The sequence below is a fragment of the Genypterus blacodes genome, unplaced genomic scaffold (genome assembly GCF_046128005.1).
Source record: "Genypterus blacodes isolate CSIRO-AG114 ecotype Tasmania unplaced genomic scaffold, CSIRO-AGI_Gbla_v1 ptg000298l_1, whole genome shotgun sequence".
Lineage (NCBI taxonomy): Eukaryota > Metazoa > Chordata > Actinopteri > Ophidiiformes > Ophidiidae > Genypterus > Genypterus blacodes.
In genome coordinates, this window is record NW_027467089.1 from 39,574 (window position 1) to 178,806 (window position 139,233).

Below are 139,233 nucleotides of genomic sequence, written 5' to 3' on the forward strand. Positions count from 1 at the left end.
TGATGACAGTTCCTGAACATGTTCTCTTGTCTTGTGTTGCAGATGTTCAGGTCTGAAGCTCTCACATGGAGGAGCCACAACGACGTCACCAGTGATTGATTATTGATTGATAATTCCTTTATCAATGTTTTGATCTATGTTTTATAAATCTGTACCATCTAGAGTCATTGTTGTAACTTTTATGTAAACATGAGCACATGTATGCAGCGTGTTTCATGGGGGCGTGGCCCGGTGTTGTCACATGGCTCAGCCTGCGTGCTGTACACACTCTTCCTCGCTGGCTTCTGTATCTGTGTGTGATGTTCCAATAAACTCTGAATCAAAGCAGCAAAGCTCTGAGTCGCTCTGTTTGTCGCTCTGCTTCCGTCACACACAAATCAACCCAGACCGTCACGATCAGCTGTCTGTCACCTCACATGTGAGTCAGGACAACGTGTGTCTGGAACATTTGAGCAATCAGGCATCTAAATAAAACCAAAGGTGAATCTGTCAGACTACCAGGCAGCAGATGTGTGTGTGTGGACAGTTTGAGACGATGGTTTGAGAGCTCATTCCCTCCTGAAACACACAAGCCAGCGTGCTCTCTGGGTGTCATGACGACGCCCTTCAGAGTCTTCACACTGCAGATCAGATCAGATTCAGGTTGAGGTGAAGTCTGCACAGGACATGAAGGGGTTAACCAACACAATGGGATCCATAATGACTCCATAAACACATCTTGGTTCATCTCACCCTCCCCTGCTCTTTATTCTGGATCTATACACTCTATATCTGCGTGTATCCGTGTTCTTTCTTACATGTCATCGTGTTTTTATAAGCAGGTTTATCCTCATATTCCTTCAGAGAGAGATTCTGTGTTCAGACCAGAGAGTGAATACAGTAAGAGGAGGATTCTGCAGTCATTTATAAGTAAACAAATGTCCAGTAAAGCTCCAAAGCCACATGAAGCACCCACGGGTCTGGTTGTTTTGTGTCCTGATGCCGTTTGTCTCATCCAGATGTGTTTTCACTGCACGGCCTTTGAGATTCTTCGTCGTGAGGTCTGATGATGTGAAGGTGGCGTCTGATGGTCACAGAGGAACCAAATGACAGGTGTGAAGCTGCAGAGCTGCCAGTGGTTTCCTGTTTGTTCTGCTGTGCTAACGTGTCACACACACACACACACACACACACACACACGCGCGCGCACACTAAACATCCTGTTTTCGAGGCCGCCTTTGCTCTGAGTTTCCTGTTGCGTGTAGGAAGTTCAATCACTTAGTTACATTATTACAATAGTTCTGAAATCCGTCATTTCAATAATAAAGTCTTTATCGTCTCTTTTCAATCTGAATCTTTAAAATGCGTGAAACAAAAGTCGGTGGAGCTCCGGCGACTCTGTGAGCGTATTTATATGATGTCATCTTTACTTTAGTGAAGGATGGAGACTGGAAATGTTTGATTGAAGGTGAAACGTTTGTAGCCACAGCTTTCTTTACCGTCGCCTAGCAACATGCACTCATTTAAGTCCAAACGCTCGGAACAATCAGCTGAACGTCAAAGTATTCATACGTGTAGAGGACAGAGCAGCAACATGTCACTGTGATATGGTGAGTCAGCCCAGCAAACACGACGTCCTTGGCAGAGGTATTGATGACATGTTAGAAACCATGAAAGCTAAAGTGACAGAATAACAAACATCTGTCCTGATGTGTGTGACAGGAAGTGAGACTTAATAACAGTGATGTCATAAACTCCACTGCTGTGTTTAATGTGTCATGATTTAGAAGTTACACAACAACACACACTGAGTGGAAACGATACAAACCACACACTGATGCTGCACAGCTGTGTGTGTGTGTGTGTGTTTTTGTTTGTTGTGTGTGAGTGGAAAACAGGTGGCGTGGAAGTGGGCTGTGATGTATTTGTTGAACGAACACCCACACACACACACACACACACACACACACACACACACACACACACGCACACACACACACACACACACACACACCTTAAGTTAGCATAATTTAAACATAATATTATATATATAATATTATTTGCATTTGTTGGTGACCTCTGCAGCTTGTTGGTGACCTCTGATGCGTGTTGGTGACCTCTGCTGCATGTTGGTGACCTCTGCAGCATGTTCGTGACCTCTTAAGCTTGCTGGTGACCAATGCTTCATGTTAGTGACCTCTGATGCGTGTTGGTGACCTCTGCAGCATGTTCGTGACCTCTTAAGCTTGCTGGTGACCAATGCTTCATGTTAGTGACCTCTGATGCGTGTTGGTGACCTCTGCAGCATGTTCGTGACCTCTTAAGCTTGCTGGTGACCAATGCTTCATGTTAGTGACCTCTGATGCGTGTTGGTGACCTCTGCTGCATGTCGGTGACCTCTGCAGCATGTTGGTGACCTCCTCAGCATGTCGGTGACCTTGAAGCATGTTGATGACCTCTGCAGCATGTTGGTAGACTCTGCAGCATGTCTGTGACCTCTGAAGCATGTTGGTGACCTCTGAAGCATGATGGTGACCTCTGCAGCATGTCGGTGACCTCTGCTGCATGTTGATGACCTCTGCTGCATGTTGGTGACCTCTGCAGCATGTCGGTGACCTCTGCAGCATGTCGGTGACCTCTGCAGCATGTCGGTGACCTCTGCTGCATGTTGGTGACCTCTGCAGCATGTCGGTGACCTCTGCTGCATGTTGGTGACCTCTGCAGCATGTTGGTGACCTCTGCTGCGTGTTGTGTTGTGTTTATCTTTGCTGGGCTGCACTCAGGTGGAAACACCAGCTGACAGCTCTGAAGAGTCGACATGATACAACAACACATTCTCACTTTTCGTTCAAATCTGTTTGTGCTTTGATGAAGACAAACATATCAAAGGGAAGAAGATGAAGGCAGCACTCCCTGTTATGTATTCATTCTGTACAGGGACCCCATTGGAACATTGTGACATAGAATGTAACGAATGTGTGTGTATGTGTATTGTGTTTGTATTCATAATCTATTTGACTCCACATTTATGAAATCCTTGCCACTTGATCTCTAAAGCATTTAAAACCGTTACATTCATTCATTCCTGTACAGAAGCATGTACCGCTAACAGACAGGATGTGTGAACTGAAACGTGTTTGTGTGTTTGTGGGTCTGCGGAGGAGTTTGTATCTGTGATCTGACTGGTTGCTGCTGCTGCTGCTGAAAAGTGTTTCCAGAGGAAGTGGTTGGTGGATGTAGATGAGCTGCACGAAGCCGCCGCCTGATGCGTCACAGATGAAGGCGCGGTGGTTTTTCCACCTCAGGCCTGCTGGGACAGGAAGTGTGTGTGTGTGTTTGTGTGTGTGGGTGGTGAAAGGAGACCAGATGCCTTATCAGGTGTGGCCTCAGAATCCAAACACCTAAATCTAAACCATCGGCCCACTGAGGCAGGTTACACATCATCATCATCATCTTCATCATCTTCATCTTTAGCTCTTTATCTTTACACTATGCAGCAGAGTTTCATCTAGGAGTGATGTACAAAGATACAGGCTCCTTAAAGTATAGTAACACATGTTGGCATGGCAACGTTATTGTCTGTAACATAAAATAATATAATATAATACAACATAATGTAAAATAATAATATAATATAATATAATGTAATGTAATGTAATATAATGTAATATAATATAATATAATATAATATAATATAATGTAATGTATTGTAATGTAATGTAATGTTATATAATATAATATAATATAATATAATATAATATAATATAATATAATATAATATAATATAATATAATGTAATGTATTGTAATGTAATGTAATATAATGTAATATAATGTAATGTTATGTTATGTTAGGTTATGTTATGTTATGTTATGTTATGTTACGTAATGTAATGTAATATAATGTTATATAATATAATATAATACTATGTAATATAATATAATATAATATAATATAATATAATATAATATAGTATAATATAATATACATTACATTACATTACGATCATTTAGCAGACGCTTTTATCCAAAGCGACTCACTTTACATTACAACCCATTACAGAGGGGGGTGTCTCTCCTATAATATAATATAATATAATATAATATAATGTAATATAATGTAATATAATGTAATGTAATATTCTGTTAGGTGTATACATAAATACAGTGTTCTGTAGGTAGATAGATAGAATAGATCAAAGAACCTCCTGATGATGGAAATAATGATGCTGCATCACTCAGCAACAGGAAAAGAGCAGCAGAGTGAGTTTGTGGTTTTTACAAAGACAAGAGCAGGCTGCAGCAGAGTGCAGAGAGAGGATTTAGTTTAAGGTCACACACACACACACACACACACACACAGACACACAAACACACAGAGACAGAGAGAGAGAGAGAGAGAGAGAGAGAGAGAGAGAGAGAGAGAGAGAGGGGGTGGAGAGAGGGGGGGAGAGAGAGAGAGAGAGAGAGAGAGGGGGGGGGAGAGAGGGGGGGAGAGAGACAGAGACAGAAAGACAGAGAGAGAGAGAGACAGACAGACAGACAGAGCTAGAGAGAGAGAGAGAGACAGAGCTAGAGACTGTGAGAGAGAGAGAGGGAGAGAGAGAGAAAGACAGAGAGAGAGAGAGAGGGCGAGAGAGAGAGAGAGAGAGAGAGAGAGAGGGCGAGAGAGAGAGAGAGAGGGCGAGAGAGAGAGAGAGAGGGCGAGAGAGGGAGAGAGAGAGAGAGAGAGAGAGAGAGAGAGAGAGAGAGGGAGAGAGAGAGAGAGGGCGAGAGAGGGAGAGAGAGAGAGAGAGAGAGAGAGAGAGAGAGAGAGAGGGAGAGAGAGAGAGAGGGCGAGAGAGGTATAGAGAGGGAGAGAGAGAGAAAGAGGGAGAGAGAGAGAGAGAGAGGGCGACATGACTCTGATGTAGGCGGAGCTCTGTGGAGTCTCGCTCTGAGGCTTTTTCATGTGACATCACTGCCATCGTGTGGCTGTTGTGAGGAACTGCCAGACACAAACATTAGAATGTGTGGAGGCAGCAAGTATGCACTCTGTCTCTCTCACTGTGGGCGTGGCGAGGGATGAGAGGTTTGGTTCCTCTCTATCCAGTGAGGTGTTGCTGCTCATGCTGAGTCACTGGATACTCCTCCACACTCCACAATCTAACTCACATTTATGATGAAAGTTCCTCTGTCCTGCTTTCTACCTCCAGCCCAGGTGGTGGCGCTGTAATGTTGTGCTGCCGGAGGACTGACACAGCTCACTGCCAGCACAGCCAAGATGAGACATTCAAGAGATTCTGGACGTTGAGGCCTTAATGAGGACAAACCCAGACAGGAAGGCCACATTAGGAGTTCAGTGTTGCAGGTAAGACCAAGCTTTGTTCAGGGTTTCTTTGAAGACCTGGAGGCTTTGGCTGTGTGTCACATGGTGTTGTGGCTCATGTTGACTTTGGAGGATTGGTGCTTTGATAACATGAACCTTAGTTCTGTTCTTGTCTGTGTGGAGCCTGAAGCAGGAGGCAGCTGGACTGTTTGTGTTTGTGTGGTGGGGATGAAACATTGAGTCTGGTGGGAGCTTTTCCTCTTGTATCCCTGGGGTCCTGTAGGTCCATGAGAGCTGGGAACTATTTGAAGCACAGAATGGACATATAATAAAACTCTGAAGAAACACTGGAATGTTTCAGTGCAAGAGATGGATTTGATCATTTTATTAAGCAAACAGAACCACAAACTTTATACAAAATGACTGCACTTGCTCAAATTGTCCACTTGATGGCGATGTTGATGAGTAAAATGAGGATGTGAAGAGAGGAGCTGTCAGGTTTTAGTACAGAGCCTGTGGGTTTGCTGTCACTGTGGGCCTCACAGCACAGTAGTACACAGCAGAGTCTGACACTGCACTGGAAGGAATCTTCATGCTGATTTGTTTTTGATCCTTAGACATTTCTACAGACAATCCAGAGTTTGGATCTGCGCTGCTGATTATTGATCCCGATCCAGCGATAGAGATGAGGAACTGTGGTGGATTTCCTGGATTTTGTCGATACCAGAAGAAATAATCATTGTAAGCTGCAGCTCTGGAGAAATTATAGGACAGAGTCACAGTGCTGCCTTCTAAACTGAACTCTTCCTTCCCTTCTCTGACTGCAGTGAGTTCTTCACAGCTGACACCTAAAGAAACAAAGGATCAATACCAAATCAATAAGCAAAGGTTCAATCAATCAAACTTCTATTCAAAGTATGTTCAGATACATTGAGTCACAAACCTTTAAATGTAGAGATGAGTAAAGTCCAAAGTCCAGCATGTTGCAGTGACAGCATGTTAGCAACAGAAGCAGGTGACCTTCAGTGGATGAAACAGAAGTTAGTGTGGCAGCTGGGCTCAGGTTTGTACTTTGATAGTGTTGCTCCTCCCTCCTCCATGGCTTTGTGTTTGTCTCAGTCTTGTTGAAGTCGTTTCCTCCATCATGGAGGTTTGCTTATCACTCCTCTTGGATTCATATTGTATCATGAACCACAATGAATCTAGTTGTGTTGGTATTCCCCTAAAGGACAATGTGAGGTACTGCATTGTGTTTTCTGACTGCACAAGAGAGTTTTGTTGGTTTTAGTACAGAGTTGTGTTGTTTCCTGTCACTGTGGGCTGCAGAGCACAGTAGTACACAGCAGAGTCAGACAGCTGCAGCTTCTGGATCTTCAGATGAACTGAAGTCTTGTTGACTTCAGCATCAAATCTCTCTTTCTGGAACTCTGCAGCATTATCTCCTGTTCCAATGGTGTAGCGTCGCAGCATAAACCTGGGGAAACTGTTAACTTCCTGTTTGTACCAGAATAAATAAGGAGTTTTATCTGTGGTCTCAAAAGTACAATCCAGTGTGAGTGGTTGTCCTTCAGCTCCAGTGACATCTCCTGTTGGCTGGATCACTTTGTCTTCTCCTTTACACACTGATGAAGAACATGAGAGGAACACATGGATCAATGAATAATCAATCAATCAATCACTTTCAGCTCAGCAGGTTGTTGAAGTTGAATGGATCTTAAACTCAAAGCATGCTAATAATAGTTGAGTACCAAAGCAAAGTGCAGCTAGAATGATCCACAGCCAGTGTTCCATCTCTACAACAAGGTTTAAAGCATCAGGACTAACTAGCTGATGTTCAACACTCAGTGTGAGAGTTGTTCTCTTCATGGCAGCACTTATTCATGATAGAATGCTCAGACACACAGCAACGATGCTGCAACACCTACTGGATGATGTCGCCCCCTGCTGGAGGGTGAAGGTTTGTCTTCCAGCAGCTTGTCAGTGTGTCAGCTGGTGTTTTAGTACAGAGCCTGTGGGTTTGCTGTCACTGTGGGCCTCACAGCACAGTAGTACACAGCAGAGTCTGTCACTGCAGCAGAGAGGATCAACAAATCCACACCACGTTTATCTGCAGACAGTTTAGTGGAGAACCTGGAGTCTGATTTCAGAGAGTCTGCAAGTGTTACAGTCTCTAATCCAGAGATGGAGAGGAGGAACTCTGGTGGATTTCCTGGATATTGTCGATACCAGAAGAAATAATCTCCAGCTGCAGCAGCTATGAAGTAATTATAGGACAGAGTCACAGTGCTGCCTTCTAAACTGAACTCTTCCTTCCCTTCTCTGACTGCAGTGAGTTCTTCACAGCTGACACCTAAAGAAACAAAGGATCAATACCAAATCAAAAAGCAAGGGTTCAATCAATCAAACTTCTATTCAAAGTATGTTCAGATACATTGAGTCACAAACCTTTAAATGTAGAGATGAGTAAAGTCCAAAGTCCAGCATGTTGCAGTGACAGCATGTTAGCAACAGAAGCAGGTGACCTTCAGTGGATGAAACAGAAGTTAGTGTGGCAGCTGGGCTCAGGTTTGTACTTTGATAGTGTTGCTCCTCCCTCCTCCATGGCTTTGTGTTTGTCTCAGTCTTGTTGAAGTCGTTTCCTCCATCATGGAGGTTTGCTTATCACTCCTATTGGATTCATACTGTGTCATGAACCACATTGAATCTAGTTGTGTTTGTCTCCCCCTGAAGGACAATGTGAGGTACTGCATTGTATTTTCTGACTGAGCTCCAGAGGTTTTAGTACAGAGTTGTGTTGTTTCCTGTCACTGTGGGCTTCACAGCACAGTAGTACACAGCAGAGTCTGTCACTGCAGCAGAGAGGATCAACAACTCAATCCTTTTATTGACTTTATCGATCTTCAAAGTCAATCCAGGTTTGTTGCTGTATTCTGTGATGAGGAACTGTGGAGATGAAGAGGAGAACTGCTGATACCAGGAGAAGTAATCTGCTGCAGTGTAGTTACAGGAGAGAGTTACTGTGTCTCCTTCTGCAGCCTGAACTCTGTCTTGGATTGACTGGATGGTTTGATGAGAACTGGAACCTGCAGATATGAAAAGTCAGTCAGGTTTGATTGACATGAAGGAATATTGGAGAATCAAAACACAGTAAGATATGGATTTAAATGAGTCCTGATGAAAATGTGTCAGTCTAAAGAAGCTACTCACCAACAGACAGAGCCAAGACAATCATAGACAGGATGAGCTGCATAGCTGATGTTGGACACCAAACATTTACTGTAGCACAGCAACAAGCAACAAGTCTACAAGCAGCTCGTCTCTGTTCTGCCTGTCAGGCTCCTCCCACTGCTACAACGCTGACAAGGACCGGAGCAGCTGAGACGGCAGCTTATACTTTAGTAAGTCACTATCTGGTTCTTATTAGAGTTTCACTGTGATATGATGGAGAAAATGAGATTGATCTTTATCGCTTTCATTTGTATTGTTTATATCAATAGAGAATGAAATCCAGACCAAGTCTCATAGTGTTTGTCTCCCTCTAGTGGACAGTGTTAGTATTGTATTTAGGTTCCAGAGGTTTTAGTACAGAGCCTGTGGGTTTGCTGTCACTGTGGGCTTCACAGCACAGTAGTACACAGCAGAGTCTGACACTGCACTGGAAGGAATCTTCATGCCGATTTGTTTTTGATCCTTAGACATTTCTACAGACAATCCAGAGTCTGGATCTGCTCTGGTCAATATTGATCCTGATCCCGATTGGGAGATGAGGAACTGTGGTGGTTTTCCTGGATTTTGTCGATACCAGAAGAAATAATCAGACAAAGTTGCAGCTCTGGAGTAATTATAGGACAGAGTCACAGTGCTGCCTTCTAAACTGAACTCTTCCTTCCCTTCTCTGACTGCAGTGAGTTCTTCACAGCTGACACCTAAAGAAACAAAGGATCAATTACAAACCAATAAGCAAGGGTTCAATCAATCAAACTTCTATTCAAAGTATGTGCAGATACATTGAGTCACAAACCTTTAAATGTAGAGATGAGTAAAGTCCAAAGTCCAGCATGTTGCAGTGACAGCATGTTAGCAACAGAAGCAGGTGACCTTCAGTGGATGAAACAGAAGTTAGTGTGGCAGCTGGGCTCAGGTTTGTACTTTGATAGTGTTGCTCCTCCCTCCTCCATGGCTTTGTGTTTGTCTCAGTCTTGTTGAAGTCGTTTCCTCCATCATGGAGGTTTGCTTATCACTCCTCTTGGATTCATATTGTATCATGAACCACATTGAATCTAGTTGTGTTTTTCTCCCCCTAAAGAAAATGTGAGGTACTGCATTGTGTTTTCTGACTGCACCAGAGAGTTTTGTTGGTTTTAGTACAGACTTGTGTTGTTTCCTGTCACTGTGGGCTGCAGAGCACAGTAGTACACAGCAGAGTCAGACAGCTGCAGCTTCTGGATCTTCAGAGGAACTGATCTTAAGGTGGAATCCAGCCTGGATGTAAATCTCTCCTTGAACTCTTCCTCTGTTTTTCCAGAGCCAAACGTAGAGGTGCTCAGAATGAAGTTGGGCCTGTTGGTTCCATCTTGTTTGTACCAGTAAATATATACGTCTGTTCGTGTGCTGTTGTATAGACAGCTCAGTGTCTCTGTCTCTCCCTCAGCAGCAGTCACTTCTCCTTCTGGTTGCAGCACGTTGTCTTTTTGAGCTCTGCTCTCTGTAACACAGCAACAAAACATGTCAGCCGTGTTTCAAAGCATGGAGTCAATGTTGGATAAATGGAACAGAAACAGATCAGAGTCACACCAAGGCAAACAGCAGCCAGCAGCAGTGAGAGGAGCAGAGACTCCATGTGTGCTCTGTTCAGTAAGTGTGAGCTCCAGCTGATGTTAGGAAGACTCTGCAGCTCTCAGTCTTCATCAACTCTAAGTTGGTATGGTTGGTAGGTTTGCTTATCACTCCTATTGGATTCATATTGTATCATGAACCACATTGAATCTAGTTGTGTTTGTCTCCCCCTAAAGGACAATGTGAGGTACTGCATTGTGTTTTCTGACTGAGCTCCAGAGGTTTAAGTACAGACTTGTGTTGTTTCCTGTCACTGTGGGCTGCAGAGCACAGTAGTACACAGCAGAGTCAGACAGCTGCAGCTTCTGGATCTTCAGAGGAACTGAAGTCTTGTTGAGTTCAGCATCAAATCTCTCTTTCTGGAACTCTGCAGCATTATCTCCTGATCCAATGGTGTAGCGTCTCAGCATAAACCTGGGGAAACTGTTAACTTCCTGTTTGTACCAGAATAAATAAGGATTTTTATCTGTGGTCTCAAAAGTACAATCCAGTGTGAGTGGTTGTCCTTCAGCAGCAGTGACATCTCCTGTTGGCTGGATCACTTTGTCTTCTCCTTTACACTCTGAGGAAGAACATGAGAGGAACACATGGATCAATGAGTAATCAATCAATCACTTTCAGCTCAGCAGGTTGTTGAAGTTGAATGGATCTTAAACTCAAAGCATGCTAATAATAGTTGAGTACCAAAGCAAAGTGCAGCTAGAATGATCCACAGCCAGTGTTCCATCTCTACAACAAGGTTTAAAGCATCAGGACTAACTAGCTGATGTTCAACACTCAGTGTGAGAGTTGTTCTCTTCATGGCAGCACTTATTCATGATAGAATGCTCAGACACACAGCAACGATGCTGCAACACCTACTGGATGATGTCGCCCCCTGCTGGAGGGTGAAGGTTTGTCTTCCAGCAGCTTGTCAGTGTGTCAGCTGGGGTTTTAGTACAGAGCCTGTGGGTTTGCTGTCACTGTGGGCTTCACAGCACAGTAGTACACAGCAGAGTCTGTCACTGCAGCAGAGAGGATCAACAACTCAATCCTTTTGTTGACTTTATCAATCTTCAAAGTCAATCCAGGTTTGTTGCTGTATTCTGTGATGAGGAACTGTGGAGATGAAGAGGAGAACTGCTGATACCAGAAGAATAAATCAGCTGCAGTGTAGTTACAGGAGAGAGTTACTGTGTCTCCTTCTGCAGCCTGAACTCTGTCTTGGACTGACTGGATGGTTTGATGAGAACTGGAACCTGCAGATATGAAAAGTCAGTCAGGTTTGATTGACATGAAGGAATATTGGAGAATCAAAACACAGTAAGATATGGATTTAAATGAGTCCTGATGAAAATGTGTCAGTCTAAAGAAGCTACTCACCAACAGACAGAGCCAAGACAATCATAGACAGGATGAGCTGCATAGCTGATGTTGGACACCAAACATTTACTGTAGCACAGCAACAAGCAACAAGTCTACAAGCAGCTCGTCTCTGTTCTGCCTGTCAGGCTCCTCCCACTGCTACAACGCTGACAAGGACCGGAGCAGCTGAGACAGCAACTTATACTTTAGTAAGTCACTATCTGGTTCTTATTAGAGTTTCACTGTGATATGATGGCGAAAATGAGATTGATCTTTATCGCTTTCATTTGTATTGTTTACATCAATAGAGAATGAAATCCAGACCAAGTCTCATAGTGTTTGTCCCCCTCTAGTGGACAGTATTAGTATTGTAATTAGGTTCCAGAGGTTTTAGTACAGAGTTGTGTTGTTTGCTGTCACTGTGGGCCTCACAGCACAGTAGTACACAGCAGAGTCTGTCACTGCACTGGAAGGAATCTTCATGCTGATTTGTTTTTGATCCTTAGACATTTCTACAGACAATCCAGAGTTTGGATCTGCTCTGTTCATTATTGATCCTGATCCCGAATGGGAGATGAGGAACTGTGGTGGATTTCCTGGATTTTGTCGATACCAGAAGAAAGAGTCACCACCAGCAGCACCTTTGGAGTAATTATAGGACAGAGTCATAGTGCTGCCTTCTAAACTGAACTCTTCCTTCCCTTCTCTGACTGCAGTGAGTTCTTCACAGCTGACACCTAAAGAAAGAGATCACTTAGTTATTCCATGTTGCTGATGCATCAATAAATGAATGAGATTCAGAAAAGGTTTCTTCCTGCAGAATCTAACATACCTGTTAGAATGTGGAGACACAGTAGAGGAAACACACAGCAGTGCACTGACAGCATGTTGAAGAAAGGTGATGCTTCTGCTTTGTGTATTGAACACAGCTGAAGATGGAAGTTTGTCTCTCTTCTAGAGTTCAGTAACAGCTCAGCTCCTCCCTGAATCTCTCCCTCTCCTGAGGAAGGACACCCTTAGTGATGCCTCTCAGCTGGTTGCTCTGATGATTCACTGTTAGACTCCCTCTAGTGGACACAGAGGAGTGTTGTGTTTCCTGTCCTGCAGCAGCAGCAGCAGCAGCAGCAGCAGCAGCAGCGCCCCCATCTTGGTGGTGGTCGTTTCAGGACATTACAAGCTGATGTCTGTACTCTGTCCAGCTGCTCTGTGGTTGTGTGAAACTTAACACTTGGTGTTGTGAAATATCATGTTGAAACTCTTTTATGGCTGTTTAATGGAAGTTTGTTAGTGTGTTGTCATAGCGTGGGAAAATAAGTGCTGGATTTTTTATTTGTTCTTTTTTAAAGAAATCCAAGGCAGATAGAAAATTCAAACTTTTTGTGTGTGATTGTGGCACTTATCTGCTCGTCTGAAAGCAGTGAATAAGTGATTGGGTTTGCAGTTATAATCGATTATTTGAAATGAATATTGTGTTGGGACATCAATGTCCCATCAGGTTCACAGCCAGTCAGGTTTGGCAGGATTTGCTTCAACCACAGGAGTTGTTGTTGTTGTACAGGGTATTGGTCACTCCATGAACACCCCCCCCCCCCCCCCCCCCAACACACACACACGCACACAAACACACACACACACATACTGACAAGCCAACTAAGTCTTGATTCTATCAAAGTCCTGTATCAAAGGTGTGTGTTGTTGTTCTTGTTGAGTTCTGTGCTCTGGTGAAAGCTCCTCCAGTGTTTGATGAGCAGCTGTAAGCACAGAGACTCTGATTAAAGAGGGAGGAGCAGAATCCATCTGATATGCTCAGCTGTGGTCTGGACCCCACTTCCCTCCTCTTTGTAGAGTCCTCAGATCTCTGTGTTCAGGTTTTTGTACAGCCTCTTCTATACTTTCTATCACTGTGTCTCAGAGCACAGTAGTAGTGAGCTGTGTCTGCCAGGGTGACCTCTGTTAAAATCAGATCAGTTGAATTCCAGGAGGTCCTGGATTGATATCGTTCATCAGGAATAAATTCATCGGTCCCTCCTCTTCCTCTTTTCCACAGTATGAACTGAGGAGCCTGGTTAGGATGATGTCTGTACCAGTTAAGGTCAACAGTTCCGCTCCGATCCGTCTGATAGGAGCAGCTGAGTGTGACAGACTGTCCCTCTGTTCCACTGACTTCAGCTTCCACAGGAGAGATGCTGTCTGCAGCCATCAGGCCTGGAAAAAGTCCAGACAATGAATCCATCAGACTAACATTGTTGATGAGACTGAGAGGAGAAGAAGAGTGGAACATATCAAGAGTACAGTGTAACTCTATGAGCAGCTACAGCTGAGATCAGATCTATTCTGTCAATAATCAATACACACTAACTGATCACAAACATGAATGTGAAGCCCCATGATGTGATGAACCCAGCAGCTCTCATGAGACATTGATCTGTCTGATAGAACTCACCTCTAAACTGAGCCCAGAGCACAAAGAGGTACAGCAGCATGTCTCTGGAGAGGATGGAGGTTTACTGATGAGACCTTCAGGAGAGGGAACAGATCTACATGCTATAAAGGTTTACTAGAGAGAGACTCCCTCTAGTGGACACAGAGGAGTGTTGTGTTGTCTTCCTCCTCCTGATATACTGAATGGTTCAGAGGTTTTAGTACAGAGTTGTGTTGTTTCCTGTCACTGTGGGCTGCAGAGCACAGTAGTACACAGCAGAGTCAGACAGCTGCAGCTTCTGGATCTTCAGAGGAACTGATCTTAAGGTGGAATCCAGCCTGGATGTAAATCTCTCCTTGAACTCTTCCTCTGTTTTTCCAGAGCCAAGCTTAAAGGTGCTCAGAATGAAGTTGGGCCTGTTGGTTCCATCTTGTTTGTACCAGTAAATATTTACGTTAGCTTGCGTGCTGTTGTATAGACAGCTCAGTGTCTCTGTCTCTCCCTCAGCAGCAGTCACTTCTCCTTCTGGTTGCAGCACGTTGTCTTTTTGAGCTCTGCTCTCTGTAACACAGCAACAAAACATGTCAGCCGTGTTTCAAAGCACGGAGTCAATGTTGGATAAATGGAACAGAAACAGATCAGAGTCACACCAAGGCAAACAGCAGCCAGCAGCAGTGAGAGGAGCAGAGACTCCATGTGTGCTCTGTTCAGTAAGTGTGAGCTCCAGCTGATGTGAGGAAGACTCTGCAGCTCTCAGTCTTCATCAACTCTAAGTTGGTATGGTTGGTAGGTTTGCTTATCACTCCTATTGGATTCATATTGTATCATGAACCACATTGAATCTAGTTGTGTTTGTCTCCCCCTAAAGGACAATGTGAGGTACTGCATTGTGTTTTCTGACTGAGCTCCAGAGGTTTTAGTACAGAGTTGTGTTGTTTCCTGTCACTGTGGGCTGCAGAGCACAGTAGTACACAGCAGAGTCAGACAGCTGCAGCTTCTGGATCTTCAGATGAACTGAAGTCTTGTTGACTTCAGCATCAAATCTCTCTTTCTGGAACTCTGCAGCATTATCTCCTGATCCAATGGTGGAGCGTCGCAGCATAAACCTGGGGAAACTGTTAACTTCCTGTTTGTACCAGAACAAACCAGGACTTTGGTCAGTCGTCTCAAAAGTACAATCCAGTGTGAGTGTTTGTCCTTCAGCAGCAGTGACATCTCCTGTTGGCTGGATCACTTTGTCTTCTCCTTTACACTCTGAGGAAGAACATGAGAGGAACACATGGATCAATGAATAATCAATCAATCAATCACTTTCAGCTCAGCAGGTTGTTGAAGTTGAATGGATCTTAAACTCAAAGCATGCTAATAATAGTTGAGTACCAAAGCAAAGTGCAGCTAGAATGATCCACAGCCAGTGTTCCATCTCTACAACAAGGTTTAAAGCATCAGGACTAACTAGCTGATGTTCAACACTCAGTGTGAGAGTTGTTCTCTTCATGGCAGCACTTATTCATGATAGAATGCTCAGACACACAGCAACGATGCTGCAACACCTACTGGATGATGTCGCCCCCTGCTGGAGGGCGAAGGTTTGTCTTCCAGCAGCTTGTCAGTGTGTCAGCTGGGGTTTTAGTACAGAGCCTGTGGGTTTGCTGTCACTGTGGGCTTCACAGCACAGTAGTACACAGCAGAGTCTGTCACTGCAGCAGAGAGGATCAACAACTCAATCCTTTTGTTGACTTTATCAATCTTCAAAGTCAATCCAGGTTTGTTGCTGTATTCTTTGATGAGGAACTGTGGAGATGAAGAGGAGAACTGCTGATACCAGAAGAATGAATCAGCTGCAGTGTAGTTACAGGAGAGAGTTACTGTGTCTCCTTCTGCAGCCTGAACTCTGTCTTGGACTGACTGGATGGTTTGATGAGAACTTGAACCTGCAGATATGAAAAGTCAGTCAGGTTTGATTGACATGAAGGAATATTGGAGAATCAAAACACAGTAAGATATGGATTTAAATGAGTCCTGATGAAAATGTGTCAGTCTAAAGAAGCTACTCACCAACAGACAGAGCCAAGACAATCATAGACAGGATGAGCTGCATAGCTGATGTTGGGCACCAAACATTTACTGTAGCACAGCAACAAGCAACAAGTCTACAAGCAGCTCGTCTCTGTTCTGCCTGTCAGGCTCCTCCCACTGCTACAACGCTGACAAGGACCGGAGCAGCTGAGACGGCAGCTTATACTTTAGTAAGTCACTATCTGGTTCTTATTAGAGTTTCACTGTGATATGATGGAGAAAATGAGATTGATCTTTATCGCTTTCATTTGTATTGTTTACATCAATAGAGAATGAAGTCCAGACCAAGTCTCATAGTGTTTGTCCCCCTCTAGTGGACAGTGTTAGTATTGTATTTAGGTTCCAGAGGTTTCAGTACAGAGCCTGTGGGTTTGCTGTCACTGTGGGCCTCACAGCACAGTAGTACACAGCAGAGTCTGTCACTGCACTGGAAGGAATCTTCATGCTGATTTGTTTTTGATCCTTAGACATTTCTACAGACAATCCAGAGTCTGGATCTACTTTGGTCAATATTGATCCTGATCCCAAATGAGTGGAGGAACTGTGGTGGTTTTCCTGGATTTTGTCGATACCAGAAGAAATAATCAGTCAAAGTTGCCGCTCTGGAGTGATTATAGGACAGAGTCACAGTGCTGCCTTCTAAACTGAACTCTTCCTCTCTGACTGCAGTGAGTTCTTCACAGCTGACACCTAAAGAAAGAGATCACTTAGTTATTCCATGTTGCTGATGCATCAATAAATGAATGAGATTCAGAAAAGGTTTCTTCCTGCAGAATCTAACATACCTGTTAGAATGTGGAGACACAGTAGAGGAAACACACAGCAGTGCACTGACAGCATGTTGAAGAAAGGTGATGCTTCTGCTTTGTGTATTGAACACAGCTGAAGATGGAAGTTTGTCTCTCTTCTAGAGTTCAGTAACAGCTCAGCTCCTCCCTGAATCTCTCCCTCTCCTGAGGAAGGACACCCTTAGTGATGCCTCTCAGATGGTAGCTCTGATGATTCACTGTTAGACTCCCTCTAGTGGACACAGAGGAGTATTGTGTTTCCTGTCCTGCAGCAGCAGCAGCAGCAGCAGCAGCAGCAGCAGCAGCAGCAGCAGCAGCAGCAGCAGCAGCAGCAGCAGCAGCAGCAGCGCCCCCATCTTGGTGGTGGTCGTTTCAGGACATTACAAGCTGATGTCTGTACTCTGTCCAGCTGCTCTGTGGTTGTGTGAAACTTAACACTTGGTGTTGTGAAATATCATGTTGAAACTCTTTTATGGCTGTTTAATGGAAGTTTGTTAGTGTGTTGTCATAGCGTGGGAAAATAAGTGCTGGATTCTTTATTTTTTCTTTTAAGGAAATCCAAGGCAGATAGGATATTCAAACTTATTGTGTGTGATTGTGGCACTTATCTGCTCGCCTGAAAGCAGTGAATCAGGGATTGTGTTTGCAGTAATAATCGATTATTTGGAATTAATATTGTGTTGGGACATCAATGTCCCATCAGGTTAACAGCCAGTCAGGTTTGGCAGGATTTGCTTCAACCACAGGAGTTGTTGTTGTTGTTGTTGTTGTTGTTGTTGTACAGGGTATTGTTCACTCCATGAACACCCCCCCCCCCCCCCCCCCTCTTGATTCTATCAAAGTCCTGTATCAAAGGTGTGTGTTGTTGTTCTTGTTGAGTTCTGTGCTCTGGTGAAAGCTTCTCCAGTGTTTGATGAGCAGCTGTAAGCACAGAGACTCTGATAAAAGAGGAAGGAGCAGAATCCATCTGATATGAAGCTGTGGTCTGGACCCCACTTCCCTCCTCTTTGTAGAGTCCTCAGATCTCTGTGTTCAGGTTTTTGTACAGCCTCTTCTATACTTTCTATCACTGTGTCTCAGAGCACAGTAGTAGTGAGCTGTGTCTGCCAGGGTGACCTCTGTTAAAATCAGATCAGTTGAATTCCAGGAGGTCCTGGATTCATATCGTTCATCAGGAATAAGATCATCGGTCAGTGATCTTGCTCCTTTCCACAGTATGAACTGAGGAGCCTGGTTAGGATGATGTCTGTACCAGTAAAGGTCAACATTTTCCTCCTCTGTCTGATAGGAGCAGCTGAGTGGGACAGACTGTCCCTCTGTTCCACTGACTTCAGCTTCCACAGGAGAGATGCTGTCTGCAGCCATCAGGCCTGGAAAAAGTCCAGACAATGAATCCATCAGACTAACATTGTTGATGAGACTGAGAGGAGAAGAAGAGTGGAACATATCAAGAGTACAGTGTAACTCTATGAGCAGCTACAGCTGAGATCAGATCTATTCTGTCAATAATCAATACACACTAACTGATCAGTCTGGTTTAGAGCACAAACATGAATGTGAAGCCCCATGATGTGATGAACCCAGCAGCTCTCATGAGACATTGATCTGTCTGATAGAACTCACCTCTAAACTGAGCCCAGAGCACAAAGAGGTACAGCAGCATGTCTCTGGAGAGGATGGAGGTTTACTGATGAGACCTTCAGGAGAGGGAACAGATCTACATGCTATAAAGGTTTACTAGAGAGAGACTCCCTCTAGTGGACACAGAGGAGTGTTGTGTTGTCTTCCTCCTCCTGATATACTGAATGGTTCAGAGGTTTTAGTACAGAGTTGTGTTGTTTCCTGTCACTGTGGGCTGCAGAGCACAGTAGTACACAGCAGAGTCAGACAGCTGCAGCTTCTGGATCTTCAGAGGAACTGATCTTAAGGTGGAATCCAGCCTGGATGTAAATCTCTCCTTGAACTCCTCCTCTGTTTTTCCAGAGCCAAACGTAAAGGTGCTCAGAATGAAGTTGGGCCTGTTGGTTCCATCTTGTTTGTACCAGTTAATATTTACGTTAGCTTGTGTGCTGTTGTATAGACAGCTCAGTGTCTCTGTCTCTCCCTCAGCAGCAGTCACTTCTCCTTCTGGTTGCAGCACGTTGTCTTTTTGAGCTCTGCTCTCTGTAACACAGCAACAAAACATGTCAGCCGTGTTTCAAAGCATGGAGTCAATGTTGGATAAATGGAACAGAAACAGATCAGAGTCACACCAAGGCAAACAGCAGCCAGCAGCAGTGAGAGGAGCAGAGACTCCATGTGTGCTCTGTTCAGTAAGTGTGAGCTCCAGCTGATGTGAGGAAGACTCTGCAGCTCTGTCTTCATCAACTCTAAGTTGGTATGGTTGGTAGGTTTGCTTATCACTCCTATTGGATTCATATTGTATCATGAACCACATTGAATCTAGTTGTGTTTGTCTCCCCCTAAAGGACAATGTGAGGTACTGCATTGTGTTTTCTGACTGAGCTCCAGAGGTTTTAGTACAGAGTTGTGTTGTTTCCTGTCACTGTGGGCTTCACAGCACAGTAGTACACAGCAGAGTCTGTCACTGCAGCAGAGAGGATCAACAACTCAATCCTTTTATTGACTTTATCGATCTTCAAAGTCAATCCAGGTTTGTTGCTGTATTCTGTGATGAGGAACTGTGGAGATGAAGAGGAGAACTGCTGATACCAGAAGAAGTAATTTGCTGCAGTGTAGTTACAGGAGAGAGTTACTGTGTCTCCTTCTGCAGTCTGAACTCTGTCTTGGATTGACTGGATGGTTTGATGAGAACTGGAACCTGCAGATATGAAAAGTCAGTCAGGTTTGATTGACATGAAGGAATATTGGAGAATCAAAACACAGTAAGATATGGATTTAAATGAGTCCTGATGAAAATGTGTCAGTCTAAAGAAGCTACTCACCAACAGACAGAGCCAAGACAATCATAGACAGGATGAGCTGCATAGCTGATGTTGGACACCAAACATTTACTGTAGCACAGCAACAAGCAACAAGTCTACAAGCAGCTCGTCTCTGTTCTGCCTGTCAGGCTCCTCCCACTGCTACAACGCTGACAAGGACCGGAGCAGCTGAGACGGCAGCTTATACTTTAGTAAGTCACTATCTGGTTCTTATTAGAGTTTCACTGTGATATGATGGAGAAAATGAGATTGATCTTTATCGCTTTCATTTGTATTGTTTACATCAATAGAGAATGAAGTCCAGACCAAGTCTCATAGTGTTTGTCTCCCTCTAGTGGACAGTGTTAGTATTGTATTTAGGTTCCAGAGGTTTTAGTACAGAGCCTGTGGGTTTGCTGTCACTGTGGGCCTCACAGCACAGTAGTACACAGCAGAGTCTGTCACTGCACTGGAAGGAATCTTCATGCTGATTTGTCTTTGATCCTTAGACATTTCTACAGACAATCCAGAGTCTGGATCTGCTTTGTTATATGTTGATCCTGATCCAGCAATGGAGATGAGGAACTGTGGTGGTTTTCCTGGATTTTGTCGATACCAGTAAAATAGATCACTACCAGTTGCAGCTCTGGAGTAATTATAGGACAGAGTCACAGTGCTGCCTTCTAAACTGAACTCTTCCTTCCCTTCTCTGACTGCAGTGAGTTCTTCACAGCTGACACCTAAAGAAAGAGATCACTTAGTTATTCCATGTTGCTGATGCATCAATAAATGAATGAGATTCAGAAGAGGTTTCTTCCTGCAGAATCTAACATACCTGTTAGAATGTGGAGACACAGTAGAGGAAACACACAGCAGTGCACTGACAGCATGTTGAAGAAAGGTGATGCTTCTGCTTTGTGTATTGAACACAGCTGAAGATGGAAGTTTGTCTCTCTTCTAGAGTTCAGTAACAGCTCAGCTCCTCCCTGAATCTCTCCCTCTCCTGAGGAAGGACACCCTTAGTGATGCCTCTCAGCTGGTAGCTCTGATGATTCACTGTTAGACTCCCTCTAGTGGACACAGAGGAGTTTTGTGTTGTCTTCCTCCTCCTGATATACTGAATGGTTCAGAGGTTTTAGTACAGAGTTGTGTTGTTTCCTGTCACTGTGGGCTGCAGAGCACAGTAGTACACAGCAGAGTCAGACAGCTGCAGCTTCTGGATCTTCAGAGGAACTGAAGTCTTGTTGAGGTCAGCATCAAATCTCTCTTTCTGGAACTCTGCAGCATTATCTCCTGATCCAATGGTGGAGCGTCGCAGCATAAACCTGGGGAAACTGTTAACTTCCTGTTTGTACCAGAATAAATAAGGAGTTGAAGCTGTCTGAAAAGTACAATCCAGTGTGAGTGGTTGTCCTTCAGCTCCAGTGACATCTCCTGTTGGCTGGATCACTTTGTCTTCTCCTTTACACTCTGATGAAGAACATGGGAAGAACACACGGATCAATGAATAATCAATCAATCAATCACTTTCAGCTCAGCAGGTTGTTGAAGTTGAATGGATCTTAAACTCAAAGCATGCTAATAATAGTTGAGTACCAAAGCAAAGTGCAGCTAGAATGATCCACAGCCAGTGTTCCATCTCTACAACAAGGTTTAAAGCATCAGGACTAACTAGCTGATGTTCAACACTCAGTGTGAGAGTTGTTCTCTTCATGGCAGCACTTATTCATGATAGAATGCTCAGACACACAGCAACGATGCTGCAACACCTACTGGATGATGTCGCCCCCTGCTGGAGGGTGAAGGTTTGTCTTCCAGCAGCTTGTCAGTGTGTCAGCTGGGGTTTTAGTACAGAGCCTGTGGGTTTGCTGTCACTGTGGGCCTCACAGCACAGTAGTACACAGCAGAGTCTGTCACTGCAGCAGAGAGGATCAACAAATCCACACCACGTTTATCTGCAGACAGTTTAGTGGAGAACCTGGAGTCTGATTTCAGAGAGTCTGCAAGTGTTACAGTCTCTAATCCAGAGATGGAGAGGAGGAACTCTGGTGGATTTCCTGGATATTGTCGATACCAGAAGAAATAATCAGTCAAAGTTGCAGCTCTGGAGTAATTATAGGACAGAGTCACAGTGCTGCCTTCTAAACTGAACTCTTCCTTCCCTTCTCTGACTGCAGTGAGTTCTTCACAGCTGACACCTAAAGAAACAAAGGATCAATACCAAATCAATAAGCAAAGGTTCAATCAATCCAACTTCTATTCAAAGTATGTGCAGATACATTGAGTCACAAACCTTTAAATGTAGAGATGAGTAAAGTCCAAAGTCCAGCATGTTGCAGTGACAGCATGTTAGCAACAGAAGCAGGTGACCTTCAGTGGATGAAACAGAAGTTAGTGTGGCAGCTGGGCTCAGGTTTGTACTTTGATAGTGTTGCTCCTCCCTCCTCCATGGCTTTGTGTTTGTCTCAGTCTTGTTGAAGTCGTTTCCTCCATCATGGAGGTTTGCTTATCACTCCTATTGGATTCATATTGTATCATGAACCACGTTCAGTCTAGTTGTGTTTGTCTCCCCCTAAAGGACAATGTGAGGTACTGCATTGTGTTTTCTGACTGAGCTCCAGAGGTTTTAGTACAGAGTTGTGTTGTTTCCTGTCACTGTGGGCCTCACAGCACAGTAGTACACAGCAGAGTCTGTCACTGCAGCAGAGAGGATCAACAACTCAATCCTTTTATTGACTTTATCGATCTTCAAAGTCCATCCAGGTTTGTTGCTGTATTCTGTGATGAGAAGCTGCGGAGATGAAGAGGAGAACTGCTGATACCAGAAGAAGTAATCTGCTGCAGTGTAGTTACAGGAGAGAGTTACTGTGTCTCCTTCTGCAGTCTGAACTCTGTCTTGGACTGACTGGATGGTTTGATGAGAACTTGAACCTACAGATATGAAAAGTCAGTCAGGTTTGATTGACATGAAGGAATATTGGAGAATCAAAACACAGTAAGATTTGGATTTAAATGAGTCCTGATGAAAATGTGTCAGTCTAAAGAAGCTACTCACCAACAGACAGAGCCAAGACAATCATAGACAGGATGAGCTGCATAGCTGATGTTGGACACCAAACATTTACTGTAGCACAGCAACAAGCAACAAGTCTACAAGCAGCTCGTCTCTGTTCTGCCTGTCAGGCTCCTCCCACTGCTACAACGCTGACAAGGACCGGAGCAGCTGAGACGGCAGCTTATACTTTAGTAAGTCACTATCTGGTTCTTATTAGAGTTTCACTGTGATATGATGGAGAAAATGAGATTGATCTTTATCGCTTTCATTTGTATTGTTTATATCAATAGAGAATGAAGTCCAGACCAAGTCTCATAGTGTTTGTCTCCCTCTAGTGGACAGTGTTAGTATTGTATTTAGGTTCCAGAGGTTTTAGTACAGAGCCTGTGGGTTTGCTGTCACTGTGGGCCTCACAGCACAGTAGTACACAGCAGAGTCTGACACTGCACTGGAAGGAATCTTCATGCTGATTTGTCTTTGATCCTTAGACATTTCTACAGACAATCCAGAGTTTGGATCTGCTTTGGTCAATATTGATCCTGATCCCAAATGGGAGATGAGGAACTGTGGTGGTTTTCCTGGATTTTGTCGATACCAGAAGAAATTGTCACTTGCAGCACTTTTGGAGTAATTATAGGACAGAGTCACAGTGCTGCCTTCTAAACTGAACTCTTCCTCTCTGACTGCAGTGAGTTCTTCACAGCTGACACCTAAAGAAAGAGATCACTTAGTTATTCCATGTTGCTGATGCATCAATAAATGAATGAGATTCAGAAAAGGTTTCTTCCTGCAGAATCTAACATACCTGTTAGAATGTGGAGACACAGTAGAGGAAACACACAGCAGTGCACTGACAGCATGTTGAAGAAAGGTGATGCTTCTGCTTTGTGTATTGAACACAGCTGAAGATGGAAGTTTGTCTCTCTTCTAGAGTTCAGTAACAGCTCAGCTCCTCCCTGAATCTCTCCCTCTCCTGAGGAAGGACACCCTTAGTGATGCCTCTCAGCTGGTAGCTCTGATGATTCACTGTTAGACTCCCTCTAGTGGACACAGAGGAGTTTTGTGTTTCCTGTCCTGCAGCAGCAGCAGCAGCAGCAGCAGCAGCAGCAGCAGCAGCAGCAGCAGCAGCAGCAGCAGCAGCAGCAGCAGCAGCAGCAGCAGCGCCCCCATCTTGGTGGTGGTCGTTTCAGGACATTACAAGCTGATGTCTGTACTCTGTCCAGCTGCTCTGTGGTTGTGTGAAACTTAACACTTGGTGTTGTGAAATATCATGTTGAAACTCTTTTATGGCTGTTTAATGGAAGTTTGTTAGTGTGTTGTCATAGCGTGGGAAAATAAGTGCTGGATTCTTTATTTGTTATTTTTTAAAGAAATCCAAGGCAGATAGAAAATTCAAACTTATTGTGTGTGATTGTGGCACTTATCTGCTCGTCTGAAAGCAGTGAATAAGTGATTGGGTTTGCAGTTATAATCGATTATTTGAAATGAATATTGTGTTGGGACATCAATGTCCCATCAGGTTCACAGCCAGTCAGGTTTGGCAGGATTTGCTTCAACCACAGGAGTTGTTGTTGTTGTTGTTGTTGTACAGGGTATTGTTCACTCCATGAACACCCGCCCCCCCCTCCCCCAAAACACACACACACACACGCACACACACACACACACATACTGACAAGCCAACTAAGTCTTCATTCTATCAAAGTCCTGTATCAAAGGTGTGTGTTGTTGTTCTTGTTGAGTTCTGTGCTCTGGTGAAAGCTCCTCCAGTGTTTGATGAGCAGCTGTAAACACAGAGACTCTGATAAAAGAGGGAGGAGCAGAATCCATCTGATATGAAGCTGTGGTCTGGACCCCACTTCCCTCCTCTTTGTAGAGTCCTCAGATCTCTGTGTTCAGGTTTTTGTACAGCCTCTTCTATACTTTCTATCACTGTGTCTCAGAGCACAGTAGTAGTGAGCTGTGTCTGCCAGGGTGACCTCTGTTAAAATCAGATCAGTTGAATTCCAGGAGGTCCTGGATTGATATCGTTCATCAGGAATATATTCATCGGTCCCTCCTCTTCCTCTTTTCCACAGTATGAACTGAGGAGCCTGGTTAGGATGATGTCTGTACCAGTAAAGGTCAACACTTCCCCGATCTGTCTGATAGGAGCAGCTGAGTGTGACAGACTGTCCCTCTGTTCCACTGACTTCAGCTTCCACAGGAGAGATGCTGTTTGCAGCCATCAGGCCTGGAAAAAGTCCAGACAATGAATCCATCAGACTAACATTGTTGATGAGACTGAGAGGAGAAGAAGAGTGGAACATATCAAGAGTACAGTGTAACTCTATGAGCAGCTACAGCTGAGATCAGATCTATTCTGTCAATAATCAATACACACTAACTGATCACAAACATGAATGTGAAGCCCCATGATGTGATGAACCCAGCAGCTCTCATGAGACATTGATCTGTCTGATAGAACTCACCTCTAAACTGAGCCCAGAGCACAAAGAGGTACAGCAGCATGTCTCTGGAGAGGATGGAGGTTTACTGATGAGACCTTCAGGAGAGGGAACAGATCTACATGCTATAAAGGTTTACTAGAGAGAGACTCCCTCTAGTGGACACAGAGGAGTGTTGTGTTGTCTTCCTCCTCCTGATATACTGAATGGTTCAGAGGTTTTAGTACAGAGTTGTGTTGTTTCCTGTCACTGTGGGCTGCAGAGCACAGTAGTACACAGCAGAGTCTGACAGCTGCAGCTTCTGGATCTTCAGAGGAACTGATCTTAAGGTGGAATCCAGCCTGGATGTAAATCTCTCCTTGAACTCTTCCTCTGTTTTTCCAGAGCCAAACGTTAAGGTGCTCAGAATGAAGTTGGGCCTGTTGGTTCCATCTTGTTTGTACCAGTAAATATTTACGTTAGCTTGTGTGCTGTTGTATAGACAGCTCAGTGTCTCTGTCTCTCCCTCAGCAGCAGTCACTTCTCCTTCTGGTTGCAGCACGTTGTCTTTTTGAGCTCTGCTCTCTGTAACACAGCAACAAAACATGTCAGCCGTGTTTCAAAGCATGGAGTCAATGTTGGATAAATGGAACAGAAACAGATCAGAGTCACACCAAGGCAAACAGCAGCCAGCAGCAGTGAGAGGAGCAGAGACTCCATGTGTGCTCTGTTCAGTAAGTGTGAGCTCCAGCTGATGTGAGGAAGACTCTGCAGCTCTGTCTTCATCAACTCTAAGTTGGTAGATTTGAAGGCGGAGTCTGGTCACAGTGACAGGCCGCACAGCTGTCTTCTTCCTCCTGCTGACAACTTCAGCCGTCTCTCTGCTACACAGCTGTGCCTCTAAATGCTTCCTGAGCTTGAAGAACCTGTGATCATCAGGAGATTGACTGAGTCGTCCCAAAGCAGCAGACACTCACTGAGGTCCAGTGATTGAGTTTGTCTCCTGTCCCGTCTGGTGGAGATGACATGAGCTCTGCCACCACATCTCAACAATGACATGAAGACAAAGTGGAACATAAGGAAATGACTTTGTGCTTCAATGTGAAGAAACATTTGATTCAATCGGTCCATGAAGATGATTAGATGAGTTTTTACAGATATGTTACAAGAACTGAACCACAGAAACGATGTCACACACTTGTTAGGGGGCCTCTTGTTCTCAAAGTTCCCTTGATGGTGATGTTGTTGAGTAAAATGAGGATGTGAAGAGAGGAGCTGTCACTCCCTCTAGTGGACAGTGTTAGTATTGTGTTTAGGTTCCAGAGGTTTTAGTACAGAGCCTGTGGGTTTCCTGTCACTGTGGGCTTCACAGCACAGTAGTACACAGCAGAGTCTGTCACTGCAGCAGATGGGATCAACAAATCCACACCACGTTTATCTGCAGACAGTTTAGTGGAGAACCTGGAGTCTGATTTCAGAGAGTCTGCAGATTTAACAAAGTTTGATCCAGAGATGAGGATGAGGAACTGTGGTGGATTTCCTGGATTTTGCCGATACCAGAAGAAAGAGTCACCACCAGCAGCACCTTTGGAGTAATTATAGGACAGAGTCACAGTGCTGCCTTCTAAACTGAACTCTTCCTTCCCTTCTCTGACTGCAGTGAGTTCTTCACAGCTGACACCTAAAGAAACAAAGGATCAATACCAAATCAATAAGCAAAGGTTCAATCAATCAAACTTCTATTCAAAGTATGTGCAGATACATTGAGTCACAAACCTTTAAATGTAGAGATGAGTAAAGTCCAAAGTCCAGCATGTTGCAGTGACAGCATGTTAGCAACAGAAGCAGGTGACCTTCAGTGGATGAAACAGAAGTTAGTGTGGCAGCTGGGCTCAGGTTTGTACTTTGATAGTGTTGCTCCTCCCTCCTCCATGGCTTTGTGTTTGTCTCAGTCTTGTTGAAGTCGTTTCCTCCATCATGGAGGTTTGCTTATCACTCCTCTTGGATTCATATTGTATCATGAACCACATTGAATCTAGTTGTGTTTGTCTCCCCCTAAAGGACAATGTGAGGTACTGCATTGTGTTTTCTGACTGAGCTCCAGAGGTTTTAGTACAGAGTTGTGTTGTTTCCTGTCACTGTGGGCTGCAGAGCACAGTAGTACACAGCAGAGTCAGACAGCTGCAGCTTCTGGATCTTCAGAGGAACTGATCTTAAGGTGGAATCCAGCCTGGATGTAAATCTCTCCTTGAACTCTTCCTCTGTTTTTCCAGAGCCAAACGTAAAGGTGCTCAGAATGAAGTTGGGCCTGTTGGTATCATCTTGTTTGTACCAGTAAATATATACGTCTGTTCGTGTGCTGTTGTATAGACAGCTCAGTGTCTCTGTCTCTCCCTCAGCAGCAGTCACTTCTCCTTCTGGTTGCAGCACGTTGTCTTTTTGAGCTCTGCTCTCTGTAACACAGCAACAAAACATGTCAGCCGTGTTTCAAAGCATGGAGTCAATGTTGGATAAATGGAACAGAAACAGATCAGAGTCACACCAAGGCAAACAGCAGCCAGCAGCAGTGAGAGGAGCAGAGACTCCATGTGTGCTCTGTTCAGTAAGTGTGAGCTCCAGCTGATGTGAGGAAGACTCTGCAGCTCTCAGTCTTCATCAACTCTAAGTTGGTATGGTTGGTAGGTTTGCTTATCACTCCTATTGGATTCATATTGTATCATGAACCACATTGAATCTAGTTGTGTTTGTCTCCCCCTAAAGGACAATGTGAGGTACTGCATTGTGTTTTCTGACTGAGCTCCAGAGGTTTTAGTACAGAGTTGTGTTGTTTCCTGTCACTGTGGGCTTCACAGCACAGTAGTACACAGCAGAGTCTGTCACTGCAGCAGAGAGGATCAACAACTCAATCCTTTTATTGACTTTATCGATCTTCAAAGTCAATCCAGGTTTGTTGCTGTATTCTTTGATGAGAAGCTGTGGAGATGAAGAGGAGAACTGCTGATACCAGAAGAATGAATCAGCTGCAGTGCAGTTACAGGAGAGAGTTACTGTGTCTCCTTCTGCAGCCTGAACTCTGTCTTGGACTGACTGGATGGTTTGATGAGAACTTGAACCTGCAGATATGAAAAGTCAGTCAGGTTTGATTGACATGAAGGAATATTGGAGAATCAAAACACAGTAAGATTTGGATTTAAATGAGTCCTGATGAAAATGTGTCAGTCTAAAGAAGCTACTCACCAACAGACAGAGCCAAGACAATCATAGACAGGATGAGCTGCATAGCTGATGTTGGACACCAAACATTTACTGTATCACAGCAACAAGCAACAAGTCTACAAGCAGCTCGTCTCTGTTCTGCCTGTCTGGCTCCTCCCACTGCTACAACGCTGACAAGGACCGGAGCAGCTGAGACGGCAGCTTATACTTTAGTAAGTCACTATCTGGTTCTTATTAGAGTTTCACTGTGATATGATGGCGAAAATGAGATTGATCTTTATCGCTTTCATTTATATTGTTTATATCAATAGAGAATGAAATCCAGACCAAGTCTCATAGTGTTTGTCTCCCTCTAGTGGACAGTGTTAGTATTGTATTTAGGTTCCAGAGGTTTTAGTACAGAGCCTGTGGGTTTGCTGTCACTGTGGGCCTCACAGCACAGTAGTACACAGCAGAGTCTGACACTGCACTGGAAGGAATCTTCATGCTGATTTGTTTTTGATCCTTAGACATTTCTACAAACAATCCAGAGTCTGGATCTGCTCTGGTCAATATTGATCCTGATCCCAATTGGGAGATGAGGAACTGTGGTGGTTTTCCTGGATTTTGTCGATACCAGAAGAAATAATCAGACAACGTTGCAGCTCTGTAGTAATTATAGGACAGAGTCACAGTGCTGCCTTCTAAACTGAACTCTTCCTTCCCTTCTCTGACTGCAGTGAGTTCTTCACAGCTGACACCTAAAGAAACAAAGGATCAATTACAAACCAATAAGCAAGGGTTCAATCAATCCAACTTCTATTCAAAGTATGTGCAGATACATTGAGTCACAAACCTTTAAATGTAGAGATGAGTAAAGTCCAAAGTCCAGCATGTTGCAGTGACAGCATGTTAGCAACAGAAGCAGGTGACCTTCAGTGGATGAAACAGAAGTTAGTGTGGCAGCTGGGCTCAGGTTTGTACTTTGATAGTGTTGCTCCTCCCTCCTCCATGGCTTTGTGTTTGTCTCAGTCTTGTTGAAGTCGTTTCCTCCATCATGGAGGTTTGCTTATCACTCCTATTGGATTCATATTGTATCATGAACCACATTGAATCTAGTTGTGTTTGTCTCCCCCTGAAGGACAATGTGTGGTACTGCATTGTATTTTCTCACTGAGCTCCAGAGGTTTTAGTACAGAGCCTGTGGGTTTGCTGTCACTGTGGGCTTCACAGCACAGTAGTACACAGCAGAGTCTGACGCTGCAGCAGAGAGGATCAACAAATCCACACCACCTTTATCTGCAGACAGTTTAGTGGAGAACCTGGAGTCTGATTTCAGAGAGTCTGCAAGTGTTACAGTCTCTAATCCAGAGATGGAGAGGAGGAACTCTGGTGGATTTCCTGGAAAATGTCGATACCAGAAGAAATAATCATCTCCAGCTGCAGCTCTGGAGTAATTATAGGACAGAGTCACAGTGCTGCCTTCTAAACTGAACTCTTCCTCTCTGACTGCAGTGAGTTCTTCACAGCTGACACCTGCATGAAAATAAAGAAGACATAAGTGAACAGATTCATGTTGAACAAATATCTGTAAAGCTCTTTTTCTTTTCAGACACTGAACTGTATTTAAACATCAACACATGAACTTGAGTGTGTGAACTCAGATGAGTGAAGAATCTCTGAGTCCTGTAGTTTGTGACCTACCAGTGAATATGGAGAGCAGCAGTATCTGCACTGACAGCAACGTGCTAGAGGAGGAAAACCCTTATTGATCTTCACACTGAACTTTCTGAAGTCTGTGGAGTTTGGAACTGTGAGAGCCTCCTGCTCCCCCCCACCCCATCTGGCAAGGAAGTCCTTCCTCTTCTGACATCATGGTGACATCATGAGGGATGATCATTTGTGTGTGTGTGTGTGTGTGTGTGTGTGTGTGTGTGTGTGTGTGTGTTTCAACCTTCACCTGTCGATTGATTGATTGATTGATTGATTGATTGCCCACGGTCAGTATGAAACTAATCTTGGTATCCTTGACAACAAATGAACACTTGAGTCTAAGCAGGAGGACTAAGTCAGTGTGAAACATCCTGGTGTGTCGGCTCCTGCAGGCTCACTGTACTTCCTGTCTCTGTGGTCACACAGCTGCAGCTTCTGGGGAAGAAAGTCAAGGTTGTTTTTTGAGGAACACCTAAAAGGAGCAGAAATGATTTATATTCTCATGGATTCATTTGACTGAAGCTGTAATCCAAAGCTACGTACATTAGAGATCTGAATACAACACAAGCAAAGATCTGATCCAGAGAGAACAACAAGAGTGAGAGCCTAGAAGCTGAGCTCTAGCGGAACATGAGGACATAGGGGTCTTTGATAGGCCGGCCTGGTCCAGGCTCCTCCTACAGAGCCTGTTAAGAGATGTTGAGCAAGACACAGAACCCCAAACTGCTCCTGATTGATGCCTCTGTCATCAGTGTGTGAATGAATGAGAGCTCAGTCAAAGCTTCTTTGGATAAAAGAGCTTGAAGGTACAGGGTTAAGATTCATAAACAGTGTGTCAAGAGACCAACCTGGAGGAGGTATGATCTACATAGATTGTGTTTGTTTTTGATGATGTCGCCCCCTGCTGGAGGGTGAAGGTTTGTCTTCCAGCAGCTTGTCAGTGTGTCAGCTGGTGTTTTAGTACAGAGCCTGTGGGTTTGCTGTCACTGTGGGCCTCACAGCACAGTAGTACACAGCAGAGTCTGTCACTGCACTGGAAGGAATCTTCATGCTGATTTGTCTTTGATCCTCAGACATTTCTACAGACAATCCAGAGTTTGGATCTGCTTTGGTCAATATTGATCCTGATCCCGAATGGGAGATGAGGAACTGTGGTGGTTTTCCTGGATTTTGGCGATACCAGTAAAATTCATCTCTACCAGTTGCAGCTCTGGAGTAATTATAGGACAGAGTCACAGTGCTGCCTTCTAAACTGAACTCTTCCTCTCTGACTGCAGTGAGTTCTTCACAGCTGACACCTAAAGAAAGAGATCACTTAGTTATTCCATGTTGCTGATGCATCAATAAATGAATGAGATTCAGAAAAGGTTTCTTCCTGCAGAATCTAACATACCTGTTAGAATGTGGAGACACAGTAGAGGAAACACACAGCAGTGCACTGACAGCATGTTGAAGAAAGGTGATGCTTCTGCTTTGTGTATTGAACACAGCTGAAGATGGAAGTTTGTCTCTCTTCTAGAGTTCAGTAACAGCTCAGCTCCTCCCTGAATCTCTCCCTCTCCTGAGGAAGGACACCCTTAGTGATGCCTCTCAGCTGGCAGCTCTGATGATTCACTGTTAGACTCCCTCTAGTGGACACAGAGGAGTGTTGTGTTTCCTGTCCTGCAGCAGCAGCAGCAGCAGCAGCAGCAGCAGCAGCAGCGCCCCCATCTTGGTGGTGGTCGTTTCAGGACATTACAAGCTGATGTCTGTACTCTGTCCAGCTGCTCTGTGGTTGTGTGAAACTTAACACTTGGTGTTGTGAAATATCATGTTGAAACTCTTTTATGGCTGTTTAATGGAAGTTTGTTAGTGTGTTGTCATAGCGTGGGAAAATAAGTGCTGGATTTTTTATTTGTTCTTTTTTAAAGAAATCCAAGGCAGATAGAAAATTCAAACTTTTTGTGTGTGATTGTGGCACTTATCTGCTCGTCTGAAAGCAGTGAATAAGTGATTGGGTTTGCAGTTATAATCGATTATTTGAAATGAATATTGTGTTGGGACATCAATGTCCCATCAGGTTAACAGCCAGTCAGGTTTGGCAGGATTTGCTTCAACCACAGGAGTTGTTGTTGTTGTACAGGGTATTGGTCACTCCATGAACACCCCCCCCCCCCCCAACACACACACACGCACACAAACACACACACACACATACTGACAAGCCAACTAAGTCTTGATTCTATCAAAGTCCTGTATCAAAGGTGTGTGTTGTTGTTCTTGTTGAGTTCTGTGCTCTGGTGAAAGCTCCTCCAGTGTTTGATGAGCAGCTGTAAGCACAGAGACTCTGATAAAAGAGGAAGGAGCAGAATCCATCTGATATGCTCAGCTGTGGTCTGGACCCCACTTCCCTCCTCTTTGTAGAGTCCTCAGATCTCTGTGTTCAGGTTTTTGTACAGCCTCTTCTATACTTTCTATCACTGTGTCTCAGAGCACAGTAGTAGTGAGCTGTGTCTGCCAGGGTGACCTCTGTTAAAATCAGATCAGTTGAATTCCAGGAGGTCCTGGATTGATATCGTTCATCAGGAATATATTCATCGGTCCCTCCTCTTCCTCTTTTCCACAGTATGAACTGAGGAGCCTGGTTAGGATGATGTCTGTACCAGTAAATGTCAACAGTTCCGCTCTGATCCGTCTGATAGGAGCAGCTGAGTGTGACAGACTGTCCCTCTGTTCCACTGACTTCAGCTTCCACAGGAGAGATGCTGTCTGCAGCCATCAGGCCTGGAAAAAGTCCAGACAATGAATCCATCAGACTAACATTGTTGATGAGACTGAGAGGAGAAGAAGAGTGGAACATATCAAGAGTACAGTGTAACTCTATGAGCAGCTACAGCTGAGATCAGATCTATTCTGTCAATAATCAATACACACTAACTGATCAGTCTGGTTTAGAGCACAAACATGAATGTGAAGCCCCATGATGTGATGAACCCAGCAGCTCTCATGAGACATTGATCTGTCTGATAGAACTCACCTCTAAACTGAGCCCAGAGCACAAAGAGGTACAGCAGCATGTCTCTGGAGAGGATGGAGGTTTACTGATGAGACCTTCAGGAGAGGGAACAGATCTACATGCTATAAAGGTTTACTAGAGAGAGACTCCCTCTAGTGGACACAGAGGAGTGTTGTGTTGTCTTCCTCCTCCTGATATACTGAATGGTTCAGAGGTTTTAGTACAGAGTTGTGTTGTTTCCTGTCACTGTGGGCCTCACAGCACAGTAGTACACAGCAGAGTCTGACACTGCACTGGCAGGAATCTTCATGCTGATTTGTTTTTGATCCTTAGACATTTCTACAAACAATCCAGAGTCTGGATCTGCTCTGGTCAATATTGATCCTGATCCCGAATGGGAGATAAGGAACTGTGGTGGTTTTCCTGGATTTTGTCGATACCAGAAGAAATAGTCAGTTGCAGCACTTTTGGAGTAATTATAGGACAGAGTCACAGTGCTGCCTTCTAAACTGAACTCTTCCTTCCCTTCTCGGACTGCAGTGAGTTCTTCACAGCTGACACCTAAAGAAACAAAGGATCAATACCAAAACATTAAGCAAAGGTTCAATCAATCCAACTTCTATTCAAAGTATGTGCAGATACATTGAGTCACAAACCTTTAAATGTAGAGATGAGTAAAGTCCAAAGTCCAGCATGTTGCAGTGACAGCATGTTAGCAACAGAAGCAGGTGACCTTCAGTGGATGAAACAGAAGTTAGTGTGGCAGCTGGGCTCAGGTTTGTACTTTGATAGTGTTGCTCCTCCCTCCTCCATGGCTTTGTGTTTGTCTCAGTCTTGTTGAAGTCGTTTCCTCCATCATGGAGGTTTGCTTATCACTCCTCTTGGATTCATATTGTATCATGAACCACATTGAATCTAGTTGTGTTTGTCTCCCCCTAAAGGACAATGTGAGGTACTGCATTGTGTTTTCTGACTGCACAAGAGAGTTTTGTAGGTTTAAGTACAGACTTGTGTTGTTTCCTGTCACTGTGGGCTGCAGAGCACAGTAGTACACAGCAGAGTCAGACAGCTGCAGCTTCTGGATCTTCAGAGGAACTGAAGTCTTGTTGACTTCAGCATCAAATCTCTCTTTCTGGAACTCTGCAGCATTATCTCCTGTTCCAATGGTGTAGCGTCGCAGCATAAACCTGGGGAAACTGTTAACTTCCTGTTTGTACCAGAATAAATAAGGAGTTTTATCTGTGGTCTGAAAAGTACAATCCAGTGTGAGTGGTTGTCCTTCAGCAGCAGTGACATCTCCTGTTGGCTGGATCACTTTGTCTTCTCCTTTACACTCTGAGGAAGAACATGAGAGGAACACATGGATCAATGAATAATCAATCAATCACTTTCAGCTCAGCAGGTTGTTGAAGTTGAATGGATCTTAAACTCAAAGCATGCTAATAATAGTTGAGTACCAAAGCAAAGTGCAGCTAGAATGATCCACAGCCAGTGTTCCATCTCTACAACAAGGTTTAAAGCATCAGGACTAACTAGCTGATGTTCAACACTCAGTGTGAGAGTTGTTCTCTTCATGGCAGCACTTATTCATGATAGAATGCTCAGACACACAGCAACGATGCTGCAACACCTACTGGATGATGTCGCCCCCTGCTGGAGGGTGAAGGTTTGTCTTCCAGCAGCTTGTCAGTGTGTCAGCTGGTGTTTTAGTACAGAGCCTGTGGGTTTGCTGTCACTGTGGGCTTCACAGCACAGTAGTACACAGCAGAGTCTGTCACTGCACTGGAAGGAATCTTCATGCTGATTTGTTTTTGATCCTTAGACATTTCTACAGACAATCCAGAGTTTGGATCTGCTCTGTTATATGTTGATCCTGATCCAGCGATGGAGATGAGGAACTGTGGTGGTTTTCCTGGATTTTGTCGATACCAGAAGAAATAATCAGAAAAAGTTGCACCTTTGGAGTATTTATAGGACAGAGTCACAGTGCTGCCTTCTAATCTGAACTCTTCCTTCCCTTCTCTGACTGCAGTGAGTTCTTCACAGCTGACACCTAAAGAAACAAAGGATCAATACCAAATCAATAGGCAAGGGTTCAATCAATCAAACTTCTATTCAAAGTATGTGCAGATACATTAAGTCACAAACCTTTAAATGTAGAGATGAGTAAAGTCCAAAGTCCAGCATGTTGCAGTGACAGCATGTTAGCAACAGAAGCAGGTGACCTTCAGTGGATGAAACAGAAGTTAGTGTGGCAGCTGGGCTCAGGTTTGTACTTTGATAGTGTTGCTCCTCCCTCCTCCATGGCTTTGTGTTTGTCTCAGTCTTGTTGAAGTCGTTTCCTCCATCATGGAGGAAAGCCCAGCAAAGGATGTTCTTCCTGAGGCAGCTGAAGAAGTTCAGCCTGCCAAAGACATTGATGGTACGCTTCTACTCTGCCATCATTGAGTCCATCCTCACCTCCTCCGTCACCGTCTGGTACGCTGCAGCCACTGCCAAGGACAAGGGCAGGCTGCAGCGTATCATCTGCTGTGCCGAGAAGGTGATCGGCTGCAACCTGCCGTCCCTCCAGGACCTGTACGCCTCCCGGACCCTGAAGCGGGCAGGCAAGATTCTGGCCGACCCCTCCCACCCTGGACACAAACTGTTTTTAACCCTCCTCCCTGGCAGAAGGCTGAGGTCCATCAGGACCAAAACCTCACGCCACAAATCCAGCTTCTTCCCCTCGGCAGTGGGCCTTCTCAACAAGGCCCGGGTCTTCCACTGACCCCACAAAAACCCCTGCACATTGACTTTATTGAACAGTAGTCTTAAGTTAATTTATTCAATAATCCCCTGCACGTTTTTTAACACCTTATTCATCAGCACTCATTTAGTTAACTTATTTAATTTAGTTTAATTTAGTGTGTTTTTAATTTAAGTATTCACCAAGCTGCTGTTTGCACATGTTGTTTTATATGTTGTCTTCTGTTGTCTTTTTCTATGTTACACGTTGCACCCAGAACCACAGCAAATTCCTCTTAAGTGCAAACTTAATTGGCAAATAAAATGATTCTGATTCTGATTGAATCTAGTTGTGTTTGTTTCCCCCTAAAGGACAATGTGAGGTACTGCATTGTATTTTCTGACTTAGTTCTCCAGAGGTTTTAGTACAGAGCCTGTGGGTTTGCTGTCACTGTGGGCCTCACAGCACAGTAGTACACAGCAGAGTCTGTCACTGCAGCAGAGAGGATCAACAACTCAATCCTTTTATTGACTTTATCGATCTTCAAAGTCAATCCAGGTTTGTTGCTGTATTCTGTGATGAGGAGCTGTGGAGATGAAGAGGAGAACTGCTGATACCAGAAGAAGTAATTTGCTGCAGTGTAGTTACAGGAGAGAGTTACTGTGTCTCCTTCTGCAGCCTGAACTCTGTCTTGGACTGACTGGATGGTTTGATGAGAACTTGAACCTGCAGATATGAAAAGTCAGTCAGGTTTGATTGACATGAAGGAATATTGGAGAATCAAAACACAGTAAGATATGGATTTAAATGAGTCCTGATGAAAATGTGTCAGTCTAAAGAAGCTACTCACCAACAGACAGAGCCAAGACAATCATAGACAGGATGAGCTGCATAGCTGATGTTGGACACCAAACATTTACTGTAGCACAGCAACAAGCAACAAGTCTACAAGCAGCTCGTCTCTGTTCTGCCTGTCAGGCTCCTCCCACTGCTTCAACGCTGATGTCGCGGGGTTCTACCTTTAAACTCCACAAAACATCAGGCGTAGTCGGAAGATAGCGTTGTTGTTCTTTTATTTCCGGCCTCCAAGGTGCAAAAGATACAAAAGAAAAATGCACAGGACTGCCAAACAAAAATTACCTTACAAAACAGGTTTCACACTCTAAGGAAAAGAAAAAAGGAGTTCCTCAATAACTCTAACAGGTTTCCAATGTTTCCCAACTAAACTTGACTCATTATAAAGCACGTCACTGTTACCTTCAGTGTAACCCAACCACACCGCCCGCTCCCAGGCTGAGGCAGTCTCCTTTTATTTCCATAGCCCCTCCCACTAGGCTTTAGACAATTTCTTAAATCAATTAACCCAATTTCTACTCACAAAAACAGCAGTCACAGTTACCTTAACCTCAAATATAAATTACACAAATTATCCCTACTATATCTCATTCTACAGAAATGAAAAGCAGGTCATTTGTTACTCAAACAATGGATTCTGCAAACAAAAACAAATTATTCCCTTTCACGTCACTGTGCAAGGGCGCAAAACCATTCCATTTAAACAAAGCAAATGTGACGCCTCTGGTTGGCCAACCCACTCCGGCTGGGACATCGCGGAGCGAGCGCACAGCGCATCTCAAGCCGCATGCTGCGTAAATGTAAGTTGCGATCACCAGTGTGCCGCTTTGGTTGCTGTGAAATTGTAATGGGGTTATTCAAACTGAGGGAGAATGGATAGGAGGGAGGGCAAAAGTGTGTGTGTGCATGTGTGCGTGTGTGCGCTGACCAGAGTCATTGTCGGGGCCGCGCTGGCACAGTGCGGCTCCGTCACAGCTGACAAGGACCTGAGCAGCTGAGACGGCAGCTTATACTTTAGTAAGTCACTATCTGGTTCTTATTAGAGTTTCACTGTGATATGATGGAGAAAATGAGATTGATCTTTATCGCTTTCATTTGTATTGTTTACATCAATAGAGAATGAAATCCAGACCAAGTCTCATAGTGTTTGTCTCCCTCTAGTGGACAGTGTTAGTATTGTATTTAGGTTCCAGAGGTTTTAGTACAGAGCCTGTGGGTTTGCTGTCACTGTGGGCCTCACAGCACAGTAGTACACAGCAGAGTCTGACACTGCACTGGAAGGAATCTTCATGCTGATTTGTTTTTGATCCTTAGACATTTCTACAGACAATCCAGAGTCTGGATCTGCTCTGGTCAATATTGATCCTGATCCCGAATGGTAGAGGAGGAACTGTGGTGGATTTCCTGGATTTTGTCGATACCAGAAGAAATAATCTCCAGCTGCAGCACCTTTGAAGTAATTATAGGACAGAGTCACAGTGCTGCCTTCTAAACTGAACTCTTCCTTCCCTTCTCTGACTGCAGTGAGTTCTTCACAGCTGACACCTAAAGAAACAAAGGATCAATACCAAAACAATAAGCAAAGGTTCAATCAATCAAACTTCTATTCAAAGTATGTGCAGATACATTGAGTCACAAACCTTTAAATGTAGAGATGAGTAAAGTCCAAAGTCCAGCATGTTGCAGTGACAGCATGTTAGCAACAGAAGCAGGTGACCTTCAGTGGATGAAACAGAAGTTAGTGTGGCAGCTGGGCTCAGGTTTGTACTTTGATAGTGTTGCTCCTCCCTCCTCCATGGCTTTGTGTTTGTCTCAGTCTTGTTGAAGTCGTTTCCCCCATCATGGAGGTTTGCTTATCATTCCTATTGGTTTCATATTGTATCATGAACCACATTGAATCTAGTTGTGTTTGTCTCCCCCTAAAGGACAATGTGAAGTACTGCATTGTGTTTTCTGACTGAGCTCCAGAGGTTTTAGTACAGAGTTGTGTTGTTTCCTGTCACTGTGGGCTGCAGAGCACAGTAGTACACAGCAGAGTCAGACAGCTGCAGCTTCTGGATCTTCAGAGGAACTGAAGTCTTGTTGAGTTCAGCATCAAATCTCTCTTTCTGGAACTCTGCAGCATTATCTCCTGTTCCAAAGTTGTTGCGTTGCAGCATAAACCTGGGGAAACTGTTAACTTCCTGTTTGTACCAGAATAAATAAGGAGTTTTATCTGTGGTCTGAAAAGTACAATCCAGTGTGAGTGTTTGTCCTTCAGCAGCAGTGACATCTCCTGTTGGCTGGATCACTTTGTCTTCTCCTTTACACTCTGAGGAAGAACATGAGAGGAACACATGGATCAATGAATAATCAATCAATCACTTTCAGCTCAGCAGGTTGTTGAAGTTGAATGGATCTTAAACTCAAAGCATGCTAATAATAGTTGAGTACCAAAGCAAAGTGCAGCTAGAATGATCCACAGCCAGTGTTCCATCTCTACAACAAGGTTTAAAGCATCAGGACTAACTAGCTGATGTTCAACACTCAGTGTGAGAGTTGTTCTCTTCATGGCAGCACTTATTCATGATAGAATGCTCAGACACACAGCAACGATGCTGCAACACCTACTGGATGATGTCGCCCCCTGCTGGAGGGTGAAGGTTTGTCTTCCAGCAGCTTGTCAGTGTGTCAGCTGGTGTTTTAGTACAGAGCCTGTGGGTTTGCTGTCACTGTGGGCCTCACAGCACAGTAGTACACAGCAGAGTCTGTCACTGCAGCAGAGAGGATCAACAACTCAATCCTTTTATTGACTTTATCGATCTTCAAAGTCAATCCAGGTTTGTTGCTGTATTCTGTGATGAGAAGCTGCGGAGATGAAGAGGAGAACTGCTGATACCAGAAGAAGAAATCTGCTGCAGTGTAGTTACAGGAGAGAGTTACTGTGTCTCCTTCTGCAGCCTGAACTCTGTCTTGGACTGACTGGATGGTTTGATGAGAACTGGAACCTGCAGATATGAAAAGTCAGTCAGGTTTGATTGACATGAAGGAATATTGAAGAATCAAAACACAGTAAGATTTGGATTTAAATGAGTCCTGATGAAAATGTGTCAGTCTAAAGAAGCTACTCACCAACAGACAGAGCCAAGACAATCATAGACAGGATGAGCTGCATAGCTGATGTTGGACACCAAACATTTACTGTAGCACAGCAACAAGCAACAAGTCTACAAGCAGCTCGTCTCTGTTCTGCCTGTCAGGCTCCTCCCACTGCTACAACGCTGACAAGGACCGGAGCAGCTGAGACGGCAGCTTATACTTTAGCAAGTCACTATCTGGTTCTTATTAGAGTTTCACTGTGATATGATGGAGAAAATGAGATTGATCTTTATCGCTTTCATTTGTATTGTTTATATCAATAGAGAATGAAGTCCAGACCAAGTCTCATAGTGTTTGTCCCCCTCTAGTGGACAGTGTTAGTATTGTATTTAGGTTCCAGAGGTTTTAGTACAGAGCCTGTGGGTTTGCTGTCACTGTGGGCTTCACAGCACAGTAGTACACAGCAGAGTCTGACACTGCACTGGAAGGAATCTTCATGCTGATTTGTTTTTGATCCTTAGACATTTCTGCAGACAATCGAGAGTCTGGATCTGCTCTGGTCAATATTGATCCTGATCCCGAATGGTAGAGGAGGAACTGTGGTGGATTTCCTGGATTTTGTCGATACCAGAAGAAATAATCAGACAAAGTTGCAGCTATGGAGTAATTATAGGACAGAGTCACAGTGCTGCCTTCTAAACTGAACTCTTCCTTCCCTTCTCTGACTGCAGTGAGTTCTTCACAGCTGACACCTAAAGAAAGAGATCACTTAGTTATTCCATGTTGCTGATGCATCAATAAATGAATGAGATTCAGAAAAGGTTTCTTCCTGCAGAATCTAACATACCTGTTAGAATGTGGAGACACAGTAGAGGAAACACACAGCAGTGCACTGACAGCATGTTGAAGAAAGGTGATGCTTCTGCTTTGTGTATTGAACACAGCTGAAGATGGAAGTTTGTCTCTCTTCTAGAGTTCAGTAACAGCTCAGCTCCTCCCTGAATCTCTCCCTCTCCTGAGGAAGGACACCCTTAGTGATGCCTCTCAGATGGTAGCTCTGATGATTCACTGTTAGACTCCCTCTAGTGGACACAGAGGAGTAAGGTGTTTCCTGTCCTGCAGCAGCAGCAGCAGCAGCAGCAGCAGCAGCAGCAGCAGCAGCAGCAGCAGCAGCAGCGCCCCCATCTTGGTGGTGGTCGTTTCAGGACATCACAAGCTGATGTCTGGGGTTGTAATTGTTGTTGTTGTTGTTGTACAGGGTATTGTTTAAAGGACCGGGCTGAAGGTCCTCCTTCGTGTTTGTTGAATTGGTGATGAATGATGAGGAAAAGATGAGCTGAGATCTTTAGATGTATTTTACTGAAGTGAGACGTTGAACAGCTGGTCCTGCCCCCTTCATGCTTTGGTGAGTCAGGCCATGAGTTTCCACGTACAATTGCATTCATGCCGTGAGCAAAAGGCGTTCCCATAGTATTCTAATTCATTGATGACAATGTGGTTTAACCGTTGTTGATTGGTCAGCCAGCTTTGGCAGAGGCGGCGCTGTAATTCAAATCTGAGGGATGTACAGCTGGATGTGGGGGAGAGTGAAATACTCTTTGCTTGTAAATTAAAGAACAGCACTACAGTGTAATTAACCCTTCTCTAACCCCCACTGATCTAATCCAGGCACCTCAGACTGAGAGGCTCTATCCTCCCTTCTACTGTCCCACAAATGCTGAGGCTTAGATAAGGTGATGCAGTGACCCTCAGCTGCACTCTTCACCTGTTGACAGATATGTGTTATCAAGCCCTCCTGGAGTGAGAAGCTGTGGATCCCTCTGTTTTATTGTTTCATTACCAGACTTGCCGGAGCCAGCAATTTGGTTACTGTCACTATTTTAATCCCAGTTCCTGCATTTACTTATATACAGTGGGATGCGAAAGTTTGGGCAGCCTTGTGAATTTTCATGATTTTCCTTTATAAATCATTGGTTGTTAGGATAAAAAAAAATCAGTTAAATATATCATATAGGAGACAAACACAGTGATATTTGAGAAGTGAAATGAAGTTTATAGGATTTACAGAAAGTGTGCAATAATTGTTTAAACAAAATTAGGCAGGTGCATACATCTGGGCACTGTTGTCATTTTATTGATTTCAAAACCTTTAGAATTAATTATTGGAACTCAAAATTGGTTTGGTAAGCTCAGTGACCCTTGACCTCCATACACAGGTGAATCCAATTATGAGAAAGGGTATTTAAGGTTTAAGGTGTAAGGTTATTTAAGGCAATTGTAAGTTTCCCTCCTCTTTGAATCTTCTCTGAAGAGTAGCAACATGGGAGGCTCAAAACAACTCTCAAATGACCTGAAAACAAAGATTGTTCACCATCATGGTTTAGGGGAAGGATACAGAAAGCTGTCTCAGAGATTTCAGCTGTCTGTTTCCACAGTTAGGAACATATTGAGGAAATGGAAGACCACAGGCACAGTTCAAGTTAAGGCTCGAAGTGGCAGACCAAGAAAAATCTCGGATAAACAGAAGCGAAGAATGGTGAGAACATTCAGAGTCAACCCACAGACCAGCACCAAAGACCTACAACATCATCTTGCTGCAGATGGAGTCATTGTGCATCGTTCAACTATTCGGCGCACTTTACACAAGGAGATGCTGTATGCGAGAGTGATGCAGAGGAAGCCTTTTCTCCGCCCACATCACAGAGCCGCTTGAGCTATGCTAAAGAACATTTGGACAAGCCAGCTTCATTTTGGAATAAGGTGCTGTGGACTGATGAAACTAAAATTGAGTTATTTGGGCATAACCCCGTGGCGTTATGCATGGAGGAAAAAGAACACAGCATTCCAAGAAAAACACCTGCTACCTACAGTTAAATTTGGTGGTGGTTCCATCATGCTGTGGGGCTGTGTGGCCAGTGCAGGGACTGGGAATCTTGTTAAAGTTGAGGGACGCATGGATTCCACTAAATATCAGCAGATCCTGGAGACCAAAGTCCAGGAATCAGTGACAAAGCTGAAGCTGTGCCGGGGCTGGATCTTTCAACAAGAGAACGACCCTAAACACTGCTCAAAATCTACTAAGGCATTCATGCAGAGGAACAAGTACAACGTTCTGGAATGGCCATCTCAGTCCCCAGACCTGAACATTATTGAAAATCTGTGGTGTGACTTAAAGAGAGCTGTCCATGCTCGGAAACCATCAAACCTGAATGAACTAGAGATGTTTTGTAAAGAAGAATGTTCCAAAATACCTTCAACCAGAATCCAGACTCTCATTAGCAGCTATAGGAAGCGTTGAGAGGCTGTTATTTCTGCAAAAGGAGGATCTAATAAATATTGAGTTCATTTTTTTTGTGGTGCCCAAATTTATGCACCTGCCTAATTTTGTTTAAAGAATTATTGCACACTTTCTGTAAATCCTATAAACTTCATTTCACTTCTCAAATATCACTGAGTTTGTCTCCTATATGATATATCAAACTGATTTTTTTTATCCTAACAACCAATGGTTTATAAAGGAAAATCATGACAATTAACAAGGCTGCCCAAACTTTCGCATCCCACTGTATGTTTGACATTATTTGTTATATTCCAACAGTATAAATCACACCAAACACACTGACAAGCCAACTAAGTCTTGATTCTATCAAAGTCCTGTATCAAAGGTGTGTGTTGTTGTTCTTGTTGAGTTCTGTGCTCTGGTGAAAGCTCCTCCAGTGTTTGATGAGCAGCTGTAAGCACAGAGACTCTGATAAAAGAGGAAGGAGCAGAATCCATCTGATATGAAGCTGTGGTCTGGACCCCACTTCCCTCCTCTTTGTAGAGTCCTCAGATCTCTGTGTTCAGGTTTTTGTACAGCCTCTTCTATACTTTCTATCACTGTGTCTCAGAGCACAGTAGTAGTGAGCTGTGTCTGCCAGGGTGACCTCTGTTAGAGTCAGATCACCGGTCCCTCCTCTTGCTTCTTTCCACAGTATGAACTGAGGAGCCTGGTTAGGATGATGTCTGTACCAGTAAAGGTAAACACTTCCCGTCCAATCTGTCTGATAGGAGCAGCTGAGTGTGACAGACTGTCCCTCTGTTCCACTGACTTCAGCTTCCACAGGAGAGATGCTGTCTGCAGCCATTAGGCCTGGAAAAAGTCCAGACAATGAATCCATCAGACTAACATTGTTGATGAGACTGAGAGGAGAGGAAGAGTGGAACATATCAAGAGTACAGTGTAACTCTATGAGCAGCTACAGCTGAGATCAGATCTATTCTGTCAATAATCAATACACACTAACTGATCACAAACATGAATGTGAAGCCCCATGATGTGATGAACCCAGCAGCTCTCATGAGACATTGATCTGTCTGATAGAACTCACCTCTAAACTGAGCCCAGAGCACAAAGAGGTACAGCAGCATGTCTCTGGAGAGGATGGAGGTTTACTGATGAGACCTTCAGGAGAGGGAACAGATCTACATGCTATAAAGGTTTACTAGAGAGAGACTCCCTCTAGTGGACACAGAGGAGTGTTGTGTTGTCTTCCTCCTCCTGATATACTGAATGGTTCAGAGGTTTTAGTACAGAGTTGTGTTGTTTCCTGTCACTGTGGGCTGCAGAGCACAGTAGTACACAGCAGAGTCAGACAGCTGCAGCTTCTGGATCTTCAGAGGAACTGATCTTAAGGTGGAATCCAGCCTGGATGTAAATCTCTCCTTGAACTCTTCCTCTGTTTTTCCAGAGCCAAACGTAAAGGTGCTCAGAATGAAGTTGGGCCTGTTGGTTCCATCTTGTTTGTACCAGTAAATATATACGTCAGCTTGTGTGCTGTTGTATAGACAGCTCAGTGTCTCTGTCTCTCCCTCAGCAGCAGTCACTTCTCCTTCTGGTTGCAGCACGTTGTCTTTTTGAGCTCTGCTCTCTGTAACACAGCAACAAAACATGTCAGCCGTGTTTCAAAGCACGGAGTCAATGTTGGATAAATGGAACAGAAACAGATCAGAGTCACACCAAGGCAAACAGCAGCCAGCAGCAGTGAGAGGAGCAGAGACTCCATGTGTGCTCTGTTCAGTAAGTGTGAGCTCCAGCTGATGTGAGGAAGACTCTGCAGCTCTCAGTCTTCATCAACTCTAAGTTGGTAGATTTGAAGGAGGAGTCTGGTCACAGTGACAGGCCGCACAGCTGTCTTCTTCCTCCTGCTGACAACTTCAGCCGTCTCTCTGCTACACAGCTGTGCCTCTAAATGCTTCCTGAGCTTGAAGAACCTGTGATCATCAGAAGATTGACTGAGTCGTCCCAAAGCAGCAGACACTCACTGAGGTCCAGTGATTGAGTTTGTCTCCTGTCCCGTCTGGTGGAGATGACATGAGCTCTGCCACCACATCTCAACAATGACATGAAGACAAAGTGGAACATAAGGAAATGACTTTGTGCTTCAATGTGAAGAAACATTTGATTCAATCGGTCCATGAAGATGATTAGATGAGTTTTTACAGATATGTTACAAGAACTGAACCACAGAAACGATGTCACACACTTGTTAGGGGGCCTCTTGTTCTCAAAGTCCCCTTGATGGTGATGTTGTTGAGTAAAATGAGGATGTGAAGAGAGGAGCTGTCACTCCCTCTAGTGGACAGTGTTAGTATTGTGTTTAGGTTCCAGAGGTTTTAGTACAGAGCCTGTGGGTTTACTGTCACTGTGGGCTTCACAGCACAGTAGTACACAGCAGAGTCTGTCACTGCAGCAGATGGGATCAACAAATCCACACCACGTTTATCTGCAGACAGTTTAGTGGAGAACCTGGAGTCTGATTTCAGAGAGTCTGAATATTTAACAAAGTTTGATCCAGAGATGAGGATGAGGAACTGTGGTGGATTTCCTGGATTTTGCCGATACCAGAAGAAAGAGTCACCACCAGCAGCACCTTTGGAGTAATTATAGGACAGAGTCACAGTGCTGCCTTCTAAACTGAACTCTTCCTTCCCTTCTCTGACTGCAGTGAGTTCTTCACAGCTGACACCTAAAGAAACAAAGGATCAATACCAAATCAATAAGCAAAGGTTCAATCAATCCAACTTCTATTCAAAGTATGTGCAGATACATTGAGTCACAAACCTTTAAATGTAGAGATGAGTAAAGTCCAAAGTCCAGCATGTTGCAGTGACAGCATGTTAGCAACAGAAGCAGGTGACCTTCAGTGGATGAAACAGAAGTTAGTGTGGCAGCTGGGCTCAGGTTTGTACTTTGATAGTGTTGCTCCTCCCTCCTCCATGGCTTTGTGTTTGTCTCAGTCTTGTTGAAGTCGTTTCCTCCATCATGGAGGTTTGCTTATCACTCCTATTGGATTCATATTGTATCATGAACCACGTTCAGTCTAGTTGTGTTTGTCTCCCCCTAAAGGACAATGTGAGGTACTGCATTGTGTTTTCTGACTGAGCTCCAGAGGTTTTAGTACAGAGTTGTGTTGTTTCCTGTCACTGTGGGCCTCACAGCACAGTAGTACACAGCAGAGTCTGTCACTGCAGCAGAGAGGATCAACAACTCAATCCTTTTATTGACTTTATCGATCTTCAAAGTCAATCCAGGTTTGTTGCTGTATTCTGTGATGAGAAGCTGCGGAGATGAAGAGGAGAACTGCTGATACCAGAAGAATGAATCAGCTGCAGTGTAGTTACAGGAGAGAGTTACTGTGTCTCCTTCTGCAGTCTGAACTCTGTCTTGGACTGACTGGATGGTTTGATGAGAACTGGAACCTGCAGATATGAAAAGTCAGTCAGGTTTGATTGACATGAAGGAATATTGGAGAATCAAAACACAGTAAGATATGGATTTAAATGAGTCCTGATGAAAATGTGTCAGTCTAAAGAAGCTACTCACCAACAGACAGAGCCAAGACAATCATAGACAGGATGAGCTGCATAGCTGATGTTGGACACCAAACATTTACTGTAGCACAGCAACAAGCAACAAGTCTACAAGCAGCTCGTCTCTGTTCTGCCTGTCAGGCTCCTCCCACTGCTACAACGCTGACAAGGACCGGAGCAGCTGAGACGGCAGCTTATACTTTAGTAAGTCACTATCTGGTTCTTATTAGAGTTTCACTGTGATATGATGGAGAAAATGAGATTGATCTTTATCGCTTTCATTTGTATTGTTTACATCAATAGAGAATGAAGTCCAGACCAAGTCTCATAGTGTTTGTCCCCCTCTAGTGGACAGTGTTAGTATTGTATTTAGGTTCCAGAGGTTTTAGTACAGAGCCTGTGGGTTTGCTGTCACTGTGGGCCTCACAGCACAGTAGTACACAGCAGAGTCTGTCACTGCACTGGAAGGAATCTTCATGCTGATTTGTTTTTGATCCTTAGACATTTCTACAAACAATCCAGAGTCTGGATCTGCTCTGCTGATTATTGATCCTGATCCCGAATGGGAGATGAGGAACTGTGGTGATTTTCCTGGATTTTGTCGATACCAGAAGAAAGAGTCACCACCAGTAGCAACTTTGGAGTAATTATAGGACAGAGTCACAGTGCTGCCTTCTAAACTGAACTCTTCCTCTCTGACTGCAGTGAGTTCTTCACAGCTGACACCTAAAGAAAGAGATCACTTAGTTATTCCATGTTGCTGATGCATCAATAAATGAATGAGATTCAGAAAAGGTTTCTTCCTGCAGAATCTAACATACCTGTTAGAATGTGGAGACACAGTAGAGGAAACACACAGCAGTGCACTGACAGCATGTTGAAGAAAGGTGATGCTTCTGCTTTGTGTATTGAACACAGCTGAAGATGGAAGTTTGTCTCTCTTCTAGAGTTCAGTAACAGCTCAGCTCCTCCCTGAATCTCTCCCTCTCCTGAGGAAGGACACCCTAAGTGATGCCTCTCAGCTGGTAGCTCTGATGATTTACTGTTAGACTCCCTCTAGTGGACACAGAGGAGTATTGTGTTTCCTGTCCTGCAGCAGCAGCAGCAGCAGCGCCCCCATCTTGGTGGTGGTCGTGTCAGGACATCACAAGCTGATGTGTGGGGTTGTAATTGTTGTTGTTGTTGTTGTACAGGGTATTGTTTAAAGGACCGGGCTGAAGGTCCTCCTTCGTGTTCGTTGAATTGGTGATGAATGATGAGGAACAGATGAGCTGAGATCTTTAGATGTGAGACGTTGAACAGCTGGTCCTGCCCCCTTCATGCTGTGGTGAGTCAGGCCATGAGTTTCCACGTACAATTGCATTCATGCCGTAAGCAAAAGGCGTTCCCATAGTATTCTAATTCATTGACGACAATGTGGTTTAACCGCTGTTGATTGGTCAGCCAGCTTTGGCAGAGGCGGCGCTGTAATTCAAATCTGAGGGATGTACAGCTGGATGTGGGGGAGAGTGAAATACTCTTTGCTTGTAAATTAAAGAACAGCACTACAGTGTAATTAACCCTTCTCTAACCCCCACTGATCTAATCCAGGCACCTCAGACTGAGAGGCTCTATCCTCCCTTCTACTGTCCCACAAATGCTGAGGCTTAGATAAGGTGATGCAGTGACCCTCAGCTGCACTCTTCACCTGTTGACAGATATGTGTTATCAAGCCCTCCTGGAGTGAGAAGCTGTGGATCCCTCTGTTTTATTGTTTCATTACCAGACTTGCCGGAGCCAGCAATTTGGTTACTGTCACTATTTTAATCCCAGTTCCTGCATTTACTTATATACAGTGGGATGCGAAAGTTTGGGCAGCCTTGTGAATTTTCATGATTTTCCTTTATAAATCATTGGTTGTTAGGATAAAAAAAATCAGTTAAATATATCATATAGGAGACAAACTCAGTGATATTTGAGAAGTGAAATGAAGTTTATAGGATTTACAGAAAGTGTGCAATAATTGTTTAAACAAAATTAGGCAGGTGCATACATCTGGGCACTGTTGTCATTTTATTGATTTCAAAACCTTTAGAATTAATTATTGGAACTCAAAATTGGTTTGGTAAGCTCAGTGACCCTTGACCTCCATACACAGGTGAATCCAATTATGAGAAAGGGTATTTAAGGTTTAAGGTGTAAGGTTATTTAAGGCAATTGTAAGTTTCCCTCCTCTTTGAATCTTCTCTGAAGAGTAGCAACATGGGAGGCTCAAAACAACTCTCAAATGACCTGAAAACAAAGATTGTTCACCATCATGGTTTAGGGGAAGGATACAGAAAGCTGTCTCAGAGATTTCAGCTGTCTGTTTCCACAGTTAGGAACATATTGAGGAAATGGAAGACCACAGGCACAGTTCAAGTTAAGGCTCGAAGTGGCAGACCAAGAAAAATCTCGGATAAACAGAAGCGAAGAATGGTGAGAACATTCAGAGTCAACCCACAGACCAGCACCAAAGACCTACAACATCATCTTGCTGCAGATGGAGTCATTGTGCATCGTTCAACTATTCGGCGCACTTTACACAAGGAGATGCTGTATGCGAGAGTGATGCAGAGGAAGCCTTTTCTCCGCCCACATCACAGAGCCGCTTGAGCTATGCTAAAGAACATTTGGACAAGCCAGCTTCATTTTGGAATAAGGTGCTGTGGACTGATGAAACCTAAATTGAGTTATTTGGGCATAACCCCGTGGCGTTATGCATGGAGGAAAAAGAACACAGCATTCCAAGAAAAACACCTGCTACCTACAGTTAAATTTGGTGGTGGTTCCATCATGATGTGGGGCTGTGTGGCCAGTGCAGGGACTGGGAATCTTGTTAAAGTTGAGGGACGCATGGATTCCACTAAATATCAGCAGATCCTGGAGACCAAAGTCCAGGAATCAGTGACAAAGCTGAAGCTGTGCCGGGGCTGGATCTTTCAACAAGAGAACGACCCTAAACACTGCTCAAAATCTACTAAGGCATTCATGCAGAGGAACAAGTACAACGTTCTGGAATGGCCATCTCAGTCCCCAGACCTGAACATTATTGAAAATCTGTGGTGTGACTTAAAGAGAGCTGTCCATGCTCGGAAACCATCAAACCTGAATGAACTATAGAGATGTTTTGTAAAGAAGAATGTTCCAAAATACCTTCAACCAGAATCCAGACTCTCATTAGCAGCTATAGGAAGCGTTTAGAGGCTGTTATTTCTGCAAAAGGAGGATCTACTAAATATTGAGTTAATTTTTTTTGTGGTGCCCAAATTTATGCACCTGCCTAATTTTGTTTAAAGAATTATTGCACACTTTCTGTAAATCCTATAAACTTCATTTCACTTCTCAAATATCACTGAGTTTGTCTCCTATATGATATATCAAACTGATTTTTTTTATCCTAACAACCAATGGTTTATAAAGGAAAATCATGACAATTAACAAGGCTGCCCAAACTTTCGCATCCCACTGTATGTTTGACATTATTTGTTATATTCCAACAGTATAAATCACACCAAACACACTGACAAGCCAACTAAGTCTTGATTCTATCAAAGTCCTGTATCAAAGGTGTGTGTTGTTGTTCTTGTTGAGTTCTGTGCTCTGGTGAAAGCTCCTCCAGTGTTTGATGAGCAGCTGTAAGCACAGAGACTCTGATAAAAGAGGAAGGAGCAGAATCCATCTGATATGAAGCTGTGGTCTGGACCCCACTTCCCTCCTCTTTGTAGAGTCCTCAGATCTCTGTGTTCAGGTTTTTGTACAGCCTCTTCTATACTTTCTATCACTGTGTCTCAGAGCACAGTAGTAGTGAGCTGTGTCTGCCAGGGTGACCTCTGGTAAAATCAGATCAGTTGAATTCCCGGAGGTCCTGGATTGATATCGTTCATCAGGAATATGTTCAGTGGTATCTCCTCTTGCTTCTTTCCACAGTATGAACTGAGGAGCCTGGTTAGGATGATGTCTGTACCAGTAAAGGTAAACACTTCCCTGATCTGTCTGATAGGAGCAGCTGAGTGTGACAGACTGTCCCTCTGTTCCACTGACTTCAGCTTCCACTGGAGAGATGCTGTCTGCAGCCATCAGGCCTGGAAAAAGTCCAGACAATGAATCCATCAGACTAACATTGTTGATGAGACTGAGAGGAGAAGAAGAGTGGAACATATCAAGAGTACAGTGTAACTCTATGAGCAGCTACAGCTGAGATCAGATCTATTCTGTCAATAATCAATACACACTAACTGATCACAAACATGAATGTGAAGCCCCATGATGTGATGAACCCAGCAGCTCTCATGAGACATTGATCTGTCTGATAGAACTCACCTCTAAACTGAGCCCAGAGCACAAAGAGGTACAGCAGCATGTCTCTGGAGAGGATGGAGGTTTACTGATGAGACCTTCAGGAGAGGGAACAGATCTACATGCTATAAAGGTTTACTAGAGAGAGACTCCCTCTAGTGGACACAGAGGAGTGTTGTGTTGTCTTCCTCCTCCTGATATACTGAATGGTTCAGAGGTTTTAGTACAGAGTTGTGTTGTTTCCTGTCACTGTGGGCTGCAGAGCACAGTAGTACACAGCAGAGTCAGACAGCTGCAGCTTCTGGATCTTCAGAGGAACTGATCTTAAGGTGGAATCCAGCCTGGATGTAAATCTCTCCTTGAACTCTTCCTCTGTTTTTCCAGAGCCAAACGTAAAGGTGCTCAGAATGAAGTTGGGCCTGTTGGTTCCATCTTGTTTGTACCAGTAAATATATACGTCTGTTTGTGTGCTGTTGTATAGACAGCTCAGTGTCTCTGTCTCTCCCTCAGCAGCAGTCACTTCTCCTTCTGGTTGCAGCACGTTGTCTTTTTGAGCTCTGCTCTCTGTAACACAGCAACAAAACATGTCAGTCATGTTTCAAAGCATGGAGTCAATGTTGGATAAATGGAACAGAAACAGATCAGAGTCACACCAAGGCAAACAGCAGCCAGCAGCAGTGAGAGGAGCAGAGACTCCATGTGTGCTCTGTTCAGTAAGTGTGAGCTCCAGCTGATGTGAGGAAGACTCTGCAGCTCTGTCTTCATCAACTCTAAGTTGGTAGATTTGAAGGAGGAGTCTGGTCACAGTGACAGGCCGCACAGCTGTCTTCTTCCTCCTGCTGACAACTTCAGCCGTCTCTCTGCTACACAGCTGTGCCTCTAAATGCTTCCTGAGCTTGAAGAACCTGTGATCATCAGGAGATTGACTGAGTCGTCCCAAAGCAGCAGACACTCACTGAGGTCCAGTGATTGAGTTTGTCTCCTGTCCCGTCTGGTGGAGATGACATGAGCTCTGCCACCACATCTCAACAATGACATTGTTGGTGATATTACTTTATCAAAGATTGCTATCAAAAATGGAAATAAAATAAAAATAAAATAAATAATTAATAACTTTAATAAATTAAAGTCCTCGGGGCTTCACCCTGTTGGTTGGCACAGGGAACCAAGATAGCAGATAATTGACCTAAACCTTAAAGATTCACCATAAGTCTTAATTATCAATTAAAATTATCAAATGAATTAATAAATTAATAAAACGGGAATAATTTAAAGATTAGTTTTGCGCTCAGAATCAGTCTAGAAGGATGACACTTGAGGCGCGTAGAGGCTGATAATCATACAGACATTCAGAGCAAACAATTTCAGACACTTCTTGGTAAAATATGAAAAGATGTATTTACTCACAATAATAACTAAGGTCATTACCATCAATATAATAAACCGGAAAACATAAACAATGTCAAGAAGTTCAGGCAACAACAGATTTGAATACAAGGAAGACAAAACTGGAGTGTGTGTGTGTGTGTGTGTGTGTGTGTGTGTGTGTGTGTGTGTGTGTGTGTGTGTGTGTGTGTGTGTGTGTGTGTGTGTGTGTGTGTGTGTGCCAGTGTGTGTGTGCCAGTGTGTGTGTGCCAGTGCGCGTGTGAGAGGGAATGATGCACAGGAAGTGACAGAGTTGTAACACGCCCACTAGTAGGACTTGGGTCAAACTAAGATGGCGGCTTCACTTCTAGCTTAGCCTGCAAGGTAACGTGTGTGTGTGTCTTATCACCACAGGGGGTTTGTCACCCAGGAGTTGCAGAGAGAGAGAGAGAGAGAGAGAAATCATGCAGCATGCAGGAATCAGTGCTCAGAAGCACGGTTAGAAAGCTTAAAGAACACAATAGCAGAAATATTCAACATAGAAAATACAGTATTGCATACAGTGTATTTATCTACTTAGATCTAAATCTGACTAAATCTAATCTGCCCAAACATCAAAGCCTTACTTTAACAGAATCACGTCCGTTTTGTGATTCTCTGTAGAGCGGGGCTATTCAATTAGCGGCCCGGGGGCCACATCCGGCCCGCAGACCCCCTTTGACTGGCCCACCCCCCACTGACCCAACGTAAGCCGCAAAAACGCATTTAAATCATATTTGCTTTGAGAGTTTTTAAAATTCCCACCCTTCCTCTTGTACTTGAACGCACCACTCCCGGTATCATAGCAACGCCAGCCCAGAATACTCTCTCCAAGTACGATAACTGCGAAACGATGTCACTGACAGGTCAGAAACGTAAAATTGATGTGTGACACGGCACAGTTGTGTGTGTTTGTGCGCTTCTATGATGCGGGACACCGGTGTTTTGGCGAGGAGCTGCTCTGCCTTCTGCCCCTCAAAGGTCACACTACAGGCCAGGTGTTCTTTGATAAAATCTCAGCTTTCTTTCAAGACGACGGGTTAGATATGACTTGGGTCTGTATGCTTGTGACTGATGGTGCTCCATCTATGACTGGCAGAGGGAGTGGACTGAAAGCGCGGTGGACAGCTGTTGCTCCGAGGATGACAGCATTGCACTGTATTGTGCACCAGACCGTGCTGTGTGCCAAACTAAACGGACACTTCAAAAGTGTAATGGACAATGTTATGGCGACTGTAAACTTCATACGCGCAACCTCAAGCCTCCATCGCTTGTTTCGCCAGCTGCTGTCTGACATGTCCGCAGAACATGACGACTTACTTCTCCACAACGACATTAGATGGCTATCCAAAGGGAATTCGCTGGAGCGCTTCTGTGCGCTCAAGGAGGAGATTAAACTTTTCCTTCATGACAGCAAGCAAAAAAAAGCAGAGGCGCAACTAAACCGCATAATGAGTTAAACCTCGGACTACAGGGCAGAGAGAAAACCAGTTGGCCTTTAGTTCAACAAATGCACTTTTGCAAATACATCTAAAATGTTATAGAAGACTTTACTGTTGCACAAAGTTGTTCCAAAAAAAACAAAAATGTATTCAATTTACATTAAGGACCTTGTTAAAAATATTCTGGTCAAGGTTTTGACCAAATGTTAAAATTTGCACTTGAATTATTTCGCTCATCAATAAATGATGCAGTATTAAGCCTTAATTGTGAATTCCTTTATTTATTTTTATGATTTAGTTCAGCTGGTGGCATATTTAGAGTTAAGTCTCGAGAAGTAATATAAGTAGGGGTCTTCGGCCCAGTGGCATCTCAAAATTTTCAAATCTGGCTCAGAAGAAAAAGTAATTGAATAGGCCTGCTGTAGAGCATCGATTGGACAGCTGCGGTGAGGGTCCACTGAGTCGATGGTTTGTCCGTTTTGGTGAGCTTTGCTCCAAGTCTTGAGTCTTGGGCTTGAAGAAGGTGGAAAGTTGTCTTCGTGTTGTAGGAGGAAAAGGGGCGAAGTGAATCGCTGCTTGGTCCAGTTGAGTCACGGCCAGACACTTTTGAAAGCAAACGGAGGTGCAGGCCTTTGAGCTTGTGTCTTCTGAATTGGATAATTCAGGGGCAGATTCTTAAGTTTCTTTCTCTTCCTTGTTGCTTGGTTGGGCTAAAGAGGGTTCGGGGTTCACTGGATTGGAGCATCCAGGGCAAGTTGTTAGGGTCTCCTTCCTCCCTTGAGTTGGTAAAGGGAGCCTTCCTGGAGAGGAGCCGTTTCTGTAGAAGGTTTGTGTGGAAGAGGCGAAGGGCGAAGGGGCGAAGGGAGAAGGATTGTTTTGTGGGCCTGCTTGGCTTTTATACTGCAAATTACCTCACAGGCAAGAGTTTGCATTCTGGCCAATGTCGTGGTAGCTGATTCTCTGGCATCTTTACATCAAGGTGTGTAAAGGGGGTTGATCAACTACAACACTAGGTTGTCTCCTTGTTTTACGGACAAAAGGCTGCATGTTTGACCATGTGGCAGCAGGCTTTTAAACTGTATTTAAGCCGAACATTTTCAAGTCTTAGAACTGGTATTTGCCCCTACAACATGAAGACAAAGTGGAACATAAGGAAATGACTTTGTGCTCCAATGTGAAGAAACATTTGATCAATCGGTCCATGAAGATGATTAGATGAGTTTTTACAGATGTGTTACAAGAACTGAACCACAGAAACGATGTCACACACTTGTTAGGGGGCTTCTTATTCTCAAAGTCCCCTTGATGGTGAAGTTGAGTAAAATGAGGATGTGAAGAGAGGAGCTGTCACTCCCTCTAGTGGACAGTGTTAGTATTGTATTTAGGTTCCAGAGGTTTTAGTACAGAGCCTGTGGGTTTCCTGTCACTGTGGGCTTCACAGCACAGTAGTACACAGCAGAGTCTGTCACTGCACTGGAAGGAATCTTCATGCTGATTTGTTTTTGATCCTTAGACATTTCTACAGACAATCCAGAGTCTGGATCTGCTCTGGTCAATATTGATCCTGATCCCGAATGGGAGATGAGGAACTGTGGTGGTTTTCCTGGATTTTGTCGATACCAGTAAAATAGATCACTACCAGTTGCAGCTCTGGAGTAATTATAGGACAGAGTCACAGTGCTGCCTTCTAAACTGAACTCTTCCTTCCCTTCTCTGACTGCAGTGAGTTCTTCACAGCTGACACCTAAAGAAAGAGATCACTTAGTTATTCCATGTTGCTGATGCATCAATAAATGAATGAGATTCAGAAAAGGTTTCTTCCTGCAGAATCTAACATACCTGTTAGAATGTGGAGACACAGTAGAGGAAACACACAGCAGTGCACTGACAGCATGTTGAAGAAAGGTGATGCTTCTGCTTTGTGTATTGAACACAGCTGAAGATGGAAGTTTGTCTCTCTTCTAGAGTTCAGTAACAGCTCAGCTCCTCCCTGAATCTCTCCCTCTCCTGAGGAAGGACACCCTTAGTGATGCCTCTCAGCTGGTAGCTCTGATGATTCACTGTTAGACTCCCTCTAGTGGACACAGAGGAGTGTTGTGTTGTCTTCCTCCTCCTGATATACTGAATGGTTCAGAGGTTTTAGTACAGAGTTGTGTTGTTTCCTGTCACTGTGGGCTGCAGAGCACAGTAGTACACAGCAGAGTCAGACAGCTGCAGCTTCTGGATCTTCAGAGGAACTGATCTTAAGGTGGAATCCAGCCTGGATGTAAATCTCTCCTTGAACTCTTCCTCTGTTTTTCCAGAGCCAAACGTAAAGGTGCTCAGAATGAAGTTGGGCCTGTTGGTTCCATCTTGTTTGTACCAGTAAATATTTACGTTAGCTTGTGTGCTGTTGTATAGACAGCTCAGTGTCTCTGTCTCTCCCTCAGCAGCAGTCACTTCTCCTTCTGGTTGCAGCACGTTGTCTTTTTGAGCTCTGCTCTCTGTAACACAGCAACAAAACATGTCAGCCGTGTTTCAAAGCATGGAGTCAATGTTGGATAAATGGAACAGAAACAGATCAGAGTCACACCAAGGCAAACAGCAGCCAGCAGCAGTGAGAGGAGCAGAGACTCCATGTGTGCTCTGTTCAGTAAGTGTGAGCTCCAGCTGATGTGAGGAAGACTCTGCAGCTCTCAGTCTTCATCAACTCTAAGTTGGTATGGTTGGTAGGTTTGCTTATCACTCCTATTGGATTCATATTGTATCATGAACCACATTGAATCTAGTTGTGTGTGTCTCCCCCTAAAGGACAATGTGAGGTACTGCATTGTGTTTTCTGACTGAGCTCCAGAGGTTTTAGTACAGAGTTGTGTTGTTTCCTGTCACTGTGGGCTGCAGAGCACAGTAGTACACAGCAGAGTCAGACAGCTGCAGCTTCTGGATCTTCAGAGGAACTGAAGTCTTGTTGAGTTCAGCATCAAATCTCTCTTTCTGGAACTCTGCAGCATTATCTCCTGATCCAATGGTGGAGCGTTGCAGCATAAACCTGGGGAAACTGTTAACTTCCTGTTTGTACCAGAATAAATAAGGAGTTGAAGCTGTCTGAAAAGTACAATCCAGTGTGAGTGGTTGTCCTTCAGCTCCAGTGACATCTCCTGTTGGCTGGATCACTTTGTCTTCTCCTTTACACTCTGAGGAAGAACATGAGAGGAACACATGGATCAATGAATAATCAATCAATCAATCACTTTCAGCTCAGCAGGTTGTTGAATGGATCTTAAACTCAAAGCATGCTAATAATAGTTGAGTACCAAAGCAAAGTGCAGCTAGAATGATCCACAGCCAGTGTTCCATCTCTACAACAAGGTTTAAAGCATCAGGACTAACTAGCTGATGTTCAACACTCAGTGTGAGAGTTGTTCTCTTCATGGCAGCACTTATTCATGATAGAATGCTCAGACACACAGCAACGATGCTGCAACACCTACTGGATGATGTCGCCCCCTGCTGGAGGGTGAAGGTTTGTCTTCCAGCAGCTTGTCAGTGTGTCAGCTGGTGTTTTAGTACAGAGCCTGTGGGTTTGCTGTCACTGTGGGCCTCACAGCACAGTAGTACACAGCAGAGTCTGTCACTGCAGCAGAGAGGATCAACAAATCCACACCACGTTTATCTGCAGACAGTTTAGTGGAGAACCTGGAGTCTGATTTCAGAGAGTCTGCAAGTGTTACAGTCTCTAATCCAGAGATGGAGAGGAGGAACTCTGGTGGATTTCCTGGATATTGTCGATACCAGAAGAAATAATCAGACAAAGTTGCAGCTCTGGAGTAATTATAGGACAGAGTCACAGTGCTGCCTTCTAAACTGAACTCTTCCTTCCCTTCTCTGACTGCAGTGAGTTCTTCACAGCTGACACCTAAAGAAACAAAGGATCAATACCAAATCAATAAGCAAAGGTTCAATCAATCAAACTTCTATTCAAAGTATGTTCAGATACATTGAGTCACAAACCTTTAAATGTAGAGATGAGTAAAGTCCAAAGTCCAGCATGTTGCAGTGACAGCATGTTAGCAACAGAAGCAGGTGACCTTCAGTGGATGAAACAGAAGTTAGTGTGGCAGCTGGGCTCAGGTTTGTACTTTGATAGTGTTGCTCCTCCCTCCTCCATGGCTTTGTGTTTGTCTCAGTCTTGTTGAAGTCGTTTCCTCCATCATGGAGGTTTGCTTATCGCTCCTATTGGATTCTTATTGTATCATGAACCACGTTCAGTCTAGTTGTGTTTGTCTCCCCCTAAAGGACAATGTGAGGTACTGCATTGTGTTTTCTGACTGAGCTCCAGAGGTTTTAGTACAGAGTTGTGTTGTTTCCTGTCACTGTGGGCCTCACAGCACAGTAGTACACAGCAGAGTCTGTCACTGCAGCAGAGAGGATCAACAACTCAATCCTTTTGTTGACTTTATCAATCTTCAAAGTCAATCCAGGTTTGTTGCTGTATTCTGTGATGAGGAACTGTGGAGATGAAGAGGAGAACTGCTGATACCAGAAGAAGACATTTGCTGCAGTGTAGTTACAGGAGAGAGTTACTGTGTCTCCTTCTGCAGCCTGAACTCTGTCTTGGACTGACTGGATGGTTTGATGAGAACTGGAACCTGCAGATATGAAAAGTCAGTCAGGTTTGATTGACATGAAGGAATATTGGAGAATCAAAACACAGTAAGATATGGATTTAAATGAGTCCTGATGAAAATGTGTCAGTCTAAAGAAGCTACTCACCAACAGACAGAGCCAAGACAATCATAGACAGGATGAGCTGCATAGCTGATGTTGGACACCAAACATTTACTGTAGCACAGCAACAAGCAACAAGTCTACAAGCAGCTCGTCTCTGTTCTGCCTGTCAGGCTCCTCCCACTGCTACAACGCTGACAAGGACCGGAGCAGCTGAGACAGCAGCTTATACTTTAGTAAGTCACTATCTGGTTCTTATTAGAGTTTCACTGTGATATGATGGAGAAAATGAGATTGATCTTTATCGCTTTCACTTGTATTGTTTACATCAATAGAGAATGAAGTCCAGACCAAGTCTCATAGTGTTTGTCCCCCTCTAGTGGACAGTGTTAGTATTGTATTTAGGTTCCAGAGGTTTTAGTACAGAGCCTGTGGGTTTGCTGTCACTGTGGGCTTCACAGCACAGTAGTACACAGCAGAGTCTGACACTGCACTGGAAGGAATCTTCATGCTGATTTGTTTTTGATCCTTAGATATTTCTGCAGACAATCCAGAGTCTGGATCTGCTCTGCTGATTATTGATCCTGATCCCGAACGGTAGATGAGGAACTGTGGTGGATTTCCTGGATTTTGTCGATACCAGAAGAAAGAGTCACCACCAGTAGCAACTTTGGAGTAATTATAGGACAGAGTCACAGTGCTGCCTTCTAAACTGAACTCTTCCTCTCTGGCTGCAGTGAGTTCTTCACAGCTGACACCTAAAGAAAGAGATCACTTAGTTATTCCATGTTGCTGATGCATCAATAAATGAATGAGATTCAGAAAAGGTTTCTTCCTGCAGAATCTAACATACCTGTTAGAATGTGGAGACACAGTAGAGGAAACACACAGCAGTGCACTGACAGCATGTTGAAGAAAGGTGATGCTTCTGCTTTGTGTATTGAACACAGCTGAAGATGGAAGTTTGTCTCTCTTCTAGAGTTCAGTAACAGCTCAGCTCCTCCCTGAATCTCTCCCTCTCCTGAGGAAGGACACCCTTAGTGATGCCTCTCAGCTGGTAGCTCTGATGATTCACTGTTAGACTCCCTCTAGTGGACACAGAGGAGTATTGTGTTTCCTGTCCTGCAGCAGCAGCAGCAGCAGCGCCCCCTATCGGTGGTGATTGTTTCAGGACATCACAAGCTGATGTCTGGGGTTGTTGTTGTTGTTGTTGTTGTTGTACAGGGTATTGTTTAAAGGACCGGGCTGAAGGTCCTTCTGCGTGTTCGTTGAATTGGTGATGAATGATGAGGAAAAGATGAGCTGAGATCTTTAGATGTGTTTTACTGAAGTGAGAGGTTGAACAGCTGGTCCTGCCCCCTTCATGCTGTGGTGAGTCAGGCCATGAGTTTCCACGTACAATTGCATTCATGCCGTGAGCAAAAGGCGTTCCCATAGTATTCTAATTCATTGATGACAATGTGGTTTAACCACTGTTGATTGGTCAGCCAGCTTTGGCAGAGGCGGCGCTGTAATTCAAATCTGAGGGATGTACAGCTGGATGTGGGGGAGAGTGAAATACTCTTTGCTTGTAAATTAAAGAACAGCACTACAGTGTAATTAACCCTTCTCTAACCCCCACTGATCTAATCCAGGCACCTCAGACTGAGAGGCTCTATCCTCCCTTCTACTGTCCCACAAATGCTGAGGCTTAGATAAGGTGATGCAGTGACCCTCAGCTGCACTCTTCACCTGTTGACAGATATGTGTTATCAAGCCCTCCTGGAGTGAGAAGCTGTGGATCCCTCTGTTTTATTGTTTCATTACCAGACTTGCCGGAGCCAGCAATTTGGTTACTGTCACTATTTTAATCCCAGTTCCTGCATTTACTTATATACAGTGGGATGCGAAAGTTTGGGCAGCCTTGTGAATTTTCATGATTTTCCTTTATAAATCATTGGTTGTTAGGATAAAAAAAATCAGTTAAATATATCATATAGGAGACAAACACAGTGATATTTGAGAAGTGAAATGAAGTTTATAGGATTTACAGAAAGTGTGCAATAATTGTTTAAACAAAATTAGGCAGGTGCATACATCTGGGCACTGTTGTCATTTTATTGATTTCAAAACCTTTAGAATTAATTATTGGAACTCAAAATTGGTTTGGTAAGCTCAGTGACCCTTGACCTCCATACACAGGTGAATCCAATTATGAGAAAGGGTATTTAAGGTTTAAGGTGTAAGGTTATTTAAGGCAATTGTAAGTTTCCCTCCTCTTTGAATCTTCTCTGAAGAGTAGCAACATGGGAGGCTCAAAACAACTCTCAAATGACCTGAAAACAAAGATTGTTCACCATCATGGTTTAGGGGAAGGATACAGAAAGCTGTCTCAGAGATTTCAGCTGTCTGTTTCCACAGTTAGGAACATATTGAGGAAATGGAAGACCACAGGCACAGTTCAAGTTAAGGCTCGAAGTGGCAGACCAAGAAAAATCTCGGATAAACAGAAGCGAAGAATGGTGAGAACATTCAGAGTCAACCCACAGACCAGCACCAAAGACCTACAACATCATCTTGCTGCAGATGGAGTCATTGTGCATCGTTCAACTATTCGGCGCACTTTACACAAGGAGATGCTGTATGCGAGAGTGATGCAGAGGAAGCCTTTTCTCCGCCCACATCACAGAGCCGCTTGAGCTATGCTAAAGAACATTTGGACAAGCCAGCTTCATTTTGGAATAAGGTGCTGTGGACTGATGAAACCTAAATTGAGTTATTTGGGCATAACCCCGTGGCGTTATGCATGGAGGAAAAAGAACACAGCATTCCAAGAAAAACACCTGCTACCTACAGTTAAATTTGGTGGTGGTTCCATCATGATGTGGGGCTGTGTGGCCAGTGCAGGGACTGGGAATCTTGTTAAAGTTGAGGGACGCATGGATTCCACTAAATATCAGCAGATCCTGGAGACCAAAGTCCAGGAATCAGTGACAAAGCTGAAGCTGTGCCGGGGCTGGATCTTTCAACAAGAGAACGACCCTAAACACTGCTCAAAATCTACTAAGGCATTCATGCAGAGGAACAAGTACAACGTTCTGGAATGGCCATCTCAGTCCCCAGACCTGAACATTATTGAAAATCTGTGGTGTGACTTAAAGAGAGCTGTCCATGCTCGGAAACCATCAAACCTGAATGAACTATAGAGATGTTTTGTAAAGAAGAATGTTCCAAAATACCTTCAACCAGAATCCAGACTCTCATTAGCAGCTATAGGAAGCGTTGAGAGGCTGTTATTTCTGCAAAAGGAGGATCTACTAAATATTGAGTTAATTTTTTTTGTGGTGCCCAAATTTATGCACCTGCCTAATTTTGTTTAAAGAATTATTGCACACTTTCTGTAAATCCTATAAACTTCATTTCACTTCTCAAATATCACTGAGTTTGTCTCCTATATGATATATCAAACTGATTTTTTTTATCCTAACAACCAATGGTTTATAAAGGAAAATCATGACAATTAACAAGGCTGCCCAAACTTTCGCATCCCACTGTATGTTTGACATTATTTGTTATATTCCAACAGTATAAATCACACCAAACACACTGACAAGCCAACTAAGTCTTGATTCTATCAAAGTCCTGTATCAAAGGTGTGTGTTGTTGTTCTTGTTGAGTTCTGTGCTCTGGTGAAAGCTCCTCCAGTGTTTGATGAGCAGCTGTAAGCACAGAGACTCTGATAAAAGAGGAAGGAGCAGAATCCATCTGATATGAAGCTGTGGTCTGGACCCCACTTCCCTCCTCTTTGTAGAGTCCTCAGATCTCTGTGTTCAGGTTTTTGTACAGCCTCTTCTATACTTTCTATCACTGTGTCTCAGAGCACAGTAGTAGTGAGCTGTGTCTGCCAGGGTGACCTCTGTTAGAGTCAGATCAGTTGAATTCCCGGAGGTCCTGGATTGATATCGTTCATCAGGAATAAGATCATCGGTCAGTGATCTTGCTCCTTTCCTCAGTATGAACTGAGGAGCCTGGTTAGGATGATGTCTGTACCAGAAAAGGTAAAAATCTTCCTCCTCCGTCTGATAGGAGCAGCTGAGTGTGACAGACTGTCCCTCTGTTCCACTGACTTCAGCTTCCACAGGAGAGATGCTGTCTGCAGCCATCAGGCCTGGAAAAAGTCCAGACAATGAATCCATCAGACTAACATTGTTGATGAGACTGAGAGGAGAAGAAGAGTGGAACATATCAAGAGTACAGTGTAACTCTATGAGCAGCTACAGCTGAGATCAGATCTATTCTGTCAATAATCAATACACACTAACTGATCACAAACATGAATGTGAAGCCCCATGATGTGATGAACCCAGCAGCTCTCATGAGACATTGATCTGTCTGATAGAACTCACCTCTAAACTGAGCCCAGAGCACAAAGAGGTACAGCAGCATGTCTCTGGAGAGGATGGAGGTTTACTGATGAGACCTTCAGGAGAGGGAACAGATCTACATGCTATAAAGGTTTACTAGAGAGAGACTCCCTCTAGTGGACACAGAGGAGTGTTGTGTCGTCTTCCTCCTCCTGATATACTGAATGGTTCAGAGGTTTTAGTACAGAGTTGTGTTGTTTCCTGTCACTGTGGGCTGCAGAGCACAGTAGTACACAGCAGAGTCAGACAGCTGCAGCTTCTGGATCTTCAGAGGAACTGAAGTCTTGTTGAGTTCAGCATCAAATCTCTCTTTCTGGAACTCTGCAGCATTATCTCCTGATCCAATGGTGTAGCGTCTCAGCATAAACCTGAGGAAACTGTTAACTTCCTGTTTGTACCAGAACAAACGAGGACTTTGGTCAATCGTCTCAAAAGTACAATCCAGTGTGAGTGGTTGTCCTTCAGCAGCAGTGACATCTCCTGTTGGCTGGATCACTTTGTCTTCTCCTTTACACTCTGAGGAAGAACATGAGAGGAACACATGGATCAATGAATAATCAATCAATCACTTTCAGCTCAGCAGGTTGTTGAAGTGGAATGGATCTTAAACTCAAAGCATGCTAATAATAGTTGAGTACCAAAGCAAAGTGCAGCTAGAATGATCCACAGCCAGTGTTCCATCTCTACAACAAGGTTTAAAGCATCAGGACTAACTAGCTGATGTTCAACACTCAGTGTGAGAGTTGTTCTCTTCATGGCAGCACTTATTCATGATAGAATGCTCAGACACACAGCAACGATGCTGCAACACCTACTGGATGATGTCGCCCCCTGCTGGAGGGTGAAGGTTTGTCTTCCAGCAGCTTGTCAGTGTGTCAGCTGGGGTTTTAGTACAGAGCCTGTGGGTTTGCTGTCACTGTGGGCTTCACAGCACAGTAGTACACAGCAGAGTCTGTCACTGCACTGGAAGGAATCTTCATGCTGATTTGTTTTTGATCCTTAGACATTTCTACAAACAATCCAGATTCTGGATCTGCTCTGGTCAATATTGATCCTGATCCCGAATGGTAGATGAGGAACTGTGGTGGTTTTCCTGGATTTTGTCGATACCAGAAGAAATAGTCAGCTGCAGCATTGTTGGAGTAATTATAGGACAGAGTCACAGTGCTGCCTTCTAAACTGAACTCTTCCTCTCTGACTGCAGTGAGTTCTTCACAGCTGACACCTAAAGAAAGAGATCACTTAGTTATTCCATGTTGCTGATGCATCAATAAATGAATGAGATTCAGAAAAGGTTTCTTCCTGCAGAATCTAACATACCTGTTAGAATGTGGAGACACAGTAGAGGAAACACACAGCAGTGCACTGACAGCATGTTGAAGAAAGGTGATGCTTCTGCTTTGTGTATTGAACACAGCTGAAGATGGAAGTTTGTCTCTCTTCTAGAGTTCAGTAACAGCTCAGCTCCTCCCTGAATCTCTCCCTCTCCTGAGGAAGGACACCCTTAGTGATGCCTCTCAGCTGGTAGCTCTGATGATTCACTGTTAGACTCCCTCTAGTGGACACAGAGGAGTGTTGTGTTGTCTTCCTCCTCCTGATATACTGAATGGTTCAGAGGTTTTAGTACAGAGTTGTGTTGTTTCCTGTCACTGTGGGCTGCAGAGCACAGTAGTACACAGCAGAGTCAGACAGCTGCAGCTTCTGGATCTTCAGAGGAACTGATCTTAAGGCGGAATCCAGCCTGGATGTAAATCTCTCCTTGAACTCTTCCTCTGTTTTTCCAGAGCCAAACGTTAAGGTGCTCAGAATGAAGTTGTGCCTGTTGGTTCCATCTTGTTTGTACCAGTAAATATTTACGTTAGCTTGCGTGCTGTTGTATAGACAGCTCAGTGTCTCTGTCTCTCCCTCAGCAGCAGTCACTTCTCCTTCTGGTTGCAGCACGTTGTCTTTTTGAGCTCTGCTCTCTGTAACACAGCAACAAAACATGTCAGCCGTGTTTCAAAGCATGGAGTCAATGTTGGATAAATGGAACAGAAACAGATCAGAGTCACACCAAGGCAAACAGCAGCCAGCAGCAGTGAGAGGAGCAGAGACTCCATGTGTGCTCTGTTCAGTAAGTGTGAGCTCCAGCTGATGTGAGGAAGACTCTGCAGCTCTCAGTCTTCATCAACTCTAAGTTGGTATGGTTGGTAGGTTTGCTTATCACTCCTATTGGATTCATATTGTTTCATGAACCACATTGAATCTAGTTGTGTGTGTCTCCCCCTAGAGGACAATGTGAGGTACTGCATTGTGTTTTCTGACTGAGCTCCAGAGGTTTTAGTACAGAGTTGTGTTGTTTCCTGTCACTGTGGGCCTCACAGCACAGTAGTACACAGCAGAGTCTGTCACTGCAGCAGAGAGGATCAACAACTCAATCCTTTTATTGACTTTATCGATCTTCAAAGTCAATCCAGGTTTGTTGCTGTATTCTGTGATGAGAAGCTGTGGAGATGAAGAGGAGAACTGCTGATACCAGAAGAATGAATCAGCTGCAGTGTAGTTACAGGAGAGAGTTACTGTGTCTCCTTCTGCAGCCTGAACTCTGTCTTGGACTGACTGGATGGTTTGATGAGAACTTGAACCTGCAGATATGAAAAGTCAGTCAGGTTTGATTGACATGAAGGAATATTGGAGAATCAAAACACAGTAAGATATGGATTTAAATGAGTCCTGATGAAAATGTGTCAGTCTAAAGAAGCTACTCACCAACAGACAGAGCCAAGACAATCATAGACAGGATGAGCTGCATAGCTGATGTTGGACACCAAACATTTACTGTAGCACAGCAACAAGCAACAAGTCTACAAGCAGCTCGTCTCTGTTCTGCCTGTCAGGCTCCTCCCACTGCTACAACGCTGACAAGGACCGGAGCAGCTGAGACGGCAGCTTATACTTTAGTAAGTCACTATCTGGTTCTTATTAGAGTTTCACTGTGATATGATGGAGAAAATGAGATTGATCTTTATCGCTTTCATTTGTATTGTTTACATCAATAGAGAATGAAGTCCAGACCAAGTCTCATAGTGTTTGTCCCCCTCTAGTGGACAGTGTTAGTATTGTATTTAGGTTCCAGAGGTTTTAGTACAGAGCCTGTGGGTTTGCTGTCACTGTGGGCCTCACAGCACAGTAGTACACAGCAGAGTCTGACACTGCACTGGAAGGAATCTTCATGCTGATTTGTTTTTGATCCTTAGACATTTCTACAGACAATCCAGAGTCTGGATCTGCTTTGTTATATGTTGATCCTGATCCAGCAATGGAGATGAGGAACTGTGGTGGTTTTCCTGGATTTTGTCGATACCAGTAAAATAGATCACTACCAGTTGCAGCTCTGGAGTAATTATAGGACAGAGTCACAGTGCTGCCTTCTAAACTGAACTCTTCCTCTCTGACTGCAGTGAGTTCTTCACAGCTGACACCTAAAGAAAGAGATCACTTAGTTATTCCATGTTGCTGATGCATCAATAAATGAATGAGATTCAGAAAAGGTTTCTTCCTGCAGAATCTAACATACCTGTTAGAATGTGGAGACACAGTAGAGGAAACACACAGCAGTGCACTGACAGCATGTTGAAGAAAGGTGATGCTTCTGCTTTGTGTATTGAACACAGCTGAAGATGGAAGTTTGTCTCTCTTCTAGAGTTCAGTAACAGCTCAGCTCCTCCCTGAATCTCTCCCTCTCCTGAGGAAGGACACCCTTAGTGATGCCTCTCAGCTGGTAGCTCTGATGATTCACTGTTAGACTCCCTCTAGTGGACACAGAGGAGTGTTGTGTTGTCTTCCTCCTCCTGATATACTGAATGGTTCAGAGGTTTTAGTACAGAGTTGTGTTGTTTCCTGTCACTGTGGGCTGCAGAGCACAGTAGTACACAGCAGAGTCAGACAGCTGCAGCTTCTGGATCTTCAGAGGAACTGATCTTAAGGCGGAATCCAGCCTGGATGTAAATCTCTCCTTGAACTCTTCCTCTGTTTTTCCAGAGCCAAACGTTAAGGTGCTCAGAATGAAGTTGTGCCTGTTGGTTCCATCTTGTTTGTACCAGTAAATATTTACGTTAGCTTGCGTGCTGTTGTATAGACAGCTCAGTGTCTCTGTCTCTCCCTCAGCAGCAGTCACTTCTCCTTCTGGTTGCAGCACGTTGTCTTTTTGAGCTCTGCTCTCTGTAACACAGCAACAAAACATGTCAGCCGTGTTTCAAAGCATGGAGTCAATGTTGGATAAATGGAACAGAAACAGATCAGAGTCACACCAAGGCAAACAGCAGCCAGCAGCAGTGAGAGGAGCAGAGACTCCATGTGTGCTCTGTTCAGTAAGTGTGAGCTCCAGCTGATGTGAGGAAGACTCTGCAGCTCTCAGTCTTCATCAACTCTAAGTTGGTATGGTTGGTAGGTTTGCTTATCACTCCTATTGGATTCATATTGTTTCATGAACCACATTGAATCTAGTTGTGTGTGTCTCCCCCTAGAGGACAATGTGAGGTACTGCATTGTGTTTTCTGACTGAGCTCCAGAGGTTTTAGTACAGAGTTGTGTTGTTTCCTGTCACTGTGGGCCTCACAGCACAGTAGTACACAGCAGAGTCTGTCACTGCAGCAGAGAGGATCAACAACTCAATCCTTTTATTGACTTTATCGATCTTCAAAGTCAATCCAGGTTTGTTGCTGTATTCTGTGATGAGAAGCTGTGGAGATGAAGAGGAGAACTGCTGATACCAGAAGAATGAATCAGCTGCAGTGTAGTTACAGGAGAGAGTTACTGTGTCTCCTTCTGCAGCCTGAACTCTGTCTTGGACTGACTGGATGGTTTGATGAGAACTTGAACCTGCAGATATGAAAAGTCAGTCAGGTTTGATTGACATGAAGGAATATTGGAGAATCAAAACACAGTAAGATATGGATTTAAATGAGTCCTGATGAAAATGTGTCAGTCTAAAGAAGCTACTCACCAACAGACAGAGCCAAGACAATCATAGACAGGATGAGCTGCATAGCTGATGTTGGACACCAAACATTTACTGTAGCACAGCAACAAGCAACAAGTCTACAAGCAGCTCGTCTCTGTTCTGCCTGTCAGGCTCCTCCCACTGCTACAACGCTGACAAGGACCGGAGCAGCTGAGACGGCAGCTTATACTTTAGTAAGTCACTATCTGGTTCTTATTAGAGTTTCACTGTGATATGATGGAGAAAATGAGATTGATCTTTATCGCTTTCATTTGTATTGTTTACATCAATAGAGAATGAAGTCCAGACCAAGTCTCATAGTGTTTGTCCCCCTCTAGTGGACAGTGTTAGTATTGTATTTAGGTTCCAGAGGTTTTAGTACAGAGCCTGTGGGTTTGCTGTCACTGTGGGCCTCACAGCACAGTAGTACACAGCAGAGTCTGACACTGCACTGGAAGGAATCTTCATGCTGATTTGTTTTTGATCCTTAGACATTTCTACAGACAATCCAGAGTCTGGATCTGCTTTGTTATATGTTGATCCTGATCCAGCAATGGAGATGAGGAACTGTGGTGGTTTTCCTGGATTTTGTCGATACCAGTAAAATAGATCACTACCAGTTGCAGCTCTGGAGTAATTATAGGACAGAGTCACAGTGCTGCCTTCTAAACTGAACTCTTCCTTCCCTTCTCTGACTGCAGTGAGTTCTTCACAGCTGACACCTAAAGAAAGAGATCACTTAGTTATTCCATGTTGCTGATGCATCAATAAATGAATGAGATTCAGAAAAGGTTTCTTCCTGCAGAATCTAACATACCTGTTAGAATGTGGAGACACAGTAGAGGAAACACACAGCAGTGCACTGACAGCATGTTGAAGAAAGGTGATGCTTCTGCTTTGTGTATTGAACACAGCTGAAGATGGAAGTTTGTCTCTCTTCTAGAGTTCAGTAACAGCTCAGCTCCTCCCTGAATCTCTCCCTCTCCTGAGGAAGGACACCCTTAGTGATGCCTCTCAGCTGGTAGCTCTGATGATTCACTGTTAGACTCCCTCTAGTGGACACAGAGGAGTGTTGTGTTTCCTGTCCTGCAGCAGCAACAGCAGCAGCGCCCCCATCTTGGTGGTGGTCGTTTCAGGACATTACAAGCTGATGTCTGTACTCTGTCCAGCTGCTCTGTGGTTGTGTGAAACTTAACACTTGGTGTTGTGAAATATCATGTTGAAACCCTTTTATGGCTGTTTAATGGAAGTTTGTTAGTGTGTTGTCATAGCGTGGGAAAATAAGTGCTGGATTCTTTATTTGTTCTTTTTTAAAGAAATCCAAGGCAGATAGAAAATTCAAACTTATTGTGTGTGATTGTGGCACTTATCTGCTCGTCTGAAAGCAGTGAATAAGTGATTGGGTTTGCAGTTATAATCGATTATTTGAAATGAATATTGTGTTGGGACATCAATGTCCCATCAGGTTCACAGCCAGTCAGGTTTGGCAGGATTTGCTTCAACCACAGGAGTTGTTGTTGTTGTTGTTGTTGTACAGGGTATTGTTCACTCCATGAACACCCGCCCCCCCCTCCCCCAAAACACACACACACACACGCACACACACACACACACATACTGACAAGCCAACTAAGTCTTCATTCTATCAAAGTCCTGTATCAAAGGTGTGTGTTGTTGTTCTTGTTGAGTTCTGTGCTCTGGTGAAAGCTCCTCCAGTGTTTGATGAGCAGCTGTAAGCACAGAGACTCTGATAAAAGAGGAAGGAGCAGAATCCATCTGATATGAAGCTGTGGTCTGGACCCCACTTCCCTCCTCTTTGTAGAGTCCTCAGATCTCTGTGTTCAGGTTTTTGTACAGCCTCTTCTATACTTTCTATCACTGTGTCTCAGAGCACAGTAGTAGTGAGCTGTGTCTGCCAGGGTGACCTCTGTTAAAATCAGATCAGTTGAATTCCCGGAGGTCCTGGATTGATATCGTTCATCAGGAATATGTTCAGTGGTATCTCCTCTTGCTTCTTTCCACAGTATGAACTGAGGAGCCTGGTTAGGATGATGTCTGTACCAGTTAAGGTAAACACTTCCCCTCTGATCTGTCTGATAGGAGCAGCTGAGTGTGACAGACTGTCCCTCTGTTCCACTGACTTCAGCTTCCACAGGAGAGATGCTGTCTGCAGCCATCAGGCCTGGAAAAAGTCCAGACAATGAATCCATCAGACTAACATTGTTGATGAGACTGAGAGGAGAAGAAGAGTGGAACATATCAAGAGTACAGTGTAACTCTATGAGCAGCTACAGCTGAGATCAGATCTATTCTGTCAATAATCAATACACACTAACTGATCACAAACATGAATGTGAAGCCCCATGATGTGATGAACCCAGCAGCTCTCATGAGACATTGATCTGTCTGATAGAACTCACCTCTAAACTGAGCCCAGAGCACAAAGAGGTACAGCAGCATGTCTCTGGAGAGGATGGAGGTTTACTGATGAGACCTTCAGGAGAGGGAACAGATCTACATGCTATAAAGGTTTACTAGAGAGAGACTCCCTCTAGTGGACACAGAGGAGTGTTGTGTTGTCTTCCTCCTCCTGATATACTGAATGGTTCAGAGGTTTTAGTACAGAGTTGTGTTGTTTCCTGTCACTGTGGGCTGCAGAGCACAGTAGTACACAGCAGAGTCAGACAGCTGCAGCTTCTGGATCTTCAGAGGAACTGATCTTAAGGTGGAATCCAGCCTGGATGTAAATCTCTCCTTGAACTCTTCCTCTGTTTTTCCAGAGCCAAACGTAGAGGTGCTCAGAATAAAGTTGGGCCTGTTGGTTCCATCTTGTTTGTACCAGTAAATATATACGTTAGCTTGTGTGCTGTTGTATAGACAGCTCAGTGTCTCTGTCTCTCCCTCAGCAGCAGTCACTTCTCCTTCTGGTTGCAGCACGTTGTCTTTTTGAGCTCTGCTCTCTGTAACACAGCAACAAAACATGTCAGCCGTGTTTCAAAGCATGGAGTCAATGTTGGATAAATGGAACAGAAACAGATCAGAGTCACACCAAGGCAAACAGCAGCCAGCAGCAGTGAGAGGAGCAGAGACTCCATGTGTGCTCTGTTCAGTAAGTGTGAGCTCCAGCTGATGTGAGGAAGACTCTGCAGCTCTCAGTCTTCATCAACTCTAAGTTGGTAGATTTGAAGGAGGAGTCTGGTCACAGTGACAGGCCGCACAGCTGTCTTCTTCCTCCTGCTGACAACTTCAGCCGTCTCTCTGCTACACAGCTGTGCCTCTAAATGCTTCCTGAGCTTGAAGAACCTGTGATCATCAGGAGATTGACTGAGTCGTCCCAAAGCAGCAGACACTCACTGAGGTCCAGTGATTGAGTTTGTCTCCTGTCCCGTCTGGTGGAGATGACATGAGCTCTGCCACCACATCTCAACAATGACATGAAGACAAGGTGGAACATTAGGAAATGACTTTGTGCTCCAATGTGAAGAAACATTTGATCAATCGGTCCATGAAGATGATTAGATGAGTTTTTACAGATATGTTACAAGAACTGAACCACAGAAACTATGTCACACACTTGTTAGGGGGCTTCTTATTCTCAAAGTCCCCTTGATGGTGAAGTTGAGTAAAATGAGGATGTGAAGAGAGGAGCTGTCACTCCCTCTAGTGGACAGTGTTAGTATTGTGTTTAGGTTCCAGAGGTTTTAGTACAGAGCCTGTGGGTTTGCTGTCACTGTGGGCTTCACAGCACAGTAGTACACAGCAGAGTCTGACACTGCACTGGAAGGAATCTTCATGCTGATTTGTTTTTGATACTTAGACATTTCTACAAACAATCCATAGTCTGGATCTGCTTTGTTAAATATTAATCCTGATCCAGTAATGGCGATAAGGTACTGTGGTGGATTTCCTGGATTTTGTCGATACCAGAAGAAATAATCAGTCAAAGCTGCAGCTCTGGAGTATTTATAGGACAGAGTCACAGTGCTGCCTTCTAATCTGAACTCTTCCTTCCCTTCTCTGACTGCAGTGAGTTCTTCACAGCTGACACCTAAAGAAACAAAGGATCAATACCAAATCAATAGGCAAGGGTTCAATCAATCAAACTTCTATTCAAAGTATGTGCAGATACATTGAGTCACAAACCTTTAAATGTAGAGATGAGTAAAGTCCAAAGTCCAGCATGTTGCAGTGACAGCATGTTAGCAACAGAAGCAGGTGACCTTCAGTGGATGAAACAGAAGTTAGTGTGGCAGCTGGGCTCAGGTTTGTACTTTGATAGTGTTGCTCCTCCCTCCTCCATGGCTTTGTGTTTGTCTCAGTCTTGTTGAAGTCGTTTCCTCCATCATGGAGGTTTGCTTATCACTCCTATTGGATTCATATTGTATCATGAACCACATTGAATCTAGTTGTGTTTTTCTCCCCCTACAGGACAATGTGAGGTACTGCATTGCATTTTCTGACTGAGCTTCAGAGGTTTTAGTACAGAGTTGTGTTGTTTCCTGTCACTGTGGGCTTCACAGCACAGTAGTACACAGCAGAGTCTGTCACTGCAGCAGAGAGGATCAACAACTCAATCCTTTTATTGACTTTATCGATCTTCAAAGTCAATCCAGGTTTGTTGCTGTATTCTGTGATGAGAAGCTGCGGAGATGAAGAGGAGAACTGCTGATACCAGAAGAAGTAATCTGCTGCAGTGTAGTTACAGGAGAGAGTTACTGTGTCTCCTTCTGCAGCCTGAACTCTGTCTTGGACTGACTGGATGGTTTGATGAGAACTGGAACCTGCAGATATGAAAAGTCAGTCAGGTTTGATTGACATGAAGGAATATTGAAGAATCAAAACACAGTAAGATTTGGATTTAAATGAGTCCTGATGAAAATGTGTCAGTCTAAAGAAGCTACTCACCAACAGACAGAGCCAAGACAATCATAGACAGGATGAGCTGCATAGCTGATGTTGGACACCAAACATTTACTGTAGCACAGCAACAAGCAACAAGTCTACAAGCAGCTCGTCTCTGTTCTGCCTGTCAGGCTCCTCCCACTGCTACAACGCTGACAAGGACCGGAGCAGCTGAGACGATAGCTTATACTTTAGTTAGTCACTATCTGGTTCTTATTAGAGTTTCACTGTGATATGATGGAGAAAATGAGATTGATCTTTATCGCTTTCATTTGTATTGTTTATATCAATAGAGAATGAAGTCCAGACCAAGTCTCATAGTGTTTGTCCCCCTCTAGTGGACAGTGTTAGTATTGTATTTAGGTTCCAGAGGTTTTAGTACAGAGCCTGTGGGTTTGCTGTCACTGTGGGCCTCACAGCACAGTAGTACACAGCAGAGTCTGACACTGCACTGGAAGGGATCTTCATGCTGATTTGTTTTTGATCCTTAGACTTTTCTACAGACAATCCAGAGTCTGGATCTGCTCTGGTCAATATTGATCCTGATCCCGAATGGTAGAGGAGGAACTGTGGTGGATTTCCTGGATTTTGTCGATACCAGAAGAAATAATCAGACAAAGTTGCAGCTATGGAGTAATTATAGGACAGAGTCACAGTGCTGCCTTCTAAACTGAACTCTTCCTCTCTGACTGCAGTGAGTTCTTCACAGCTGACACCTAAAGAAAGAGATCACTTAGTTATTCCATGTTGCTGATGCATCAATAAATGAATGAGATTCAGAAAAGGTTTCTTCCTGCAGAATCTAACATACCTGTTAGAATGTGGAGACACAGTAGAGGAAACACACAGCAGTGCACTGACAGCATGTTGAAGAAAGGTGATGCCTCTGCTTTGTGTATTGAACACAGCTGAAGATGGAAGTTTGTCTCTCTTCTAGAGTTCAGTAACAGCTCAGCTCCTCCCTGAATCTCTCCCTCTCCTGAGGAAGGACACCCTTAGTGATGCCTCTCAGCTGGCAGCTCTGATGATTCACTGTTAGACTCCCTCTAGTGGACACAGAGGAGTATTGTGTTTCCTGTCCTGCAGCAGCAGCAGCAGCAGCGCCCCCTATCGGTGGTGATTGTTTCAGGACATCACAAGCTGATGTCTGGGGTTGTAATTGTTGTTGTTGTTGTTGTACAGGGTATTGTTTAAAGGACCGGGCTGAAGGTCCTCCATCGTGTTCGTTGAATTGGTGATGAATGATGAGGAAAAGATGAGCTGAGATCTTTAGATGTGTTTTACTGAAGTGAGACGTTGAACAGCTGGTCCTGCCCCCTTCATGCTGTGGTGAGTCAGGCCATGAGTTTCCACGTACAATTGCATTCATGCCGTAAGCAAAAGGCGTTCCCATAGTATTCTAATTCATTGATGACAATGTGGTTTAACCGCTGTTGATTGGTCAGCCAGCTTTGGCAGAGGCGGCGCTGTAATTCAAATCTGAGGGATGTACAGCTGGAAGAGTGTGGGGAAGAGTGAAATACTCTTTGCTTGTAAATTAAAGAACAGCACTACAGTGTAATTAACCCTTCTCTAACCCCCACTGATCTAATCCAGGCACCTCAGACTGAGAGGCTCTATCCTCCCTTCTACTGTCCCACAAATGCTGAGGCTTTGATAAGGTGATGCAGTGACCCTCAGCTGCACTCTTCACCTGTTGACAGATATGTGTTATCAAGCCCTCCTGGAGTGAGAAGCTGTGGATCCCTCTGTTTTATTGTTTTATTACCAGACTTGCCGGAGCCAGCAATTTGGTTACTGTCACTATTTTAATCCCAGTTCCTGCATTTACTTATATACAGTGGGATGCGAAAGTTTGGGCAGCCTTGTGAATTTTCATGATTTTCCTTTATAAATCATTGGTTGTTAGGATAAAAAAAATCAGTTAAATATATCATATAGGAGACAAACACAGTGATATTTGAGAAGTGAAATGAAGTTTATAGGATTTACAGAAAGTGTGCAATAATTGTTTAAACAAAATTAGGCAGGTGCATACATCTGGGCACTGTTGTCATTTTATTGATTTCAAAACCTTTAGAATTAATTATTGGAACTCAAAATTGGTTTGGTAAGCTCAGTGACCCTTGACCTCCATACACAGGTGAATCCAATTATGAGAAAGGGTATTTAAGGTTTAAGGTGTAAGGTTATTTAAGGCAATTGTAAGTTTCCCTCCTCTTTGAATCTTCTCTGAAGAGTAGCAACATGGGAGGCTCAAAACAACTCTCAAATGACCTGAAAACAAAGATTGTTCACCATCATGGTTTAGGGGAAGGATACAGAAAGCTGTCTCAGAGATTTCAGCTGTCTGTTTCCACAGTTAGGAACATATTGAGGAAATGGAAGACCACAGGCACAGTTCAAGTTAAGGCTCGAAGTGGCAGACCAAGAAAAATCTCGGATAAACAGAAGCGAAGAATGGTGAGAACATTCAGAGTCAACCCACAGACCAGCACCAAAGACCTACAACATCATCTTGCTGCAGATGGAGTCATTGTGCATCGTTCAACTATTCGGCGCACTTTACACAAGGAGATGCTGTATGCGAGAGTGATGCAGAGGAAGCCTTTTCTCCGCCCACATCACAAACAGAGCCGCTTGAGCTATGCTAAAGAACATTTGGACAAGCCAGCTTCATTTTGGAATAAGGTGCTGTGGACTGATGAAACTAAAATTGAGTTATTTGGGCATAACCCCGTGGCGTTATGCATGGAGGAAAAAGAACACAGCATTCCAAGAAAAACACCTGCTACCTACAGTTAAATTTGGTGGTGGTTCCATCATGCTGTGGGGCTGTGTGGCCAGTGCAGGGACTGGGAATCTTGTTAAAGTTGAGGGACGCATGGATTCCACTAAATATCAGCAGATCCTGGAGACCAAAGTCCAGGAATCAGTGACAAAGCTGAAGCTGTGCCGGGGCTGGATCTTTCAACAAGAGAACGACCCTAAACACTGCTCAAAATCTACTAAGGCATTCATGCAGAGGAACAAGTACAACGTTCTGGAATGGCCATCTCAGTCCCCAGACCTGAACATCATTGAAAATCTGTGGTGTGACTTAAAGAGAGCTGTCCATGCTCGGAAACCATCAAACCTGAATGAACTATAGAGATGTTTTGTAAAGAAGAATGTTCCAAAATACCTTCAACCAGAATCCAGACTCTCATTAGCAGCTATAGGAAGCGTTTAGAGGCTGTTATTTCTGCAAAAGGAGGATCTACTAAATATTGAGTTAATTTTTTTTGTGGTGCCCAAATTTATGCACCTGCCTAATTTTGTTTAAAGAATTATTGCACACTTTCTGTAAATCCTATAAACTTCATTTCACTTCTCAAATATCACTGAGTTTGTCTCCTATATGATATATCAAACTGATTTTTTTATCCTAACAACCAATGGTTTATAAAGGAAAATCATGACAATTAACAAGGCTGCCCAAACTTTCGCATCCCACTGTATGTTTGACATTATTTGTTATATTCCAACAGTATAAATCACACCAAACACACTGACAAGCCAACTAAGTCTTGATTCTATCAAAGTCCTGTATCAAAGGTGTGTGTTGTTGTTCTTGTTGAGTTCTGTGCTCTGGTGAAAGCTCCTCCAGTGTTTGATGAGCAGCTGTAAGCACAGAGACTCTGATAAAAGAGGAAGGAGCAGAATCCATCTGATATGAAGCTGTGGTCTGGACCCCACTTCCCTCCTCTTTGTAGAGTCCTCAGATCTCTGTGTTCAGGTTTTTGTACAGCCTCTTCTATACTTTCTATCACTGTGTCTCAGAGCACAGTAGTAGTGAGCTGTGTCTGCCAGGGTGACCTCTGTTAAAATCAGATCAGTTGAATTCCCGGAGGTCCTGGATTGATATCGTTCATCAGGAATATGTTCAGTGGTATCTCCTCTTGCTTCTTTCCACAGTATGAACTGAGGAGCCTGGTTAGGATGATGTCTGTACCAGTTAAGGTAAACACTTCCCCTCTGATCTGTCTGATAGGAGCAGCTGAGTGTGACAGACTGTCCCTCTGTTCCACTGACTTCAGCTTCCACAGGAGAGATGCTGTCTGCAGCCATCAGGCCTGGAAAAAGTCCAGACAATGAATCCATCAGACTAACATTGTTGATGAGACTGAGAGGAGAAGAAGAGTGGAACATATCAAGAGTACAGTGTAACTCTATGAGCAGCTACAGCTGAGATCAGATCTATTCTGTCAATAATCAATACACACTAACTGATCACAAACATGAATGTGAAGCCCCATGATGTGATGAACCCAGCAGCTCTCATGAGACATTGATCTGTCTGATAGAACTCACCTCTAAACTGAGCCCAGAGCACAAAGAGGTACAGCAGCATGTCTCTGGAGAGGATGGAGGTTTACTGATGAGACCTTCAGGAGAGGGAACAGATCTACATGCTATAAAGGTTTACTAGAGAGAGACTCCCTCTAGTGGACACAGAGGAGTGTTGTGTTGTCTTCCTCCTCCTGATATACTGAATGGTTCAGAGGTTTTAGTACAGAGTTGTGTTGTTTCCTGTCACTGTGGGCTGCAGAGCACAGTAGTACACAGCAGAGTCAGACAGCTGCAGCTTCTGGATCTTCAGAGGAACTGATCTTAAGGTGGAATCCAGCCTGGATGTAAATCTCTCCTTGAACTCTTCCTCTGTTTTTCCAGAGCCAAACGTAGAGGTGCTCAGAATAAAGTTGGGCCTGTTGGTTCCATCTTGTTTGTACCAGTAAATATATACGTTAGCTTGTGTGCTGTTGTATAGACAGCTCAGTGTCTCTGTCTCTCCCTCAGCAGCAGTCACTTCTCCTTCTGGTTGCAGCACGTTGTCTTTTTGAGCTCTGCTCTCTGTAACACAGCAACAAAACATGTCAGCCGTGTTTCAAAGCATGGAGTCAATGTTGGATAAATGGAACAGAAACAGATCAGAGTCACACCAAGGCAAACAGCAGCCAGCAGCAGTGAGAGGAGCAGAGACTCCATGTGTGCTCTGTTCAGTAAGTGTGAGCTCCAGCTGATGTGAGGAAGACTCTGCAGCTCTCAGTCTTCATCAACTCTAAGTTGGTAGATTTGAAGGAGGAGTCTGGTCACAGTGACAGGCCGCACAGCTGTCTTCTTCCTCCTGCTGACAACTTCAGCCGTCTCTCTGCTACACAGCTGTGCCTCTAAATGCTTCCTGAGCTTGAAGAACCTGTGATCATCAGGAGATTGACTGAGTCGTCCCAAAGCAGCAGACACTCACTGAGGTCCAGTGATTGAGTTTGTCTCCTGTCCCGTCTGGTGGAGATGACATGAGCTCTGCCACCACATCTCAACAATGACATGAAGACAAGGTGGAACATTAGGAAATGACTTTGTGCTCCAATGTGAAGAAACATTTGATCAATCGGTCCATGAAGATGATTAGATGAGTTTTTACAGATATGTTACAAGAACTGAACCACAGAAACTATGTCACACACTTGTTAGGGGGCTTCTTATTCTCAAAGTCCCCTTGATGGTGAAGTTGAGTAAAATGAGGATGTGAAGAGAGGAGCTGTCACTCCCTCTAGTGGACAGTGTTAGTATTGTGTTTAGGTTCCAGAGGTTTTAGTACAGAGCCTGTGGGTTTGCTGTCACTGTGGGCTTCACAGCACAGTAGTACACAGCAGAGTCTGACACTGCACTGGAAGGAATCTTCATGCTGATTTGTTTTTGATACTTAGACATTTCTACAAACAATCCATAGTCTGGATCTGCTTTGTTAAATATTAATCCTGATCCAGTAATGGCGATAAGGTACTGTGGTGGATTTCCTGGATTTTGTCGATACCAGAAGAAATAATCAGTCAAAGCTGCAGCTCTGGAGTATTTATAGGACAGAGTCACAGTGCTGCCTTCTAATCTGAACTCTTCCTTCCCTTCTCTGACTGCAGTGAGTTCTTCACAGCTGACACCTAAAGAAACAAAGGATCAATACCAAAACAATAAGCAAGGGTTCAATCAATCAAACTTCTATTCAAAGTATGTGCAGATACATTGAGTCACAAACCTTTAAATGTAGAGATGAGTAAAGTCCAAAGTCCAGCATGTTGCAGTGACAGCATGTTAGCAACAGAAGCAGGTGACCTTCAGTGGATGAAACAGAAGTTAGTGTGGCAGCTGGGCTCAGGTTTGTACTTTGATAGTGTTGCTCCTCCCTCCTCAATGGCTTTGTGTTTGTCTCAGTCTTGTTGAAGTCGTTTCCTCCATCATGGAGGTTTGCTTATCACTCCTATTGGATTCATATTGTATCATGAACCACATTGAATCTAGTTGTGTTTGTCTCCCCCTAAAGGACAATGTGAGGTACTGCATTGCGTTTTCTGACTGAGCTTCAGAGGTTTTAGTACAGAGTTGTGTTGTTTCCTGTCACTGTGGGCTTCACAGCACAGTAGTACACAGCAGAGTCTGTCACTGCAGCAGAGAGGATCAACAACTCAATCCTTTTATTGACTTTATCGATCTTCAAAGTCAATCCAGGTTTGTTGCTGTATTCTTTGATGAGAAGCTGTGGAGATGAAGAGGAGAACTGCTGATACCAGAAGAATGAATCAGCTGCAGTGTAGTTACAGGAGAGAGTTACTGTGTCTCCTTCTGCAGCCTGAACTCTGTCTTGGACTGACTGGATGGTTTGATGAGAACTGGAACCTGCAGATATGAAAAGTCAGTCAGGTTTGATTGACATGAAGGAATATTGGAGAATCAAAACACAGTAAGATATGGATTTAAATGAGTCCTGATGAAAATGTGTCAGTCTAAAGAAGCTACTCACCAACAGACAGAGCCAAGACAATCATAGACAGGATGAGCTGCATAGCTGATGTTGGACACCAAACATTTACTGTAGCACAGCAACAAGCAACAAGTCTACAAGCAGCTCGTCTCTGTTCTGCCTGTCAGGCTCCTCCCACTGCTTCAACGCTGACAAGGACCGGAGCAGCTGAGACGGCAGCTTATACTTTAGTAAGTCACTATCTGGTTCTTATTTGAGTTTCACTGTGATATGATGGAGAAAATGAGATTGATCTTTATCGCTTTCATTTGTATTGTTTATATCAATAGATAATGAAATCCAGACCAAGTCTCATATTGTTTGTCTTCCTCTAGTGGACAGTGTTAGTATTGTATTTAGGTTCCAGAGGTTTTAGTACAGAGCCTGTGGGTTTGCTGTCACTGTGGGCCTCACAGCACAGTAGTACACAGCAGAGTCTGACACTGCACTGGAAGGAATCTTCATGCTGATTTGTTTTTGATCCTTAGACATTTCTACAGACAATCCAGAGTTTGGATCTGCTCTGTTATATGTTGATCCTGATCCAGCGATGGAGATGAGGAACTGTGGTGGTTTTCCTGGATTTTGTCGATACCAGAAGAAATAATCAGCACCAGTTGCAGCTCTGGAGTAATTATAGGACAGAGTCACAGTGCTGCCTTCTAAACTGAACTCTTCCTCTCTGACTGCAGTGAGTTCTTCACAGCTGACACCTAAAGAAAGAGATCACTTAGTTATTCCATGTTGCTGATGCATCAATAAATGAATGAGATTCAGAAAAGGTTTCTTCCTGCAGAATCTAACATACCTGTTAGAATGTGGAGACACAGTAGAGGAAACACACAGCAGTGCACTGACAGCATGTTGAAGAAAGGTGATGCTTCTGCTTTGTGTATTGAACACAGCTGAAGATGGAAGTTTGTCTCTCTTCTAGAGTTCAGTAACAGCTCAGCTCCTCCCTGAATCTCTCCCTCTCCTGAGGAAGGACACCCTTAGTGATGCCTCTCAGCTGGCAGCTCTGATGATTCACTGTTAGACTCCCTCTAGTGGACACAGAGGAGTGTTGTGTTTCCTGTCCTGCAGCAGCAGCAGCAGCAGCAGCAGCAGCAGCAGCAGCAGCAGCAGCAGCAGCAGCAGCAGCAGCAGCAGCAGCAGCAGCAGCAGCGCCCCCATCTTGGTGGTGGTCGTTTCAGGACATTACAAGCTGATGTCTGTACTCTGGCCGGCTGCTCTGTGGTTGTGTGAAACTTAACACTTGGTGTTGTGAAATATCATGTTGAAACTCTTTTATGGCTGTTTAATGGAAGTTTGTTAGTGTGTTGTCATAGCGTGGGAAAATAAGTGCTGGATTCTTTATTTGTTCTTTTAAGGAAATCCAAGGCAGATAGGATATTCAAACTTATTGTGTGTGATTGTGGCACTTATCTGCTCGTCTGAAAGCAGTGAATCAGGGATTGTGTTTGCAGTAATAATCGATTATTTGGAATTAATATTGTGTTGGGACATCAATGTCCCATCAGGTTAACAGCCAGTCAGGTTTGGCAGGATTTGATTCAACCACAGGAGTTGTTGTTGTTGTTGTTGTTGTACAGGGTATTGATCACTCCATTAAACACCCCCCCCCCCCCCACACACACACACACACACACACACACACACACACACACACACACACACACACACACACACACACACAGACAAGCCAACTAAGTCTTCATTCTATCAAAGTCCTGTATCAAAGGTGTGTGTTGTTGTTCTTGTTGAGTTCTGTGCTCTGGTGAAAGCTCCTCCAGTGTTTGATGAGCAGCTGTAAGCACAGAGACTCTGATTAAAGGGGAAGGAGCAGAATCCATCTGATATGAAGCTGTGGTCTGGACCCCACTTCCCTCCTCTTTGTAGAGTCCTCAGATCTCTGTGTTCAGGTTTTTGTACAGCCTCTTCTATACTTTCTATCACTGTGTCTCAGAGCACAGTAGTAGTGAGCTGTGTCTGCCAGGGTGACCTCTGTTAGAGTCAGATCACCGGTCCCTCCTCTTGCTCCTTTCCTCAGTATGAACTGAGGAGCCTGGTTAGGATGATGTCTGTACCAGTAAAGCACAACACTTCCCCCCCCATCTGTCTGATAGGAGCAGCTGAGTGTGACAGACTGTCCCTCTGTTCCACTGACTTCAGCTTCCACAGGAGAGATGCTGTCTGCAGCCATCAGGCCTGGAAAAAGTCCAGACAATGAATCCATCAGACTAACATTGTTGATGAGACTGAGAGGAGAAGAAGAGTGGAACATATCAAGAGTACAGTGTAACTCTATGAGCAGCTACAGCTGAGATCAGATCTATTCTGTCAATAATCAATACACACTAACTGATCACAAACATGAATGTGAAGCCCCATGATGTGATGAACCCAGCAGCTCTCATGAGACATTGATCTGTCTGATAGAACTCACCTCTAAACAGAGCCCAGAGCACAAAGAGGTACAGCAGCATGTCTCTGGAGAGGATGGAGGTTTACTGATGAGACCTTCAGGAGAGGGAACAGATCTACATGCTATAAAGGTTTACTAGAGAGAGACTCCCTCTAGTGGACACAGAGGAATGTTGTGTTGTCTTCCTCCTCCTGATATACTGAATGGTTCAGAGGTTTTAGTACAGAGTTGTGTTGTTTCCTGTCACTGTGGGCTGCAGAGCACAGTAGTACACAGCAGAGTCAGACAGCTGCAGCTTCTGGATCTTCAGAGGAACTGAAGTCTTGTTGAGTTCAGCATCAAATCTCTCTTTCTGGAACTCTGCAGCATTATCTCCTGATCCAATGGTGTAGCGTCTCAGCATAAACCTGGGGAAACTGTTAACTTCCTGTTTGTACCAGAATAAATAAGGAGTTAAAGCTGTGGTCTCAAAAGTACAAGCCAGTGTGAGTGTTTGTCCTTCAGCAGCAGTGACATCTCCTGTTGGCTGGATCACTTTGTCTTCTCCTTTACACTCTGAGGAAGAACATGAGAGGAACACATGGATCAATGAATAATCAATCAATCAATCACCTTCAGCTCAGCAGGTTGTTGAAGTTGAATGGATCTTAAACTCAAAGCATGCTAATAATAGTTGAGTACCAAAGCAAAGTGCAGCTAGAATGATCCACAGCCAGTGTTCCATCTCTACAACAAGGTTTAAAGCATCAGGACTAACTAGCTGATGTTCAACACTCAGTGTGAGAGTTGTTCTCTTCATGGCAGCACTTATTCATGATAGAATGCTCAGACACACAGCAACGATGCTGCAACACCTACTGGATGATGTCGCCCCCTGCTGGAGGGTGAAGGTTTGTCTTCCAGCAGCTTGTCAGTGTGTCAGCTGGTGTTTTAGTACAGAGTTGTGTTGTTTCCTGTCACTGTGGGCCTCACAGCACAGTAGTACACAGCAGAGTCTGTCACTGCAGCAGAGAGGATCAACAACTCAATCCTTTTATTGACTTTATCGATCTTCAAAGTCAATCCAGGTTTGTTGCTGTATTCTGTGATGAGAAGCTGCGGAGATGAAGAGGAGAACTGCTGATACCAGAAGAAGACATTTGCTGCAGTGTAGTTACAGGAGAGAGTTACTGTGTCTCCTTCTGCAGCCTGAACTCTGTCTTGGACTGACTGGATGGTTTGATGAGAACTGGAACCTGCAGATATGAAAAGTCAGTCAGGTTTGATTGACATGAAGGAATATTGGAGAATCAAAACACAGTAAGATATGGATTTAAATGAGTCCTGATGAAAATGTGTCAGTCTAAAGAAGCTACTCACCAACAGACAGAGCCAAGACAATCATAGACAGGATGAGCTGCATAGCTGATGTTGGACACCAAACATTTACTGTAGCACAGCAACAAGCAACAAGCAACAAGTCTACAAGCAGCTCGTCTCTGTTCTGCCTGTCAGGCTCCTCCCACTGCTACAACGCTGACAAGGTCCGGAGCAGCTGAGACGGCAGCTTATACTTTAGTAAGTCACTATCTGGTTCTTATTAGAGTTTCACTGTGATATGATGGAGAAAATGAGATTGATCTTTATCGCTTTCATTTGTATTGTTTACATCAGGGGTCTCCAACCTTTTTGCCTCGGAGAGCTACTTCGACCGAACAAAAGTGTCCGAGAGCTACTCGCGCTTTAAATTATTCGTAAAATTTATCCACATTGCTGATTCTCCACCCAAACCAGCTGAATAAGCGTCTTTTGTGTAAACATTTACAAAATGTTGATATCCAACACTCAACACTCACATTTTGTATCAAAATGCACTTCAATTCAGCAACATAAGCTTGTTTTTTTCTGTATACATTTTCAGTGTCAAGCTCACACTAATGAATTCACATCATATTAATCTCAATGATTAATATGACGGCTCGAAGAAATTCGGGGAATTCTTCGAGCCGGTGCGTTCGCTAACGACAGATGACGCCCTGCTGGCAGCCGGGAGGTCCCATGAAAAGTTGCCGTGGACTTTAGTGAAGTGGCGCTCCACAGACGCGTTCGCACAGCAACTGAGACACGCACACACTTGCCATTCGCATTCGTAATTTGTTGCCTTTTATCGGGGCTGTTTGCGGGGCTGTCACCGTCAAATCAGGCGTGTGCTTGCTGGCCAGATGTTACGGTGCCACATAACCAAACATGACAGCAGCGTCATTTGTTGGACTGACAGCTGATTGGCTTATAATCGTTTTGTGACAAAAGGAGGCGGGATGTTTGTGAATGTGATCTTTACCAAGTGACGACGTGTTGGCAAATGTACGTATTCTTTGAACCTTTCGGGAGCGACTCGGAAACGCTTCGGGAGCGACCGGTCGATCGCGAGCAACGTGTTGGCGACCCCTGGTTTACATCAATAGAGAATGAAATACAGACCAAGTCTCACAGTGTTTGTTTCCCTCTAGTGGACAGTGTAAGTATTGTATTTAGGTTCCAGAGGTTTTAGTACAGAGCCTGTGGGTTTGCTGTCACTGTGGGCTTCACAGCACAGTAGTACACAGCAGAGTCTGTCACTGCACTGGAAGGAATCTTCATGCTGATTTGTTTTTGATCCTTAGACATTTCTACAGACAATCCAGAGTTTGGATCTGCTCTGTTCATTATTGATCCTGATCCCAAATGGGAGATGAGGAACTGTGGTGGTTTTCCTGGATTTTGTCGATACCAGAAGAAAGAGTCACCACCAGTTGCAGCTCTGGAGTAATTATAGGACAGAGTCACAGTGCTGCCTTCTAAACTGAACTCTTCCTTCCCTTCTCTGACTGCAGTGAGTTCTTCACAGCTGACACCTAAAGAAACAAAGGATCAATACCAAATCAATAGGCAAGGGTTCAATCAATCAAACTTCTATTCAAAGTATGTGCAGATACATTGAGTCACAAACCTTTAAATGTAGAGATGAGTAAAGTCCAAAGTCCAGCATGTTGCAGTGACAGCATGTTAGCAACAGAAGCAGGTGACCTTCAGTGGATGAAACAGAAGTTAGTGTGGCAGCTGGGCTCAGGTTTGTACTTTGATAGTGTTGCTCCTCCCTCCTCCATGGCTTTGTGTTTGTCTCAGTCTTGTTGAAGTCGTTTCCTCCATCATGGAGGTTTGCTTATCACTCCTATTGGATTCATATTGTATCATGAACCACATTGAATCTAGTTGTGTTTGTCTCCCCCTAAAGGACAATGTGAGGTACTGCATTGTGTTTTCTGACTGAGCTCCAGAGGTTTTAGTACAGAGTTGTGTTGTTTCCTGTCACTGTGGGCTGCAGAGCACAGTAGTACACAGCAGAGTCTGTCACTGCAGCAGAGAGGATCAACAACTCAATCTTTTTATTGACTTTATCGATCTTCAAAGTCAATCCAGGTTTGTTGCTGTATTCTGTGATGAGAAGCTGTGGAGATGAAGAGGAGAACTGCTGATACCAGAAGAAGAAATCTGCTGCAGTGTAGTTACAGGAGAGAGTTACTGTGTCGCCTTCTGCAGCCTGAACTCTGTCTTGGACTGACTGGATGGTTTGATGAGAACTGGAACCTGCAGATATGAAAAGTCAGTCAGGTTTGATTGACATGAAGGAATATTGGAGAATCAAAACACAGTAAGATATGGATTTAAATGAGTCCTGATGAAAATGTGTCAGTCTAAAGAAGCTACTCACCAACAGACAGAGCCAAGACAATCATAGACAGGATGAGCTGCATAGCTGATGTTGGACACCAAACATTTACTGTAGCACAGCAACAAGCAACAAGTCTACAAGCAGCTCGTCTCTGTTCTGCCTGTCAGGCTCCTCCCACTGCTACAACGCTGACAAGGTCCGGAGCAGCTGAGACGGCAGCTTATACTTAAGTAAGTCACTATCTGGTTCTTATTAGAGTTTCACTGTGATATGATGGAAAAAATGAGATTGATCTTTATCGCTTTCATTTGTATTGTTTACATCAATAGAGAATGAAATCCAGACCAAGTCTCATAGTGTTTGTCCCCCTCTAGTGGACAGTGTTAGTATTGTATTTAGGTTCCAGAGGTTTTAGTACAGAGCCTGTGGGTTTGCTGTCACTGTGGGCTTCACAGCACAGTAGTACACAGCAGAGTCTGACACTGCACTGGAAGGAATCTTCATGCTGATTTGTTTTTGATCCTTAGACATTTCTGCAGACAATCCAGAGTCTGGATCTGCTCTGCTGATTATTGATCCTGATCCCGAATGGGAGATGAGGAACTGTGGTGATTTTCCTGGATTTTGTCGATACCAGAAGAAAGAGTCAGCTGCAGCATTGTTGGAGTAATTATAGGACAGAGTCACAGTGCTGCCTTCTAAACTGAACTCTTCCTCTCTGACTGCAGTGAGTTCTTCACAGCTGACACCTAAAGAAAGAGATCACTTAGTTATTCCATGTTGCTGATGCATCAATAAATGAATGAGATTCAGAAAAGGTTTCTTCCTGCAGAATCTAACATACCTGTTAGAATGTGGAGACACAGTAGAGGAAACACACAGCAGTGCACTGACAGCATGTTGAAGAAAGGTGATGCTTCTGCTTTGTGTATTGAACACAGCTGAAGATGGAAGTTTGTCTCTCTTCTAGAGTTCAGTAACAGCTCAGCTCCTCCCTGAATCTCTCCCTCTCCTGAGGAAGGACACCCTTAGTGATGCCTCTCAGCTGGTAGCTCTGACGATTCACTGTTAGACTCCCTCTAGTGGACACAGAGGAGTATTGTGTTTCCTGTCCTGCAGCAGCAGCAGCAGCAGCAGCAGCAGCAGCAGCAGCAGCAGCAGCAGCAGCAGCAGCAGCAGCAGCAGCAGCAGCGCCCCCTATCGGTGGTGATTGTTTCAGGACATTACAAGCTGATGTCTGTACTCTGTCCAGCTGCTCTGTGGTTGTGTGAAACTTAACACTTGGTGTTGTGAAATATCATGTTGAAACTCTTTTATGGCTGTTTAATGGAAGTTTGTTAGTGTGTTGTCATAGCGTGGGAAAATAAGTGCTGGATTCTTTATTTGTTCTTTTTTAAAGAAATCCAAGGCAGATAGAAAATTCAAACTTTTTGTGTGTGATTGTGGCACTTATCTGCTCGTCTGAAAGCAGTGAATCATTGATTGGGTTTGCAGTTATAATCGATTATTTGAAATGAATATTGTGTTGGGACATCAATGTCCCATCAGGTTCACAGCCAGTCAGGTTTGGCAGGATTTGCTTCAACCACAGGAGTTGCTGTTGTTGTTGTACAGGGTATTGTTCACTCAATGAACAACCCCCCCCCCCCCCCCCCCAACACACACACACACACGCACACACACACACACACATACTGACAAGCCAACTAAGTCTTGATTCTATCAAAGTCCTGTATCAAAGGTGTGTGTTGTTGTTCTTGTTGAGTTCTGTGCTCTGGTGAAAGCTCCTCCAGTGTTTGATGAGCAGCTGTAAGCACAGAGACTCTGATTAAAGGGGAAGGAGCAGAATCCATCTGATATGAAGCTGTGGTCTGGACCCCACTTCCCTCCTCTTTGTAGAGTCCTCAGATCTCTGTGTTCAGGTTTTTGTACAGCCTCTTCTATACTTTCTATCACTGTGTCTCAGAGCACAGTAGTAGTGAGCTGTGTCTGCCAGGGTGACCTCTGATAGAGTCAGATCACCGGTCCCTCCTCTTGCTCCTTTCCTCAGTATGAACTGAGGAGCCTGGTTAGGATGATGTCTGTACCAGTAAAGCACAACACTTCCCCCCCCATCTGTCTGATAGGAGCAGCTGAGTGTGACAGACTGTCCCTCTGTTCCACTGACTTCAGCTTCCACAGGAGAGATGCTGTCTGCAGCCATCAGGCCTGGAAAAAGTCCAGACAATGAATCCATCAGACTAACATTGTTGATGAGACTGAGAGGAGAAGAAGAGTGGAACATATCAAGAGTACAGTGTAACTCTATGAGCAGCTACAGCTGAGATCAGATCTATTCTGTCAATAATCAATACACACTAACTGATCACAAACAGGAATGTGAAGCCCCATGATGTGATGAACCCAGTAGCTCTCATGAGACATTGATCTGTCTGATAGAACTCACCTCTAAACTGAGCCCAGAGCACAAAGAGGTACAGCAGCATGTCTCTGGAGAGGATGGAGGTTTACTGATGAGACCTTCAGGAGAGGGAACAGATCTACATGCTATAATGGTTTACTAGAGAGAGACTCCCTCTAGTGGCCACAGAGGAGTGTTGTGTTGTCTTCCTCCTCCTGATATACTGAATGGTTCAGAGGTTTTAGTACAGAGTTGTGTTGTTTCCTGTCACTGTGGGCTGCAGAGCACAGTAGTACACAGCAGAGTCAGACAGCTGCAGCTTCTGGATCTTCAGAGGAACTGATCTTAAGGTGGAATCCAGCCTGGATGTAAATCTCTCCTTGAACTCTTCCTCTGTTTTTCCAGAGCCAAACGTAAAGGTGCTCAGAATGAAGTTGGGCCTGTTGGTTCCATCTTGTTTGTACCAGTAAATATATACGTTAGCTTGTGTGCTGTTGTATAGACAGCTCAGTGTCTCTGTCTCTCCCTCAGCAGCAGTCACTTCTCTTTCTGGTTGCAGCACGTTGTCTTTTTGAGCTCTGCTCTCTGTAACACAGCAACAAAACATGTCAGCCGTGTTTCAAAGCATGGAGTCAATGTTGGATAAATGGAACAGAAACAGATCAGAGTCACACCAAGGCAAACAGCAGCCAGCAGCAGTGAGAGGAGCAGAGACTCCATGTGTGCTCTGTTCAGTAAGTGTGAGCTCCAGCTGATGTGAGGAAGACTCTGCAGCTCTCAGTCTTCATCAACTCTAAGTTGGTATGGTTGGTAGGTTTGCTTATCACTCCTATTGGATTCATATTGTATCATGAACCACATTGAATCTAGTTGTGTGTGTCTCCCCCTAAAGGACAATGTGAGGTACTGCATTGTGTTTTCTGACTGAGCTCCAGAGGTTTTAGTACAGAGTTGTGTTGTTTCCTGTCACTGTGGGCTGCAGAGCACAGTAGTACACAGCAGAGTCAGACAGCTGCAGCTTCTGGATCTTCAGAGGAACTGAAGTCTTGTTGACTTCAGCATCAAATCTCTCTTTCTGGAACTCTGCAGCATTATCTCCTGTTCCAAAGGTGAAGCGTCTCAGCATAAACCTGGGGAAACTGTTAACTTCCTGTTTGTACCAGAATAAATAAGGAGTTTTATCTGTGGTCTCAAAAGTACAATCCAGTGTGAGTGTTTGTCCTTCAGCTCCAGTGACATCTCCTGTTGGCTGGATCACTTTGTCTTCTCCTTTACACTCTGAGGAAGAACATGAGAGGAACACATGGATCAATGAATAATCAATCAATCACTTTCAGCTCAGCAGGTTGTTGAAGTTGAATGGATCTTAAACTCAAAGCATGCTAATAATAGTTGAGTACCAAAGCAAAGTGCAGCTAGAATGATCCACAGCCAGTGTTCCATCTCTACAACAAGGTTTAAAGCATCAGCACTAACTAGCTGATGTTCAACACTCAGTGTGAGAGTTGTTCTCTTCATGGCAGCACTTATTCATGATAGAATGCTCAGACACACAGCAACAATGCTGCAACACCTACTGGATGATGTCGCCCCCTGCTGGAGGGTGAAGGTTTGTCTTCCAGCAGCTTGTCAGTGTGTCAGCTGGTGTTTTAGTACAGAGCCTGTGGGTTTGCTGTCACTGTGGGCTTCACAGCACAGTAGTACACAGCAGAGTCTGTCACTGCAGCAGAGAGGATCAACAAATCCACACCACCTTTATCTGCATACAGTTTAGTGGAGAACCTGGAGTCTGATTTCAGAGAGTCTGAAGATTTAACAAAGTTTGATCCAGAGATGAGGATGAGGAACTGTGGTGGATTTCCTGGATTTTGTCGATACCAGAAGAAATAATCATCTCCAGTTGCAGCTCTGGAGTAATTATAGGACAGAGTCACAGTGCTGCCTTCTAAACTGAACTCTTCCTTCCCTTCTCTGACTGCAGTGAGTTCTTCACAGCTGACACCTAAAGAAAGAGATCACTTAGTTATTCCATGTTGCTGATGCATCAATAAATGAATGAGATTCAGAAAAGGTTTCTTCCTGCAGAATCTAACATACCTGTTAGAATGTGGAGACACAGTAGAGGAAACACACAGCAGTGCACTGACAGCATGTTGAAGAAAGGTGATGCTTCTGCTTTGTGTATTGAACACAGCTGAAGATGGAAGTTTGTCTCTCTTCTAGAGTTCAGTAACAGCTCAGCTCCTCCCTGAATCTCTCCCTCTCCTGAGGAAGGACACCCTTAGTGATGCCTCTCCGCTGGTAGCTCTGACGATTCACTGTTAGACTCCCTCTAGTGGACACAGAGGAGTATTGTGTTTCCTGTCCTGCAGCAGCAGCAGCAGCAGCGCCCCCATCTTGGTGGTGGTCGTGTCAGGACATTACAAGCTGATGTCTGGGGTTGTAATTGTTGTTGTTGTTGTTGTACAGGGTATTGTTTAAAGGACCGGGCTGAAGGTCCTCCTTCGTGTTCGTTGAATTGGTGATGAATGATGAGGAAAAGATGAGCTGAGATCTTTAGATGTGTTTTACTGAAGTGAGACGTTGAACAGCTGGTCCTGCCCCCTTCATGCTGTGGTGAGTCAGGCCATGAGTTTCCACGTACAAGTGCATTCATGCCGTAAGCAAAAGGCGTTCCCATAGTATTCTAATTCATTGATGACAATGTGGTTTAACCACTGTTGATTGGTCAGCCAGCTTTGGCAGAGGCGGCGCTGTAATTCAAATCTGAGGGATGTACAGCTGGATGTGGGGGAGAGTGAAATACTCTTTGCCTGTAAATTAAAGAACAGCACTACAGTGTAATTAACCCTTCTCTAACCCCCACTGATCTAATCCAGGCACCTCAGACTGAGAGGCTCTATCCTCCCTTCTACTGTCCCACAAATGCTGAGGCTTAGATAAGGTGATGCAGTGACCCTCAGCTGCACTCTTCACCTGTTGACAGATATGTGTTATCAAGCCCTCCTGGAGTGAGAAGCTGTGGACCCCTCTGTTTTATTGTTTCATTACCAGACTTGCCGGAGCCAGCAATTTGGTTACTGTCACTATTTTAATCCCAGTTCCTGCATTTACTTATATACAGTGGGATGCGAAAGTTTGGGCAGCCTTGTGAATTTTCATGATTTTCCTTTATAAATCATTGGTTGTTAGGATAAAAAAAATCAGTTAAATATATCATATAGGAGACAAACTCAGTGATATTTGAGAAGTGAAATGAAGTTTATAGGATTTACAGAAAGTGTGCAATAATTGTTTAAACAAAATTAGGCAGGTGCATACATCTGGGCACTGTTGTCATTTTATTGATTTCAAAACCTTTAGAATTAATTATTGGAACTCAAAATTGGTTTGGTAAGCTCAGTGACCCTTGACCTCCATACACAGGTGAATCCAATTATGAGAAAGGGTGTTTAAGGTGTAAGGTTATTTAAGGCAATTGTAAGTTTCCCTCCTCTTTGAATCTTCTCTGAAGAGTAGCAACATGGGAGGCTCAAAACGACTCTCAAATGACCTGAAAACAAAGATTGTTCACCATCATGGTTTAGGGGAAGGATACAGAAAGCTGTCTCAGAGATTTCAGCTGTCTGTTTCCACAGTTAGGAACATATTGAGGAAATGGAAGACCACAGGCACAGTTCAAGTTAAGGCTCGAAGTGGCAGACCAAGAAAAATCTCGGATAAACAGAAGCGAAGAATGGTGAGAACATTCAGAGTCAACCCACAGACCAGCACCAAAGACCTACAACATCATCTTGCTGCAGATGGAGTCATTGTGCATCGTTCAACTATTCGGCGCACTTTACACAAGGAGATGCTGTATGCGAGAGTGATGCAGAGGAAGCCTTTTCTCCGCCCACATCACAGAGCCGCTTGAGCTATGCTAAAGAACATTTGGACAAGCCAGCTTCATTTTGGAATAAGGTGCTGTGGACTCATGAAACTAAAATTGAGTTATTTGGGCATAACCCCGTGGCGTTATGCATGGAGGAAAAAGAACACAGCATTCCAAGAAAAACACCTGCTGCCTACAGTTAAATTTGGTGGTGGTCCATCATGATGTGGGGCTGTGTGGCCAGTGCAGGGACTGGGAATCTTGTTAAAGTTGAGGGACGCATGGATTCCACTAAATATCAGCAGATCCTGGAGACCAAAGTCCAGGAATCAGTGACAAAGCTGAAGCTGTGCCGGGGCTGGATCTTTCAACAAGAGAACGACCCTAAACACTGCTCAAAATCTACTAAGGCATTCATGCAGAGGAACAAGTACAACGTTCTGGAATGGCCATCTCAGTCCCCAGACCTGAACATTATTGAAAATCTGTGGTGTGACTTAAAGAGAGCTGTCCATGCTCGGAAACCATCAAACCTGAATGAACTAGAGATGTTTTGTAAAGAAGAATGTTCCAAAATACCTTCAACCAGAATCCAGACTCTCATTAGCAGCTATAGGAAGCGTTTAGAGGCTGTTATTTCTGCAAAAGGAGGATCTACTAAATATTGAGTTAATTTTTTTTGTGGTGCCCAAATTTATGCACCTGCCTAATTTTGTTTAAAGAATTATTGCACACTTTCTGTAAATCCTATAAACTTCATTTCACTTCTCAAATATCACTGAGTTTGTCTCCTATATGATATATCAAACTGATTTTTTTTTATCCTAACAACCAATGGTTTATAAAGGAAAATCATGACAATTAACAAGGCTGCCCAAACTTTCGCATCCCACTGTATGTTTGACATTATTTGATATATTCCAACAGTATAAATCACACCAAACACACTGACAAGCCAACTAAGTCTTGATTCTATCAAAGTCCTGTATCAAAGGTGTGTGTTGTTGTTCTTGTTGAGTTCTGTGCTCTGGTGAAAGCTCCTCCAGTGTTTGATGAGCAGCTGTAAGCACAGAGACTCTGATAAAAGAGGAAGGAGCAGAATCCATCTGATATGAAGCTGTGGTCTGGACCCCACTTCCCTCCTCTTTGTAGAGTCCTCAGATCTCTGTGTTCAGGTTTTTGTACAGCCTCTTCTATACTTTCTATCACTGTGTCTCAGAGCACAGTAGTAGTGAGCTGTGTCTGCCACGGTGACCTCTGTTAGAGTCAGATCAGTTGAATTCCTGGAGGTCCTGGATTCATATCGTTTATCAGGAATAAATACATTGGTCCCTCCTCTTCCTCTTTTCCACAGTATGAACTGAGGAGCCTGGTTAGGATGATGTCTGTACCAGTAAAGGTCAACAGTTCCCTGATCTGTCTGATAGGAGCAGCTGAGTGTGACAGACTGTCCCTCTGTTCCACTGACTTCAGCTTCCACAGGAGAGATGCTGTCTGCAGCCATCAGGCCTGGAAAAAGTCCAGACAATGAATCCATCAGACTAACATTGTTGATGAGACTGAGAGGAGAAGAAGAGTGGAACATATCAAGAGTACAGTGTAACTCTATGAGCAGCTACAGCTGAGATCAGATCTATTCTGTCAATAATCAATACACACTAACTGATCAGTCTGGTTTAGAGCACAAACATGAATGTGAAGCCCCATGATGTGATGAACCCAGCAGCTCTCATGAGACATTGATCTGTCTGATAGAACTCACCTCTAAACTGAGCCCAGAGCACAAAGAGGTACAGCAGCATGTCTCTGGAGAGGATGGAGGTTTACTGATGAGACCTTCAGGAGAGGGAACAGATCTACATGCTATAAAGGTTTACTAGAGAGAGACTCCCTCTAGTGGACACAGAGGAGTGTTGTGTTGTCTTCCTCCTCCTGATATACTGAATGGTTCAGAGGTTTTAGTACAGAGTTGTGTTGTTTCCTGTCACTGTGGGCTGCAGAGCACAGTAGTACACAGCAGAGTCAGACAGCTGCAGCTTCTGGATCTTCAGAGGAACTGATCTTAAGGTGGAATCCAGCCTGGATGTAAATCTCTCCTTGAACTCTTCCTCTGTTTTTCCAGAGCCAAACGTAGAGGTGCTCAGAATGAAGTTGGGCCTGTTGGTTCCATCTTGTTTGTACCAGTAAATGTTTACGTCTGTTCGTGTGCTGTTGTATAGACAGCTCAGTGTCTCTGTCTCTCCCTCAGCAGCAGTCACTTCTCCTTCTGGTTGCAGCACGTTGTCTTTTTGAGCTCTGCTCTCTGTAACACAGCAACAAAACATGTCAGCCGTGTTTCAAAGCATGGAGTCAATGTTGGATAAATGGAACAGAAACAGATCAGAGTCACACCAAGGCAAACAGCAGCCAGCAGCAGTGAGAGGAGCAGAGACTCCATGTGTGCTCTGTTCAGTAAGTGTGAGCTCCAGCTGATGTGAGGAAGACTCTGCAGCTCTCAGTCTTCATCAACTCTAAGTTGGTATGGTTGGTAGGTTTGCTTATCACTCCGATTGGATTCATATTGTTTCATGAACCACATTGAATCTAGTTGTGTTTGTCTCCCCCTATAGGACAATGTGAGGTACTGCACTGTATTTTCTGACTGAGCTCCAGAGGTTTTAGTACAGAGTTGTGTTGTTTCCTGTCACTGTGGGCTGCAGAGCACAGTAGTACACAGCAGAGTCAGACAGCTGCAGCTTCTGGATCTTCAGAGGAACTGAAGTCTTGTTGAGTTCAGCATCAAATCTCTCTTTTTGGAACTCTGCAGCATTATCTCCTGATCCAAAGGTGGAGCGTTGCAGCATCAACCTGGGGAAACTGTTAACTCCCTGTTTGTACCAGAATAAATAAGCATTTGTATCTGTGGTCTCAAAAGTACAATCCAGTGTGAGTGTTTGTCCTTCAGCAGCAGTGACATCTCCTGTTGGCTGGATCACTTTGTCTTCTCCTTTACACTCTGATGAAGAACATGAGAGGAACACATGGATCAATGAATAATCAATCAATCACTTTCAGCTCAGCAGGTTGTTGAAGTTGAATGGATCTTAAACTCAAAGCATGCTAATAATAGTTGAGTACCAAAGCAAAGTGCAGCTAGAATGATCCACAGCCAGTGTTCCATCTCTACAACAAGGTTTAAAGCATCAGGACTAACTAGCTGATGTTCAACCCTCAGTGTGAGAGTTGTTCTCTTCATGGCAGCACTTATTCATGATAGAATGCTCAGACACACAGCAACGATGCTGCAACACCTACTGGATGATGTCGCCCCCTGCTGGAGGGTGAAGGTTTGTCTTCCAGCAGCTTGTCAGTGTGTCAGCTGGTGTTTTAGTACAGAGCCTGTGGGTTTGCTGTCACTGTGGGCCTCACAGCACAGTAGTACACAGCAGAGTCTGTCACTGCAGCAGAGAGGATCAACAAATCCACACCACCTTTATCTGCAGACAGTTTAGTGGAGAACCTGGAGTCTGATTTCAGAGAGTCTGAAGATTTAACTAAGTTTGATCCAGAGATGAGGATGAGGAACTCTGGTGGATTTCCTGGATTTTGTCGATACCAGAAGAAATAATCATCTCCAGTTGCAGCTCTGGAGTAATTATAGGACAGAGTCACAGTGCTGCCTTCTAAACTGAACTCTTCCTTCCCTTCTCTGACTGCAGTGAGTTCTTCACAGCTGACACCTAAAGAAACAAAGGATCAATACCAAAACAATAAGCAAAGGTTCAATCAATCCAACTTCTATTCAAAGTATGTGCAGATACATTGAGTCACAAACCTTTAAATGTAGAGATGAGTAAAGTCCAAAGTCCAGCATGTTGCAGTGACAGCATGTTAGCAACAGAAGCAGGTGACCTTCAGTGGATGAAACAGAAGTTAGTGTGGCAGCTGGGCTCAGGTTTGTACTTTGATAGTGTTGCTCCTCCCTCCTCCATGGCTTTGTGTTTGTCTCAGTCTTGTTGAAGTCGTTTCCTCCATCATGGAGGTTTGCTTATCACTCCTATTGGATTCATATTGTATCATGAACCACATTGAATCTAGTTGTGTTTGTCTCCCCCTACAGGACAATGTGAGGTACTGCATTGTGTTTTCTGACTGCACCAGAGAGTTTTGTTGGTTTAAGTAAAGTGTTGTGTTGTTTCCTGTCACTGTGGGCTGCAGAGCACAGTAGTACACAGCAGAGTCAGACAGCTGCAGCTTCTGGATCTTCAGAGGAACTGATCTTAAGGTGGAATCCAGCCTGGATGTAAATCTCTCCTTGAACTCCTCCTCTGTTTTTCCAGAGCCAAACGTTAAGGTGCTCAGAATGAAGTTGGGCCTGTTGGTTCCATCTTGTTTGTACCAGTAAATATTTACGTTAGCTTGTGTGCTGTTGTATAGACAGCTCAGTGTCTCTGTCTCTCCCTCAGCAGCAGTCACTTCTCCTTCTGGTTGCAGCACGTTGTCTTTTTGAGCTCTGCTCTCTGTAACACAGCAACAAAACATGTCAGCCGTGTTTCAAAGCATGGAGTCAATGTTGGATAAATGGAACAGAAACAGATCAGAGTCACACCAAGGCAAACAGCAGCCAGCAGCAGTGAGAGGAGCAGAGACTCCATGTGTGCTCTGTTCAGTAAGTGTGAGCTCCAGCTGATGTGAGGAAGACTCTGCAGCTTTCAGTCTTCATCAACTCTAAGTTGGTATGGTTGGTAGGTTTGCTTATCACTCCTATTGGATTCATATTGTATCATGAACCACATTGAATCTAGTTGTGTTTGTCTCCCCCTAAAGGACAATGTGAGGTACTGCTTTGTGTTTTCTAACTGAGCTCCAGAGGTTTTAGTACAGAGTTGTGTTGTTTCCTGTCACTGTGGGCCTCACAGCACAGTAGTACACAGCAGAGTCTGTCACTGCAGCAGAGAGGATCAACAACTCAATCCTTTTATTGACTTTATCGATCTTCAAAGTCAATCCAGGTTTGTTGCTGTATTCTGTGATGAGGAACTGTGGAGATGAAGAGGAGAACTGCTGATACCAGAAGAAGTAATCTGCTGCAGTGTAGTTACAGGAGAGAGTTACTGTGTCGCCTTCTGCAGCCTGAACTCTGTCTTGGATTGACTGGATGGTTTGATGAGAACTGGAACCTGCAGATATGAAAAGTCAGTCAGGTTTGATTGACATGAAGGAATATTGGAGAATCAAAACACAGTAAGATATGGATTTAAATGAGTCCTGATGAAAATGTGTCAGTCTAAAGAAGCTACTCACCAACAGACAGAGCCAAGACAATCATAGACAGGATGAGCTGCATAGCTGATGTTGGACACCAAACATTTACTGTAGCACAGCAACAAGCAACAAGTCTACAAGCAGCTCGTCTCTGTTCTGCCTGTCAGGCTCCTCCCACTGCTACAACGCTGACAAGGACCGGAGCAGCTGAGACGGCAGCTTATACTTTAGTAAGTCACTATCTGGTTCTTATTAGAGTTTCACTGTGATATGATGGAGAAAATGAGATTGATCTTTATCGCTTTCATTTGTATTGTTTACATCAATAGAGAATGAAGTCCAGACCAAGTCTCATAGTGTTTGTCCCCCTCTAGTGGACAGTGTTAGTATTGTATTTAGGTTCCAGAGGTTTTAGTACAGAGCCTGTGGGTTTGCTGTCACTGTGGGCCTCACAGCACAGTAGTACACAGCAGAGTCTGACACTGCACTGGAAGGAATCTTCATGCTGATTTGTTTTTGATCCTTAGACATTTCTACAGACAATCCAGAGTTTGGATCTGCTCTGCTGATTATTGATCCTGTTCCAAAATGGGAGATGAGGAACTGTGGTGGTTTTCCTGGATTTTGTCGATACCAGAAGAAAGAGTCACCACCAGCAGCACCTTTGGAGTAATTATAGGACAGAGTCACAGTGCTGCCTTCTAAACTGAACTCTTCCTTCCCTTCTCTGACTGCAGTGAGTTCTTCACAGCTGACACCTAAAGAAAGAGATCACTTAGTTATTCCATGTTGCTGATGCATCAATAAATGAATGAGATTCAGAAAAGGTTTCTTCCTGCAGAATCTAACATACCTGTTAGAATGTGGAGACACAGTAGAGGAAACACACAGCAGTGCACTGACAGCATGTTGAAGAAAGGTGATGCTTCTGCTTTGTGTATTGAACACAGCTGAAGATGGAAGTTTGTCTCTCTTCTAGAGTTCAGTAACAGCTCAGCTCCTCCCTGAATCTCTCCCTCTCCTGAGGAAGGACACCCTTAGTGATGCCTCTCCGCTGGTAGCTCTGACGATTCACTGTTAGACTCCCTCTAGTGGACACAGAGGAGTATTGTGTTTCCTGTCCTGCAGCAGCAGCAGCAGCAGCGCCCCCATCTTGGTGGTGGTCGTGTCAGGACATTACAAGCTGATGTCTGGGGTTGTAATTGTTGTTGTTGTTGTTGTTGTACAGGGTATTGTTTAAAAGACCGGGCTGAAGGTCCTCCTTCGTGTTCGTTGAATTGGTGATGAATGATGAGGAACAGATGAGCTGAGATCTTTAGATGTGAGACGTTGAACAGCTGGTCCTGCCCCCTTCATGCTGTGGTGAGTCAGGCCATGAGTTTCCACGTAGAATTGCATTCATGCCGTGAGCAAAAGGCGTTCCCATAGTATTCTAATTCATTGATGACAATGTGGTTTAACCACTGTTGATTGGTCAGCCAGCTTTGGCAGAGGCGGCGCTGTAATTCAAATCTGAGGGATGTACAGCTGGATGTGGGGGAGAGTGAAATACTCTTTGCTTGTAAATTAAAGAACAGCACTACAGTGTAATTAACCCTTCTCTAACCCCCACTGATCTAATCCAGGCACCTCAGACTGAGAGGCTCTATCCTCCCTTCTACTGTCCCACAAATGCTGAGGCTTAGATAAGGTGATGCAGTGACCCTCAGCTGCACTCTTCACCTGTTGACAGATATGTGTTATCAAGCCCTCCTGGAGTGAGAAGCTGTGGATCCCTCTGTTTTATTGTTTCATTACCAGACTTGCCGGAGCCAGCAATTTGGTTACTGTCACTATTTCAATCTCAGTTCCTGCATTTACTTATATATGTTTGACATTATTTGTTATATTCCAACAGTATAAATCACACCAAACACACTGACAAGCCAACTAAGTCTTGATTCTATCAAAGTCCTGTATCAAAGGTGTGTGTTGTTGTTCTTGTTGAGTTCTGTGCTCTGGTGAAAGCTCCTCCAGTGTTTGATGAGCAGCTGTAAGCACAGAGACTCTGATAAAAGAGGAAGGAGCAGAATCCATCTGATATGAAGCTGTGGTCTGGACCCCACTTCCCTCCTCTTTGTAGAGTCCTCAGATCTCTGTGTTCAGGTTTTTGTACAGCCTCTTCTATACTTTCTATCACTGTGTCTCAGAGCACAGTAGTAGTGAGCTGTGTCTGCCAGGGTGACCTCTGTTAAAATCAGATCAGTTGAATTCGAGGAGGTCCTGGATTGATATCGTTTATCAGGAATATGTTCAGTGGTATCTCCTCTTGCTTCTTTCCACAGTATGAACTGAGGAGCCTGGTTAGGATGATGTCTGTACCAGAAAAGGTAAACACTTCCCTGATCTGTCTGATAGGAGCAGCTGAGTGTGACAGACTGTCCCTCTGTTCCACTGACTTCAGCTTCCACAGGAGAGATGCTGTCTGCAGCCATCAGGCCTGGAAAAAGTCCAGACAATGAATCCATCAGACTAACATTGTTGATGAGACTGAGAGGAGAAGAAGAGTGGAACATATCAAGAGTACAGTGTAACTCTATGAGCAGCTACAGCTGAGATCAGATCTATTCTGTCAATAATCAATACACACTAACTGATCACAAACATGAATGTGAAGCCCCATGATGTGATGAACCCAGCAGCTCTCATGAGACATTGATCTGTCTGATAGAACTCACCTCTAAACTGAGCCCAGAGCACAAAGAGGTACAGCAGCATGTCTCTGGAGAGGATGGAGGTTTACTGATGAGACCTTCAGGAGAGGGAACAGATCTACATGCTATAAAGGTTTACTAGAGAGAGACTCCCTCTAGTGGACACAGAGGAGTGTTGTGTTGTCTTCCTCCTCCTGATATACTGAATGGTTCAGAGGTTTTAGTACAGAGTTGTGTTGTTTCCTGTCACTGTGGGCTGCAGAGCACAGTAGTACACAGCAGAGTCAGACAGCTGCAGCTTCTGGATCTTCAGAGGAACTGATCTTAAGGTGGAATCCAGCCTGGATGTAAATCTCTCCTTGAACTCTTCCTCTGTTTTTCCAGAGCCAAACGTAAAGGTGCTCAGAATGAAGTTGGGCCTGTTGGTTCCATCTTGTTTGTACCAGTAAATATATACGTCTGTTTGTGTGCTGTTGTATAGACAGCTCAGTGTCTCTGTCTCTCCCTCAGCAGCAGTCACTTCTCCTTCTGGTTGCAGCACGTTGTCTTTTTGAGCTCTGCTCTCTGTAACACAGCAACAAAACATGTCAGTCATGTTTCAAAGCATGGAGTCAATGTTGGATAAATGGAACAGAAACAGATCAGAGTCACACCAAGGCAAACAGCAGCCAGCAGCAGTGAGAGGAGCAGAGACTCCATGTGTGCTCTGTTCAGTAAGTGTGAGCTCCAGCTGATGTGAGGAAGACTCTGCAGCTCTGTCTTCATCAACTCTAAGTTGGTAGATTTGAAGGAGGAGTCTGGTCACAGTGACAGGCCGCACAGCTGTCTTCTTCCTCCTGCTGACAACTTCAGCCGTCTCTCTGCTACACAGCTGTACCTCTAAATGCTTCCTGAGCTTGAAGAACCTGTGATCATCAGGAGATTGACTGAGTCGTCCCAAAGCAGCAGACACTCACTGAGGTCCAGTGATTGAGTTTGTCTCCTGTCCCGTCTGGTGGAGATGACATGAGCTCTGCCACCACATCTCAACAATGACATGAAGACAAAGTGGAACATAAGGAAATGACTTTGTGCTTCAATGTGAAGAAACATTTGATTCAATTGGTCCATGAAGATGATTAGATGAGTTTTTACAGATATGTTACAAGAACTGAACCACAGAAACGATGTCACACACTTGTTAGGGGGCTTCTTATTCTCAAAGTCCCCTTGATGGTGATGTTGTTGAGTAAAATGAGGATGTGAAGAGAGGAGCTGTCACTCCCTCTAGTGGACAGTGTTAGTATTGTGTTTAGGTTCCAGAGGTTTTAGTACAGAGCCTGTGGGTTTGCTTTCACTGTGGGCTTCACAGCACAGTAGTACACAGCAGAGTCTGTCACTGCAGCAGATGGGATCAACAAATCCACACCACGTTTATCTGCAGACAGTTTAGTGGAGAACCTGGAGTCTGATTTCAGAGAGTCTGCAGATTTAACAAAGTTTGATCCAGAAATGAGGATGAGGAACTGTGGTGGATTTCCTGGATTTTGCCGATACCAGAAGAAAGAGTCACCACCAGCAGCACCTTTGGAGTAATTATAGGACAGAGTCACAGTGCTGCCTTCTAAACTGAACTCTTCCTTCCCTTCTCTGACTGCAGTGAGTTCTTCACAGCTGACACCTAAAGAAACAAAGGATCAATACCAAATCAATAAGCAAAGGTTCAATCAATCAAACTTCTATTCAAAGTATGTGCAGATACATTGAGTCACAAACCTTTAAATGTAGAGATGAGTAAAGTCCAAAGTCCAGCATGTTGCAGTGACAGCATGTTAGCAACAGAAGCAGGTGACCTTCAGTGGATGAAACAGAAGTTAGTGTGGCAGCTGGGCTCAGGTTTGTACTTTGATAGTGTTGCTCCTCCCTCCTCCATGGCTTTGTGTTTGTCTCAGTCTTGTTGAAGTCGTTTCCTCCATTATGGAGGTTTGCTTATCACTCCTATTGGATTCATATTGTATCATGAACCACAATGAATCTAGTTGTGCTTGTCTCCCCCTAAAGGACAATGTGAGGTACTGCATTGTATTTTCTGACTGAGCTCCAGAGGTTTTAGTACAGAGCCTGTGGGTTTGCTGTCACTGTGGGCCTCACAGCACAGTAGTACACAGCAGAGTCTGTCACTGCAGCAGAGAGGATCAACAAATCCACACCACGTTTATCTGCAGGCAGTTTAGTGGAGAACCTGGAGTCTGATTTCAGAGAGTCTGAATATTTAACAAAGTTTGATCCAGAGATGTAGAGGAGAAATTCTGGTGGATTTCCTGGATATTGTCGATACCAGAAGAAATCATCTCCAGCACCTTTGGAGTAATTATAGGACAGAGTCACAGTGCTGCCTTCTAAACTGAACTCTTCCTCTCTGACTGCAGTGAGTTCTACACAGCTGACACCTAAAGAAAGAGATCACTTAGTTATTCCATGTTGCTGATGCATCAATAAATGAATGAGATTCAGAAAAGGTTTCTTCCTGCAGAATCTAACATACCTGTTAGAATGTGGAGACACAGTAGAGGAAACACACAGCAGTGCACTGACAGCATGTTGAAGAAAGGTGATGCTTCTGCTTTGTGTATTGAACACAGCTGAAGATGGAAGTTTGTCTCTCTTCTAGAGTTCAGTAACAGCTCAGCTCCTCCCTGAATCTCTCCCTCCTAAAGGTTTTAGGTTTAGGGTTGTGTTGTTTCCTGTCACTGTGGGCTTCACAGCACAGTAGTACACAGCAGAGACAGCTGCAGCTTCTGGATCTTCAGAGGAACTGAGGTCTTGTTGACTTCAGCATCAAATCCCTCTTTCTGGAACTCTGCAGCATTATCTCCTGATCCAAAGGTGGAGCGTCGCAGCATAAATTTAAGGAAACTGTTAACTTCCTGTTTGTACCAGAACAAATAAGTACAATCCAGTGTGAGTGGTTGTCCTTCAGCAGCAGTGACATCTCCTGTTGGCTGGATCACTTTGTCTTCTCCTTTACACTCTGAGGAAGAACAGAACGTGAGGAGAAGAGATGAATGAATAAAGATCATAGATTAAACAGGAGGTTTCGGTAGTTACCTAGCCAGAGAGTCAGGATCAGGATGTTACTCAGCCAGTGTTTCATGTCTGCAGTGAGAGGGGAGGAGAGAAGAAGAAAACAGATACTCTGATGGGTCTGAGCCTTTACTTCATTGGTCCTCCATCTTCATCGACTGTACTAACTCGACTGCATCATGACCATGCCTCTCTTCACCTCTATATCCATACTGGAGGTGAACTGTGCCTTATATGAAGTTTTTCTCCAACATCTAACATCGATACTGGTATTTCTTGTGAACTGTTGTCCACTTGATGGTGCTGCTGTAGTGTAAAAGAGGATGTGGAGTGAGGAGCTGTCAGGTTTTAGTACAGAGGCTGTGGGTTTGCTGTCACTATGGGCCTCACAGCACAGTGGAGTCTGTTACTGCAGCAGAGAGGATCAACCCAACTCAAGCTTCCTCAGTTGTTGAATAAGTTTGCAGGCAGTTGTTGATCCAGATCGTCTCTGTTCTGCCTGTCAGGCTCCACCTCCTTCTTCAACGCTGACAAGGACCGGAACAGCTCAAACTAAAGCTGTCCCACAATTACAAGGATGCTATTTTTCGTGTGTGAATGTGTGAGGTTTCAGTTGGCACTTGGAGTTCTGGAGAGGTTTCTGTTTACACACACTAAGGTGGAGCATTTGAGTCTTCAGCATTATTTTCTTCAGATCCTTTCCCAACAATCTGAAGAACACTGTTGTTGTCCTACACACACATGAATGTTTTTCTCTGAACAAATGTGCAGTGATTAGAGAGAAGAAGAGACATTGAACCTCATCAGCCTCACAAAGCATCATGATCAGCAGAGAAGAGAGAAAGCTTAGTCTTCCCTCTTAATGAAATGAAGTCGTTATCTCAGAAAAACAATGATATCTCAAAATACATATCGCCCCACAGCTTCACAAAGAGACACAGTTAAGTAAATTAATTCTGTTTAAGTCGATATGTGGACGCATCCTTGACTCATCACATCCATCAGCAGCATTTCCACTCTGCTTCAGTCTGGCGACACCCAAAGGGCGTCGGGCCTTTGATTCAAACAACACGGCAGCTCATTGGTCAGCACAGACCGGCCGACGCCCGTATGGCCAATCATACGCATTGATGTTGGGAGGTGAACGCGTCAGCCACTCCTGCAGGCAGAACAACCCGGTGTCACCTGCGCTCACTGAAAATGGCCACATACTTGATTTGTCCTCTCGTTTAAACGCTCGGGAGCTGTCGTGTGTCATTGTTCTGTCTTCACTGGCTGTCAGGAGAAGCGAATCTTTAATATCCGGCGCATGTCCGCCACGAGCGCCGCCTGAGAGCGCAGGAGAGGAGAAGCTAGCTAGCAGCTAACTGCTAACGACAGCTGTTGGCCATTGGCTAACATCGAAAGAGGTGAGCCATGCTAACGCTAGGTAGCTTTAGCATTAGCGTAGGTACAGCCGGTTGAACGTCACGGTGGAGACGCAGGCAGGACAGATACCGGGGGACACCGGGGCGTCACTGAGGGGGGTGGTGGCTCCGGGCAGTGTTGTTAGGACACGGGGCGCTGCGTGACTCAGCTGAGACTCAAACACTCAGCACAGGGCGGAGACATGTTAGTGTGATGTTATGATGACCGAGGCGACCTGAAGCGACATGATGTTTAGATCACGTGACTATCAGACGCGTACAGTCTGTATTCATGTGTCTATAAATGACTGACGGGTAGATACATGTTCATGTCTGACTCTGATGTTGTGTCGTTGTGTTCTCCTGCTCCACACACACACACACACACACACACACACACACAGCTGCTGATGGGGCAGGAGCTCCTCATGCTCTGTGTCACATACACATAATTTAGAGGAGGAATGATGTAATGGAGGAACTTTAAGTCTCTGTTAAAGGAGGAGGGGCTGTAAAGTTTGAAGTTCACTGAAGCTGTTGTTGAGTAAAGGCGTGTTCCTTCATGTTCTTCTCTACTCCTTGTCTCTGCAGTGTGAGGTGTGTGTTGAATGGGTCAGTGAGCAGCACAGGAAGCGGTCAGCCATGAGTGTGGAGCCGGATGCCCTGGCTGTGGTCAACCAGCTGAAGGACCTGGCTGCTGACCCCATGAACCGCAGGGCCATCGTCCAGGACCAGGGCTGCCTGCCTGGACTCATCCTGTTCCTGGACCACCCCAACCCTCAGGTGGTCTACTCGGCCCTCCTGGTGAGCTCACCTGTCTCTCTCAGTGATGTCAGTCGTGAACGCAGCTTCAGACATGCGTGTGTTGTGTTTACATGTCTGTGTGTGTGTGTGTGTGAGCTTTGTGTGAGTCTGAAGGCCCAGCTGACGTTGTTCTGTGTGTCTCAGGCCATCCGCTACCTGGCAGAGTGCCGACCCAACCGGGAGAAGCTGAGGGGAGAGCTGGGAATGATGCTGAGCCTGCAGAACGTCATGCAGAAGTGAGTGACTCTGACTTTAGCTTTACAATCGAACTGGTTTAAGTTTCAAATGTTACCGTGGAAACCTAATGCAGTCATTTGAGGACACTTGTCTTTACTAGAGGATAGACAGGGTTAAAGTTTATAAAGTGGAACATGTTGGTTGATGTTTTCTGTTCAGATACCAATAAAAAAAATACATTCCAGGGTCAAAGGTCACAGGGAGACACCTTTCTAAGGCATCAGTGTTCTGTGTAAACTTATGGCTTCAGCTTTTAGAGGCTGTAACATGAATCAGCCTGTTGGTTCATCTGATTGATCTGAGGGATGTGGAGGTGCTGATGAGGGGGATTGACCTAAAATACAGAGAAGAAGAGTGAGTCTTCATCTCAATCGAGTCCTTTCCATTTCCCAGAGCGACCACTCCAGGGGAAACCAAGCTCCTGGCCTCAGAGATCTACGAGCTCCTGCAGGTCTCCGGAAGCGGCGGCTCTGAGCCTGGCGAGGAGGCGGTGAGCAGCCGCCGCAAAGCCCAGTTCTTCCTGGGCTCCAGCAACAAGAGGGCCAAGACCATCATCCTGCACATCGAAGGCCTGGATGACCCGGTCAGCTCCTGCTCTCCTCTCACAGTTCAGACAGACTGAGGCATGACGCAGGTTCACACTAACTTCACACACTCGTCTGCTCACGTTGTAGTTCCTCACATCATTACATCAACAGTGTGTCCAGCAGGGGGCGCTCTTTCAACTTTCCATTGAGTTGATAAGAGACTGCATCTGGATGATTTCACCAAGTGGAAGTAGATCACAGAGAGTCAGGGAGGAATTAGAGCTCAAATAACCCAGACTGTCAGTAACACGCCTGTCCTCCTTGTCCTCTTCATCCTCCTCGTCCTCTTCGTCCCTCTCTTTCTCCTCAGAGCCGGAGGAGCATGTGTGAGGAAGCGCTGCTCAAAATCAGAGGAGTGATCAGCTTCACCTTCCAGATGGCCGTGCAGAAATGCATCGTCCGCGTCCGCTCCGACCTGAAGGCCGAGGTGCGTGTGTGTGTGCGTGTGGGTGTGGGTGTGGGTGTGTGTGTGTCCGGGAGAAGCTGGTGATGTAACTCGTGATGGACTGAGCGCTTAATGAACGAGTGATGTTTTGGTTTGCAGGCTCTGGCGTCGGCCATCGCCTCCACCCAGGTGATGAAGGCCCAGCAGGTGGTGAAGGGAGAGAATGGAGAGGAGGTGGGTTCTTATTGTGCTGCTGGTCTCTGTGGTGGTTGAGCCTTTCCTCCTGTCACTCATACATATGTCCTGTGTGTGTGTTCAGGTTCTAATCCCGTTGGCTGAGGATGGTTCAGAGGAGGTGGAGCAGAACATGGATCTCCCAGACTATCTGCCAGAGGATGAGAGTCCGTCCCAAGAACCCGACAAGGCGGTGACCCGGGTGGGATCTGGGCAGGATGGGAGCAGCTGGCTGGGCGCCGCCACCAACTTCCTGTCCCGCTCCTTCTACTGGTGATCCCCACCAGGCTGCCCCCCCCCCCCCCACACGCTGCATAGAACCAGTCAACAAATACCAGCTGCCAAACTCCTCCCCTGTTGGTCTGAGCTGAGGGAGCCTGAGGAGGCGGAGCTCAGAGGGAGGAGGACAACGCCTCCATCTTTGTTACAACCAAATTGTCTTAAGGGACAGAAAGTGTCCTGCGTCTGCATGAGGGCGGAGCCTGTCAGCATCAACCAGTGTAACACTCTGCGTCCCAGGCTCCTCCCTTTACCTTTGCACCAACAGGAAACAGCCGGGGTCACGTCTCGATTCTCCAGGTGTCCGTGTTCCAGCGTGTGTGTGTGCAGCTCGCTGTGCCTTTGGTTTCTGTTGAAACCATCGTGTGTGTGTGTGTGTGTGTGTGTGTGTGTGTGTGTGTGTGTGTGTGTGTGTGTGTGTGTGTGTGTGTGTGTGTGTGTGTGTGTGTGTGTGTGTGTGTGTGTGTGTGTGTGTGTGTGTGTGTGTGTGTGTGAGAGGTGGAGTGCACCTCCTCTGTGAGCCTGCGGGGGGCGAGCTCCTGTGTTTACTCTGCTCCCTGCTGTGGATGCCCTCACACTGATCTCCTGCTCTCTCCTGTGTGCTCCTCTGCTCCCTCCTCCCTTACAGTGCAGCAGGGAGCCGTGGAGCAAAGTTACCTGAGTTTATTGTTTTGCTCTGGGACCAAAATGGCGTTCTAATGTTAGAGGAAGAGTTTGTTCTTTCACGCTTCCCTCTGCTGCAGCTTCTCACTGGACCTGAGCCCATCTCAGCCCATCTCAGCGCTGGTTCAGACCTTCAGACGGTGGAGAGTTTGCTGTGGGCTCATTATGGTATGTGTCATGTTACCACGGCAGCACAAAGTTCAGGCAGAATCAAGCGACCCAGTATTTCACTCCGACCCACAGCTGTGACTTCAGTGCAGAAGAGCAGAGACCAAAGGCTTCTGTGCTCCTCAGTGTTACAACCAAATGTTTACAGACTTCCTGCCAGGTTTGACTGAAGGAGGACCAAAGTGTGGACAGAGGGACCTCACTGCCAACAGAGCCAAACTGTGTGTGTGTGTGTGTGTGTGTGTGTGTGTGTGTGTGTGTGTGTGTGTGTGTGTGTGTGTGTGTGTGTGTGTGTGTGTGTGTGTGTGTGTGTGTGTGTGTGTGTGTGTGTGTGTGTGTGTGTGTGTGTGTGTGTGTGTGTCTGAACTCCTCTCCTTCATCCAGTTGTAAAAAGTTAAAGGCCAACACAAAGATCCCGCGACATTCTTCTGACCGTGGAGACAAACCTGCACATTCCCAGCTTCATGTGTTCCGGGTTCTTTCCCTCTCTCTGTATTTATGATTCCTGCATCCTTTTGGACCGTTGTTTTGTGTAGAAACACTTAAATCCGGAGCCTCTAATACAAACAGTTTGCCAACAAATGTTCTCAGTGTTCCTGCGACACAGATGACAGCTGGGAGAGGAGGGAGGAGAAAGGAGAGGAGAGGAGGAGTGAAGGAAGTGTCTCAGCCTGCATGTACCTGAAGGAAACACAAACAAGTGTTCATACCTTTGTTTACATTCAAGTGAAAATACACGCAGAGAAACCACCACAGAGGAGATGAACCTTCACCTCATCTTCATCCTCTTCATCAGCTCCACCTGCAGACCAGAAGGCTTCACGTGAGCCGCACCGGGCCAAAGCTATGGGACTGGACAGTGTGGTTTCCTAGGTAACCAGATCCCCTGAGGTCTGATGGATGGCAGCCGTCTCCTCTGTTGTGTAACTGCACAAACACACACTGGCCTGATCTCCTCTTTGCGCCTGGGACCTTTAGGACCACCTTCCGCCCCCTTCCCCTCCTCTGTAGCCTCTCATGTGTTCCCATGATTCTTTTGTCCTGTGCCATCATGAAAGTATTTTAAAATCATTGATTCACTCGAGCTCTGTGACTGATGAGATCTTTGACTTGCATGAGCTGATTTTTCTTTTTCTTCACTCAGGAGATTGTAAACACACTTTTAAGTATTTTTGCTGTGATTCTCCAGTGTTTGAAACGTGCCGCCTGTGGCTGGTGTGTGTGTGTGTGTGCTGTGATGCTGTCTGGAGTCTGATGATGACTCAGCAGTGTGTTACCAGAATAAAAGTGTGTGGTAAACATTGTGTGTGTGTGTGTGTTACCTGAAGGCCTGTCTGTTGCTTCACTGCTCAACTCCTCACATCCTAGTTTACAGTTTCAGTTCGGACCTTCATCCTTCAGGTTTGCCTCCCTCAGGTCCTGCTCAGCTGCCTCTCTCCTCTCTCCTCCTCTGGGTGTGTCTGGTCTGGTGATGTCGCCCTTTTGTTTGTGGCAGATGCACCCAGAGCAGTTCTTGCGGTTGCTCCTTTGTCTGAAGACCCTATTTGGTATCTTCTGCCCTGCATCTGTTCTAGAGGGGTTCTAGAGGAGTTTTCTCTCTGTGGCTTCTGATTCCTTCCAGAGTTCTGCAGCTTAGTGAAGACCACCTTGACAGTCTTGTTGAAGATCCTCACTTTGGTATGGATGGATATCTGATTGGACTTGAGGATGGAGAAGCTCTGCCTCGTCCATCCTGGTGTGTAGATCTGTGCTGCTGACCTGAGTGACCTGTGCCGTTGCCACCTTTGGGTTTCTTGTTGCTGATCTTCACTCTGGAGGTGTAAATGGATGCATTTACAATAACACACCACTGAGGGGCATCAAAGGTTTGTGTATCATTTATTATTATTTATAACTCATGCATAAGATGTGATATCGTTTGTAATCCTTCCTAGAGAGCCACTGGACCCTCCTGAGTCAAAGCTCACAGATGACACAGATACAGGTAGATACATGACGACACTGCTGTTCACTGCTGCCACTGCCTTCAAGGTCTGGACAACATCATGTAGTTAAAGCCAGCAGCCCCAAGATGGCAGAGCAGCTCCTCATTCTGCTGCTTCAGCCAGCGGAGGGCTTCCTCAGCCCAGAGCAGGAGTTAAGTGATGTTGTGCTGCTGGTTACTGAGAGATGAAGCTGAGTAATGAGGCTGAGGCTGACACACTGCTGCACTCATTCAGACTCCAGATGTTGCTGAATGGGGAAATCATTTCCTGTCATTTCTTTGTCACAGTTCCTGAGTTTTAACTTCACACCTTTAGATCTCCTGAGCTGCTCCTTTACTCCTCTGAGGACTCACCTGAAGCTCTGCTGATCATACCCCAGTCAGAGGGATCAGGTCGGTCCACTCTGATCACTAAAGGGTTAAACACAGATCGGCGGTCCTCTCTCACTTTCCCCTCTCTGAATGGGAGAGAATGAGCGTCTTTGGAGGGACAGGGCCAGAGTAAGAGCCCAGATGTGTCCTGTGCTCCTGCAGATGTTAGTAAAGCCAGAAATGCTCGGTCGTTGCTGCACGTGACACAGACCAGGACCTTCATGCTTCATGCTGCTGCAGTGAGAGGAAATCAGGACGTCTCTCCACTGCAGTCAGTCCACAGTTCAGCTGGTTCCTGTGTCTTCCCAGCATGCTCCAGTCCTGTCTTTCCATTTCTCCCAGCATTCCCAGACACACAGGCAATGAAGCAAACTAAGTGATTTTCCGTTGTATCATGTTTTACAGTCGTCTGGACTCCAACACTTTGACCTCAGACGTCTCTGTTCTTCATCCAATCCTTCACTGTTTATTCATCTCTTTATCCACCTGAACCTTCCTCCTCATCATCATCATGTGTCTGCTCTGTCCCATCATCATCATCATCATCATCATCGGTGCGTCCTTGTGCTCAGAGTAACAAACCAGATGCAGAGCTCTTCAGTCTGGGCGACACATTAACTCTTTCCTGTCTCCTTCTGTCCCCACTGCTTTCCTTCACTTCTTTCTCTTCTACTATGTTCTCCTGCCTTCCTCTCAACGCATCGTAAGAAAAGTTTTGTCTGAAACCAAATTGTCCAAACTTGCTTCAACGCCATCCAGTCTATTGTGGGATGAAGAGGAGCAGCAGCTGATGAGTGTCTGAGTCTGACTGTATATTTCAGACCTTCATCCCTAAACAGCTGGTTAACAAATCCAAACCTGCCTCTTTATGAGATCAGACTGTGATTGTTATGAAGAGACAGAACAGAAGCAAAGTGATGTTTCAGTGTAGCTACTTTACTCAGGAGTGTGTGTGTGGCCAGCTGCTTTATGAAGGGAGTAGCTTGGCTGTTGTTTAACTGCTAAATTTCAAAGTAACAACACTGCTGAGGAGTCAATCATTCAACAGGAGTCATGAAGCTTCCGCAGTTCATCTTTGTTCTCTTACAGTCATGAATCCAGGTCAGTCTTCATGGAGCCGCCTAACACAGGTCCTGTTTTCCTCCTGAAGGACAAAATATGTAAATGAATCTTAATAATGTGTGATTTATGAGGCTGAGACGTGTTTGGGTTCTCCCCAGGAAACGGCAGATCATCTATTCATCTGTGTGTGTGGCTCAGCCTGCTTGGCCTAACAAATCTCTGCTTCCTGTGTGTGTGTGTGTGTGTGTGTGTGTGTGTGTGTAAGTTTTTATGAGTTACGTAAACACACACACACACACATTCATGTCACGTGGTTTGGTATGCAGTGGGTGTGAATGGGCTTCTTTCTTGTTCATCCCACTCGGTGGTCAGTGACCACACACACACACACACACACACATGATGGTTATGTAACGTTTGATGATCTAATCAGATTGAACAGATTAAGTCTTCTTCATGTATTTTCTATCATAGAATCTTCTCTAGTGGATGTTCTGCCTTGTGTGCTGCTCAGTGGAGGTCAGAAGGTCAGAAGGTCCCCTGAACCTTGTACAGTTCTTCATAAGGAGCTCTTCTTGGTGAGCTGCAGGTCTGCAGGATCCATTAGCAGCTTGGAGGCCCTGGAGCTGCAGCAGGCCCCCACACTCACACCTACACACCCTCTGTATGCTGGAGTCATTCCAGGGTCTCTGCTCCGTGGTGTCTGTAGCTCAGCCCTGTTGCCTCTCTCTGTGTATTCAGGTCTTATCAGAGGCCTTCTGTCCCTCCTCTGTCCCGCTCACAGCTGAAGCAGTGCCTGGCTCCCGCTTCTTTTCCACCCTGGGATCCTTCCAGCGGCTCTGCTGCTTCCAGGAAAACTAAATCAACCCCAGCAATAATGTTCCCGGCAGAGCCCAGACAGACGGAGCAAAGACGGGGAGAGAAGGTATGAAGGAGAGAACCTTTAGTATAAATTAAAGCTTATACATGTCTACCTCCACTAACGCAGCACCTAAGTTAAGTTCTGTTCCCATGCAGCGCAGGGACAAAGCTCTCGCCCAAACCAACAGCCACGCCCACTTCCTGTTTGTATCCCTATTTAGAAGCTCCCCTCTCCTGAAGTGAAGGTGTGTGACATTAGCCCCGTTTATGTGATTCATCATATTGAGAGTACACACACACACACACACACACACACACACACACCCCTCTGTGTGTGTGGGTATTGTAAAACCTCACCACTAATCGTTTTAAATGCCTGGCACAAATCATTGATGGTCGTCATAGAAACCACGACCTGTTCTGTGTTTGTCTCACTGTCAGTTTGTCCGTCTGTCTGTTTATCTGCAGGATTTGTCTTAAATGTTATGAACTGGTTTTCCTGAAACTTGGTGAATGAATTAGTCTACTGTAACCACGGCAACGCGTCATGCCTACTCTGAGCGCGGCGGACTGCAATTGTTTGTGTGCAGTTTAGCCTCAGTGAAGACAAACAGGTCAACATGCTGCTGAGCTAAACACAAACTTGGTCTTATTTTGTTATGTTATCTGTCTGTAGATGCTGGCGGGCCTCCACAGCACTGCTGGAGGTCTCGTGGACCCCTCTGGGTCTCTCTGTACAGTGTGTCTGTCTGCAGTGAGGTACATTAGGACCTTAACTCAATGACCCGATGTGGGCGCTCTGCTGTCACGCTCAGGCTCATAAAGGGAAACAGCTGTGCGTGGGTTTGGAAAATGTGTGGAAAGAAAGCTTCCACACGTTGGGACACAGAGGCATGCAAACACACCTATTAGTGTGGAGGCCTTCATCCCTGTGGCCCCCGAGTCTGGGCCTTTTCCATATGTGGACGTGATTCACTCCTCTGACGCCGTGTTGTGTTGCCTTTGGGGCTTTCTATTCGCTCTTTTCCACTGCAGGTCTGAATACTACCTTTTCCTACACACACTTCTCCAGACCTGGTCCATGTCAGGGCCTGGTCCTTGTCGGGACCTGGTCCTTGTCGGGACCTGGTCCATGTCGGGGCCTGGTCCATGTCGGGGCCTGGTCCTTGTCGGGACCTGGTCCATGTCCGGACCTGGTCCATGTCAGGGCCGAGGCGTGTCCGTCTCTCCCATCCCATCATAACAAATAACAAAGACGGAGACGCCACGTTTAAAAGACTGAAGTATTTATCACCACATCACCAACAACTGTGAACAGCAGTGGAGTCTCTGATCTGGACTGCAGAGGACGTCCAGGCACTCGGCGCCGTTTGGACAGAAGGACAGATGCTTTCAGATTTGGAGGCTCGGTGCATTTGGGGAAACTCAATTCTGTTTTCCAAAGCAGTCAGAGGCAGACAGACTGTAACATCCTGATGACCTGATGGTCCACGCTGCTGAAACAGGCCACGGAATGAAAAGTAGTGAGCTTTCTAAACAGATGGCATGTTTGCATCCCCGCAGAGCCAAATATCAGCATTTATATGTGAATTATGCAGACAGACTGAAGGAATGAAAGGATCCCTGCAATGGAAACACAGTGTGTGTGAGCGTGTGTTTGCGTGCCTGTGCGTACATGTGTGTGTGTGTGCAGTTAACATTGGTTGGACTGATCCACAGTCATAATACATAATAACATATGAATCAAATAGCTGAACTCATCTGTGAGTCCATCTAACCTCCATTTTTTCCCTCTTTGTCTCCGTTCATACATGAAAAGGCTAATAAGCAAAGATGACATCATAGTTCATTTGATGTCCATTGTCCCATGCGTACAGTTTCTTGTCCAAAGGGCAGTAAGACAGCTGTGACGTGTGTGTGTGCATGTTTGTGAACGCCAGGCTTGGCATGGTGTGTGTGAGCGTGTGTGTATCAAAGGCGTATGTCACGTTGGCATAGAGACGCTCCATACTGTCCACCCCATAAAGCACACCGCAGACCAGGAAGCTGTTGCCGTAGCGCCCGCGCCGCAGACCCGTGCGGAAGCTCTGTATTGGCTGAAGGTCCTGGGGGCGGAGCTGGTTGAGCAGAATGACCTCCTGGTGGAAACCCTCTGTGTCCAGAGCCGGATAGAGCAACCACAGGCCCGACTCGTCCACAGCAAACTCCACCTGCAACACACACACACACACACACACACACACACACGGCCTGTGAGGGATCTGAGACACTTCACAGTCAGACAGACATTCAGAACCTAATGACCAGAAGATCACTGAGACAAACCTGGACCAGAGGTTTGGCTGTGAAACCCTGAGGATGATCTAAACCTGGAGGACCGAACTATGTTGCCAGACCTGTCAGGCCTTGGAGGAGTTATGGCTGTCCTGCAAAAACATCTTCTTTCTTCTTCCTCCCTTTGCCTTCTTGACCCCCCGACCCCAGTGTCTGTTCCTGTGCTAAATCATCCCTCGGTGTGCTGTGACCGTCCTTACATCTCACACACACACACACACACACCTCGGTCTGCGTGCGGTGGACCTGCTCCTCCAGTATGGCATCGTGTAAAGTGGTCCAGGCAGCTACGTATCGATGTCTCAGGTCGTAGCGGATCACGTCCCTGCTGAAGGCCCGGTTGTAGTAGAAGGCTCCATTATAAACCACGTGGCCCGTCCCAGTGAAGCCGTACGGCAGTTTGTACGAATTACTCGCCTGACCTGAGCAGGAAGAACACAAAGAACACACACACACACATGCTTCTGCTTAGGTTCAGGACACACACCACATCTGCTGAAGTCTGTACATCAGAGCCAGTGAAAGGTCTGGTCTGGTCTGGTCTGGTCTGGTCTGGTCTGGTCTGGTCCGGTTCTGGTCTGGTTTGGTGACTGATTCTAAATGAATTACCTTGTAAATATATAAACATGCCCGTCTAATACCTGACTTCAAGGTGTCCAAGTCTCTGAACTCCAGGAGGTTGTCGCCATAGTGACCATTGGTAAGGTAGATGACGTTGCCGTGTCCCCGAGCATCTCTCATCCAGGCACCGTCTGTGTGTCCATACAAATTCTGCTGGACTGGTTCAGAGAGGCTGGCTACTGTGTCCTTACACAGTGCTACACACACACACACACACACACACACGCACACATGCAGATCATTAAGTCTAGTGTTGTGGTGTGGTGTGGTGTGGTGTGGTGTGTGTGTGTGTGTGTACCAGGCTTCTTGGTGGTTTCGGGTTGGTCAGCAGGGCTCTCCGTCCAGCTGAGGCGTTTTCTGCTTGGCGGAGACTCCGTTGCCGTGGGAGATGCATCTATGGGTGGCCCAGTACTGGCACCTGTGGGTCCAGAGTTGTAGTTGGGTGAGTGACAGTCGCACTAATGGTGGTAGTTGTTGTTGTTGTTGTTGTTGTTCTTACCATTCCATAGTGGAGGAGTAGACGTGTGTGTGGTGGTTGGGTTTGGAGTCGTCATGGCGGCTGGTGTGGTGGTAGTTAGTAAAGGTGGTTTGATGGTTGTGGTGGTTGTTTTGGCTGTAGTTGGGGTGTGTTTGGTGGTACTTGGTACTCTGGTGGTGGGTCTCCTCTCTGGGTCTGTAGGTTGAGGTTCTGAGGGAGCTGTGGCCTGGAGTCCTGGAGTCTCCATGAGGAAAGGAGGCGTTTGTGGGATCTGGTCAGAGATCAGTAAATCCACCGCAGCCTGACCAGGTAGAGAAGCTGGGAGAGAAGGGAACATTTGGAGCTGCAGACTTACAGGCTTCATCATAGATTCAGAAAGGTTTCAGACATGCACACTCACTATTCTCCCCTCTTCCTCTCTCCTCCACCTCCTCCTCTTTATCGCTCTTCTCTCTCTCTGCCTTGTAGAAGGTCACGCCCCTGATGACCATACTGTTCTTGTCTCTGATTGGCTGCTTTGGCTCTGTTTTGTCTTTGGGTGGCTTCTGGGTGGCTGTCTTGTTTCTGGTTGGCTGCTGGTTCTCCAGACTCTCTCCAGACTGGATCTTCTTTGGCTGACCTCCAGCAGAGCGCTCTTCAGTACTCTTCTGAAATAAGAACAGGGCCATTGTATCTTCAGGGACATAATGTATTTACTTCCCTTCCCTTGTTTGTATGTTAGTCTGTACCTGCTTGCTGCTGGCTCCATGTTTCTGTCCTGTGCGTTCCAAATCACTTCCTTTCTTCTTTTTCTGCTGCGCCTTCCTCTCCTTCTCCTTCTCTTTCACTCTTTCCTTTCCACGTTCTTTTTCCCTCGATCTCTCTGTTAAATTCCGAGTGAAAGCCTGGAAGGCACAGACAGATCGGATGACGTAACCGTACCGTAAGCATTTTGTGCACGCCCCCTGCTGGCTGTGCCTTTGATGACATCATTAAGAGCAATAGAGAAAGCATCAGTCAACGTGTCAGACTGCTGTAGTGTCACTGTCCAGACACAGCGGTTTGCACTCAGTGTGTATAACAGTGCTGTGGCAAAGAAGAGCAGAAGCGGACCCTCACCTTCTCCATGTTGTCCATCCTGGTCAGCAGCTTGGTGGTGACAGAGTGAAGCTTTAACAAGTCCATCCCATACATGGAGCCCTCTAACAGGTCAATGATGGTGGAGAGCTGAACAAAAACAAACACGCAAAAAACATACGTGAGATTGAACCAAACAGCAGAAACATCAGCCTCTCATTTCATTACCTTGTGTTTTCACTCATGTTTTCACTTGTGTCTGTCTGGTTTGTTTTTCAGCAGGACTCCAAATGTTACAAACTCATGTCCCTGTAACTTGGTGTGCAGGTTTTCATGATCCTGCCTGATGGTGGTGCTGTCACAGCCACGTGCCCCACATTCCTCCATGTTGGCCACGCCCATTTCAGCTAGAACTCCATATTTCATTGTTTTTGTCTTCTTGGTCCATTGTCACAAAGTTTGACTTGAAGTTTGAATGTCTGGACCATCCGGACAAGCGCTTCATCTTTGTTTACGTTTTGATAGGATTTCCTGTAAAATGTGAGAGGCCGTTGCTCAGTCTTCAACCAGTGCTGTATGTCTGTGACCACACTGGGTGGTGTGTTGGAGGTTTGATCATGATATAATCAATCACCTGTTCAATTTCTTCACTGATAGAGGGAGTGCTACCAGGACCACTGATCAGCCTTGGCAGAGGTATGCATTCTAGTTTTACATATATCACTTAGGTGTGTGTGTGTGTGTGTGTGTGTGTGTGTGTGTGTGTGTGTGTGTGTACCTTAATGTCATCTCTGCCGGCCTCCTGTAGTTTCTTAAACCTGTACTCTCCCTCACATGGGTTAACGGCTGAGGATGGGGCCGTACACACACACATCTTGCAGTCTGTTCCCTTAGTAACCGTCTCCACAGTGTAGAAAGGCTGGGACGCTGACTCCGGGTCGTCAAGGATACGGCTGCAGTGAGAGCGTTTGATAGGCCTGACGATACAGCGACACACACAGTCGGAGCCCGATGACGCGGTCTTCACCTTGTCGTAGTCGCCTAGCAACTGAGAGGGAAACACAGAAAAACCGCTGAGGAGAACTTTATTACTCATTTATTTATTATTAAAGGAGCCGTAAGACACAAAAAGGTCCCAAATGTCTTTATCAGAGCAATAACTCTGTCCTCCTCTCCCCTGCAGCAGCTCCTTTATCCGCTGCATCCTACTGCATTAGTTTGGTGAAATGATCTTTGGGTCAAAGTTCACACATGTAATGATGATCACTACAGGATGAACTATCCTATTGGATGTTTTTCCATTGAGTGTTGACAAAGTGGCTGCAGCTGTTTTGCCCTCAAAGTAGAGAGGGGTTTGTGTTCCTTTCTTATTTTTGTGAAATCCTCATAAATGTCCCTCTTCACACTTCTGGACATCTTTGACTCACCCTGCCTCTTCAGCCAAACGAGCCTCATTCAGGACCCAGATGCTAATGACATTAGTTAAAGAGCACTGAACACACACACACACACACACACACACACACCTCCAGGGTCCATGTGGCACATTACATAAGCAGCATGAGACGTAAGGAAACAATAAGAATAAAGCGGGCAGACTTCCCTGAATGAAGCACAGAGCTGTGTTGCTTCCTGTGTGACGGTTTGCAAACACTTTGGTTTTGGAGCGTTTATATTTCGAAAGATAAAAAGATATTCCATAAGCAGCTGTCAGAGGGAAGTAAACTGTTAACGTGCACAAAGCCACAGCGCGCACGGAGCCACCGCTAAGTGTCCTGCAGGCTGAACTGACGAACCCTGAGGTTTGGACTGCGTTCGATGGAAAATAAAGAGAGTGCACTTTACCAGGGGCGAGGCCTGATGTGCGTCCACAGAGGAGAGAAGGGAAATCCAGGGGTTAAGTTCAAAACGCATGTGTGCTTTTCATTTCCAATTGATTTTCCACAATAAGAGCATGGAAAACATTGCTGAGCTGTGGTCTGACTGAGACTTTAAGTGTCATGATGAGGAGCTCCAGCTGATCTTCTGCTCTGAACTAAACACATTTAGGTCTGACTTGGTTATTAAGTCCTCTCACATTTTGGAAGATTTTATTTCGGTGCATTTAAATGACTTTAGAAAAAGTCCTAACACTGATTTGTCAGATGAAAGCGGTGTGTTCCTCCTCTTAGATGATCCATCAGCACTGACCTGGGCGATGATGTTCTCCTGGTTGTCCGTCTCATCCTCCAGTGGTTCGGCGGTGGGCTGCTGGATCATCCTCTCCTCCTCCGCTGCTCCCCGGCTGCCCGCCGCTCTGGCCGCGGGGGCAGCGCTCTCCCCCCGGTCCCGATCCAGCAGCGCTGTCGGTGTCGTTGCGGTGACCGGCATCTTCCCCAGGGAGTGAACGGTGTCATTGCCCCCCAGCGGCGCTTCATCCCGGCCCGGGTCAAGTCCACTCACGGCACAGCACAGAGCCAACAGCGACAATCTGCGCCACATCTCCGCGCAGAGTGTGTGTGTGTGTGTGTGTGTGTGTGTGTGTGTGTGTGTGTGTGTGTGTGTGTGTGTGTGTGTGTGTGTGTGTGTGTGTGAGTTACTTACTGAGCCCTCCGGACACTTTGTCCATCATAAAAGTCCAATCGCTCACAAAGCGGCACCAAAGCTTCGTCAGAATCTAAACTCGGTCACTTCCCGCCGTCATTGATAAGAAAGCGTCAGGAGTTCACACGCAGCCGGAGACGAAAGAGCTCCAGCTCGGTTCTGTGTGACGTGTCGCCCCGGTGAGCGGCCAAACCACTGGACCGGCCCCGGTCCAAACCAGGGAGGGGGAGGGGCGGGGGAGAGGGGGGCGAGGGGGGGAGGGGGGGAGGGTCTGGGCCACCGGGGAAGACTGTTGATGGCTCATAAGCTATTAATACAGATTTAAGGTGGAATAACAGAAGATATCATGAAGGAACAGAGCCAGAGACGGGAAAAGAGAGAGAAGGGGGGACAGAGAGAGAGAGAGAGAGAGAGAGAGAGAGAGAGAGAGAATGAGGGAGAGAGAGACAGAATAAGAGCTCTCCACCTCCACATTCTCTCTCTCTCTCTCTCTGCAGGCTGAAGCTCAGTAGTTTCCTCTTATTCCTTTCAAGATGAGTTAGCTTCAGATCAGACGTTAGCAGATAGCTCAGATGTTCTCTGTGGCTCTGCTGATGAAACCTTTTGTTAACTGCAGCAGTTTATTGGTTGTCGCTGGTGAGAATAAAGAGAAGAGGCCACGCCCACCGCTGCAGACGCTGAGGCCTCCACCATAATTGAAGATGCAGAAAATAGCTCCTTTGTGTTGTGTGTGTGGCCTGTGGCCCTCTGCATAGAGGGTTGGACAGAGCTGCCTGATCTGACCCGACCTGATCTGACCCGACCTGATCTGACCCGACCCGACCTGACCCGGCGGCTGTTGAGTGGCAGTGAACACAGCAGGAGGACACACATGTTCATTAGTGGAGCACTGTAGATGTTTACATCCCAGCCTTCATGTTCTTCACTCCACACAGGGTTAATGCTGCCACAGAAGAGCTGAAATAGATCTGGAAAATAATTGCAGTCCACACATTTATCATGTGTGTGTTAGTATGAACACCAGGCAGAACCTCATGTGACTAAATGGCTCCACTTCCTGATTTGGTGACAAACTCCTCTTCCTCCTCCCTGGCTGTGACTGAACCTTCCAGATCAGGTGCAGCTGTCAGACGGATGGTCTGGCCTCTCTGATGGTTCCTCTCATGAACGTGAACATAAAGGTGAGCACATGTAGAAGAGCTCAGGGAGTCCAGGTGACAAGGAGCAACAAGGGAACGTTAAGTCATATCAGGATCCGCCAATGGTTCATCCATCAGGTAGTAAAAGCTCTGCATTAGCCATGACACACACACACACACACACACACACACACACACACACACTGAATGACTCCACAGTGAGCAGACTGGTTTCCTGCAGCAGACCGGTGAGTAGAAACATGTCATGATTCAGTTTGAGGTGTTGTGGAGGGAAAGTAAACATGTGAGGCTGAGGTCATCTGGTCAGGTTGGAGTGTGAGGTGAAGCTCATGTGGATTACTTTAATATTATTCCAAATATTTGAAATGAATACAAAACAACAGTATAAAGACTCTTGTAACTTTATCAGGATGGATTTCAGTCTGTTAGAATTAAAATCAAGTCCAAATTCCTCTCCTCCTCCTCCTCTCTTCTCCTCCTCTTCCTCGTCTGTGAGTGACTGTAGGTTTCAGACTTATGCACCAATAGGATTTGGCCTTTGTGATGTCATCTGGTTCAGTCCCTCCAAATTCACAAAAGCCTTCTGAAAGCTCAGCGCCTCTCCTGGGTTCACTCAGTGAGCTGTGTGATGATGTAATGAGGCCAACACCTCCTCACATCCATGTTCTTCTTCTACGGTTTGTCCTCACGACACTCTGCATGTTTATCTGCACAACGAGTTAAACGTACAGAGGGTTCAGGGTCAAAGGTCAGAGGAAAACACTTCTGAGGCAGTGGGAGGAGCTTTAGATGTTTGGTCTGATCTATGAGGGTCCATCAAAGCATGTTAGGGTCAGTCTGATGTGTTTGATGTCCCTGCCGTGTCCCTGCGGTGTTCCTGCCGTGTCACTGCCGTGTCCCTGCCGTGTCCCTGCCGTGTCACTGCCGTGTCCCTGCCGTGTCACTGCCGTGTCCCTGCCGTGTCCCTGCCGTGTCACTGCCGTGTCCCTGCCGTGTTCCTGCCGTGTTCCTGCCGTGTCACTGCCGTGTTCCTGGTTCTTTTCAGACGTTGCCATGTCTGCTCTGTGCGGTCTGCTCCTCTGCGTCTCGGCCTGTTTCTGGCTGCCGGCTGCTTGTTACTCCAATGGGAAGGTGACTGAAGCCTGTGGCAGCATGGAGCCTCTCCATGGTTCCCATAGCAACAGCAGTCACAGCCCTTACCATCTACTAACCAACACTACCACGTTCAGCCCCGGTGACAGTATCCAAGGTAACACTGACTGACTGAGTGACAGATATTTTAGATTGTTTTTTAAAAAGTGACAGATTTGGGCTCAACTTTAATTTTCCATCACTGAACCCACAGGTTTAGATAGTAAAGGAAGCAGCTGACAGATACATAGAGATGACCTCATGTCAGCAGCCCGTCAGTATCAGAGTGGGTTCACAAGTTCAGCTCCTTACATAGAAGCTGGTCCACGCGTCGTCACTCAGGCGGACCCAGCGGCCTGTCTAACAGACTAGTCTACTCTTCTTCTCTTCTTCTCTCCCAGTCGTCCTATCAGGGAGTTCACATTTTGAAGGCTTCTTGCTTCAGGCCAGAGATGCAGCCAATCACATCTCAGCATCTGCAGTTGGAACATTCAGCCTGACCAACCCCACCAGGACACAGCTGCTGACCTGCAGCAACATCCAGGTACACACACACACACACACACACACACACACACACACACACACACAATCTTTCCAGATATCCAGAAGATAAGATAAGATAATCCTTTAATCGTCCCACAACGGGGAAATTCACAGAGGTGTGTGTGTGTGTGTGTGTGTGTGTGTGTGTGTGTGTGTGTGTGTGTGTGTGTGCAGGGTTCAGCAGTGAGCCACACTTCAGACCACAGACAGACTGAGGTTGTTGTTATCTGGACGGCCCCCAGAGATTCTCCAGAGGTGGTTCAGTTTCTGTGAGTCCATGTTCAAGTCTAACATATAGGTTTGCATAAAGGTCTGTGTGTGTGTGTGTGTGTGTGTGTGTGTGTGTGAATGCAGCCTCAGTGCTTTTCTTTATGTCTCCAGTGTGACGGTCGTCGCCCACTACAATGTATTTTGGTCAAAGCTGCCTGGACCGGTCGTCCATCAGCCCGGGGTCACGCCCCCTCCGCCCCAGACCACCACCGCCGCCACGACAGCACCGCCAACCACAGCCTCCATCCTGCCTGGACCCGTACGTACACACACACACACACACACACACACACACACACACACACACACACACACACACACACAGTACATCATCGTCACAGAGAAAGGCAGGAATCTAAACGGCCCCTTAAACACCTGCAGTTCACGTCTGAGGGATGTGGCCGGACCAAGTCCTGCCTCCAAGACCCCCCAGGCTGTGACCCCAAAGACCCTCGCTGCCTCTTCCTGTCCACCACCACACAGGGATCAGACAAAAGGGTTTGACTTTTTTGGACAGTTGAAGTCTTTGTTCATAATGAGAGATCTCCACCTGGCTGACTGCTCACCTGAGAGCAGTGGTGAGGTTGAGGTCACTAAAGGCTCTGGACCCTCCTCTCTGTCTCAGCAGGGGGTGATGTTTGAGCTGAGCGGCCCAGCAGACGGATACCTGGCCTTGGCTCTGTCCTACGACACATGGATGGTCAGTCAGTCTCTCATGCTCTCTGTTCAACATGCTACAGTGACATAGTACCAAGTATAACTGTCTGTCTGTCTGTCTGTTTGCTGTCTGTCTGTCTGTCTGTCTGTAGGGTAATGATGATGTGTATATGTGCATAAGAGATGAGGGTGGAGTCTCAGTCAGTGCTGCCTTCTTTAGAGGACGAACGCACCCTGAAGATCAATCCCAGGTGAGCAGAAGAATCCAGTGCATCAGCCAGACGTTCTTTAGATCTGAACATCTGGCTTCACTGCCTCACCCCGAGCTCTGTGTGTGTGTGTGTGTGTGTGTGTGTGTGTGTGTGTGTGTGTGTGTGTGTGTGTGTGTCTGTGTGTGTGTCTGTGTCTGTGTCTGTGTCTGTGTCTGTGTCTGTGTGTCTGTGTGTCTGTGTGTTTGTGTGTGTGTGTGTGTGTGTGTGTGTGTGTGTGTGTGTGTGTGTCTGCAGGCTGGTCTCTCCTCTGTGTCATGGCGACAGGTGGATGGAGGGATTCAGTGCAGGTTCAGTCGAGCCGTCAGACTGACAGATCCAGACACCAAGAGGTTCGATCTGGACCAAGACTACTTCCTGTTTCTAGCCAGCGGACACGCTCAGTACGGTAAGAGCTCTACCTGTCTCTCTCTCTCTGCTGTCGCTCTCTCTCTCTCTCTCTCTGAACTGAACAGATGTCTCACCAGCCTGTAATGACCTCCTGCTACCGTTAGATGGCAGTGAAGAGCTGAAGGATTAACCCTTTAATCAGTTTGATTCTGTAATAAAGCTGTGATGGTTTGATGCCACAGTAATTGGTCCATAAACGAGATAAGTGTGTGAGAAGAATGTGCCAATGTGTGTGTGCATAAACATTTATACAAGCTGGAGAAGGATTAGACTGAGGTTAGTGTGTGTGTGTTTGTGTGTGTGTGTGTGTGTGTGTGTGTGTGTGTGTGTGCGTGTGCGTGCGTGCATACTTTTAGTGAAACACTTTCCGGAAACTCTCCCTTTTATTAGAGGCAGGAAGTCATAAACAGGAAATGATGTCCCCAATGACCCTGATCTTGCATTCTGGTTAGTTATTAAGTCAAGTCAGGTTATTTGGAGAGAGGGAGAGAGAGGGAGAGAGAGAGAGAGAGAGAGAGAGAGAGAGAGAGAGAGAGAGAGAGAGAGAGAGAGAGAGAGAGAGAGAGAGAGAGAGAGAGAGAGAGAGAGAGAGAGAGAGAGGAGAGAGAGAGAGAGAGAGAGAGGAGTCCTGATTCAGAAGAGAGAAGTGTTGCATATGAGCTGTAACTCCATGTTCAGCAGGTCAGAGGTCATAACTGAACCCATGAGGTTGAGTGGGGAGAGAAGCTCCATGAGGTCCAGCAGTGCTGAGTGAGTCATGGAGCAGCTGGGTGCTCCTGGTGTTGCTTCAGCTTTATGGGATTTCATTGGAGTTCCTGCTGCGACCTTTCCTCTCTAGGTCAGAGGTCAGCAGATTCCCATGTCACCTTATCTCAGATGAGGCAAAGCTCTACACACTCTGAGTTGTTGGTCAGCTTTTATTCTCTGTGGTTACACGGCTGATAATGACCTCTGACCCTGAGGAGACTGACCCCTGCTCACCTGGAGCCTCTCCCTCCTCTTCCTCTTCCTCTCTCTCTCTCTCTGTGCAGGTAAAGTCCACAAACACACACAGCAGCCGTTAGTCTCCACTCACCCAAAACGCCTGAGCGGCCCCCCTGAGGTCCTCAGAGGCTCCCGTGGACCCATGCTGATGAAGATGCACGGTGGGTGGAGTCACAGAGCCACTGTGGTCACATGATGATGATGATGATGATGAAGGATTCAGTCTTTCCCTAAATACTGACTACACTTAAGTGTCACAATGATTGACTCCCTCCTGACCTCTAGTGTGTGTTTATGTACAGACAGTGTGTCTGCAGACAAACATCTCTATGTGACCTCATAGGTCAAAGTTTAACACAGACGTTTAGCAGAGGATGTCTTCTTCTCCAGGTGCAATCATGTTGTTGGCCTGGATGCTAACAGGAAGTGTGGGCACCTTCATCGCCAGCTACTACAAATCTGACTGGCCAGATCAAACACTGCTGGGCCACAAAGTCTGGTTCCAGGTACACACACACACACACACACACACACACACACACACACACACACACACACACACACACACACACACACACACAAAGATTGATGGGAAAATTATCCAAAGAGGAAGGTAGTAATCATGCTTTGTCTGTCTGTGTCTGTTTGTGTGTGTGTGTGTGTGTGTGTGTGTGTGTGTGTGTGTGTGTGTGTGTGTGTGTGTGTGTGTGTGTGTGTGTGTGTAGGTTCATCGAGGTCTCATGATGTTAACTGTTGGTCTGACAGCTGTAGCTTTCTGCCTGCCCTTCATATACAGGAAGGGATGGAGCACGGTAAGCACACACGCGCACACACACACACACACACACACACACACACACACACACACACACACACACACACACACACACACACACACACACACACACACACACACAGCAGTATGTGCCTCCCTGACTTCCACAGCAATGCTGCCCCCCTCTGGCCAACAGAAGCTGAACAGCATGAATCTAAATGAATGACGTCACAGTAATCTAACCTGTAATGTTTGCTGTTGGTTGGATGAAGAATTACACTTTAAACAACAACACCGCAATTTCCATGTGTGTGTTTGTGTAAAGGGGCGGGGTTACCTGTAACAGTGTGAGACATGATGGCAGACGGAGCCACAGCTGTTCTCACTCATCACCAGTAGGGGGGGAGTGTTTGATCAGCTGTCAATCACTGGGCTGAAGTCACAAGCTGATCAGGAATGTTTACATAACGTCCATATGTGCATGGACACTAAAGAAGGAAAGAGATGCAGAAGAAGAGAGACCAGATCACTGCTCAAGGAGCCTGATGGCCTGGGGGGAAGAAACTGTGTGTGAGTCTGGTCGTCTGTGCCCGGATGCTCAGAGAGAGAGAGAGAGAGAGGGAGAGATAGAGAGAGAGAGAGCGTCTAACAGATGGAAGCAGCATGAACAGTCCATGTCCTGGGTGGACTTAGTGTTATCTGTACTCTCTCTCTCTCTCTCTCTCTCTCTCTCTCTCTGTCTCTCTCTCTCTCTCTCTCTCTCTCTCTCTCTCTCTCTCTCTCTCTCAGCATGCAGGGGTCCATCCCTTCCTAGGCTGTTGTGTGCTGACCCTGGCTCTGATTCAGCCCATCATGGCAGCGTTCAGGCCGTCACCAGAGTCCCACAGGTGAACTCAACATCCAGTTTATACTCAAAGCAGTAATGGCAGGGTTTAGATGTAACTGTTTCTCTGTTCAGGAGGTTGATCTTTAACTGGGCTCACTGGGCAGTGGGATGTGCCACTGAGATCATGGCAGGTGAGTCTGCACACGACACAATGCTACACATCCACTCAGCTACACATAAGCATCGTCCATGTGGAGAACTACAGGACCCTGAACGCATCTGTGGCTCAAAACAGACAGAGGGGCAGGAAACCTAAGTGTGTACGGAACAAAGGGAGTGATGCTAACTTGCTGAAACTTCAAATGTGTTTTTTCCATGCCTGCAGTGGCGGCCATGTTCCTCGGGATGCGTCAGACCTCGTTGCTCCTCCCCCTGGCCTGGGCTGGTAACGCTCTGATTGGCTACGTGTGCTGGACGGCCTCGTTCAGACTTCTACTCTGGATACACAAACAACAATACTGCAAAGGATTTATGACAAGTAAGTTCATTTATAAGTTGATCCTTACTGGTGATGTTTGCTCTGAAATAGTTTGTATTGTATTTAGTGTTTGTGTTTTCTCTTCATCCAGGATCAGAGGACCAACAGATCTTTGGTTCTGACCAATCACAGCCCGGTCGCTGGGTAGGTTACACAACTCAAACAGGTTTATGTTTTGCTTGGTGCCAACATTGTACGAAGATGTCTGATGTGTGTGTTTACTTCCTGTCCCTCTCAGGAGCCTTTCATTAAGTTCACCATCTTGGCTGCCTTTGTTTTGGGAAACGCTGGTCTCCTAATGGCCCTGCTGTCTGCTATTGCTGACCTTTGACCTCTGATGGCAAAATGTAAGAAACCTCTGGCAGGACATTTACAGGCAGCTTCCAGCTCTCCCCTCTAGCTGATTGTGAGGGTCTTAACCTGCAGCTCTTTCTCCATGCGTACACACAGACGAGGTGTAAACGGGCTCAGCTCAAACAGCCGTTTGTTCCTGTTCTAGTTCATATGACTGATTATGTAATTTATGATTCAGGTTATTAATAGAACATGAGAGAGAGACGAGCGCAGAGCACAACCTAGTGAATCATTTCATTCATTCTAATGTAAAGCTGCATTATTACCAAACACAACATCAAAGCATCAAACTAGATTTCAGTGTATATTTTTATGGCTAATGCTGTAGTTTCATTTCATTTTTCATGTCAAATATCCACCCAGTTGTCCTGTAATTGTTATGAATAAACCTATTTTAAAAGATGTGACATTGATACAACATCATACTTGTACATCACTGTTATCTAAAGTGTGTGTGTGTGTGTGTGTGTGTGTGTGACTCAGTTTGGCAAACAGCAGCTGTGGGTTTGCAGAGTTAAGCTGCAAACACGTCGCATGCAATCAAATCAATCAGCCAATCAATAAATCATTCATTCAGATCTCATTTATACTGTGGGGACAAACACCGTACACACTTACAGATGGATGTTAAGTGTGTGTAGGAGATTATTAAGTAGAACTTCCATCAGAGCAAAAAACACTAATCCAGTAGAGGGGTGGATAAGTTGACAGATGTGCTTCAGTGTGTGTGTGTGTGTGTGTGTGTGTGTGTGCGTGCGCGTGTGTCTGCGTGCCCTTGAGTGTGTATGTGTGTGCCCTTGAGTGTGTGTGTGTATGTGTGTTTATGTGTGCATCCTATAAGCATGTCATTGCCAGAGTTTAAACATGTGAGCGTTGCAATCTGCTGTCTTCTGATTGGGTGCTGCCCACACACACTCAATATGTGGCCGCTGGCACAGGGGCATGTGTGCGTGCGTGTGTGTGTTATGTGTGTGTGTGTTAGGGGGTATATAGAGGGGATCTAAAGAAGAGGCAGTGCTTCTTCAGTCTCAGCTGACTCTACAGCTGGAAGGTAAGTTGAAACTCTAATTAAAGATAAAAAATATAATTCAATGCTGAAACTAATAGGATCAATATGTGTTGTGTTGTTTCTATCAAAGCTGCAAAGAATTCCACAACACAAAATTGTAAAAAAAAAAAATGTAAAAAATTTGAACTGCTGATGTTAACTTTGTGAAGTTTAACCCTTTAAACACCAGCAGGTCCATAGGTTACTCTGTATGTCCACACTGGTAAGCTTGTGTAGCAGAAACCATCCAGAGTTTACTTGTTTACTTGTAAGTACACTTTGTAAGCTGCTTCACCTTCACAATTGGTATTTCCCAATTCCAGCATCCCTCAAACACATCATTGTTTTCATTTAGGTGTGTTCTGACCTTTGCTGTGCTCTAATGTGCAGAAACATGCTGTGCTGTTGTTAGGTGGTTGCTTTGCTGTTTGTAACTGGGTGGTTGCTATGGCGATTGGGAGGATGGTTGTGACGGTCCCTCGCTGTTTCACGGTGGTTGCGGTAGTATTGTGGTTAGTTTCACTGCAGACGGATGCAGACTGAGCCAAGGAGTCACACTTCAAACCATTATAGGCCCAAAAAGAAAAGTGGCTACAGCGCCACCATCAGGCTGACCGGTGCTGCTGTCTCCCCTGGGTTGTGTCCAGCTCACCAGGTTTCATTGAAACATTATCAGTCACATTTTGGGGTCTCCTGCTGACAGACAGATGGTGTGAACACACACACACACAGAGATACTGTGTGTTTGTACCACAGTGTCCTAACAGAGTTGGACCGGGGCGGGATGGGCCGGATGCTGGGGGTGGGGGCGGGGGGATCATGTACAGTAATGAGGGAAAGTGTGTGAGTGTGTGTGTGTCTGTGTGAGTGTGTGTGTGCGTGTGTGTGTGTTCTCCTGTCCATACAGGTTTATTGCATCTGCTCTAATTCACCAGATCCATCACATTAGAAGTCGATAAACCCGCTCCTCTCTTTCTCCCCCCCTCTCTCCCCCCTCTCTCCCCCTCTCTCTCGCTTTCTCTCCCTCTTTTTCTCTCCCCCCCTCTCTCTCGCTTTCTCCCTCCCCCCTCTCACCCCCCCCCCCCCCCCTCTCTCTCTTTCTCTCTCTCTCTCTCTCTCTCTCTCTCTCTCTCTCTCTCTCTCTCTCTCTCTCTCTCATGAGTGCACTCCATCACTCTCACTCACTCACTCACGCACGCTCGCTCGCTCTCACTCACACGCGCGCGCCGCAGCCGCCGGTCGTCATGCGTCCCTCCTCGCGCCAGCAGCGGGTGGCCGCCTGGCTGCTCGCGCTGCCGCTGGGTAGAGGAAGCGAGGAGTGCGCGCGCCGCGGCCGCCTGGAGATGATCTCTTTCTGGCTGCTGTGCTGGAAGCTGCTGGTAGGTCACACACACACACACACACACACACACACACATACACGCGCACACACACACAAAGACGCACAGAGACGTCAACACCGCGTTTATGGCGAACTGCGACCGCGCGCGTCCCGTGTGGACTCAACGCGCGCGGCCTGCGTGTTCCGCTGGGCGTCGGTATCGGTGAAGACGGTCGGCGGTGGTTTCGGGTCGGTTTCGGTTCTTTGTCCCGAGGTTGGTGCTGGGATGCATCATCTTATGTAACTCCAGCAGAGGTTAGTGCTGCTCACGTCCTCATCTTTGATACAGCTGCTCTCTAATCCTCTCACTGCACACACACACACACACACACACAGGTGTCTGACTAAGTGATGCGTCTCTTCAGGGAGGTTCTGGTCTGAGGGTGGTCCATGTTACAGCGGATCTGTAGTTCTGTTTAGATTTTGGCATCTGTGTACATCATCTTCATTGAAAGTGAGAGTGAAGTTCAGGTACCAGAGGTCAGAGAGGTCCACCGGGAGGTCCAGAAGGTTGCCGGGAGCAGAGAGTGAGAGTGAGGAGAGCAGATGACAGTGTGAGGAACATCTCAGCACTCACACCTACGTCTAAAGAGCTGAGCACGATGTCATGATGCATCCAAACTAGGTCACTGTTCGTACATTTGAGCGTGTTTGAGGTATTTGGTGGTTTCTAAATAGGCTGTGGTGAACTCTGATTCCTTAGAACGGACCCTTATGGCTCCATGGAACACATGTGTATATAACTTATCAGTATCATCATTGTTTGAGCTCCATCCAGCCAAGAACCCTGAAGCAGCAGGAGCAATTGAATGGAATTTGTCATGACAATGAATCCAGACTACGTCAAGGAAGAAGAGTCCAGAGCAGAGTCCCCCCCCCATACACACACTGATCAGTAAGATCAGTGTGGAGGGACTCCACTCCCCTGGCTGAGCTAAAGGGAGGTTTCCAGAAGGACAGAGGTTCACGTCTCTGATGGTTTTCACTGACAGACGCCTGCTGGACCTTTTTACAGAGATTAACGCACCGTTAAGCAATTCCATGCAAATCAATACACTGATAATCAGCTCCCACACACCAGCACCACAATCATGAGTGGTTGAGTGAATCATTGATTTCATATTCATGTCTTTGCCTTGTTGGAACATATGGATCTGACGTGTCACATGAATAATGAATGACGTGTGTCACACTGTCCTGTGAAAACATTGATTACAATAACGTTTGAGAATATATAATAGAGCTTTACCCTTTTTCACAGAAGTGTAGAGGAGTGAGGCCCCACGCAGTGTGCAAGCTGTGAGTGTGTGTGGAGGAAGACGTTGCCATGGTTCTGTTTCTGTGGTGATCACACAGAAAAACACTTTTAACCCCGAGTGCCTGTGGGCCTGAAGGCTTTCATCATCTGCATACTTGTGTATAAGATTAATGTGTGTGTGTGTGTGTGTGTGTGTGTGTGTGTGTGTGTGTGTGTGTGTGTGTGTGTGTGTGTGTGTGTGTGTGTGTGTTGTATGTAATTGTTTGTTTGTGGGAGTTTTTAGTTTGTTTTCATGTCAAAAGAGATTTCTGCATCATTTCATTGATCAAACCATGGAGCACAATGCACTGTGATGATCAATACTCAATCACATCATTCAACTACATCACCCTGTGTGTGTATCTGTGATGTATTCAGCAATTTGACTTAAAGGAAAGAGAACTGTCCTGACTTGTGTTACCGTAGCAACACCTCCAGTCTGTCACCAACACATGCTTGGAAGACAGACCATAATAACCGTCCAACACTCTCAGCCAACGCAGTGCCTCCATGGTTACGATATGAAGGCTGGAGTTTAGCCCATCAAACCTTTATGATACATAAACTAACGTGTGTGTGTGTGTGTGTGTGTGTGTGTGTGTGTGTGTGTGTGTGTGTGTGTGTGTGTGTGTGTGTGTGTCTGTAGCGTCCTGTTGCCATGACTTCCTGTTCAGTAACATCAAGAAGGCGATGCTAGCTTGTAGCTAGCTAGCAGCTGTTGGTGAAGTAGCTCTGCAGAGTGACTCAGCATTTTAAACCGTGTGTGTGAGAGTTATAATCTTGTGTGTGTGTGTGTGTGTGTCTGCTCATAGAGAGCCACTGCTGGGCTAAGGAGGACAACACCTGAGCTAACTGAAGGTAACGACGACAACAGTTGCTTTGGCAACCCTATCAACGGCTCTACCACTCCTCCACAGTCAGCAGACCCAGTTACCATGGAGATCAGATCATCACCACCAATGGAAGAACAGGAAACTGGCAACTTGGCCAGCTGTCAAAGCCAAGACACAGAAGAACTCCATTACCCAGAAGGCCATGGGGCACCACAGCCCATCACTGATGAGCAGGAGGAAGGAAAAAGAACTGGAGAAGAGGAGGAGGAGGCAAAGCACCACCTCTCTGAGATGGAAGGAGAGGAAGAGCAAAGGGAAGGAGGTGAAAGTGAATCGAATAGAGGAGAAGAGGAGGAGAAAGATGGAGGAAGGGGAGAGATAGAGGCAGAAGATGGAGAGAAGAGAGAGACAAGGGCAGACGATGAAGGGAAAGAAAAGAGAGGAGGAGAGGGTGAAGGGAAAGGAAAGGCAGGAGAAGAGGAAACCAAAGTAAAGACAGGAGGAGAAAAGGGTGAAGGAAAAGGAGAGACAGGAGGAGAAGAGGAAACCAAAGTAAAGACAGGAGGAGAAAAGGGTGAAGGAAAAGAAAAAGCAGGAGGAGAAGAGGAAACAAAAGGAAAGACAGGAGGAGAAGAGGAAACCAAAGTAAAGACAGGAGGAGAAAAGGGTGAAGGAAAAGGAAAGACAGGAGGAGAAAAGGAAACCAAAGTAAAGACAGGAGGAGAAAAGGGTGAAGGAAAAGAAAAAGCAGGAGGAGAAGAGGAAACAAAAGGAAAGACAGGAGGAGAAGAGGAAACAAAAGTAAAGACAGGAGGAGAAAAGGAAACCAAAGTAAAGACAGGAGGAGAAAAGGGTGAAGGAAAAGAAAAGGTAGGAGGAGAAGAGCAAACAAAAGGAAAGACAGGAGGAGAAGAGGAAACGAAAGTAAAGACAGGAGGAGAAAAGGGTGAAGGAAAAGGAAAGACAAGAGGAGAAGAGGGTGAAGGGAAAGGAAAGACAGGAGGAGAAGAGGGTGAAGGGAAAGGAAAGACAGGAGGAGAAGGGGGTGAAGGGAAAGGAAAGACAGGAGGAGAAGAGGAAGAGGAAGGGAAAGGGAAAGGAAAGACAGGAGGAGAAGAGGAAGGGAGAGGAAAGACAGGAGGAGAAGAGGGTGAAGAGAAGGAAGAGAGGGAGAAAGAGGATGTGAGTGGAGGAGGAACAGAGGCAGAGATGAAAGGAGAAGGAGACCATGGAGCATCCTGTGGTCTCTTCACCTCTGGCAGTCCTTTGTGTTGTCTGGAAGGTCAGCAGCAAGTTGCCGGTTCCAATCCCTCTGAGCTTCCAGAAGCCTCCATGTTAGACGAGCACTGGGGTCAAGACCACGGCACTCGAGATGACCTTAGTGACAGTCACCTTAGCGACTGTCTCCAGGCAGAGCTGGCCATCGTGTACTCGGACAGCGATGCCGGGGAGGACCAATGGGCTGGCAGCGCACCCTGTGATGTCATCAACCAGGAAGAAGTGGGCGATGGGATCCATGATGGCTTCTGTAATGGAGACAGGAAGGAGAAGGAGCAGAGAGAGGAGGAAGAGGAGAGCAGGGAGGGACGGGGTGATGATGAAGAGCAGATGAGGCCAGGGAGAGATGTTCTCCTGCGATCTCCTTCCATGAGCTCCTCAGCTAGCTCCTCTGACCCCGAAAGGAGGGTGAGCTAAGTCACGACTTTATTAAGAGTAGCCACCTTTACAAAGCAGCTTTGTGGAGCTTTGTGGCATCGTGATCTGATCCTGACTGAGATCCTTTCCTCCTAGGTTCCTGTGGACCTTTCCATCCAGCAGGAGATCCACAGTGAGAATGTTTCCAATGAGCACGTGGACTTTCTGTTGGCCCGGCAACAGTGGAGAAAGATGGAGGAGGCCAAAGGTCAACGCATCCCCCAACCAGGGCTCAGAAGTCAGGGGAGCTTCCATGGCACCCACACTTCCCTCTACCCCCCCACCCGCAGCCCCCAGGTCAAACACAGGTAGGAAGGACTGAGACCTTCAAGTCTGAACTGTGTCTCTTCTCTGATTGGTGGAGGCGGCGTGACGACTGCGGTCTATGTTTTCTCAGCAGAAGCTTGTAATTAGTAATGAATTGATTGTAAACGAATGACGGTACAAGACTGACGGCCCTGTGGGGCTTCATTCCAAAGGGAGGTCCACCGGCAGCTCCCCAAGGAGCCCCCGCTGGCTTCCACCCTCTCCCCCAGTTCAGAGGACTCGGGCCTGGATGACTTATCGTACCGCAGCCCCCCGGAGGAGCCAGAGAGCACAGTGGAGCGAGAGATCCGCCTGACACTGGAGAGAGAGGAGAAGCACCGCAGAGAGAGGGGGCTGATCGCACGGAGCCAGGGCGGGCCCCCCAGGTGACACACACACACACACACTGCTTTATAATGTCCACACACACAGGTCCAAACCAGTTAACACTAATTCAAAGCAAATTGATAAATATCCTGACTCGTGTTGTCATAAGTCGTATGTAAAAGTTAAAGAAGGCTTGAAGAAGCGACGTCATGCTTTGTTTTGCTTCCTGTGCTCAGACCAGCTGTGATGCAAACAGGACGATCTCCACCCCGGCCTCCAGCCTGCCGCACCCCCACCATGTCCGTCTCGCCCACACCTCCAAGCCCCTCCCCTCTTCCTCCAGGCTCCTCCCCTCTTTCTCCATCTGCCTATCACGAGATGACTGCCAATAACGTCATCATCCTGGAGCCCGACTCCTCCAGCTCCGCCTCCAGGAGCCGCCTTCTCTCCTCTGCCATCGGCGGCCTCTGCGACTGGCCTGAAGGCTCTGACGCCGGGCCCTCCACCAATGTCATCGTCGTGGAAACCTCCAATCTCATCATTCGCAGCGCTTCAGAGTTCTGCCTGAACTCCGCCCCCGCGTCGCTGGAGAGCCAGGAGAGCACGTTCTCATCCAATCCATTTTTTAAGTTGCGCTCCCTCAGCAGCCAATCGCTGGTGGAGCAGGAGATCCGGTTGGTAAAGCAGAGGGAGGATGACTGGAGGAGGCAAAGGGATGAGGTGTGGAGGAGGAGGAGAGAGGAGGAGTGGAGAAGAGGAAGAGAGAGATATGATACTGTGCTGGTGTCCCAGAGCCTGAATGAACATGTGGGCTACAACGGTACGTAAAGTCAGAACAGAACACAACCGTTTGGCGTCTCCGTCCCCATTGCATGCATGTCCATCACACACTCACACACTCACACACACTCAGAGGCACAACCACACAAATGAATCCTGCTCCTTCCACAAGAACCATTTGTTGCTTGACCAAAGTGCATTAAAGAAAGAGTGAGAAAGCATAATGCATAATGTCTGCGGCCTGGGAACCCAGGTCAGATGAGGTCAGAGGTTGGTCTTTTCTTCTTCACATGTATGTCGTCCTCTCTGAACCTTTCCTTGTCCCAATGCTCCAGTGCCCGAGGTCCAGGAGAGATGTGTCTCCTCCCCTTCCTCCCCCTCCAGGGCACGCAAGATGGAACGATCCAGTTTGTCTTGTGACCTCAAGGTGGGTGAACACACACGCACACACAAACACACACACAGTATCTATTCAAACATTTAAAACTATAATATTTGGGTTCAAAAGATCTAAATGTATTCATTGATCCAACAGTGACGGAACATCATTTAATATTGATCCACTTACATCATTTGCATAATTTCATGTCTTCATATCTTCCTGATGTCATGTTTGACTGGAGCTTCCTCTTAGTTTTGTTTCTAAACTCTTCTTCAGTTACAAGACAACAAATTGTTGGTTTGCTTCATTTACCAGACAGCCACACCAAAGTCATGCTCATTTCTTCTGTTCAGTCATTTCATTCTTTCATTACTTTGTCCCACCATGAACTCATCAACTGACTGATGAATGGTTTCATCCATGAGGTCACAGTTTAGCAAATATATTCGTTCTTTGACTAATTTCCATAAGTCCTGCATCTTTAATCCTCCTTTAATTTCTTTATACGCATCTTTTCATCACTTGCTTGCTCCATCCATCATCCATCATCCCTCATCCATCCCTCATCCATCCCTCATCCATCCATCATCCATCCATCATCCTTCCTGCTTCCAGTGGTTTAGCTGAATCTCCCCCCTCCCTTCAGTATCCCCCCGCTCACTTTTCGTTGCCGCGGCGGCCAAACGCCATGGCACAGCGATGGGAGGCCTCCCTACTAGCCAATCAGAAGAAGGACTGAGCGTGGGTGCTGGACTGCAGTGACCTCTCACCCCTGCTTCTGTTTCTCCGTTCTTCCTGAGACATTCCTGTCATCCTTCAGCGGCGAGTGTCTGATGTGTGTGGATCCCAGGCTGGTTTACTGAATGAGCTGACGGACAGACTGCTGTATGGACCTGACGTATGGAACATCATCATGTGTACTGACCTCTGTGACCTCTGTGGACTCTAAGGCTCAGTCTCATTTATTTAGAGACTTAACTCAGCACACAGTTAGAGTCATAATCATATTTGACTGTTCAGTCAGCAGTGTTTTAAAATGTGGTTTCTTTAGGTTAAAGTGATTCTCCGTCGTTGTTTTTTCAAAATGTCATTATTTTGGGGGGAAACGACACACTGACATTGATTGTTTGCATGTTGGAGCATTGAGGTGTGTGTGTTTCTCTCCAGGGCTGTGTAGACCTCTGACCTTTGACCCTGAACCCTCTGCGTGTTGAACGTGCTGTGCAGATAGACAGTTCATGCAGGGTGCGGTGAGGACAAACAGTAGAAGAAGAACATGGATGTGAGGAGGTGTTAGGGTCATTACATCATCACACAGCTCAGTTAGTGAAGAGACGTTGAGCTTTTATTGTGGAGGGCAGAACTTCCACCTTTGTGCTGTAGAGGAAGAAACAGGATTCAGACCGGCTTCATCATTGAGCTTCTGTTCTTCTTAGTTTAACTCGGTGACCTGCAGGAGATCAGACGCCATTCACTGGTAAGTTATGAACGTTTGTAAACGGCCAACCTGTCATTTAAACAAAGGAGCCATATGTCACTTTAGATGTTTAACCTATAACATTATGGTACAACAGATTATTTCCTATTGATTGATTGATTGATTGATTGATTGGTTTATATTGATATGTTTGTGTTCATTATAGTAATGCAGTGATCTTTGATTTTAAACCTTTCCTGGGCAGCCACATTCATTTTAATATATTATTATTATTATTATTCTTATGATCAGGTGACATGTTTGACACTTTAATGTGGCGGTGTGATGTCACAGCCACAGCACTTTAATGTGTCGCTGTATGCATCCGTGTGTGAAGCTACGGGCGCCTGGTGTCCCACCTGGTGCCGTGTTGGGGGTCTGTTCGAATCCGGCGTGGAGTTCCTCTGTAGACTTTTTTAAATTAATCAAAGACCTACTGTCCTCTAACATGGACGCCAAAGAGAATATGAGGAGAAAAAGCCTTGAAATGAGCTCATATTTAAATGAGCTTAGTTGCCATGGTGACACTGCAAAGCACGTTGCTGCTTGGCTGCACTGGTTTAGGTTTGATGAATCTATGGCACTTTTACAGCAGATGTTCTGAGCCAATATTTTAATATCCTGTTATGAACAAGAGAGATTTATTGTATTTTTATTGTGTATAATATTTATGAGCTTTCAGTAGTTTGCACTTCTGTCTGGTGGGCTGCAGCGTTGATGATGATGTTGCTAGCTGAGCCACTACGTCGCACTTCACCTCCACTCACAATAGGCTGCTACTATGTAGCTAGCTAGCAGGTTTATGAGGCAGCTTGTTTACGTAGCAATGCAGTTGCTATGCTAGCAGAGGAAAAACTGTGACTGTATGTGTCAGGGCTTCTACTCACTCATGGTCTCACTAAACTAAACAGGGAGATTTGATTACAAACTTTAATTCAGTTATTTCCTCACCACAGTGTTTAAAGGGACAGTACAGGCTTACAGTACAGGAGTTGTATTGATCAGTTGAAGCTTCCCTGCTCTGTTATGAACTCCAGGTTTTGTTTGCACGTCCTGGTTCCAGTGCATCCCGGCTCTTTAAGAATACTTAAATAAGATAAATGTCTGCTTTGTGTTGTGAAAGAAAAGGATGTTTCTGTGAATGTTGGCTAACATGGCGCCTGTAGCATACAGTGTCATTATTCTGCTGCTGTTTGTCAGTGGGACATTAAAGAGACATCTTCAATCAAACCTGTGTCTCTGTTCTGTAGCTTCCACCTGTCCAGCGTCTTCACCTGTGCAGCTGTTTGGATCTCTAAGCAGTTTGAAAGATTTCAGGTGTTGTAACAGGTCAATGAAAACAGCAATCCAGTCTGTCACATGTTACCTAGGCAACCTGCCCACACGCCAACCTACAGTACCTAGGCAACCTTCCAACGTGGTGATAATCGTCCTCTCGCTGCTGTGATGGCAAATCTGGAAATGTTTTCAAAGTCTTTAAGAAATGTGTGTGTGTGTGTGCGTGTCTGTGTGTGTTCGCAATTTGGGACAAATGAATGATGACACTCGTCAGGCAGTTTATTGCCGCGTGTCACTTCCTGTTTTACGGCTTGAAGGTAAATGTGGAGACACCAAACACAACACGACATCATCTGTCATCAAACTATCAGCACGACGATGCAACTGTTGATGTTTTGAAACTCAATACACACACCGCAGTAAAATAATGAATTTAATCAGCAGCATCAAAGTTTACGGTTCATCTTCAGACCCTCCTCTTCATCAGGCTCCTTTTCGTCAGGCCCTCCTCTTCTTCAGACCTCCCTCATCATCAGGCCCTCCTCATCATCAGGCCCTCCTCTTCTTCAGACCCTCCTCTTCATCAGGCCCTACTCATCTTCAGACCTTCCTCATCTTCAGACCATCCTCCTCTTCAGACCTTCCTCATCTTCAGACCCTCCTCTTCATCAGGCCCTCCTCATCGCTGACAGTGAGGCCGGCTTCACATTCAGGTGAGACTGACTGAACATATACAGATAAATCTCTCTATTTACTTTTTGAGGACATTGCTGAAGTTATGAACACATTTCAGTTAAGATGAGATCAAATGCTGCAGCAGAGGAGCTTCACACACGTTTACACTCAGACTCCGTCACTAATGTCATTAGACCTCACACACACACACACACACACATACACACACACGTATTAGGTGACTGTGGTGTCAGTATAAACACACACACACTCTGTGAGGCAGATCTGAGTTGACGCACATCAAACAGGATTTATCATATGTCACACACACACACACACACACACACACTGTGATGTGACAAACACAGAACTGCTGTGAAGATTAATTAGTAATAAAGTTTATAAAAAAGTTGATCTGGATCATCAGTACACACACATGATCCTGTAGTAAACAAACATGAAGTTAGTGTAGAGAATAAAAGAGTCAAATGTTCAACAAAAGCCTTTTTTAAATAAACACTATAATGACTATAATATCATGGAAGAGTTTCTTCCAGAAATTCCACATTTCATTAATGTGTCATTAAAATGTGTCTTAAATACGAAAAAAACGAATAAATGCAAACGTTGTTCTGAAAAGTAAAAACCTGTTCCTCCTTTTATCTTGTTAAAGTGAACCACGTGTCTCTGCTCACATGTGAGACCTGAGGAGGCCACCAGAGGACGCCAAAGGAGAGCAGTTAGAGGGGTTCGGCTCTATGTGGTGGACAAATATAGATCTA

General features: G+C 45.3%; 8 protein-coding genes, 2 long non-coding RNA genes and 3 gene segments (V, D, J or C); 2 read left to right on the forward strand and 11 right to left on the reverse strand.

The window, feature by feature from the left end:
* Positions 1-8,064: 8,064 nt before the first annotated feature.
* LOC142988132 (T cell receptor alpha variable 12-3-like) lies at positions 8,065-13,022 on the reverse strand. The segment is given in 3 exon segments: positions 8,065-8,211; positions 9,028-9,212; positions 12,299-13,022. Coding segments are annotated over 3 exon segments (387 nt in total).
* Positions 13,023-14,804: 1,782 nt separating this feature from the next.
* On the reverse strand, positions 14,805-16,011 carry LOC142988133 (uncharacterized). Its single transcript, XM_076137174.1, has 5 exons — positions 15,947-16,011; positions 15,539-15,822; positions 15,446-15,483; positions 15,269-15,393; positions 14,805-15,142 (listed from the first exon to the last, which is right to left on the reverse strand). The coding sequence occupies exons 1-5, from the start codon at positions 15,987-15,989 to the stop codon at positions 14,805-14,807; spliced, it is 828 nt and encodes a 275-aa protein (XP_075993289.1). The 5' UTR covers positions 15,990-16,011.
* Positions 16,012-21,022: 5,011 nt separating this feature from the next.
* On the reverse strand, positions 21,023-24,321 carry LOC142988125 (T cell receptor alpha variable 12-2-like). The segment is given in 3 exon segments: positions 21,023-21,149; positions 21,276-21,877; positions 23,540-24,321. Coding segments are annotated over 2 exon segments (408 nt in total).
* A 5,223-nt stretch (positions 24,322-29,544) lies between these two features.
* LOC142988134 (T cell receptor alpha variable 3-like) lies at positions 29,545-32,418 on the reverse strand. The segment is given in 2 exon segments: positions 29,545-29,891; positions 31,462-32,418. Coding segments are annotated over 2 exon segments (402 nt in total).
* Positions 32,419-38,078: 5,660 nt separating this feature from the next.
* Positions 38,079-109,025, forward strand: LOC142988140 (armadillo repeat-containing protein 1-like). Of its 4 annotated transcripts, none has more exons than XM_076137182.1 (7): positions 38,079-38,099; positions 104,956-105,168; positions 105,313-105,404; positions 105,799-105,988; positions 106,303-106,419; positions 106,537-106,611; positions 106,697-109,025. In XM_076137182.1, exons 2-7 carry the CDS (start codon positions 105,007-105,009, stop codon positions 106,886-106,888), a joined length of 828 nt encoding a protein of 275 aa, XP_075993297.1. In that variant the 5' UTR covers positions 38,079-38,099; positions 104,956-105,006; the 3' UTR covers positions 106,889-109,025. The 4 variants fall into 4 exon arrangements, with proteins under 4 accessions (XP_075993297.1, XP_075993298.1, XP_075993294.1 ...); XM_076137179.1 differs by lacking the exon at positions 38,079-38,099 and adding an exon at positions 97,080-97,432; XM_076137180.1 differs by lacking the exon at positions 38,079-38,099 and adding an exon at positions 104,086-104,367.
* LOC142988141 (uncharacterized) lies at positions 43,721-44,292 on the reverse strand. Its single transcript, XR_012960566.1, has 2 exons — positions 44,092-44,292; positions 43,721-43,903 (listed from the first exon to the last, which is right to left on the reverse strand). It is a non-coding gene; the product is annotated as an uncharacterized LOC142988141 (long non-coding RNA).
* On the reverse strand, positions 44,662-47,568 carry LOC142988135 (uncharacterized). The gene is made up of 5 exons (XM_076137175.1): positions 47,395-47,568; positions 46,587-47,299; positions 46,200-46,462; positions 45,889-45,901; positions 44,662-45,729 (listed from the first exon to the last, which is right to left on the reverse strand). Exons 2-5 carry the CDS (start codon positions 46,627-46,629, stop codon positions 45,377-45,379), a joined length of 672 nt encoding a protein of 223 aa, XP_075993290.1. The 5' UTR covers positions 46,630-47,299; positions 47,395-47,568; the 3' UTR covers positions 44,662-45,376.
* On the reverse strand, positions 71,885-73,595 carry LOC142988136 (uncharacterized). Its single transcript, XM_076137176.1, has 5 exons — positions 73,541-73,595; positions 73,200-73,445; positions 72,887-72,900; positions 72,733-72,844; positions 71,885-72,608 (listed from the first exon to the last, which is right to left on the reverse strand). The coding sequence occupies exons 1-5, from the start codon at positions 73,593-73,595 to the stop codon at positions 72,304-72,306; spliced, it is 732 nt and encodes a 243-aa protein (XP_075993291.1). The 3' UTR covers positions 71,885-72,303.
* On the reverse strand, positions 82,427-83,904 carry LOC142988126 (uncharacterized). Its single transcript, XR_012960564.1, has 3 exons — positions 83,352-83,904; positions 82,674-83,227; positions 82,427-82,547 (listed from the first exon to the last, which is right to left on the reverse strand). It is a non-coding gene; the product is annotated as an uncharacterized LOC142988126 (long non-coding RNA).
* Positions 89,274-93,921, reverse strand: LOC142988137 (uncharacterized). The gene is made up of 5 exons (XM_076137177.1): positions 93,721-93,921; positions 93,144-93,467; positions 90,182-90,364; positions 89,662-90,086; positions 89,274-89,362 (listed from the first exon to the last, which is right to left on the reverse strand). The coding sequence occupies exons 1-4, from the start codon at positions 93,758-93,760 to the stop codon at positions 89,734-89,736; spliced, it is 900 nt and encodes a 299-aa protein (XP_075993292.1). The 5' UTR covers positions 93,761-93,921; the 3' UTR covers positions 89,274-89,362; positions 89,662-89,733.
* LOC142988129 (uncharacterized) lies at positions 99,611-102,973 on the reverse strand. Its single transcript, XM_076137171.1, has 4 exons — positions 102,662-102,973; positions 100,852-100,907; positions 100,549-100,665; positions 99,611-100,459 (listed from the first exon to the last, which is right to left on the reverse strand). Exons 1-4 carry the CDS (start codon positions 102,952-102,954, stop codon positions 100,116-100,118), a joined length of 810 nt encoding a protein of 269 aa, XP_075993286.1. The 5' UTR covers positions 102,955-102,973; the 3' UTR covers positions 99,611-100,115.
* Positions 109,026-113,207: 4,182 nt separating the features above from the next.
* Positions 113,208-119,256, reverse strand: LOC142988142 (olfactomedin-like protein 2B). The gene is made up of 10 exons (XM_076137184.1): positions 118,680-119,256; positions 117,268-117,537; positions 116,532-116,639; positions 116,162-116,317; positions 115,834-116,080; positions 115,455-115,751; positions 115,254-115,373; positions 114,976-115,152; positions 114,560-114,756; positions 113,208-114,210 (listed from the first exon to the last, which is right to left on the reverse strand). The coding sequence occupies exons 1-10, from the start codon at positions 118,968-118,970 to the stop codon at positions 113,821-113,823; spliced, it is 2,253 nt and encodes a 750-aa protein (XP_075993299.1). The 5' UTR covers positions 118,971-119,256; the 3' UTR covers positions 113,208-113,820.
* Positions 119,257-121,203: 1,947 nt separating this feature from the next.
* Positions 121,204-127,347, forward strand: frrs1a (ferric-chelate reductase 1a). Its single transcript, XM_076137172.1, has 16 exons — positions 121,204-121,481; positions 121,765-121,907; positions 122,084-122,178; positions 122,291-122,438; positions 122,561-122,677; positions 122,805-122,879; positions 122,989-123,087; positions 123,343-123,493; positions 124,527-124,640; positions 124,870-124,985; positions 125,205-125,291; positions 126,044-126,141; positions 126,213-126,271; positions 126,466-126,618; positions 126,710-126,762; positions 126,857-127,347. Exons 1-16 carry the CDS (start codon positions 121,286-121,288, stop codon positions 126,947-126,949), a joined length of 1,797 nt encoding a protein of 598 aa, XP_075993287.1. The 5' UTR covers positions 121,204-121,285; the 3' UTR covers positions 126,950-127,347.
* Positions 127,348-139,233: the final 11,886 nt, after the last annotated feature.

Excerpts from the sequence above, each read along its gene's own strand:
- frrs1a (XM_076137172.1), top strand. The coding sequence starts at position 121,286 with ATGTCTGCTCTGTGCGGTCTGCTCCTCTGCGTCTCGGCCTGTTTCTGG. Across the intron at positions 122,439-122,560 it reads CCTCCATCCTGCCTGGACCC|TTCACGTCTGAGGGATGTGG; the intron begins GTACGTACACAC and ends AAACACCTGCAG. Across the intron at positions 126,272-126,465 it reads TGCCACTGAGATCATGGCAG|TGGCGGCCATGTTCCTCGGG; the intron begins GTGAGTCTGCAC and ends CCATGCCTGCAG.
- LOC142988137 (XM_076137177.1), bottom strand. The coding sequence starts at position 93,760 with ATGCTGCTGTACCTCTTTGTGCTCTGGGCTCAGTTTAGAG. Across the intron at positions 93,468-93,720 it reads GCTCTGGGCTCAGTTTAGAG|GCCTGATGGCTGCAGACAGC; the intron begins GTGAGTTCTATC and ends GACTTTTTCCAG. Across the intron at positions 90,087-90,181 it reads GTGTCTCCACATTCTAACAG|GTGTCAGCTGTGAAGAACTC; the intron begins GTATGTTAGATT and ends CTCTTTCTTTAG.
- LOC142988136 (XM_076137176.1), bottom strand. The coding sequence starts at position 73,595 with ATGCTGTCAGTGCACTGCTGTGTGTTTCCTCTACTGTGTCTCCACATT. Across the intron at positions 73,446-73,540 it reads GTGTCTCCACATTCTAACAG|GTGTCAGCTGTGAAGAACTC; the intron begins GTATGTTAGATT and ends CTCTTTCTTTAG. Across the intron at positions 72,609-72,732 it reads TGTCTTGGCTCTGTCTGTTG|GTTCCAGTTCTCATCAAACC; the intron begins GTGAGTAGCTTC and ends TCATATCTGCAG.
- LOC142988129 (XM_076137171.1), bottom strand. The coding sequence starts at position 102,954 with ATGATCTTTATTCATTCATCTCTTCTCCTCACGTTCTGTTCTTCCTCA. Across the intron at positions 100,908-102,661 it reads AAGATCCAGAAGCTGCAGCT|AGCTCATGTCATCTCCACCA; the intron begins GTCTCTGCTGTG and ends ATGTGGTGGCAG. Across the intron at positions 100,666-100,851 it reads AACTCAATCACTGGACCTCA|AGTTGATGAAGACAGAGCTG; the intron begins GTGAGTGTCTGC and ends CTACCAACTTAG.
- LOC142988135 (XM_076137175.1), bottom strand. The coding sequence starts at position 46,629 with ATGCAGCTCATCCTGTCTATGATTGTCTTGGCTCTGTCTGTTG. Across the intron at positions 46,463-46,586 it reads TGTCTTGGCTCTGTCTGTTG|GTTCCAGTTCTCATCAAACC; the intron begins GTGAGTAGCTTC and ends TCATATCTGCAG.
- LOC142988140 (XM_076137179.1), top strand. The coding sequence starts at position 97,274 with ATGAGCTGCATAGCTGATGTTGGACACCAAACATTTACTGTAGCACAG. Across the intron at positions 97,433-104,955 it reads AGACGGCAGCTTATACTTTA|TGTGAGGTGTGTGTTGAATG; the intron begins GTAAGTCACTAT and ends TTGTCTCTGCAG. Across the intron at positions 105,989-106,302 it reads TCGAAGGCCTGGATGACCCG|AGCCGGAGGAGCATGTGTGA; the intron begins GTCAGCTCCTGC and ends CTTTCTCCTCAG.
- LOC142988142 (XM_076137184.1), bottom strand. The coding sequence starts at position 118,970 with ATGTGGCGCAGATTGTCGCTGTTGGCTCTGTGCTGTGCCGTGAGTGGA. Across the intron at positions 115,752-115,833 it reads GAGAGGAAGAGGGGAGAATA|CTTCTCTACCTGGTCAGGCT; the intron begins GTGAGTGTGCAT and ends CTTCTCTCCCAG. Across the intron at positions 115,374-115,454 it reads TACTCCTCCACTATGGAATG|GTGCCAGTACTGGGCCACCC; the intron begins GTAAGAACAACA and ends CTGGACCCACAG.
- LOC142988133 (XM_076137174.1), bottom strand. The coding sequence starts at position 15,989 with ATGCAGCTCATCCTGTCTATGATTGTCTTGGCTCTGTCTGTTG. Across the intron at positions 15,823-15,946 it reads TGTCTTGGCTCTGTCTGTTG|GTTCAAGTTCTCATCAAACC; the intron begins GTGAGTAGCTTC and ends TCATATCTGCAG. Across the intron at positions 15,394-15,445 it reads GCAGGGGGCGACATCATCCA|TGCTGCCATGAAGAGAACAA; the intron begins GTAGGTGTTGCA and ends ATCATGAATAAG.